Raw genomic sequence first — 119,534 nt, 5'->3', positions numbered from 1 at the left:
AATTTTGACGAAATAATCACAAGGCTATAGCGTTGTAAACTTTTCACATAATGACGAAAAAGTCACAAGGCTATAGCCTTGTGAACTTTTCAAATTTTGACGAAATAATCACAAGGCCTTGTGAACTTTTCAAATTTTGACGAAATAATCACAAGGCTATAGCTTTGTAAACTTTTCACATAATGACGAAAAAGTCACAAGGCTATAGCCTTGTGAACTTTTCAAATTTTGACGAAATAATCACAAGGCTATAGCCTTGTGAACTTTCAAATTTTGACGAAATAATCACAAGGCTATAGCCTTGTGAACTTTTCAAATTTTGACGAAATAATCACAAGGCTATAGCGTTGTGAACTTTTCAAATTTTGACGAAATAATCACAAGGCTATAGCGTTGTAAACTTTTCACATGACGAAAAAGTCACAAGGCTATAGCCTTGTGAACTTTTCAAATTTTGACGAAATAATCACAAGGCCTTGTGAACTTTTCAAATTTTGACGAAATAATCACAAGGCTATATTTCAAATTTTGACGAAATAATCACAAGGCTATATATAGCCTTGTGAACTTTTCAAATTTTGACGAAATAATCACAAGGCTATATATAGCCTTGTGAACTTTTCAAATTTTGACGAAATAATCACAAGGCTATAGCCTTGTGAACTTTTCAAATTTTGACGAAATAATCACAAGGCTATACTGTGAACTTTTCAAATTTTGACGAAATAATCACAAGGCTATAGCCTTGTGAACTTTTCAAATTTTGACGAAATAATCACAAGGCTATACTGTGAACTTTTCAAATTTTGACGAAATAATCACAAGGCTATAGCTTTGTAAACTTTCACATAATGACGAAAAAGTTACAAGGCTATAAGCCTTGTGAACTTTTCAAATTTTGACGAAATAATCACAAGGCTATAGCCTTGTGAACTTTTCAAATTTTGACGAAATAATCACAAGGCTATAGCCTTGTGAACTTTTCAAATTTTGACGAAATAATCACAAGGCTATAGCTTTGTAAACTTTCACATAATGACGAAAAAGTCACAAGGCTTGTGAACCTTACAAATTTTGACGAAAAACTGTGTATCATAGAACATGTAGAACTAAATTGTGTGTGTACATGTAGGTATCTGTGCATATCTGCTTGTAGGTGATTTGTGCAGACTGCCGTTTAACATGTACATGTAAATGTATGGCAAATTAAGCTGTCCCATTGGCTAATGTGCCAATCACAAAGGCACCCTACATGCTATTCTTTTTTAGCGAAGTTGAAGTCAAAGTTTCACCCAAATATCAAACATTTCCCCCTAGTAAAGCTAATTTACTGGGTCAAATTAAGTCATCAGTAGTTGCTAAGCCATCATTTTATTAAAGTTCAAAATTGCACCTTAAAGTTTGGCCCAAATTTGATAAAATTGCTGTACTTTTCTCTTCTGATTTCTTGTTGAAATTTTGCTTTAAAAAAAGGGTAAAATACTCAAGTATTTTTAGTGGGTATGTTAGCAATCAGAATGTTACAGTACATGCATGATAAATGACTTTGATTTCAATGAGAAGAAATTAGTAGAAATAAACCCAGCCATTCGCTACCATCTCTACCATTGTAGGCATTTCATACACTAAGCATTAAAGCAGCAGCCATTATCTCTAATCTGTGATATTATTTATTCATCTTCATTATGAAACTTTGCTTTCTCATTGTTAATGCAGAGCTATACAAAATAGTTACTGTTGGAAATTAGGCTTGTTTAAGGCAAGACTTAATCACATTGAAAATTGCACTTGATTAGAGTATAGTTGATAATATTAAGATACTTTCAAAATTTTCACCAGAAAAAAAATCAAAGGACGTGTAGGAACTGTACTTAATATTGCATTTAAGAATAACTATTAAGGTAAACATGTGTCGCTAACAAATGTTGCTTACGTAATATTATACTAAATATATATCTATCTAAATAAAAGCAATTAAATGCAAAATGATTGTGTGTTCATTATTTTGTGTAAAAAACAACACCTTAAAAAACATCAAGTGGACAATTGGTTCTCAGGAAGTGTTGCCAAATTTACAGGCTGTGGAAAACATTGATTTATAATGCAAAAATAACTTTCATGGACATGGTATAAAAATTGTCACAGTGAAAAACTTCCCCTATTTTGAGAAAAAAGTGGAAAATTATAAAAATGCTAGACTTTCCCCTCAAGTGATGTTTGAAGCTTCACATGATGTGAAAGATGATCTAAACTATAAATAAAAGTAAACTAGCGGCAACAGCCATGTACAATTCTCTTTTGAGGGAGTGATGGCTTTGAAACGAGCCGGTTTGGTATCAGGGTAAAAGACAAGCAGAGTATACTGTTTGAAACGATCTTTTCGGAGCCAACACTCCCTCAAAAGAGAATTATTACATGATTATACCTGCAAGTTTACTATTATTTGTAGTTTATTTAAACCCCGTAAGACTTGATCAAATTTGTTCCTAAATTTGTGCCCTATTGCACTTTTCATATTTTTCAAAGTAACATACAGTAGTCTTCTCAAGAAATACATATATTTCCTAAAACAGGGTCGAGTCAAATTCTTCATCAGTAGTGCCAACAGCATAATTTTAAAGCTACACATTAAAGTAAATTGACAATATTGGTAATAGTCTAAGTCCAGATACTTGGTGTATCTCAACATATGCATAAAATAACAAACCTGAGAAAATTTGAGCACAATCGGCCGTCGAAGTTGCGAGATAATAATGAAAGAAGAAACACCCTTGTCACACGAAGGTGTGTGCCTTCAGATGCTTGATTTCGGGACCTCAAATTCTAAATCTGAGGTCTCGAAATCAAATTCAAGGAAAATTACTTCTTTCTCGAAAAACTACGTTACTTCAAAGGGAGCCGTTTCTCAAAATGTTTTATACTATCAACCTCTCCCCATTACTCGTTACCAAGTAAGGTTTTATGCTAACAATTATGTTGAGTAATTACCAATAGTGTCCACTGCCTTTAAACTACTCCTTAAAAACTGGCTAAATGTTATAACAATGATGGACTTGCCCCTTGCTTCAGATTCTTTGGCAGTCAGAAAAATTAAATTTTTTTTGATCAAATAGCTGAACATGGTGAATAGCTTGAAAATCTATGAAAGCCTACACTACATAAGTGTTGGTCATACCTTTTGGGTTATGTTAAGAATTAAAGCACAGTGAGAAACTTTCTCTTTGAAGACAAATAGACCCATTGTAAAAAAACGCCCTCAGCTCAGTTCTTTGTGTGTAAAAGTATGCGTTTGACCTCAGCATCCCTGTAGCGTTCCGTGTTCCGTGTTATGCAAGGGGTCTATAAAAAAAGGGATTACAATAGGCCTACAGTACTACATTGTATTAACACCCAAATAAATCCAAGAAGATTCTTGTCCTTTGATTTGGGTGGGGATTGCGTGTACAAACTCTTTAAGATAGACTACACGTATACACATTGTACACAGGCACTATTGGCTAGCAAGTGACTCAAGTCTCCCCTGTTGGTCTAGACGTGGTTAAGATGAAAATGCCTGGCCCTGCAATATGCAATACATTGTGTAGTTACTTTTGGATCTTTGATTTTGGCAATTGGATAAAAGCATTTTGGAGTGAAAGGAGTCAAACATTTTGTTGGCCTGCATTGCAGATGGTCCACATTTGGTTCCATTCACCATTTTTGTCTCCATTTCATTTAACCTACGTGTACACATTATACGCTCGACCACATCATGCGTTTAAACAACAAAGTACCCTCGCAGAGAATGTCAGAAAGCAATCTGAATAAAGTGTTCAGTACACATAACAGTAGCTTTTGCTCCTTATAGTTTGATGTGCCAATCAAAATGACAAAGATCTACTTGGATGCAACAGTACTTTAATAAAATATTTACATAGTGTTTTGCAGTCGTGCAACTGAACATCTTCAGATTGTTCAAAGATTGAATTGTTTCCATTCAACCGGTTTTGTCTTGTTGAATGGAACATTTTCATCATTTAGGTAAACACACATTTTTTGTACGGTACTTCACTTGTCCATGGAAGTTTTGCTTCTATGTGGCAATATATTTGTTCAGTCTCATTTTCTCTTGTATCCCACTTTAAGTCCATCTTAAGGTTACACTGTGACCACCCAAATTTTACTTACATTCATGCGGTTTACAAATGTATCTTGGGTACACGGCCAGATAAAACATACGCGACCAGTGATATTTTGTTTAAAGTCATTGTACACGTTTGGTAATTGTCATAGACCAGTGTTCTCACTTGGTGTATCCAATCATAAGCATAAAATAACGAGCCTGTGAAAATTTTAACTCGATTGGTCATCGAAGGTGCGAGAAAATTATAAAAGAAAAAACACCCTTGTTGGACGAATTTGTGTGCTTTCAGCTAGGAATAAAAGACTTCGTGCTAGAAGTATTTTAATATTTTAGTGAGAAATTACCTCTTCCTTAAAAACTACAGTACTTCAGAGGGAGCCGTTTCACACAATGTTTTATACTATCAACAGCTCTCCAATGTTCGTTACCAAGTCAGTTTTTAAGTTTAATATTTGTTTTGAGTAATTACCAAACATGTACCTTCCCTTTAACATATATTTTAGTCTTTTGACTAACTGAGTTGTGAGTTTTTCATGGTAGTGAAGCATTTGGGCTACGAAGCTTTAAACTTGTGGTTTTGCTGAATTAGTACTTTTTCAAATTTACAATGCATAATTATATACTTTTCAATCTAGTATTTCTTTGCCTTCCCCATTGTAACAAAAAAACGCACAATTGTTGTCCAGATATATGCTACGAAGTACATCGACGAAAACCACACAATATAAAACACTACAAGACAGAGGAACAACCCAGACGCAGCAAGTCCCGTCACTCTTAAAGATCCCGTAAAGAATGCTACTCCAAGTAGAATGCCAGCAAAGATGAAGGCAGTCCGAGGCTGGAAGACAAAAGCCACATATGATGCGTGCACCTTCTCGTGAAACTTCTGCTTGACGATTGCCCGGTGGACTTTGTCCTCTCTGTTCATCCTTGCTTTATAGGTCAATACACTTCTGAGGCCTCAAAATAACCCACGGCACCCACAGAAATTGCTGTAGTGCCCAGTGCTTTTGCTGTGGTGCCCTCTGCAAGATTCCAATACAAACTTACATTTTCTCAATAGAAGTGCCCCTTTACCAGAGGAAAGTTGTTGCTCCCCTTCAAGAGTGAACTTCAAGACTGGACTTCAGCATGCAACCTCCTCTTCATTCTGTGATCAATGAGTTGTTACAGACAGCCTCAGGATACCCTGTAAAAAAGAAATGGATAAAAAAGAAATGGATAAAACAGAGCAGGTTTACTTTTAAAGGTAAGTTTTGACATAAATGTACTACAGGTTGGGCTTTCAGGTTGGCTCAGTGGTTTCTTCCCTGCCTTTTTCGATTCAACACGGCCAGTTCCGATCCCACAGCAGCAGACAGGCGATGGCCTTGCATGTGGTTTGGTTTTTAGCCAATCCCCATCTGAGTGGGCGGGGTTCTCATCCCATGCACTGAATCTACATAAATGGGCCCATTTCCATTTAACTTGGCTTTGTCTTGTTGAATGAAATATTTTTATCATTTATGTAAACGCTCAAATTCAAATATTGTAACTAAGTGCCATCACAAAGTGTGTAATGTATTTGCTGACGGGGCGAGTTGAGGGGAAGAATAGTTGGCGCACACTTTGTGCATTCGCTGCAAACAGTGGTTAAATGCATCACAACGATGAAACTGTGAGGACCTCTAGGGGATGCGCCGCCATTGATTCGGGCTAAGTGAGACTCGGCCCACCATATTCACGATCTACTCAATAAAAGTGTAAACTGTCTTTGTAGTTCTGGCTTCAAATTTTGGGTATTAGCACACGAGGGTGGTTGGTATTTAATTGTGTTTTTCGATTTGGTGGGCACAAGTGTGCACAATTTTTATCAAGTCTCAAAAATGTTGTTTTTTCTGTATTATATCCATACGACATACGACACCATAGTTGAGTGAAGAACCAATACAATAATATGGCGACTAAAAAAAATTCATGAAAGTAAGAATAGGCAGACTCGACCGATGGTAAAAATCCAAAAAAGGAGCTAAGCAAAAGTAACAATACACTGTCATCAGTAAACACTGAACAACACAAGTTGGTCCCCATCACCGGATCACCTGCTGTGTGATGGGATAAAAATAAATAACTCTCTTGACACGGCTTGATTAGATGGACAGGTGTGTCATAACTAATAATTATACAGCCCAACAACAAACAAGGTGAGCTACGGTATTTATAGCCCCACTTGTGTGTCCAACCAAGGAGTAGGACAGCTATCCTTGGCCACACCATGGAGCAATAACAACTTCACAAGTGAAGTGGGGCTACGCACGGTAACGGTATTTCAGGAAAGTTCTGGATAACTTTCCGTATGGCGCCACCACTTTTTCACCCCAACATCATCTTCCTAATTATAGCTCACCAAACAAAAGGCAACTTCACAGCAGTTTAGAAATAGAACAGACGACAGCAGACAAATAATTGTCATTCCTCCTGCCTGATTCCGGGTCCTACACACACATCCTACACTCACCGTTTACGTACAAATGCACTATATACTATACTAGCCATTATACCGTATGTGTTTGTTGAGTACGAGTTGACTCATTGGTTGGTTTCACTTGCCGCATAGTAGTCCCTACAACACATTATGTGGGGTCGAGCATGGGCACGATATTGAGAGAACTGTGCTAACTACGGTGTCCGATAAATACCCATATTAAGTTTGGGATGATGTCTTTGTGAAAACTGCACGTTTCCCACGGACGATTTCCCAATTAAGAAATACTTGCAAAAACATTGTTGGCCTAAAGGTAAGCAAACGAAACGAAAACTGTTCACTTCATCGACACAATTTTATATGCTCTAGTGTGACTTCATGGCTAATTAAGGCATACCTGCAACTGTGAGATCGGGATCGGGAATGTGAGATCGGAAGTTCAGGAGTGTTTGGCTGGTGAGTTATCTCTCATACAAAATAAAACATCCTGTTTTGTTTTCTTTTCTTGGCAGGCAATAACTGTGTAACCAAATTGGTGGAGGGTATGTGATAACGAGCAAGTTTCTTGTGTTTATAAAGTTAGTTTATTCAATCAATCAATCAATCAATCAATCAATCAATCAAAAGAAGTTTATAAAGCACCGAAATCAAACAATTGCTATAAAGGTGGCTGATGTATGGGCACAAACAGGAGAAACTTTTTGATGATACACCTCTTCAACAAGTGAGCTTTCAGGAGTGTCTTGAATGTTATATGCAGTGATTGTGGAAATTAGTTCCGGATTCTGGGTCCGTATACAGCAAATGATCTATCTGGCAAAAGAGACACAGTGGGTTCTAGTAGGCTCAACAATGTGTGGTGAGCAGCAGGAGGCTGGTGATCGAAGTCGTCACTGTTTGGAACTTATTTGGAGCATGTCCGTGATGCAGGCGGGAGCTTGTTACCAGATATGCTTTAAACAGCGTCCTCAGCGGAATGTTTTTAAAAGAAACGGTATTGTAACTTGTTTATAATGCACTTGTTCGTCATTTTAATTTAATTTTGATATCTGTGTACACTTTTTCCAACCCCTGGAAATGCATTATAATTATACTCAGTGCATATTCAATGGTGTGCATGCTGTGACCATATAGTGGCTTCGTCAGCAGAACAAAGGCGATCAAAGAACGATATTAAAAAATGATTAAACAATTAATTTAAGTACTTATTAAAAAAAGTTACATTTTTGATATTTTGCCAAAGGCTTATTTTCCATTCAAAATTTATTTCACAGGAACGATCAAATTTGACCAAATCTCTTCAAGTAAAAAAAAAAATGAAACAAATAAACACAGTGGTTATAGTGGTTATAGGCAATACTGGTCAAAAAATGGCAATAACATAGTGGTTGAAAACATTACATAAAAGCACATAAAGATAGTATATTTGACAACGTCATCATAATGTAAGACTGCCCTCCCGCGACATGTTGAAAATGCCATTCTTAAGACTGCCCTTTATTTATTTATATTTAATATGGAAAGTTTTTACAGCTCTTTATCTAACGGAGCAATCATGGACAAATTAACTGACGTCATCATACATCACCAAATATTGCACTTTAATCAATTGTAGGCCCTTTCGATTAACATTATACTTAAATTCTTGTGAGCCACATTACACAAAATTTAAACAATTCAAGTGATTCGATATGTAGGCCAGTTCATACAGACAGTTCATAATCAACCGGGTTCTTTAAAATTTATATGTAAATTAAAAGATGACACCAAATCCACACAGAAAAGCCAAACTTTGTTACTAACGTGCACATTATAGGCATACGTAAACAAAATATTGGTCGTTATTTTAGTTTAAAACTTGCAGGATAAGACGAAACTTGCAGCAACTAATATAATATTAGCCTAAATGAACTTCAAGGGTCAAGAGGAGCAGCCCGGGGTCGTACTGCTCTTGTACTTGCGGAGTACCGGGCATTTCAGGTCACCCTGGACAATACGGTCCGGCTGGGTCTTAAGGAGACATGGGGTCTCCTGGTGATGTAGGTATGCACGGAAATAAGGGAGACAAGGGATCAGGCGGGTTGAATGGGGAACGAGGCGCTACAGGAGAACCCGGCCAGAGGGGAGAACAAGGTGTTGGTCAGCCAGGTAAACAAGGACCTCACGGACCATCTACAAATCCAAGAAACATGCCCGCTCAAAAACTCTTACAATTTGAAAAATTATATAGACCTAACATATTATGAAGACTGTGTGTATTTTACAAGTCAGCCATCATTTCCTTACTGTTCTAAATCGTGTAATCGTTTTTAAATAAAATATTTTTTCAAAATGCAAGTTTAACACGATTCCATTGTGTCCTCAACAATTTTCCGAGCGATCAAATTTGTTTGTGCTGATATTAAGTTGACTTAATCTGGTTTTGGATTCCAGCACGGACGCGTCCGGACCGGACCGCACCGTCCGGACGGTGCGCACCGATGCACTACCGAACACTTCGGCACCTGTCGAGTTTGCAAGGTGCCGAGGTGTCCGTTAGTGCTGCGTTTGCAAGGTGCCGAATTGAAGGTACCCGAACTGAGGATCCAGTCACAGTTGATGTTAGACTTGAACTCAAGTCTGAGATTGCAGTATTTAACAGCCACGCAAATCGCCCCTTCATGTCTGCTACACACGCCTCATTAAAAAAATCCGACATCATACTTTGCGGCTCGAGAATAAAGCCAGAGTCCGGCCGTGAGCTACGGGTAGGATCCTGCCAGATGTACATTGTGACCTCGCATCCCGATCAAAATGCAAGCCTGTAGAAAAAGAGGCCATATACTTCGGCAGTTCTTAGTTTTTTAATAAAAGTAACGGTCAGGAACGACCAGTATAGCGGCTGTACCGCATGCAGTTCAAGGGGCAATTCAGATCACTTTCTTTAAAGGTTATTTGTTTTTGTGAGGCACATACTTGCTTTTTCTTTTGCCATTATGAAAGCAAACCCGGCCGGATATACTCTCGCAAAGTAAAGGAGTGAAACAACACTTGTTTCGCCCGAAAGACGGGTACTTTCAACTCGATTCAGAGTGAAGCTCCCTCTAAGTTCACTCGAAAAGAGTGACACAAATTTATTTTCACACCAAAAAAAGAGCGAAACTGACACCACTCGGACATGACGTCACCATTTTACATTAAGAGAGTATAGTGACTGCCAGTAATTAAGGCACAAATATTCACCATTTTACATTAAGAGAGTATAGTGACTGCCAGTAATTAAGGCACAAATATTCACCATTTTACATTAAGAGAGTATAGTGACTGCCAGTAATTAAGGCACAAATATTCACCATTTTACATTAAGAGAGTATAGTGACTGCCAGTAATTAAGACACAAATATTCACCATTTTACATTAAGAGAGTATAGTGACTGCCAGTAATTAAGGCACAAACAAATGTCAATGAGGAATATCAGTTTACTTTCCTTACCTTCAACTTATGGCAATCCCGTCCATCCATGCGAATACAGCATTCTTGATCCCTGCAAACCAATTGGATAAAGGAGCACGGCATTAGTTTCGTTTCGATAAATCCAATGTTAAGACCATTTTGACAATCCCGGGAGACATATTGTGAATGATATTTTTTTAAAGGATCAGATTTGCCATTTTCGACCGATTCACTGACGTTGCAAGATGGTGTCTCCAGTTCCAGTAAGGTTCTTGCTCCCAGTGACTCAATCGAATGTAAACTAGGGACTTGTCGCACCTAGTTCGACGATAGCCAAGAGGCCACAGGCTTGATATCGTTAGGGATGAAGCCTGCTGGATTCATGAGTCAAGTTCCTCTCTAGGGAATCTAACGGAATCTAACAAAAAGTTGAAGGAAACTATGTACGTGTACATATAATATGACATTACCTTTCAAAAGTAAAACAATTTTTTTTTTGAAAATAAATGAAATGCGTCTAACTACAAAAGTGCAGATCGTTTTAGAATGAGACGAAACGTCTTTCCCCAGCAAAGCTGCTGTCCTTTACCATCGGTTGATATCATCGTAAAAAAAAAATAAGGTTCATGGTTTTCCCAGTCTTTTTTGGGGGGAAAGCAGCATATTTCAATTCAATGAATAAATTAAGATGTGTGATTTTAGCCATCCGAAATCGGCATTAAATTTAGCAGAAATGCACAAAAGACTTCTGCAAAAGGCTGCTGCAATCTTGAATCTTTTTTTTTCGAGTGGATTGTTAAATACCTTCAATCGCATTACGCGAATGAAGTGTTGCTAACACAAAGCGAAATGGAACAACTTTTCGGGAGCTTTCAAATTATTGCGAAATAGACTAACGCCACGTTTAAGTTGGGTGCTTAATTGCCGAGATTGATCGGGAACAACCTATATTTTGTAAGAGCACATCACCAAAGCAAATCCTTGCATGTGTGCGCCTAAAATTGCAACTTGGGAATGGTTTTCTTTGCGAGCTAATTCATATTGAGCTGCAATCTACATTCTTGGCAGACAGCTTCATATTGCCCGCAGCTTGTATCCAACTTTTAATACATTATGATAACATCTAGCAATGCGCGGGATTACTGTAGTCAATAATGGACACAAAGTAAAACGAATCAAATAATAAAGCACAAGAAAAACTGGCAGCGTAAATTTTACCCCCTAAACAATAATATGAGAAAGCGTCTTCTACCATAAGCACAACGTAGTTTACACACTACCCCAGCCACCATTCAAACGAAGGAAGTCTTGGCAGTAAAATAAAGTCGATACCGCTGACGGATTTAAGCAACATGGGAGAGTTTGCCTAAAACTGGAATTACGGAGTGCAAACTTTAATTTCAAGCTTTAAAAGGGAGACTATTTTGGTAACATTGGTAAATCTAATGAACAACGTGTGACTGAATGTAACACCCAGTTCCACAGTCGCACCAAAACAAATCGATTCGAAAAGAATCTAGGTTGACCCAACAAAATGTTTGTTTATGACCAGCGAACTAAAGACCACATTACACTAGGCTCAGTTCATGACAAGATCGACTAAACGAAGTGGCCGCATAGTCGTTCCGTACATCTGCAACAGCCGATCTTTCGACTTCCAGCGCGTCCAGCCGCTCCTTCCCGTTTAAGTCGTCGAATGGTTTATGAGTTTCGTTCAATAATTTTGTTCGGCGTGACTCTGGAGAACATTTCTGAACTAGCATAGATTCTGAAATCAATACAAAAAAACTGCAGAGAATTTAGACCTAAGAGGAGTTCTTTTTTATGTCTTAAACTTCAAACACTATGATCGGAACTGATCTATGTTATCTGCAAACATTTGACGAGTTGGTAGATTTCGTAGCTTGACTTTAACAATTCTTTAAGTCATCGACGTTGAACCTAGAGAAATCTGTGTCTCCATTTCCTTCTGTTCTTGTTTGTAAAGTTTAAACAAATGAGTACCAGGCTAGACTTTTGACAAGTCACGGTGACAGATGATGCGGCTGGTCCCATTGAGAGCAAGACTTGGCCGAGGCACCTCGAAAAACAGCTCTTCTGGCAATCTGTGAATCTCGATCCCTTTTTAACAGAAAGGTCTTTCTTAAAGGCTGTGGAAACTATTGGTAATTACTCAAAATAATTATTAGCATAAAATCTTACTTGGTAACGAGTAATGGGAGAGGTTGACAGTACAAATTATTGTGAGAAACGGCTCCCTCTGAAGTAAAGTAGTTTTCGAGAAATAATTCATTTTCAACGAATTTGATTTCGAGACCCCAGGTTTAGAAATTATGGTCTCGAAATCGAGCATGTGAAAGCACACAACTTCGTATGACGAGGGTGTTTTTTCTTTTATTACTATCTCGCAACTTCGATGACCGATTGAGTTGAAGTTTTCACAGGTTTGTTATTTTATGCATAATGTTGAGATACACTAATTGAGCAGACTGGTCTTTGACAATTACCAATACTGTCCACTGTCTTTAAACAAATGCCCGCTTTGACTTTGCATTTATCTGTGTCTCTACTTTCCTGTGAATCCAGGTGTTAAGATTGTCTCGGGACTGGGTGTAGTGCACTGCAACTTGGCTGCTAGGCAAACCTGTCAAAATTGACATGACTAGCAAATTAAACACAGTCACGTTTGATACCTTTGGGTTCAACACCTATCCGAAACAGTGTAGGTCGAGTAATTCATGTATTGAGCCAGTGCCAAAACCTAGCACGATGATTTTTTGGTAGTGTGTCATTAGGAGAGGTATAGCTCCTCCCACCAGAAGGGAAGTAGGTTGTCCGTCCATAAACCAATCATTAGATAGGTAGAAGAGGTATACATGAATAATCCACAAGTCCAGGTCTATCCAAGGTCCACGTACAAGCTATCCGATAGTCCAACCTGTATACACTCCAAGAGTGTATTAACAGTTCCCTGTAATCTTTCTTAAGTTTAAAGGGACACATTGCCTTCAATCTCTTAACACTTTTCTGTTTGAATTTCGTCCTTATCTGTTTAAGGGGTTGTTCGTGCGCTAAACACAGGGTGTTGTAAGTAGGTTAGTAGTGATTATACTTTGTAAATGTGACTCTTGAAATACAAACGGCGGAACATACGGTCCGCCCTTTTGAAAAGTCAAAAATGAGGTTCTGCAAAATTAAACACAAAACAGCTCAAAATTTAAGGGGGTATTTCTGTGAATCATATCATTCTGCTTTTTTTAAAGGGAATGTATACGTCTGGTAAAGGTACTGGACACTATTGGTATTCACTCAACAAAATTGTTAGCATAAAAACTTACTTTAGTAACGAGCTGTTGATAATATTAAATATTATGAGAAACGGTTCCCACTGAAGTAACGTAGTTTTCGAGAAAGAAGTAATTTCTCACATAATTTCTAAAATAATTTTATTTGAAATGAATTCGAGACCTCAGCTGTGGAATTCAAGGCATCTTAAAGCACATAACTTGTCCCGCCCATTATTCTCTCGCAACTTCGACGACCTGTTAAGTTCACATTTTCTCATATTTGTTATTTTATGATAATGTTGTGATACACAAAGTGAGAAGACTGGTCTTTGACAATTACCAATAGTGTCCAGTGCCTTTAAAATGAACGGCATCAAACACGTTTGGTTATAGATGCCCACAGCAGCGTTTGATAGTATTAAGAATTTTGAGAAACATTTTACTTCGAAGTTATTCGATAAAGTAAACAGATAACAGTTTTCCCTATAGGTAAGGGATGCCTGCGTGGACATATCCGTTCCGGTTTTTTTAAATACGCGAAATGAACCTATAAGATGTAGTTTTCATCGTGTTTTATTCAGAATTTATTTTGGCTTTAAACAACCGAAGGGCTTAAAAATCCAAAGGTAAACTTTTACTTTTTAAATATCCCTCCATCCCTACACATTTATTTAAAAAAAACGTTTTTTGATCCCAAAGCGCCAAAATCCGAAGGAAATGTGCCAATTTAAAGTAACTTCTAAATTGTGTTTAAACCCCGTTCTAAGCGTTGGAAAGCAGCACTTTATTTTTGGATTACTATTATTTGGGGCTATTAAGAAATTCAAACATCGCTGAATGATAATACACGACGAGAGACATAAAAGTAGTAATAAAAAACCAACGGATAAAACTTCGAAATGACCAAAGCGTAAGGCCTTCGATGACAATAATGCAAAGACCGGCAAGCTTATAGGGTTTAAGTATGGACTAGTGACAAAGCTAGCATAAATTTTGAATTATGACGAGTCCCGCCTGACTAAAAAAAAATTATGAAAGCCCCTTTATAATCTGTTTAGTTACAATTTTCAATGGTTAAAAATAACCAAAGTTTCATGTACGATGGTTGTACCTTAAATGAGGTGCGTCTGCTTGACGGTTGTTTTGGTGACTAAAATCATAGCATTTTTGTTTTGTAGGTAGTTATAATAATGAGGAATTCAGGTCACTAATGAAGAAGTTTTGCCCGTGTTTTGGGCTGTTTTGACGGTAAGCAAAAAACTATATGAGGTAGGACAGCAAGTAATGCGCTTTCGTTTGACATCTTGAACAGAAACAAATCGGCAAAGGATTTAAAAACCAGTTATTAACGAGAAAAATAACGAAAGGCTGTGCCATTCTCATCAGCTATTAATTTTGATCCCCAGACTTACGAGTTGCACTATTACGAATAACTTGTACACGTGCGGTGGAAGCGCATAAACCAGTGCTCTTAATCAATTACTTATGGGGTTGTTTTAAAAATGGAACAATGCTACGCACAAGTTTGTTTTTGTTCCAATGGTGTAACCACAGATGGTTTCGTTAAAAAGGAGAATTTAATAACAACAAATGAAGCACCTCGTATCTGCCATTTAAATGCAAGGAGGGTGCTTGTGTGTGAGAGTCAATTGCGCTTGTATATACTGCGAGTACATACAGTTTGGTACAATATAAAAGTCTGCACCCATTGGAAAGATATGGGGTTTGGTAAAACTTTAATTAGGCATTTTCCTAATATTACTGAGCTTATGAAGGGATGCGGTTTAACATTTTTCAATGACGCTAAACATTTTGTTTCCTTCCCTAATTTTTTTTAGAGTTCGGTTTTACAGGAAAACACATTTTTGTCACCTCAAAATAAGTTAACATTTCCCCCTCAAAATGATATTTCGTGCTTCGAGATAATATTTCATGCCCTCGAAAATACTTGTTGTGCCCACTTAAAAAAATATATTCCCTCAAAACATGTTTCCCACAAAATGGTAGCTCATGCAATGTTCAACATGTGTTCACTCGAAACAATATTTTGTGACATCATAACATCATTTCGTTCCATCGAATTCATATTAAAGTCATAGTTTTAGTTATGCCTATATAAATTTATTTTAATTATGTTTGATGATTTTAACTTATGAACACAAATTTCATTTGTTGTTGCTTTATAGGAAAAGTATGTATGTGTTTTGGAGGCTGTTCCATTGTTTAATTATATATAATGTTGAAATACAAAATGAAACTGAAATTCAAAACTGAAAAGGTGGTTGCTTTTCTGAGATATCGGCGAAAATCCGGATCAAATAATGTCCACGCAGAAACAAACATCCCTATAGGAATACACAATGTGAGAAGCGATGTACGCGGTTAATCACACAATCATGATACTTCGAAGTGAAACGTTTCTACAAATGTGCTATAATACCAAACGCATGCCGTGTGCTTCAAACCAAAGGCTTGATTTGCCAATAATTTAAAGAGTTATTACTAAATGTTTACCTTACTTTTACTGTCCCTTTAACCGGAAAAAAACCCAAATGGAAATCATCCGTGTCTTTGTAATTGACATGCAAAACCAACCAATCACAGAGCTCCTTTCTACAGTTGGTCACTGCTTGATTGTCTGATTGCACTTTATAAGGGGACTCAATACGGCACTTTTTATTTCAACCCAAACGTTATCTGTTTAGAGGAATGAGCGAGCTACCGTTTTCAGGGTAAGTGTTTTTCTACATGTTGTGACTTTTTTATTGTAAAAAGCAAATAAGAGTTACCAATGTTTGACAGTTTTGTTGACCAATTAACTCACCCACGCTTTTTTTGCGCTTTCCTATGTCCAGCGGTTGTGTTGTTTTGAATTAAAGAATCACACCTAGCCTTTTGATTTGTGCTTTAAAAGTTTTATTTGGTTGTTTTTTGAAAGGCTTTACGATTTTTCAGATTCAATTTAGTGACGAATTTCCTCTTTCTCAAAACTGAGTTACTAATGTTACGGATAGAGTGATTTCCCACTACGTTTTATACTACCAACTCACCATTGCTCTTTAACAAGGAAGTTTTTTTCTAAATAAAAGCTCATTTATATATTGACTAATTGCCGAAGCTGTGCTGTGCCTTTAAAAGAACATACTTTGACCCGATTAAGTGGCACACAACAGAATGTCACAAACGACTTTATCTTGGAACGGCTCTGCAAAGCTTCACTGCGAACAATGTTTTGCATCCTCTGATATTTTGAGGCAACACACTTATCTGGTGTAAATATCTTGAAACAAAAATAGTAATGACTCGTGACGCGAGTTCAATGCCAATTATCTACACTTAATGTTGCAGTAAAAACCTATCAAAACTTCCTGACGAAAATTGAACATGTTCTGGCATGGGAAAAGCATTCGCCTTTAGGGCGAACTAATGCATAATCAAACTCGAACGGATTGTACACAAGGAAAACTAAATACAGATTTTAATAGAAAACAAGCATGTTAAACACGTTTTCTTGCTTTATACTAGTTGTTTCATAGGCTCCATTTTCAAGAAAAATTTATCAGAGCTTGTCCCAGACAAAGCAAAACAGCTAGCTGTACCGGGGAGGGGAGGTAGATTTATTCACAAACGATTTAGGCCTAATTTGGGAGCCAATTGAGACAAGGAAATATTAACAAACAATGCGTTCAATATTTCAAGTCCAACATTCAAGTAAATATTTTTGTGTTTATTTAGATGGATGTAAGATTTTTACCGACTCTAAGTTTGGTTTTGATGTGTGCGGATGCTATTCTTGCTAACTCACCCATGGGCACGCAAGTAGACAATGCTCCGTGTAACTCCTGCTGTACTGGACCACCAGGCATGCCAGGGGTGCATGGTGTTCCGGGGAATAACGGTTTACCTGGACCTACTGGACCGAGAGGAGATATGGGGTATCCCGGAGCTGCCGGAGTTATGGGAACGGACGGAGCGAAAGGGGAGCGAGGCTCCCCAGGATCCACTGGACAGAAAGGGGAACAAGGAATCGGCCAGCCAGGTAAACGAGGACCTCCGGGCCTCTCCGGCTCACCCGAAATGAACGGACAAGTCTCCACTGGAGATGGACCCAACCGGAGGGTAGCCTTTACTGCCGTAAGGAAAACACCCATTAACCTAAACAACGATCCAATTCCATTTGAGGAAATAATTTATTCCGAGAAGGGAACACCCTTCAATTTGCTGAACGGTACATTTACATGTGACCTGGACGGCATTTATTTCTTCACGTTCTCGGTTACAAAGACGCCGACGAGTTCAAGTTTGTTTGTTCACCTTCTAAAGAATACTCAAGTGATCGTCGTTGGGGTTGTATTTGATAAAGGGTCACACCCGGTTAGTGGTAGTGCAGTTCTCTCGCTAAATCTAAATGACGAGGTTTTCATGTCTGCAAGAGGAGCCGTGGACAGCTTGACTCCAAATCACTACACATCATTCTCAGGTTTCTTATTATACGACAAGTAAAAGTGTGGAATGTAAACAAGTCAAGTAAACTTTTTGGTGATTTAAAATAAAACAAAACAACAATGCATGCATGCTCCGATAAAAACTATAAATCAGGAATATTTAGAGGGCGGGGAGTGGGGGGGGGGGTACGCCCCCTGCACATTGTATTGCCACTTATTCGTTACAGCTGATGTAAAGAATTGATCTCGATTACAATAACATTTTCTTTACACATTTTTTAAAGACACAGGACACTATTGCTAACTTTCAAAGACAGAGTTGTGTGCTTTCAGTTGCTTGATATCGGGACATCAAAATCTAAATCTGCGGTCTCGATAATTATCTAATTCGTGAAAAAATTACTTCTTTCTCGAAAACTACGTTACGTTTATGTTACCAATAGCTCTCCATTGCTCGTTACCGAGTAATTTTTTTTTTTTACTAATACTTTATAAGCCTCCGAGCAGCCAACAAAATTTGACATACTGTACTAACTGGGCATGATCGGAAGGCAGAATTGTGTATCGGGGGCACAATTCTTGTTCTAATGATCTGAACATATGAATATTATGTGCTTCCTGGACCCACATACCGTAAAGATTTTTAAATCTTAAATCTGTTTTCAACTAGTGGTTTAAACCCGCCGAGGCCTGGTTCTTTATAATTTACCTCGACTTCGTCTCGGTAAAATTATCAAGAACCAGGCCTCGTTGGGATTAAACCACCAGTTGAAAACCTCTTCACCACACATTGATTCCCTTCTTTTGGGATTGAATCTCCGGCGGACAGAACGAGTCCCTGTGACACCTATTATATGTCAAGCAATTCTGTCCGCCTGAGATGGTTGAATGGATCTTGTAGAGTCATATTTTCCCCACTGCACATGTTAGGTCTATTTATTATGTCCTTCAATCTTATGTTTTTTGGTTTTTTGTATTGAATTACCTGGGGGCACTTTCGTGGAAATAATTGCTCAAATCACTCTATGGGAAGATGTTCAAGTGAACTGGAAAAGTAACTGGTTTGGGTAAAATTAAAAAAGGGTAGAAGGAATTTTATCTAACAAAGTTTTCGTTTGCTTTTAATAAGTACTAAACAAACACCGTTGGGAAATGAAAGTTTTGTTTTTCAAGTCCGGTTAAAGGCAGTGGACACTAGTGGTAATTACTCAAAATAATTATTATCATAAAACCTTACTTGGTAACGAGTAATGGGGAGAGGTTGATAATAAAAAACATTGTGAGAAACGGCTCTCTCTGAAGTGACGTAGTTTTCGAGAAAGAAGTAATTTTCTACGAATTTGATTTCGAGACCTCAGATTTAGAATTTAAAGGAATCGAAATCAAGCATCCTAAAGCACACAACTTTTCTTCCATATTTTTATCTCGCAACTTCGACGACCAATTGAGCTCAAATTTTCACAGGTTTGGTATTTTATGCAAATGTTGAGATACACAAAGTTGGAAGACTGGTCTTTGACAATTTACAAATAGTGTCCAGGGTCTTTAAGGCATACATGTGGAACAACTTCTGAGTGCCATCACTTTGTCTGTGTTAAAGACTGTGTCAACACGATCAAAACAGGGCCCAATTTCTTAAAGCTGTTGAGCAGAAAATACTACTTAACAAATGTGTGTGCTAAGCAAATGATGATTGAGTCGGGCACCAGCCACAACAATTCAAACTTAGATAACTTTGGCTGGTAACCCGTTTATGCTAAGCAATACTACTCTGTGATAAGCAAGTCTTTGTGCTTACTTTACAAGCTTAATGAAACTGGGCCTTGGTCTGTTTCTGTACCCTACAAATATATGGAGAGCATGCATATTACATGTACATGCTATTACTAGTGCTGTATAGTGTATAGTATAACACCGAATTAAAAGGGCGCCAGGACTATGAACGGGCCTGCTTAAATCCTGACAAAATAGCCACTTTAATTCATGGGCCCTATTTCATTTTATCTGTTAGCAATTTTCCAGTGCCCACATTTTCAAAAAGAACAGAAGTTGTAAACCGAAACAGAATAATAATAATGATCAAGATGAATTGACTGCCGACGTTCAAAATGAACTTCCAATGTCGTGTTACACATTTACTTATATCATTTTTTTTATAAGAATCACCAATACCGTGTCGTTTGATTTCCTTACGGTTAAATTCAGACAGTACAGTCCAAAAACATTGTTTTGTTTTGTTAACAAAGTTTTCTTTCGCCTAGCTTTACAGACACGCCGTACCTGCAGAGGTCTATAGTCTATAATCGTATGCTAGCGCTTGAAACATAGACCTATAATATGTTCAAACTATTAAAGGCAGTGGACACTATTGGTAATCACTCAAAATAGTTATTAGCATAAAACCGTTCTTGGTGACGAGTAATGGGGAGAGGTTGATGGTATAAAACATTGTGAGAAATGGCTCCCTCTGAAAGTGCCATAGTTTTCGAGAGAGAAGTAATTTTCCACAAATTTGATTTCGAGACCTCAAGTTTAGAATTTGAGGTCTCGAAATCAACTATCTAAACGCACACGACTTCGTGTGACAAGGGTATTTTTTACCAATAGTGTCCAGTGTCTTTAAGCATACAAAATTACAAATGAATGATTTTTTTTGGGGGGGGGGGGTGGTGGGGTTCTACGGGCAGACAAAACTGGAAATAAATGTTACTGGGAGAAGACTTATCCATATTGGATATTCAGTAAAACCAGACAATATTGTATGTTGTTGTTGTTTGTTGGTTGAAGTGTAAGTTTGATGTGTGTTTGCTTGCTTGTGTATTTGTTTGATTGTTTTTCTAATGGCGGGGTGGGGGGGGGGGGGCTGGTATTCTTCTTGGAGGTGAGAGACTAAGCTAAAAATGGCTCATTTTGTTGCAGGTTAAAAGTTGATAAATAGATGTGCTGGACTGTAGTCCAAAATCAAATGCAGTTGATTAAGAGAGCATGAATCTTACAGAACGACCGACTATGGACTACTCACCCCCCCCCCCGAAGAAAACCCTAATAGGTCTACTTCACATCTTTAAAGAGCCAATAAAGGATGATCTCAATATTTCAACTATTATCTTTTTATGGCCAAATAGACATCGTAGATACCGGTTAATTACCATTTTACTCTCAAAATCTGCATTTAATAATAAATAACTCGAGTCAAAAACGCACCCGGCCGCGCGGCTTTTTCAGCCGAGAGTCAAAAACGGCTTATCTATTATGATGACCCCTTGACGCCAGTGGCGATTTCCCCTAATTGGGTTTGAACACAGTTCTCCAGCATTGGCAAACTGAGGGCGCTACTTTCTACATCAAATAGCAGCCATTGACGTAACGATACATTTGCCGCGCGTTTTTCTTTTTTGACCCCGCGTTTTTCAGAAATTTGGTTTGGAGCGTTCTGGAGAAAAACCCATTTTTACAATGTTTTAACGTGAGATAAGAGACTCGTTATATTTTTTATGTGTCCTATGGACTGCAGCTGTTAGAAAACTGTTCTATCTATATATTTGAGATCATCCGTTATTGGCTGTTTAAGGTAAGGTATTATCCTATCGTGCACGCCTAGAATATTTTTTATCACTGGGTCAAACTGGGCCACGCCCATATGTCGGTGACTTTCAGTCCAATTGACAGCGCCTGTTATAACACACTGGGGCATGTCTAGAAAACTTGAAGACGTTAAAAGGAGAAGCCCCCAGACCAACAGCTCCAAAAATCTGTTCAGCATTGATGATCAAGGTTACACCACTACCAGAGACAGATCACAAGACAACGAATGGTAAGCTGTTTTCTTCTCTATTCAATTTTATTAACGCACGGTGAAGACTGTAACTGACTCAATGCGTGTTCCCAAGGAAATGTCAGAAAATGATACGTCTTGGATTTTTCATTTGATTTTTTTTCTGTTGGGTACTAATCAGTTGCGCTCCAAATTAAAGATAAGGTATCTTCGCAGTTGATGTTTGTATTGCCCAAGGAAAGAAAACTGTCATTCCATGATTGAATCAGTTTCTTTTTGATAGATATACAAATAAGACGCACTCGTGGAACATAATGTTCCACAATGTTATCTTTCATGGAATACCGACGGAATAATCTGGTTAATACAATACTAAAATAGCATTTGATAATTAATTAGTTCTCAAATTAAGCATTTGACAACTAGTGATTACAGACATAGGCCTAGGTGGATATGAATTAAATTCTTTGCGCCACTTTCAGTAATTAGTTCCTATGATTTTGAAATAAAAAGAAAATACGTAGGGCCTATTCTCGTTTACAATTTGAACAATACAAATAATGTTGGAAACTAACTACTCGAAGATTCCATTCAAACACTTGGAAACACTTTTCGTTTATTATGAATCACATTAGGTTCGGGTTTTAACTTGTTGTAATTCTGGGGATATTGGGTTTTGTGTTACAAAAAGTACCCAGACCATTTAAGAAAAAACAAACAATATAGACGATGTGACCTCTGACGTCACTCGAAAACCATAACATGATTCGCTCGCTTACCGCCGCCAAAACCTTTGTGTTTTGGCAGCCAGCTAGAAAGTGTATGCAATCTTACCATGACTACGTGTCTTTTTGCCCGGCAAAACATGACGTAAACAGTGTTTTGTCAACAGAGGGCGTCTATACGGAAACTGATAGAGCGAGGTATTAGAGGATTCAAGCTTACAAAGTTTATGTGGACTTTTTATGTTAATTCTGTGGCTTTTGTGTGGTGATTTAAGTGTCATTTGTCGATGGATGAAGAACAAAACACACTCAGGGGTCAAGTCTGAGCAGACAGCGTTTGTAACTATTGATAAATTTCCCCGACTGAAAACCCGGAAGGCTCAATTTCAAGATCTGGTGTTTCTGATCAGCAGAGTGTGGGTTATAGAAACCCCCGCCGTAACACTTTACCATTCCTTCGATCTTTGGATAGGACGTGTAAAGCCATTGTTCCCATGTGTTGTGCAACGCATGTCAAATAACCCAGTGTACTTTTTATCGAAAGAGAAGTGGTTCGACCCGTCGTCCTGGCTGAGGTTGCTGTATGCGCCGCGGCACCTTGTAAACCCCTATAAGGTGCAAATAATTTGGGTCTCAGAATCCATCACTGCAATTACCTATCTTTCTGAAAGTTTGTATGAACTCAGCACCTTGATTTCCTAGTTCGGTATATTACGTGCGCTCTAAATGACTTTGATTATATTATTTATCAAATAATTTACAATCACAATTTACCATATTAGGCTAGTCTCAATGAAGCAGGATCTTTGTAATTTAAATTCAATTGATATAAAAGAACAATATTGTGAGATTTAAACAGTATACAGAAGTGAAACAAAATCAAATGCGCATAAAATTGTACAAAAGTAATATAATGTTTAAAGCAAATAATAAATAAACAACTAGAAATGAACTATGTAAAAGAGAGGCAAGAGCATCAGGCCGAGGCTTGTAGAAAACAGCTTTTATACAAACAAACAAACAAACAAACAAACAAACAAACAAACAAACAAACAAACAAACAAACAAACAAACAAACAAACACAAAAAAAAAAAAAAAAAAAAAACAGATTGAAGAATGGCATTACAAAATGCTGACGACAAAAACGAAAGAATAAAATACCAGGCTAACTGAAGACGACAAAAGTAAATAGATTATATACAGGATGTCCTTAAATTACTGTGTGCCTCAGTCAAAATAATGCCTTGGGTGACAGGCATTTTAAAAGATTATTGCAACCATTTAGTGGGTGATTTCACTTCATAGTCTAGTTGTAAAAAAAAAGCAGTTTTAACCTGTTTAACTATTTATAATAATTATAGACACTTCATTTATTTAAAGGGTAATGGTTGTGATAAATTTGATTAAAACTACCCGAATTCCAGTACTTTACGACTGGATTTCTGAAAAAAATATATTACAGAAATCTTTTTTTTGGGCTGGGAAGTAGATATAAAACCATGCAAAAGGAATTCGCAAGAAATCTCATTTGAATTTTTACGATTACGTCCTTTTCAAATTACGATCGAGTTCCATGCAATAGGACACTTTGAAACGCTAGGTGGCAGCAGACTTACCAGGTTAAATTGTCATTGTTTACGTAGTTCTGGGCATGCGCATATTACCGAGAACATTGTTTTTTCCTGGTAAGTCAGCTGGCTCACCAAGCGTCCCAGAAGTCTCCTATTATGTTTAATCGGCAAATAAGGCAATATGTAAAATCTCTAAGGATAAACATATTTTCAGTTAAATTGAAAGATTGAAAGATTGATTTATTGACACGTTTAAATTCCCGGATCTGTTAAAACAACTATGTTCCAGAGTGTGGTTGGTAGATTTATTTAGTTCATGTCTAATGTTATGCAGATGCAGAAAGTAAAACAAGTAATCCTGTTTCTGACGATTTTGAATCTGACGGGGATCAATGCTAGCGTGACGTCACCAGAAGAAGGAATGCCAACTGGACCATGCTGCCAAGTCAGTCCTGCAGGGGTCCCTGGTATTCCAGGAAACCCTGGACCATACGGGCCGGCTGGGTCTAAAGGAGACATGGGGTCTCCTGGTGATGTAGGAATGCATGGAGCTAAGGGAGACAAGGGATCAGACGGGTTGAATGGGGAACGAGGCGCTACAGGAGAACCCGGCCAGAAGGGAGAGCAAGGTGTCGGTCAGCCAGGTAAACAAGGACCTCAAGGACTGCCCGGAATAGCTGGTTTGATGGGAGGGAGAGGAGTACCCGGACTAGTTGGACTTAAGGGACAAAAAGGTGATTGTATTGAGCGCACTCAACGGGTGGCCTTTTCAGTGGCCAGAAACACAGACATCGCTGAATCAACTTCTAGTCTGCCTTTTGAAGAAATACTTTTTGAAGAGGGCACCCACTTTGATTTATCCACCGGTACTTTCACGTGCAATGTAGCTGGTATCTATGTATTCATGTTTTCAGTCTTGAAACTGCAAGGCTCGGCGAGTGCTTACGCTACTCTGATGAAGAATGGTAACGCTATTGTAAGGGGATTTACATCAGGCGCCGGTAATTACTTGCAAACAGGCAGCAGTGCAGTTGTGTCTCTACAAGAGGATGATCGAGTTTTCTTAAATACCGGGGGTAACTTGCGCAGTAACAGTTTACATTACACTTCCTTTAGTGGGTTCTTGCTTTATGGTGAAAATTAGACGTTCACAATTTATGCTCAGTATCAAATGCTCATAATCAGCACCTAATCAAAGTTGTTGATGCAGCTTTAATCATTAGAATTAACAGCATGGTTAAAAAATATCAAACTTGAGAAACTGTTTCGTGTAACATGTAGTTTCAATTTGAGTTGTGGAAAATTACTTGGCTAATCTTGCCAATCTTTGATGTACTTTAACAGTTACGGCTGTTATATCGCAGTTGTAAAATAATAATGTTACAAACAGTTTCAAGATTTTCGGAAACTAAATCCTTGCTTTTGGAAAAAACAAATAGTCATGTAACAAGAAGAAATTTCGGTGCTACACTCATGCTTTAGGAAATGTCAAGTTCACTTGATATTTTTAATGATGAAGCTAGATACAATTTAGTCTTAAAGGCAGTGGACACTATTGGTAATTACTCAAAATGATTATTGGCATAAAACCTTACTTGGTAACGAGTAATTGAGAGAAGTTGATAGTATAAAACATTGTGAGAAACGGCTCCCTTTGAAGTAACGTAGTTTTAAGAAAGAAGTAATTTTCCACGAATTTGATTTCAAGACCTCAGATTTAGAAGTGAGAAGACTGGTCTTGGACCAATACCAATAGTGTCCAGTGTCTTTAAGAACTATTTAATGTACCTAATGCTGAATGATTTCATGTATGAACTATAATCAACATGGAATGTAAAAGTAAGAAAAGGTCACATATCTCATCTATAGATTTTTATGAGAAGGTGTTGAGTTTGACGACATCTTAGAAAAAAAATCTATACATTAAGCTGCAATGCATTTAACAGAAATCAATTTTGCAGAACGGATTGTAAAAGGTGGACACGCATACCGATTATATATAACCTTGTAGGACGGGAAAATATCAAAAATTTGCAAACTATCTAAAAATGAATTACAGTAAGAAAATCACCAAGCCAAAGTAAACAATTAATATATATTAATTAAATTAACAACACACACTAAAGAAATAAAGCTTAAAGATGATATACATCAAGCTATATATTCAGCTTATTCTCATGTATCCATCTACAGTAGCCTTCGCAATTACATTTGGTAATAACAATTCCCAAAAATGTATATAAAAAAAATCCTAAAAAAGAAGGGGAAAAAAGGGATTTGAATTTTAATATAAGGGCGAAATTTCCAGCCTGTATTGTTGAAGTATGCATGGAACTCAGATTTCTATAAGTGGAGTACTTTAACTTAAGTACAGCAATATAATGCTAAATGGTATAATTGGTTTTGTGTTTTGATCTGTAATTTAGTTCGATATGCATTGTAATCATTTGCAAAACGTTTTTAAACTACGTTGGCTTAATATTACAATTCAATTTACATTATTAGTTAATGCATGCAGACCTAAAACATATTGACCTGACACGGCAAAATATAATAGTGCATAATGCAAGATTTTGCAAGTTTCCAAGACTAATCTTCTATGTTTCAAAAATCCCTGCTCACTTTGACAAAACATAAATGTTCCGCCTTCTCTGTAAGTGGCACGAAAACGACAGAAAATGTTCCACATTACAGCCGCTGATCCCTGTAGTGTTTGAGTGAATACCAGCGCAAAGACGAATTATCTAGAACTGCATATTAATCCAATGTGTGTGGGTTTTTTTTTTGGGGGGGATGCAGCCGAAAAACTTTAAGGCATAGATTTACTTATGATTTTGGCTTTTTTATTGCTCTATTCAATAATTCTTCAAGAAGTGCTTTACAACTGGGCCCAGTTTCTCAGAACTGCTAAAGCACAGGAAGTAGCTCAGCATAACAAAAGTATGCTTACAAAAATAACAATACCAGCCAAACTATGTGTCAGATGGTCAGATGTACAATACGTGACTGGTATCCTGCTCATTTCCGCTTTTAGCAGACAAGAGCTTATCAATTATTTCTGCTTAAGCAGCTCTATGAAGTTGGCCCCATGGTCGGAGTTTATAAACGCAAGCGTGGAAAGTTCGTTCTTTCTTTGCGGAATGTTCCAAACATAAATGTCGTTGCTATCAAACTACACCATAAAACAAACCATAACCTATAGACTAGCTTTAAAACAAACGCTCACAATCGATTATAGCGCATTACCAGATGTGACTCAAATCTAAGATATTAAATTATCACTGGCTCGAAGCTAAGCAAGCCACGCCCCATGTCGGTGACTTTCAGTCCAATATTGTGTGATTGACAGCGACGGTTATTATACACTATCAATGTCACTGACTTGGAAATTTTGAAGAAGTTAAAAGGAGAAGCCGAGAAACCCGCAGCTCCAGAAAGCCATTAAGCCACTTACTTACAAGGGTAGCAGAGACAGATCAAAAGACACATAATGGTAAGCCAGCTTTTTATTAACCATTTTGTAGGTTCAACATGCTGCCTGTTAATGTCTTCGGACATTTCACTAATTGAAAAGTTCATTTTGTGTTAATTTTTTGCAAACAAAACGTACATATTTTTGTTTATAGGCTATCATTTTCATGCTGTGTTATAAAACATGTTCCCGTCTGTTCTAAGTACGGTTGAATGCTTAAACTATAGTATTTTCTTATTAATAATGGCAACAACAAAAAATGGTTAGAAGCTTACAGCAGTGTTTGATAGAAAATGATTGAAAGACTTCACTAAGTAATTCTTATGTTAAATGGGAACAAGTTTTATGCCCAACAGTTTAATATGCCCCCAAAAAATGAGATCAGAGACTGATCTTCTTGAGTGGACATATCATCGCTCCAGATTGTCGGCAATATCCTAGAAACGCGACCACCTTCAATGAATTTGCAGATATTAGTTTTATAGATCGATTGCAATTGTCAAGGTTTAAACCAATCGAACGGTTCAAAAATAAAAACGTATACTTGCCTTTAATCTGCATGTATTACCCTGGTTGCCAGATTAACGCATGCAGTTGCTGCTTCTTTATGCAAATAGCTAGCCTATAAGTTGTGTAACCTAAAGTTTACAGCGAAGTTATTTGCGAAGTTATTATTAATTAAATACTACACAAAAACAAAACCTAAAATGTTTACATGGCTTTGAACTCAAAACTCTGAAATTGATTCAGTTATAGCGCTCCCTGCCGGCAGACAAATCAAACAATAGGCGTTGAATTTATCTTATTAGTAATAAATCACTGTTTTACTAATTAAAGGTAAAAATACTGTCAGAATTTCAAGATTGCCTTAGAACTGTTCAAATCAACTTTTTGGGGGCTGCAACCCAATCGATGAATATGGGATGGTGTTAGACTTTATACAAATTGGTATTGATGGATGAATTAAAATTGTTTGTGATGGAGCGGGTGTATTGGTGGTGGCCTTGTCCAAGGCTATTTACGTATATAAGCACCCCATGTTGAATTCACCAGGAAATTACAGGTTGGACATGTCATAGGATGGAGCACTGGGTAAACTACACTGGCACGGTATTGCATGCAGTATTGGTATACAGAACACCGTGGGGTCGAAGCATGGTTTTATTTATCTCGGGTTCGGCTTAGTTGTACGATGTTGAAAAACCACGCTTCGACCCCACGGTGTACTGTTCATCAAGTACTGCAGTACCGTGCCAGTATTGTTATTCCAGTGCTGTATTCTATGACATGTCAGATATGCAGTACGTCGTACAACCTGTGATTACCTGGTGAATTCAACACGGGGTGCTTGTTTAAAGAATGATACACTTGATTTTGGTTTTATTTTCTCAACATGAAATGTTCCCGTTTAACTTTTAGCAAAAGACATTCGTTGGGGAGCGTGAATATTTAAACCACAAATAAATCCGATATCACATTGAATGGTTGTTTTAATGAAGTAAATGTCCCATTAGAGAAAATAATGAACCTCTAAACGCGGAACAACAAAAACAAATTCAAACTTAGGCAAAACAAAATGAAAATATGACAATTTGTCAAAACAGTTTTGATTAGAGAGTATAGTCCAATTCCCGGATCTGTTAAAACAACTATGTTCCAGAGTGTGGTTGGTAGATTTATTTAGTTCATGTCTAATGTTATGCAGATGCAGAAAGTAAAACAAGTAATCCTGTTTCTGACGATTTTGAATCTGACGGGGATCAATGCTAGCGTGACGTCGCCGGAAGAAGGAATGCCAACTGGACCATGCTGCCCAGTCAGTCCTGCAGGGGTCCCTGGTATTCCAGGTCACCCAGGCCCATACGGGCCGGCTGGGTCTAAAGGAGACATGGGGTCTCCTGGTGATGTAGGTATGCACGGAGCTAAGGGAGACAAGGGATCAGACGGGTTGAATGGGGAACGAGGCGCTACAGGAGAACCCGGCCAGAAGGGAGAACAAGGTGTCGGTCAGCCAGGTAAACAAGGACCTCAAGGATCTAAAGGAGACACGGGGTCTCCTGGTGATGTAGGTATGCACGGAGCTAAGGGAGACAAGGGATCAGACGGGTTGAATGGGGAACGAGGCGCTACAGGAGAACCCGGCCAGAAGGGAAAACAAGGTGTCGGACGAGCTGGTTTGAGGGGGAAGGGAGGAGTATCTGGACCAGTCGGTATTCAAGGAATTCCCGGACCGACTGGATCTAAAGGAGATATAGGATCTCCTGGTGGTGTAGGCATTCGTGGAGCCAAGGGGTATAAAGGGTCAATTGGCTTAAAGGGGTCACAAGGACCAACCGGACGAGCTGGTTTGAGGGGGGAGAGAGGAGTACGTGGCCCAGTCGGTACTCAAGGAATTCCCGGACCGACTGGATCTAAAGGAGATATGGGATCTCCTGGTGGTGTAGGCATTCGTGGAGCCAAGGGGTATAAAGGGTCAATTGGCTTAAAGGGGTCACAAGGACAATCCGGCAGTGCTGGGTTAGTGGGAGGGAAAGGAGTACGTGGACCAGTTGGACTGAAGGGTTTAAAGGGTGAATGTGTTGAGCGTACTCAACGGGTGGCCTTTTCAGTAGTTAGAAACACAGACTTTACTGGAGCTGCTACACATCTGCCCTTTGAAGAAATACTGTATGAGGAGCGCAGCAATTTTGATTTACCCACCGGTACTTTCACGTGTAATGTGCCTGGCATATATGTATTCACGTTTTCATTTTTGAAAGTCAAACACGTAGATAAGGCTTCTGCTAACCTGATAAAGAATGATGAAGTCGTTGTACGGGGAACGGCCTATAGTACTGGTGTTTTCGTGCAGGCGGGCAACAGTGCAGTTGTGTCTTTACAAGACGGTGATCGAGTTTTCTTAAAGCCGTCCGGTTCCTTATCTAGTAGCAATGACCATCAAACGGCATTTAGTGGGTTCTTGCTTTATGGCGAGAACTAGACGTGAACACCACAACTGCTCAGTAATTGATCAACACGGGTGAAGTGGTGTTTATTATTGGTATTAAGAGCACTAAGAATAATCGAACTTGAGCATTAGTTCCTCGTACCTGTAGTTTCAATTTGAGTCGTGAAACATAGTTTGGGTTATATCACCACTTTAGCAGTTGCGCAACTATAGCTGATTTAGGGAAACAATATCAATATCAAAAACAATTTCTTAAACCAAATTACTTTTTTTTTTGAAGTCAAAAGGCACTAACATTAGCTTGATGAAACGCTATACTGTTGAATTTAAATGAGATCGATTTAATTGAAAGTGGGTAATGTTTCAAGAAATGTGAAGTTCATATCAATCATTAATAAATATTTCAAGTCATCAATTAAACACTTCTGCCGAAGAACCGGTGACATTTACAGCGTGGACTGTCAAGGTTAGATATTGTATTCACATGTAACAATATTCAATCTTACATTTTTATGAGTTGATGGCTGAGTTGTTTGACATTATTGAGATAATTTTGAAAATCAAGTTTCTGAATGTATTAAGTTTATACTCAAGTATCCAAGAATAATTACACGAAGCAAGTTTTGAGAATTAAAACCAACCAACACGTATTTTCTTGTTATTGTTGACACTATAATGGTGATAAACGATGATTATAATACGGTGTAGTAGTGCTATAAACTTTGAGACCTATTAATACTTGTGTTAGTATACAGTCTTCCTGTTATACATGTACACGTTGTCTGTATAACACCTGCAAACCATGCAACAATAATTGTTAAACTCACCTGGAAGTGGTATTTATTCAACAACAACAAAATCTTTTGTCACTAAGATATGTGTTTTGATGAGTGGAATGTGAATAAACAGTTAACTAAGTTTCAAAAAAATTGGTTCTCATTTTAAAAACAAATTTAAGAGTAGACCCCGACCCAAGAGGGCGCTGTTCGTGACGTCAATCGAAGGGGTGATATTTGAAGAGAAAATGTGTAGTCTGGCCCCGTACACTACGTCTGGGTACCTGATCGGTATAATGCCTAATACAGAACTAAGGTCTCGGAACAGACTGCACGCACTGTACGCACTTACCCGAAATTTTCACGTTTGGCATACACTCCTCTAGGTTCGTCACGTTTTTCAGGTACCTTCTTTGACTTCCCACTCTTGAAAAGTTGTTGGGATGGCGTCATGTTTTAGAATAATCTTTCTCTTGATGGGAAATGTGTGGTGTATTCCGGATTCGAAGCACGACGGCTCGAAGTGTTCGCTTCACAGAGCTGAAAAAGACGTCGGACCGGACCACTATTGCTCTTGTGAGTCTGACTTTCGCGGCCCACAATCGCCCATTTACTTGGCATCATCAGGAAACACATGCAACCTGACCCCATCTTTAGTGTTTCGCTGCATCCAGCAGCAATACACCTGGTCTGCATTGCCACCCTCCCCCCCCCAATTTGTTTTTCTTTTCGAAACGTACAAACTTACGACTTGGACCGTACATGTACTTTGCACGTGTGTTTACTCTACGCACTGTAGGCCAAAGTCTGTCTCGAAGGACGTCACAAAAGGGGTAGGCGGAGTCAGCCCCAAACAACTTCATTCATTGTTTAAACATATAAATCGAATTGCTGGAAATAATGGTTGTAAAAAATGTCGACATAATTTGAAATCAATATTAAAGTCACCTGGAATTATATTTCCAGGTGACTTTAATATTGATTTCAAATTATGTCGACATTTTTTACAACCATTATTTCCAGCAATTTTGCTACCAATAAACCATATGACGCTTATAACCCGAGTACTCAATGACCTTTATTATAACTATGCTAATCATTTTGTATGCCCTTGTCCAGAGCTTTTCTGCGAGATTTGCGAAAAGCCCCGTTACGTAATCACTCTCAAAACGTCATAAGTAGATAAAGCCGCTTTGTTGCAGCGTATAACAAAGCAAACTCCCACAAATGACGACAGCGGCATAGTCCTTTGACGCCCGCTCTCAACGGCAGAAGTGTTTTTAGTTTTTCAAAAAACCTTTAGGTAGGGGCCTGATTTTTTAATCGATAATTACGAAAAGTTCAGAAGTGTACACATATCAAAATTACCTTTAAATGGTGAACAAGTGCATTATAAACAAGTAAAAATACAATTTCTGTTAAAAACATTCCGCTCAGGTAGCTGTTTAAACCATTGCTTCGTCCTTCGGGTGGGACGTTAGTAAAAAGAAACCACAATGAAGCTTATAACCCGAGTATTCAATGATGCATATTATTATGCTTAAATGTTTAATCAGTGATGCATGTATTTTTGATCCGATTTATATTATAACTAGTTTGCGTATTGAATTAAAACGGTATTGTTGTGACCTCTTTTCCGACCAGAAAAGTCATCAAAGTTCAAAATATTAACCAACATCGGTAGAATATAAGTCCACATTATGGTACTTGCAAGTTACCGAACCTGCTATATTAAAAACGCAAACTTCAATTCAAACGATTCAAATTAATGTCATCGTAACTCCTGTTTTGTCAGTAGGCCTAATTACAGGTTAAAGTTTATTACTAGAAGTTTTGTGCCCTCAAAGGCACTGGACACGTTTTTTATTTTATTTTAAAGACCAGTTTTCTCACTTGGTGCATCCCAAGATAATGCACAAAATTACGAACCTGTCGCAAGATAATCATGGAAGAAAAAACACCCGTGTTGCATTACCAATGAGTAATTAGCAATAGTGTCCGGTGCCTTTAAGCTAAAAGTAACATGAATACTCTGTAAGTGGCATGACCTCGACCACAAAGGTTCCAAAGTCATGTCGCTGATCACTGTAAACAGACCTATAAAGAGTACCAGCGCAATAGACACATATCTAGAACTCTAAAACTAAGCAAATCAAATAGAAAATGACTGCGCAGGAATAAAATCACTTCAAAGAACAATACGGCTGTCCATGTGAAACGGAAAGAAAAAAAAACGAATTATTTAAGCTCTTACTTTCGTAAGTTTAAATTTGGAGGGGAGTATTTTTTTTTTTTTTTTTTTTTTTTTTTTTTTTTTTGGGGGGGCTTTTTTTTGGTCGATTTTGGCTTGTTATAGGTTGTTTGGGTAATGGTGTGAATTTCTTTTTTGTTTGTTGTACGTTTGGTCAGTTGGTGTTGAATTTATTTATTCAACTGTCTTCTTTTGATTTTAGTTATTTATCTATTGATTGATTGATTGATTGATTGATTGATTGATTGATTGATTGATTGATTGATTGATTGATTGATTGATTGATTGATTGATTGATTGATGGATGGATGGATTGATTGATTGATTGATTGATTGATTGATTGATTGTTTTTTTCTTCTCTCTTTTTTCTTTCGGGGGGGCACACACACGGATTCGGAAGGAAAACAAATCCTTAAAAAATCAGCTCTTTTCATAGTCCTCGCAATTAAATAGTTATGTACTTTGTGCTGCAGCAGGTTCAGGTTTAGTTAACATAATTGTGGGACAATGTTGTATTGATTGTTTCTATGCACCATATCCAAAAGATATATCTATGTTTATGTGACACCTTTAAATGTACACACGAATCTACTAGGCTAAACCCCAATAACTGATCACACAATGATTATAGCGCCCCTATCAGATCTGACTAATTTCTAAGGTTGTGTCTATCATATTTATAACTGGCTCAAAGCTAAGCAAGCCACACCCACCAGTCTGTGACTTTCAGTCTAATACTTTGTGATTGACAGCGACGGTTATCACACACTGGAAATGTCACTGGTTTTGGAAATCTCAAATAAGTTAAAAGGATAAGCTCTCAGACCCACAGCTCTAGAAAGCCGTTCAGCATTGATGATTAAGATTACAACACTAACACTAGCAGCGGTAAATCGCAAGACAAATAATGGTAAGTTTTAGTCTCTTCTCTAACTTGTTTCCTTAATTGTCAAAGACCATTCTTCTCACTGGTGCATCTCAACATGAGCACAAAACAACAAACTTATACAATCTGTCGAAGCTGCGAGATAATAATGGTAGAAAAAAACACCTTGATTTCAAACATGCTTCGGGACCTCAAAATCTAACTCTGAGGTCTCGATATCAAATTCAAATGTTTCAGTGGAAAATTACTCCTTTCTCGGAAACAACGTTACTTCGGAGGGAGCTGCTCCTTACAAAGTTTTACACTATCAGCAGCTCTCCAATACTCGTTACCAAGTAAGTTTCTATGCTAACAATTCTTTTGAGTAAATAACAATAGAGTCCAGTGCCTTTAAAGAAATGTGATGAACTGTAACAGACTCGCCAGATTTCTCAGTCTTTGTATGCCTAGTCAGAAGACGGATAAACAAATACAAGATTTGGATTTTTCAGTTGATGTTTATTAACAAGTATCAAGTCAGTTGTTTTCAAGGGGGATGAATAATTGGTTGTTGATCAATATAAATTGTGAGTGCCATCAAAGTCTGCTTTATTCTACCCCACAACAGTTAAACTGTTTCCTCAACTTGAATTTGCTGCTTCATTATTCAAATAGCTAGCCAATGAAGTTGTCTTACTTAAAATATACAGCGCACATATCATCGCTCTGGATTTCACTGAAATCAAAATGGGGTGCTTGCGTAATGAACCTTTGATAAGGCTAGTGCGATGTTAGTTTACACCACATGGCAAAGCACCTGACTTCTCGGGCACTTTTAACATTGATTTGACTCAACTACAATCGCCCTCACAGTTAAAGACTGGACTACATCACCACCTGACATAATTTCCATCACATACATTCCTCTAAACGAGTCGTTACGGCCCACCTTAGCAAGTATAAACCACAACGTGCACACCCACTCTTCTCGTTTTGCTTTAATAGGAGCGTTGAGAATATCTATCAAGATCCAGATCCAGTTGGATTAACAAACAGTTTGGTCATGCCCCTTGAAAGTTTGGTTTTATGCTGGGAAACTAAACGGTACCTAAATCATTAAACAGCAATCAAGTAAACACCATTAGTGTCAGTAATGACTGCGAGTGACTGCTGTGGCTACCAAGCATGGTTTTAAAGTGATAAACTTGATTTTGGTTTATATTCTCAACATAAAATGTTTCCGTTAACTTTTAGCAAAGAACATCCACAGAGGTTCGTTACTATTTAAACTATAAATAAATCCGAGATCACATTTATGGTTGTATTATTGAAGGTTGAATTATGAGAGATAAAAATGAACCTCAAAACGCGGGAAAAAAAGAAAAAATCCAACTGAAGCATAAAACATAATGAAACGAAGACAATTTGTCCAACACAGTCTTGACTAGAGAGATATGGGACTCGTAAAAGTTAATTAAAAAATACAGGATGGGTTGTCACTTTATTACGAGTATAAAGCCGGGTTCATACTTCCTGCGAATGCTTATTGCGATGCGAGCTTCATTGCGTCACAAAAAGCGCGTACCAATTGTTGTGTTACCAAAATTCGTTTCGCCTTCGCACTCGCATGAAGTTTGAACCGGGCTTTATCCAGTTCCCGAACCTGTTAAAACATGTTCCACAGTTTGTTTGGTATATTTGTTTGGTACATGTTTAATGTTATGCAGATGCAGAAAGTAAAACAAGTAATCCTGTTTCTGGCGGTGCTAAATCTGATGGGGATCAATGCTAGCGTGAAGTCACCAGAAGAAGTAATGCCAACTGGACCATGTTGCACAGTCAGTCCTGCAGGGGTCCCTGGTATTCCAGGTCACCCTGGACCATACGGGTCTAAAGGAGACATGGGGTCTCCTGGTGATGTAGGTATGCACGGAGCTAAGGGAGAAAATGGATCAGACGGGTTGAATGGGGAACGAGGCACTGCAGGAGAACCCGGCCAGAAGGGAGAACAAGGTGTCGGTCAGCCAGGTAAACAAGGACCTCAAGGACTGCCCGGAACAGCTGGTTTGATTGGAGAGAGAGGTGTACCTGGACCAGTAGGTATTCAAGGAATTCGAGGACTGACTGGACCTAAAGGAGATACGGGATCTCCTGGTGGTGTAGGCATACGTGGAGCCAAGGGGTATAAAGGGTCAGCTGGCTTAAAGGGGTTACAAGGACCAACCGGACGAGCTGGTTTGAGGGGGAAGGGAGGTGTATCTGGACCAGTCGGTATTCAAGGAATTCGAGGACTGACTGGACCTAAAGGAGATACGGGATCTCCTGGTGGTGTAGGCATACGTGGAGCCAAGGGGTATAAAGGGTCAATTGGCTTAAAGGGGTTACAAGGACCAACCGGACGAGCTGGTTTGAGGGGGGAGAGGGGAGTACCTGGACCAGTTGGTAGTCAAGGAATTCCAGGACCGACTGGATCTAAAGGAGATATGGGATCTCCTGGTGGTGTAGGCATTCGTGGAGCCAAGGGGTACAAAGGGTCAATTGGCTTAAAGGGGTCACAAGGACAATCCGGCAGAGCTGGGTTAATGGGAGGGAAAGGAGTACGTGGACCAGTTGGACTGAAGGGTTTAAAGGGTGAATGTGTTGAGCGCACTCGTCGGGTGGCCTTTTCAGTAGTTAGAAACACAGAGTTTACTGGAGCTGCTACACATCTGCCCTTTGAAGAAATATTGTATGTGGAGGGCACCAACTTTGAATTATCCACGGGCACTTTCATGTGTAATGTGGCTGGTATCTATGTATTAATGTTTTCATTTCATAAGACGAGTAGCCGCGATGTCGCTTCCGCTAGTCTGAAGAAGAATGATCAAACAATTGTGAGAGCATATATATCAGGAACTGATACTTCTTTGCAAGGAGGTAACAGTGCAGTTGTGTCTTTACAAAAGGGTGATCGAGTTTTCTTAATGGTATCAGGTTCATTGTTTGCTAGCATAAACCATCACACTTCATTTAGTGGGTTCCTGCTTCATGGCGAGAACTAGAAATTAATACTCCACTCTCATTATCTAGTGTTAACTACTAGTAATTTATCAGGAGTGACGCAGCTTTAGTTATTGGAATCAAGATAATAAAAATTCAGAAATTGTTCTGTGTTACCTGCATTTTCAGATTGAGTTGTGGAATATTAATGTATATAAATGATGTCAGTCTTGTCAGTGTTTATTCCTCGGCTTTAGTGGAATATTTCAATAATATACGATTTCGTAAACTAAATGACTAGTTCTGGAAATAAAATCAGCAGACATAAACAAAAAAAAAACCTTTAAAAAAAACCTATCACTATTGGGAATAAATGAGATTGCTTTATTTATAGAATGGTAGTTTCCAGGAAATGATAAGTTATAATTTAAGAGACAATTAATTGTAATATTTTTAGCTTAAGAGTGATCAAATAAACATTACTGCTAATGATTTTGCACTATGATATTTCCAGTGTTGACTGTCAATGTTAAACATCCTACTCACAACGAACAAACATCTCATCTACGATTTGTATGAAAAACTGTTTGTTAACCACCCGTTATTAAATAAGTTAGATGTATTTAAATAATTAATCAAGATTCTAAATTTTATTAACTCAAAGTGTCAAAGAGTGTTTGCATACAGTCAGTTTAGAGAGTGTTTTATTCTAATAGTTGGCATCTCTCTTGTGGGTTGATTATTAGTCACAAAATACATCAAATACAAATATTTATTTGTAGAATTGGTTGTTAAAAAGTAAAGAAAAACAATGATATTTTTAACCTTCGACAAAAGGCCTGAACTAAACCCGGACAAAGATCCAAATACCGTCAACGATGTGTATATTACACTATACGGTGTAGGAGTGTACTAAACGTTTTCAACATTACTTTGTACCATCCCATGGTGATTTACGATGAATGAAACGATTTTTGAAGAATTTAAAATAAGGTTCGAAACCTATTAGTTTTTACCGAGTGGCTAAACTGCTCATGTAATACACAATGCACCAGTTATGAGCTCCGGCAAATCATACCCAAATATACCTAATATTGGATTTCACTTTTTTGTCTATGCATTTTAAAATCATACCTGCCCGCAATGTTGGCTCCCTTACAACAAATGAACAATAATTACGCTTATACCTTTAAACTTGTGTTGGTATGAAGTTCATCAACATTATACTTACAGGTATAATCAATATTGTAAATTATATGTACAATATTATACTGACAAAACTTGACCGGCGCCTTCGAATATTTTTCTTTTTCAGTAAAGTGCGCCATATAAATGCTGGAGTTTATTAGAATCAGTTTGAATCTTATCTTAATTACCTTTTGTCATGCCAAAAAAGTTATCAAAGTTCAAGGTTTCTTATTATCCACGGTAGAATATAAGTTCACATGTAGGCCCCTATGCACGTGCACGTTACCGAGCTTCCTACGTTAAAGATGCACACTTCAAACTGAGCAATTAAATTAATTTCCTCGTTACTCCTGTTTCGTTTGTAACGTTTGGTCATTGTCAAAGACTAGTGTTATACTTGGTGTATCCCAACATATGCATAAAAGAACAAATTTGTGAAAATAAAGTGTGGCTCAATTTGTTGTCAAATTTGCAAGAGAATGGTGAAAGAAAAATACTTTTGTTACACGACTTTGTGGGCTTTCAGATGCATAATACATACGGCTTCAGCTTAAGTTTTTGTTATTTGAGTAAGAAATTACCCAATAGAACGGTTTGCGGTAACACCATGTAGTGATAATCTCTACATGAGTTAATAGGGGTGGTTCTGAAAAGAACCGCGATTCTTTTCAGAATCACCCCAACTCATTTAGAAAGAAATTTATATGACATGATGTCACTGAAAACCTTTCAGTATCGTATTTCCACCATGCAAAGTTTCAAATCATACTAAGGATATTACATTTTTCTCAAAAACTACGTTACTTCCAGAGGGAACCGTTTCTCGCATAGTTGTATATTATCTACTGCTCTCCCTCTCGAAGTAGCATGACCTTGACCCCAGAGTTCCCAAGTTACGCCACTGAGCATTGGGATAAACAAACGTATAGACCCTATCAACCCTATCAGCGCAATGTACATGAATCTAGAACTTAACTAGGCAAAACAAATCAAAATGACTGCAAGAATCTAAGTACAATACGGCTGTCCAGGTGGAAGGGAAAGTAACCACAAACGAATTATTTCAATCCTAACCTTTGCAAGTTTGACTTGGGAGGGGATATAAAATAACTTCTACTGGGGAACACATTAAAGGAGACATCGTCAAACCTGAGAAATAGGTTCTTTTTGGTCCTTTGTTTGGGTGATTGTTTGTTTGTAAAGGGTTGTTTTGAAATAGTGTGGTCTTTCTTGCTAGTTTGCTTGTTCGTTTGGTTGGCTGTACTTATCATAGTTCGAAAGCAAAACCAAACCAACTCTTTTTACAGCCCTCATAACAAAATATTTTGTACTATTTACTACAGCAGGTTCAAGTATAATTTGATAAGTTGTTAGACAATTTTACATGTCTTTGTTGTTCTATTCACAAAATCCAAAAGACAAACCCAGTTGGCTATGACAGCTTCTGGACCCAAATAATTGATCACATATGATTATAGCGCCCCTGTCAGATCTGACTAATTTCTAAGGTATTGCCTACCATATTTATCACTGGCTGAAAGCTAAGCAAGCCACGCCCCTAGGTTAGTGCCTTTCAGCCCTAAACTGTGTGATTGACAGCGACGGTTACCACACAATGGTAATGTCACTGGTCTTGGAAATCTCTGATAAGTTAAAAGGAGAAGCTCTCAGACCCACAGCTCTAGAAATTAATTCAGCATTGATGATCAAGGTTACAACACAAGCAGACGCAGGTTAGAAGACACATAATGGTAAGTGTGATATTCTCTGTTTTCTTTTAGATTCATAATTACTGTGAAATCATTTGGTGTTGTTCGGACATCTTCACAGTTGGTTGATACAATTTATAATAAGCTTCTTTTTTTTAATTATATCATTTCCATTCTTTTACGAAACTTCACAGTGTTCTGTGTTAAAGGTTTCTCCTCGAACTGTTGTGGTAGGCGATATGGATTGTCCTTTTACTTGGTTGGTAGGCAAATCCGTAAGTCAAATCGTTATTAAACTTCTTTTTATGTTTGGTGTGTACAATAAATCATGCGCGTAGCAGTAGCAGCCGGGTTTGGTGGGGGGGGGGGGGGGGGTCATGCCGATTGATCATTGTACCCCGATCTTTTTCCGTTTGGCAGATGACATTTTAATATTCTTGACAAATTTAAACTTAAAAACCCCAAAACCGGGTCACATGAGTGAGTCTGGATGTTCTTTAGTTTTTCTAAAAATGTTCGTATAGGCTACAATGTCCGCCAAGAATTTTAGGTAAAGATGGAACCCTTCATTAGTTTCGTAAGCCCATAGTGGAATGTCTTATGCCACATGTATACAGCACCTGCACAGGAAACGATATCCATACCAACAGTTATAATTGATATTATTAAAACCATGTATGGGTTATACTTCCCAAAGCTCTCTCATCCACTGCTGCGGTTAATTGATACTGATGTGTCAAGATTTTTACAAGGATTAGCGCCACTGCTCGCGGATGCTATAACATTTTGCTGTCCTGTTTGTGAACACATGTGTACAAGCCTTAAAATGATTCACAAAGATGCCAGTATCTCTCAAAAACTAACACTGTCCGTCAGTTTCTTGAGTACAAAATGGTTCAACCCGAACCGTCTTTGTTCGAAACTGAAGTTAAAACAATTTTGTTCAGGGAAACTATTATGAATCATTACACTCCACTTTTCGGCAATTTCAGTAAATTTACGGCAGTTTTCGCTTACTTTGACAAGAAATGTCACGTTTAATATCCTTCCATGGAAAAATACGACAAGACTCTATGTTATCAGCTGAGGTCTATAACCAAAGTGTCAAAACTGTTTGTGCAAAAATGTCTCATGGTTGGTAGATTTATATGGAACACGTTTAATGTTATGCAGATGCGGAATGTAAAACAACTTTTCGCATTCTTCTTTGGAAATGAATTCCATGCCATCAGAATAACAAATAATTCAAAACTTTAAAAACAAACATGTCTCTTAATTTGGTTGTTAATTTTATTTGGCACTTGTTTAATGTTATGCAGATGCAGAGAGTAAAACAACTAATCTTGTTTCTTGCGGTTTTGAATCTGATGGGGATCAATGCCAGCGTGACGTCACCGGAAGAAGGAATGTCAACTGGGCCATGCTGCCCAGTCAGTCCAGCAGGGATCCCTGGTATTCCAGGGAACCCTGGACCATACGGGCCGGCTGGGTCTAAAGGAGACATGGGGTCTCCTGGTGATGTAGGTATGCACGGAGCTAAGGGAGACAAGGGATCAGACGGGCTGAATGGGGAACGAGGCGCTACAGGAGAACCCGGCCAGAAGGGAGAACAAGGTGTCGGTCAGCCAGGTAAACAAGGACCTCAAGGACTGCCCGGAATAGCTGGTTTGATGGGAGAAAGAGGAGTACGTGGACCAGTTGGACTAAAGGGACAAAAGGGTGATTGTGTTGAGCGCACTCAACGGGTGGCCTTTACAGTAGTTAGAAACACAGATTTTACAACATCGAGTACAAGTCTGCCCTTTGACAGAAAACTATTTGAACAAGGCACTCACTTTGATTTACCCACCGGTACTTTCACGTGTAATATGACTGGTATTTATGTGTTCATGTTTTCATTTTTGAAACTAAGTAGCTCAAGTAGTTCTTATGCTACTCTGATGAAGAACGATAACATTATTGTTAGGGGATATGCATCAGGTGCTGGTAGTTATTTGCAAGCAAGCAACAGTGCAGTTGTGTTTTTACAAGAGGGTGATCGAGTTTTCTTAAGGCCTGTAGGTTCCTTGCACAGTAACTCTTACCACTACACTTCCTTTAGTGGGTTTTTGCTTTATGGTGAGATAGCAACCAACTAATCGAAATGGTTGAAACAGCTTGAGTTTTTAGTGGAATTAACAGCATGGTTAAACTAATCTTGAGAATTTTGTTCTCGCAAGTTTACTATTTAAAGAATTAAAGCTTGAATAGGATAAAACATAAGCTATATTCACCTTTGCCGTTACACTTCCTCTATTGGGTAATTGCGTTGAGGTGAGATCAAGGCTTCTGTACAACTTGTTCAGTATTACGTGTTATAACTATACATGAATTAATCAAAAGCGGGTAAAGTTATCTTTATAAAGTTATGATATTACTTGACGCCTTTGTAAGGATTCAAAAAGGAGTGTTCTATGTTTTGAACAAAACATATGTTCTGTTTACTCTGTTATTGGCGCGAAAACGACCAAAAATGAGGTCTCACATTCGAGCCACTGATCCCTGAGGTGGATAAGTGAATACCAGCGCGTAAACGTATATCTAGATCTGCACAGTGCATACTAATCTATATTATAAGAGCGCTTAAATCGCATGGGCGCCGCCATATGTTGTTTGGAAAGTGGTGCCCGCACCCTGCTTAAATGATGCGTCATTGGGTAAATTTAGGGGTACCCGCGTTGGGCATGTGCTGTTTGTGACGTCACAGTCAAAGTGCGAGGGCGTAGTAACTTTGTGATTGAGTGCAGGCGTCCTTTGTGATGTCACAGTCAACCGATTTAACACACTTTGATTCCCATTCATAAATACATTTTCGGTCAAAAACATCACTTTTTGGTCCAAAAATTCAAAAATTGTTAAATAATTTCTTTCAACACAACACCCCTTCAGCTATGAAATTGTAAAGCCCGCCGCCGCCCTCTGGTAAACAGAGTATCGCGGGATGTGGCACAACTGTTTCAGCCGTTGCTCTCGACCAATAGGAATGAAGAAACTGTCTTAAAAGAACAGGTACAAGGTCGCGTGTCACGCCCATGAATTAACACTTTTTACTGGTCATAAACAAAGGTGTATACACACCCACGTGACGCGCTCTCCACCAATAGGAGTAGCGAAACTGTCTGAGGTATTTATGAATAGATGTTAAATTTGTCTCGTGGATAAAGAATATTCAGTTTGGTTTTACCCATAATATAAACCGATGGATATGGCGGTATAACCCAAATTAACCGTTGTGTATATTTGTCCTATTAAGGTTGTGCAGCTTGGCTTTGATAACAATCATCAATCGTCATTAAACCCAACAGCTTTTATTAGTCAACCAAACAAAGCCTATGAAAAGGTCTTGGGCATTGGTAGTATTTGTAACAGCGTAACGGTGAGACCAATGAACAATGGGTTGGACAGTGTAAAGTGGCAGGGCTTTAGAGCAAGTCACATATTCATAAAGATAGCTTGTGAAAGGGGAGCCATTCAATATTTTACTAAAATAAACATCTCTATCCCCTCTGAGGGGTCAGAAGCTTTATGGTAATTAGATAAATTATATCTAACTTGACACCCCTGGTGATTTACCATCATAAACACAGTATAGCGCAGCAAAATTTAGACAAACTTTGAGCAACATTTTTTGCCCAAAATCAAACAACGAGAAGAAAAGAAACAAATATTTGTATAGCTGCCAGTTGAGAAAAAATTACAAAAATTAAAGGAAGCCGTTTTTCTGCTGGTTTGTAACCAAACCATACGTCTTAATTTCACCAATTTCACTAATTGTCCATCATTTCAAATGCTGCAGTTTTAAAGGCAGTGGACACTATTGGTAATTACTCAAAATAATTATCATCATAAAACCTTTCTTGATTACGAGTAATGGGGAAAGGTTGATAGTATAAAACATTGTGAGAAACAGCTCCCTCTGAAGTGACGTAGTTTTCGAGAAAGAAGTAATTTTCCACGAATTTGATTTCGAGACCTCAAGTTTAGAATTTAAGGTCTCGAAATCAAGCATCAGAAAGCACACAACTTTGTGTGACAAGGGTGTTTTTTCTTTCATTATTATCTCAATTCAATACACGTTTATCACGTTATCTCACAACGTTATCTCACAACTTCGAAGACCGATTGAGCTCAAATTTTCACAGATTTGTTATTTTATGCATATGTTGAGATACACCAACTGTGAATACTAGTTTTTGACAATTACCAATAGTGTCCACTGCCTTTAAATGAGTTAAGAATGGTAGCAACATTGTTTTACAGTAGGTGCTTTACATTGTAATCAGTTTGCATGTTCAAATAAAAATAAAAATAGCGATGTCTTGAGTAAACTGTTTCGACCACAAAGATTGCAATTTTTAGTCAATGCGTTCTTAAGTACCGATACTGGTGTAGTTCTACTGTAAGTCGAGAAAATGTACATGTATGTCACCGACTCATCGTAGCAACTACTGTCAAACCCACCAAGCATAACTCATAAACCCAACAAACCGTCAACAACAATAAAGCTCTCGAAAGTATCATTAGCTCCTTAAAAACAAAACAAATACTGCCCTTGATAAACAATGCTCTAGAAAATAGAAATGACTGTTCCGAAAAAAGGGAAGAACAAAACTTGTGCTGAAAAAATTTTCTCTCAAAGATAACGGCCACTGCTTTCGAAATAAAGAAAGTGTTCTATCTATCTTCCAATAAGTACATCCCTCCAGAGGAGTATAGTTGTCTATATAAACAAACATTTCTTTCTCTACCCAAAGTATTACAGAACAGACTGCATGTGCTTCCTATATTACACCTATATTATGTCACTGTTTCGGAGCCCACTGGTAACTGACCAGCTGAAGCCTTCTTGGATTAAAAAAGTTACTGCTCATGTAAAATACAAATTTACTGGTCTCTTCGATAAAAAAAATTGCTCTTGAGAATAAAATATAGATGATACTGCTGGTTCAAAATGTATTTAAAAAAGCACTTTTAAATTAACGTATTAAAAGCTATGGTTTGGCACAAAAAGTGAGTCATATGAATGAACAAAACCCAGATTATCATGAGAATCGCAATTGTTACCATTCTGCCATTAAAGTTGCCACACGATCGGTCATTCATCAAAAACGTGGAATCTACAATTACTTTGAATTACTACTCATAGATGTTTAAATAATAAAAACAAACTGCTTCAACAATTAATTAACTCACGTTAAGATGAAATTTGTTTTTGTAAATTTAACTTTTATGCAACAGGGGGTCAATCGGCTTGCAGTCTGCGCTTTAGGGGAGGTCGTGGTAGTAGTTGACACACAAGGCAAGCAATCACGTTTGAAAAATGTGTATTTTTCATGAAGTGCTATTTAAAAAAGTACATTTTCTTCGAATTCGTAACAGTTGTTTAATGGATTACGAATTCATTTCATTGCACAGGGGTTGTGCTAAAATAATCAACCCACAAAGTATTGTCGTAACATTATTTATCGACCCACTGGAACACAGTTAAAATACAACGTTCAGCGGTTAAATTTGTTGTGTAGACTCTGCCACATTTCCACCCAATTTTTCTAGGACCCACCACACAGTCAACTATTTAAATTGCTTCACCTTTGTTCCCTACTCTATTATTTCCTCTGATCCCCTACACCATGCAAAGATGATCAAATCTTACCTCAAGTTCTTTACGTCATCGCTTGCTGACATGATCAACTGGTACATTCTTCAGTTTTCCCCATGATCCAATTGACAACAAAGAAACAACACGCAGATTCTGCTGGGTATTAAGAGAGAGAGTTCTTATCAATGGGTCGAACGAACAATAGTATTGTTTTACCTGAGAATTTCAAGTGATTAATATTACCCAAAATAATATAAAAAGGGCAAGTAAAAACTTTTACTTGAAAGTATTTACTAAATGTTACAAACAAGAATCTACTCTTAAAAGAAAACATTTGCAAGTAAGAACTGCTTATTTTTTGTAAGGTACCCCAGCCACCAGAGCTTCCTTGGACACGGAACCAAAGACACGTCTGAATAAATGACAGGATGAATGTTCATCACAGAATAATAAAGTGTGTTTATTTTTTTTTGTCCCAAGGAGAGACATCACTATTAATAAATTTATGCATAAGTATATCCTTTACTTTTTTTTCTCCATGACAAAATTGCACCAGAAAATAAAAAGTAAGTTAAGTTTATCCAAACCGATCCATGTAAAAAAAAAAAAAAAAAAAAAATCATTTTCAAAATAATAAAATAAATTAAGCCTGTTTGTTACGACATAGCTCCCCCCAAAAGATTTTGACAACATGTGAGACCGCCAAAACTATACGGCTAAGTAGATGAGTTAGTTCAAGTGTCATAGTGGATTTTGTCCCAAGCAATTGTAATATAATTCACCATAAAGGGGAGGGGGAGGGGGGTGGGGGACAAGACACACTGTTTCCACAGACGGGGACCGCATTTCCTGCCACACCAGCACACGTTAATAGGTACCAGGTTCACTATCCCGCTTCAGTCGATTTGTTTTTGTTCATCAAAATGTTATAGGATTAATCAAAGTTATCTTATTTTCTTTTTCTTAGAATACCAAATTGCTAGGCCTACGGAGTTAATAGTGATCGCGGTGATCATACATCCTGCAATACTGAATTGTATTATTATCATGCTGTGATGCCGAGTGTTATAATATGCACAATGCGTAAATAAACAGTATAGCTTGCAGTGTCAGCACTATATATATATATAGCTCTATGGTAATTCACCATCAACTGACAAACCAATTGACTTGAGTAATCAAGGGTACACAAAAATGAGCCATCGAACGAACCTTTTTTTTCACCGTGATGACGATTTATCGCTACGTGTCTTGTAATAAACCTTCCAGGCGAAATGTGGGGGATAGGCCTACATTTAGGTAAATCGCTTTCGGTGTCCATTGGCTGTCAGGGACGTAAACCGGAGGGAATTGGTGTCCAGCTGAGCTAGCTGCATGTATTTTTATAAAAGCCCGCTGATAGTACTTTTGAAAAGCCCGCCTGCCAAACATTCCACTCATAAAACATGATTTAACAGATGTGTACTCACCCAACATTCAAGTAGACTTTGATGGCTTAAATTCCTTGTGCTACTATATTTTCCAAGGACAAAATGACGAACAGCAATAATCATGCCCAGATCAGTTGATTGTAATATAGTGGAGGAAGGCCACAACCAGCATGGAGACACTCCTATAGGCTGAAGCATGCAGGGGACCTTTCTGAACGGCCTGCCACCAGGCCAGGGTAGTCTGGTCCCCTGACCAAAGATTCCTTGACGTCTCTTGTTAAAAATAAATTCGACATAGCCTAGTCGGAGATTTTTGGGTCTGGAAACCAGACTAAAGGCCAGGGAAGCGGCAACCACCGATAACAGTTTGCAACGTCAACCCAAGGGGGCGCTATTACCATTCACGGTGCATGCTCTGGATTTATTTTAAATTTAGAACAGGTTTGTTTAGAATTACTTTCCCGACCATTAGGTACCCCGATTACAAATAGTACATCCCTCTGTTGTTGGTAATAGCTAACTGGAAAAAATGATATGCCTACACTCGGTATTGAATTGAGATATTCAAAAGAATCACACACTAAATACTGTTCGTCTGCTTTACAAAGGAAATGCTTGAATTGTTTATTGTGAATCTAAAAATGGAATTAGGATAAAAATGCACAACTGGTATGGAATGTGGCAAAATGAAGTGTGAATTAACATTACAATGTTCGCTTCTTTTAAAAAAAAAAAAAATAGTATATCCAATATATGCAATTGGTGATTACATAATAAAAGCACTGTCACACAAAACAAATATTAAAAATAATTATCTTCAAGCGAACTCGAGTCCTGATTGACCAATCCATAGCAAAAAGATCAGTGTGGTATAAACCTAGATCAAACGGTCCATATAAACGCATTGTACCAACTCTACATATTGCTTGAAGATAAAATTGAAATCATAAAATTGAAATCACACGCTCGCTCCTGGAATACAGAAACATATAATGTATCCTGTATCTAACTTTGCCTTTGGCCTCGTTCAAAACCTCGTTTAAACCAAAGGCAAAGTCAAACCAAGAAGCGCAATGTTTTTAGCCTCAATGGATATTGGAAACAGAGGTCCAATATTTTTATGTATTCCACAATCGCTTGTGTGAAAACTAATATTATAGCAGACAATGACAAAACAGCTGAAACTGCTTAAACCTCCCCACACAAACCCATCAAAATACAACTGCGAATGTTGTTGAAGTGGTGAATACACTGGTAACCTGTCTTGTATTCAAGTACGCACTAATCCTCCAATCAGATTCGCAGAATGGAGTGGTGATAAAAACCTATATTATATTGCACGGCTAATATCACTACCATGCGTATTGTATGTTCTATGTCACGCCCCAAGTTTGCTTGAAGAGAAATACGTTATCACACGCACGCTCGTGGAAATACGGAATCTACGTCCCATATCCAACTTGGCCTTCGGCCTCGTTGGATATGGGACGCAGAAGCGCTATATTTTTCCGTATTCCACTCGCGCTTGTGTGATAACTTATAATAGCACTATCATAAAGCCATAGAGTTACATATAAGAACAGTGATGATACTGCAAACACAAACGCGCCAGGACTGCAAGGAGATCGAAACGCGGGCCAGTTTGTAACATGGACGTTAGACGAAGTTGAATATGAAGTAGTCAAACACGTCGATGTGTGTATGATAAATACACTCTATACGATGTTGCTTTTTCATTTTACAAAATGGCCACTTGCCCGCATGCTTTGCCGCGTAACTAAGCCAGTGCGCACTCTAGTTTTTATACCTATATAACTCCATGCATAAAAGCCAATAGTGTAGTGTTGGATTTTGAGAAAGGTTGTTGGAGTGAGGAAGAATCCTCGCAAATCACTCTAGGGAATTAGGATTAAAGACAAAGAACAAACCACAAACACATAAGTTCATGTTATAGTCAGTTAGTCTCTCGGTCATACTATGGATGGACTTGATCTAAAGTCTTGTCACTGAACTCTAGACAGGACGTGGGCAGCCGGTGATAAAACCACTGCTCCTAACGTTGTCTCTTAAGTTCTCCATTACGCCATTGATGACAAGGTCTTGGATGCACCCCTGGAAGGACTGGGTCGCTACTCCGCTAATCAGGGGAACTGTAGTTGTGTCTGGTGAGAGAAGGTGAAAAAACACATGAACAGAAACACAATAAAAGATAGTGTTCATCGGTAAATGATTGAGTCGTGCTACATTTGGAGGCAGTGGAGGCAGTGGACACTATTGTTAATTACTCAAAATAATTATTATCATCAAACCTTTCTTGATTACGAGTAATGGGGAGAGGTTGAAACAGCTCCCTCTGAAGTAACGTAATTTTCGAGAAAAGAAGTAATTTTCCATGAATTTGATTTTGAGACCTCAGATTTAGAATTTGAGGTCACAAAATCAAGCATCTGTCCCCTGAATGAACACAACTTTGGGTGACAAGGGTGTTTTTTCTTTCATTATTATCTCGCAACTTCATCAACCAATGGAGCTCAAATTTTCACAGGATTTTTATTTTATGCAAATGTTGAGATAAACCAAGTGAGGAGACTTGTCTTTGACAATTACCAAAAGTGTCCACTGTCTTTAAAACAAATTTCTGTGGCTGTACTCAATAATCTACTCACCAGGTATTCCACCAATGTACAGCCCTCTGCCGATAACGTTAATGTTAGGCGTACCAGCATCGAAAAGTGTCAGGTCGCTGGGGTTGCTGTCCACAGTGAGCTGTAACGACGCTGAGGTGAAAACTAACTGGATGACGTGAGGCTGGTTATCACAGATGTCAAACTCGCTGACCAGGGAGCTAGAACGGACGATGTAAGATGACAATGAACCATGGCTAACTACTGCCCTCACCTGGTGACAAAAGGAGACGGAAATTTATACCACAATAATGTTTCAAAACTTCCAACTTGGAGAATATTACAAAATTCATAATTATTGGAAATAGTAGTCACATGTTCATTTATTATTTATCTGTGTCAGCTGCCATGGTAACAAAATATACCATATTTTAGGGGAAAAGGGAAGAGCTCCTCAAAAGCAAAACAAATCTGTCAAACAAAGTGAAAAGGCAGAAAACAAAAAACAATTCATCAAACCCCCCAAAGGACCTTAACCTTACCACTCCATTGAAGATATCGATTGCAAGGAAGTTCTCGATGTTAGCTGATACAGCAAAGAGAAGAGCGTTCTGCTCAGATGTGCGCACAGTCATGCTGATATCAAGAATGCCACTCACTTGCATGAAATTCCCTACAACCAACCAATCAATGATTTCATGTTAGTGTCACACAGATCATTCATACATGTAGTTGTAATTGGGATATATAAAAATTAATAGTGAGGCAGATGAGGCAAATATATGGTGGAATTTTGAAATGACACCTCCTTGTCACAAATTATTAGGGAAATGCTGCCTACCCAGTTACATTAAAAGACCCAATATAGATATTAAACTGCATCTCGGTGGTCTAGTTGGTCTAAGACACTGCTCTAGAATTGCAGAGGTCATGGGTTTGAATCCCACCAAATTAATATGCTTGTGATTTTTTTCACAGAGCTCGGGAAAGTACTAAGTATAATGCAGTGCTAACACACATGTATAAAATGGGTAAGACCAAAATAATATTAAAAGACCCAAGTAGTTCAATGTAAACACACCCACTAAGTGAAAAGGATATGATGACAATTCGAGCTGTGACACTAAAAATTTGAACATGGCAACATTCATAATGATATAGTTTTCCATCTTAACTTTTGGCCCAATTTTTACCATCAGTGGTACATGTAAGTGGTATTCATTGTGTTTTTTAAGAATGAAAAAAAAAAAAAAATTAGCTCAGGGCTGTATGCTTCGTTTTTGAAAGGGCAAGGGCACCAAGGCATTTTCGTCTTGGTAAAGGGCACCTTATGATTTGCAAATTTGTACTGGAGCATTTCTAGGGCACCAAGGCAATGACCAGGGGACACGGAGGCAATCGTCTTCGTTGCCCCCATGAAGTATCAGGCCTGTAATGGCTTAATTTTGATATCTATACAATATTATGTTTGATCCAGTCATAATGTGTTTCCCATCCCGTCCAGGAGTAGGCCTTCTCCAAGCTACGGAGAACCTTTGTGTTATTATATAAGCACATAAAACGTTTTTCAAAAACTATATTAAAAGACCCAAGTAGTTCCATGTAAACACACCCACTAAAGTGAAAAAGATATGTATAGTTTCCAAGCTTTTGCGGCTTAACGTGAAAATTCTCAAATTTACCTTTTTTGTACTACCAATTAACAAAGAAATTCTTCCCTTCTTGAACAGAAATACCCGTTCCCTGAAAATCCTCCACAGAAATCCTGATAAAAAAGGACTTACGTAGTAAAAGCCATCCTGTACCATCAAAGGAGCCTCCAATATCCACCTCATTCATGCTACATTCCTGGACATCTTGGCTATGGCTTGGATTGCTGTAATAATAATAAACAATAGTGGCCCTATAATAATAGTGGTACAAGTAGTGACTTGATGGAGATTTGGGGGAAGTTCGTTCCATAGTGATGGGCCAGAGTGTGAGAACGCTAGGGCTCCCCATGAGTTATATAAATTATGAACATTTGTCAGGTATTTCATAAATTATGTACTGCTCTTTATTTTGGATAAACAATCTTATTTTGATTTGCCATTATGGAAATATTGTACATAAAAAATGCTCAGAAATTTACTGGCTGGGTAAACATACAAACTGTTGGGCGTTTTCTTACAACGCGACTATGAGCAGGGTTGAGGTTTGACGACTTAGAAAATGCCTGAAAATGGCATATCCTCAAAACTACCTCAAATAACACCTCAACGAGTTTTGGGAAAATAAAACTTACCTAAGGTCAAAGTTCATATCAGGTGCATTGTCAAACTGTGCTTTCACCATCCTGATGCATCCATCAAATGGTTTAGACACCTGATAGTCAATAAGAAGTAATTGAAAGTTTTTATCTTTAAAATGCACTGAACACATTTTGGAGTGAGAGACCAGTGTTCTCACTTGATGTATCCCAACAAATGCCTAAAATAACAAATCTGTGAACGTTTGGGCTCAATCGGTTATCAAAGTTGCAACGTATAATGAAAGAAAAAACACCATTGTTGTTAAAATATGTGCCCTTTCCTGAGAAGGGTTTCAGGCCCGAAGTCTTTCTCAGAATCAATTTTTCAAGTAAGAAATTACCTTTTTCTAGAAAAGAGTAAATTCTTACTATGTTTTATACTATCAACAACCGAACAAAAGTAACTTTTCATGCTAATATATATTTTGAGGAATTACAAAACTTACCCAGGGCCTTTAAAGACGCATGTGAGTTTAAAACATAATGCAGTGTGAGGTGTTATACATGTTACTGTTATTTGTATTTTTTGTTTTGTTTTGGTTGTAACTGGCATTAAAATTAAGCACTAAACAATAGTAATGGGTTGGGTAAACAAAATTACAAATTAAGGTAAACAGAGGAAAATGATATCTAATAGGATTTGAACCAGTGACCTTCGGAATTACCTTGAAAGGGGATGCCACTTGATCCAAATATCAAGTAATACACCACAAAGGAAAAAGACTGGCTAAATTTTAAATATTTTGGGGTTGAACATAAAAAAAATGCACTAGAGCAGGATTTGAACCTGCAACTTAAAACTAGCAGTTAATCTACCTTTGGCAGTCAGCAGCACTACTGGTTTGTTCCTGATACAGTTATAAGATTAAGGTTCACTGCTTGGACAAGACATTACTTGGAGATAACAGGTGTGAGTTGGTAAAGATGAAAAGGATGTTTTAATGTGGCTGCTTTCTTTACGGAGTTTTCCCGTAATGATCATTGTACCGATGCAAATTTAACATCTCTTCGATGCAGTACCTGCTGCCAAAACATAGGATTCAAACTGCCTCTAGCTACCGGGCAATCTCGGTAGTCTAGTTGGTAAGACACTGCTCTAGAATTGCAAGGGTCGCGAGTTGGAATCCCACCCGAGTAACTTGCCTGTGACATTGTTTTTTTTTTCACAGGACTCGGGAAAGTACTGAGTATACATTGCTAACACACATCGGTGTATGGGTAAAAACCAAAATTAATATTCTTTATCCCCGATGCAAATTTAGCATCTTTTATATCATTTTACATGTATCTGCAACATAGAGCTATATACAATGTATATTGACTAGAGCCCTAACAGCCTGTTATACACGCACTAAGGTTTTGAAGCCATGTGGTCGCATCCATGTTAATGTACAAACCAATACAAAAGCTTGCAATTTTCTACGGCAATTGTACGGTTATTTGCATGATAGTGCGTTTGTTCTTTTCTATGTGTCATCGAACAAAAAAATGCAGCAAATGTGAATACACAATCTGCTGATGAGCGTACAAACTTCGAGCGTCATGTTTAAAAGGCGCGTATACTTTTTTTTAGTTCGACGTCAATCAAGACAAGCTTACGGTTTTCGTAGCGCGCGGACGTACGGGAATTGGTAGTCCCGTACGACAGCGCACACGCCGAATGTAAAAAAATCGCGGCAATGTGTGTTCTCTTAAAATTAAAAGCGTTCCGTAGTCACGCAACACGTCAAACATGTCTGCGCCCAGGGTGGCTTCAAAATGCAGAGCAAGTTAGCGCTCTAGTCAATATATATAGCTCTATGGTTTTTCAACTATAGATTTTATTGTAACCAAAATAAAATAGAGGCTTGACTTACAACTAATTGGGACCCGGCAGCCACTAAAGGCCCCATTCCTCCTACGTAGAAATCTGTACTGATGGAGAGGCTGGAAGTCACTGAATTCACAGTCACTTGGTTATTAGTGTAGTCTCGTGTTGCCTCGACCAGAATGGCTACAAAATCATTGATGCGAAGGATTGTTACCTATATAGAAACAAGGTAGAAAGAGTTTTATACACAACAGTAACAACAAATATTTTTCATAGATTAACATTCATCCTATTCAGTCGCATCTCCTCTTGGTGATTAACATTCATCCTATTCAGTCGCATCTCCTCTTGGTGATTAACATTCATCCTATTCAGTCGCATCTCCTCTTGGTGATTAACATTCATCCTATTCAGTCGCATCTCCTCTTGGCGATCTCTTTCCTGCTGCTTCCCAGGTTGTATTGTAAACTTGGGTGTGATCCCTTGCTATGTGGCCGTTACAAGTTGAATGGCTTCTGACTGGCACCCCAAACAAAGATATTGACAAAATAGGGAGACTGACATAAGGGCTGGAACAAGAGACTGCCAACAGTAGGGCTGGAAAAGGAGACTGCCAACAGTAGGGCTGGAAAGGGAGACTGCTAACATTGGAGCTGGATGGATACATTAATTACATGTAAGTGTCGGTACAATCAGAATGTTGTGATTTCAAGTCCTGCTCTGGTAAATTTTTCTTTGTTCAACCTCAAATTATTTTAAATATAATCGGTCAGTTTCCTTTGCAGATTATTAATTGATTTTTGAAATCAAAAGTTGCACACATCCCCTTAAAGCACGTGTTTCGTATTGGTAATTGTCAAAGACCAGTAAGCCACACTTGATGGATGGCCCCACATATACATGAAATAAACAAACCTGTGAAAGCTCAATCAGTCATTGATGTCATAAAAAAAAATGTGGCAAAAACCTTAAATGTTTTCACTGTCAAACATGTGTGTCAAAGGAGCTATCTAGCCCTATGTTGGCAGTCTCCCTATTAATCAATATTTTGTTGTTCAGCGGTGGCAGTCAGAAGCTGTACCACCTTTAAATGGTGTCTAACTAAGTCATGATTCGACCTGTGAAGCGGCAGCCAAGGGACTAATTTAAGGGGATGCAAATGTTTTATTCTAATTATCAAGTAATAAACCACAAGGGAAATTAACTGTGTAGCATTTAAATAATTTGGGGTTGATCAAAGACAAATTTACTAGAACGGGATACAAACAAATGACCTCTAGATGAACTAAGGTACTTAGCCCAATGTTGGTGGTAACAGATTAAGAAAACGTTTCTCTATTATGAGATCTTCAGGGCTTCCTCCTAAATTTCAATCAGTGTATTTGGTATGATCTATTACGGTACCTGTCCGAACTTTTGTGTTGAGGATCTCAGAGTTTCGTTGAGCAACAATTCAACTCGATAACCTTACCTCCTGCCACTCCCCGTTGTCGTATCGATTCTCCGTTTGAATGTTCAATCCTGTCATTGCCCGGGAGTCCGTCAGGATATTAAAGGACAGTTTGCCTTCCATCATGACGAGCCCGATGAATTGACCAGGTCGCGTGTTGCTGTTGGCTGCATACAGCAAGACTCCATTGGCCGAGATTGCACGGAAAGACATAACAATCACGAAGCTACCAAAAACAAATAATATTTATTTCATCAGTAATTATTAAAACCACACTTGCAGTAAAAATACTGACTTATGGTCCCTTATGTACAAAAGCTTGTTAATACGATAAAGAGCAGAAAACATTAAAATACACATTAAATCTTTTTTTTTTTTTAAGGCGAGCGCACTAGCTGACAGTTGCAGTCATGATGCGTTACCAGTCTCTATTTGTTTACAATGTGGGCAAAGACTATTATCAAAGTTGAAAACACAAGTACTGTCTAGAATAATGGTCACTTATTTGTCGCTTTTTATTTTCTTATAAGCAATAAGCTGAATACATGTAGCAGAATAAGAATATCACCACTTATCATGGACAACTGACTATTTATCAGTCAGTCAGTTAGTTACGGTTGGTACAGGTTAGTTGGTCGGCCGGAGGGAGCGTAAAAGCGGTAAAGGGTTCATATTTCCTGCAAATGCGAAACAAATTTTTACGTCACAAATTCGCAACAAATAACTTGCAACAGTTGAATTCGCTGCGACAGCCATGTGACGTCAAAATTCACTCCACATTTGCAGAATGTATGAACCGGGTTTGAGCCTGATCCCACTAAAAACAGCAGCACATGGACAAAATGAATCCCAAATCGGCACCGAAGAATTATTGTAGTGATGATGTTGGTAGAGATGGGTCAATATTAAATGGTACTTAATATCAAAGAAGATAATTAAGCAATGGAAGATGACAACAGAAAACAAGTACATGTATGTCAATTTTTTTTATATGTCAGCGAAAGTTGACAATATCATCACAAATCTGAAATTGCGAGCGCATAGCGCGACGCCATTATAGGTCCCTGAAAGGACATGCAACAAAAAGCAAAAGAAACAAATTAAGAGCTTTCTGCAAACAAATTAAAGGAGTTTGGGTGAGAAGGTAATTACCTGTTTGAAAACAAAGCAGCCTGTTGGGAATCAAGACGATAAGCCTGATAGCTGAACTCAGTAGCACCGAAGCGTACAACTCCTGGATAACGAATGACTGTGGTTGGAGCACTACATGAAGCAGGGGGTGGTGAACCACTGGGTGAGGGCTGGCTGGGATAGGGTAGTGGGGGTAGCTCCGACACAGGCGGGGTTACTCCCGACAGGTCTAACCCATTCTGATCACGGAGTATGGCTCCATCATTGAAATTCACCACTCTATGTTAGTTGAAATAAATGTAAAAAGGAGTGTCATTAATGATAGATTGTACTTATTTATTTTTTTAAAGGGTTTTGATACCTTTTGGAGATAATTATTTGGCCATGACATGAATTCCTACTCACTGTGAATAGTGAATGTAATATAATTTACCTATAGTTATTCAGCTTCATTAGTTTTCAAATTTTAGACAGAAAAAAGAAGTGAATATCACAGAGCAATGTTTTCAGGAGAGTCGCGTAAATATGTTGCACATGCTAAAATAATTTTTGTCTCCCGAGACAAAAACTATTTTTGTGACTTGTCTTACTCATTTCTAAAAAACTACAGCACCTCAGCAAGTAGCATCTTAAGGGAAGCCTCAATCCATGTAAGATTAGTGTAAATTGGTGGACATTGTGTTTTGTGTCATACAAAAAGTGCCGAAACCCTTTAAAGGAAAACTTCAGTAGTTGGAACTACTCAGCCTCTTCCCTCTAAAAGATCCACTTGTTGAGTCCCTGCAATCGCTAGAAACTGATTCCCATCTCCAATCAGGACAGGGACATTTTTACTCAGCAGATAATGTCCAAGAATAAATATTTTCTGCTTGAAACCATCTCTATGAAATTAGGTCCGGGATTCTGTCACTCAATATGTTAAAATGAACTTGTGTAGCTGGACAGTGTGTGTTGTGTCATACAAAAATACCCAAACCCTTAAAAGTAAACTTGAGTAGATGAACTACTCAGTGTCATTCCTCTACAAGACCTCAAAACGATCATCAGGGACATTTTTACTCAGCGGAAAATGTTCGCGGAAAATATTTTCTGCTTAAAACCCTCTCTATGAAATTACGTTCGGGATTTGGTCACTCCTTGTTAAAACAAACTTGTGTAGCTGAACCATATAGGCCCTACTCAGCCTTGAGTCCCTCTAAAGGATCCACTTACCTGGAGTTGATCGAAAAGTCCCTTAAGTCACCAGAGAGCGATTCTCGCACAGGGAATTCCCCTCCAATCAGGACGGGAGTGGTGTGCGGTACTCCGCCCACATACAGGAAACTATTTGGACCTTGAATGTCTATGCCATTGGTCGGCAGGTGACGCATGCTGTAGATTCTTTGGAGGTCATTCACCTTCAGGGACGCTCTGGTGTATCACACAGGGAGGAATAGGCATGAAGGGTTATATTTTACTTTGAGGAACAGACTCCTACAGCTAATATATCTAAAATTATATGAAGCAAAGCTATAAGCCTTCTTGACATAATGGCGGACACAATGCTACAACACTTATTAGGTTTGGGTACATTTTTGGTACACAACTAATAAAAAAAACAGTGCACTCCTATAGTGTCCACCATTTATCAAAAAAGCTAATGAAGTATGTAAGTCTGAGTGTATTAGCCGACAGTTTAAATAACACCAACGATAGTTGAGAGGCTAATCATCCTTAACTCACAGAAAAAACAAACTCTTGTTGCACAATTTTGTGTGCTTTCTGATGCCAAATACATGTATAGAGCCAGGTCTGAAGTCTTTTAATATTCGAGTGAGAAATTATCTCTCAGGCAAAAAAACTATGTTACTTCAGAGGGAACCATTTCTCACAATGTTTTATACTATCAACAGCTCTCCATTGCTCGTTACCGAGTAAGTTTTTATGCTAACAATTATTTTGTGTGCTTTCAGATAGGAACAAAAGTCTTTTAATATTTTAGTGAGAAATTACCTCTTTCTCAAAAACTACATTACTTCAGAGGGAGCCGTGTCCCACAATGTTTTGAACTATCAACAGCTCTCCAATGCTCGTTACCAAGTCAGTTTTTAAGTTAATATTTGTTTTGAGTTGTATTCAAACATGTACTTTTCCTTTAAAAGCCAAGCTGCATACGCAGCGCGCGGAGCCTAAACCTGAGTCCGAGCCCAAGCCAAGGTTTTTAGAAAGACCCTAAGTGGCCTTCTTCAACAGGTCAACTTACGAGAGTCCAATAAACTGTACCACCACAGTCTGCCATTGACCTGTGTTGAGACGTAGTCCCACAGTCTGAAGTGGTTCTGACAGTCCTTCTCCAATGTTGTATTGTACAAACACATTGCCATGGTAAAGAGCGATATAAAACAACTTGTTCTGCGGAATAAACACAAGTTTTTTAATGTTATTTAAATGATTTTTTTAAAGAAATCAACTTTCAGATATGCAACTTGGCCTATCATTGAGATGGGCAACCCAAAACAGACTGGACAACAGCCTTAAAACTGACATGGTGAATAATACAACTTTTTACCTTTAAGCAAACTTTAACCTTATTTTTGAGTGGTCGATACTAGGCAAATACAGCGTGATATTAAACCAAATAGTGCACTATTTCAAGCTGTGCCTCAAGTTTGCTGGAAGGTAAATTAACAATCTCCTGCGCTTGTAGAAAACCGACAAATATAGTGGGTCTGTATGTCCACATCTAAATAGGCCTTCAGCCTTGTTAGATATCAGACACTGGTTCGCTTAAAATCCACTGGTTTGTGTGATGACTGGCGTTTTCCTGATGCACTTATTAAATATCGATGAACATTGACCAAAGCCACTGATAAGAACAAAACTGTTTCTTCAAATCTGACATTTCATCCCCTTAAAGGCACTGGAAATGTTTGGTAATTGTCAAAGACCGATAGTCTCACTTGGTATACGTATCTCAACATATGCATTAAATAACAAACCTGTAACAATTTGGACTCAATTGGTCATCAAATAGCAAGAGAATAATGAGTGAAAAAGCACCCTTGTTGCACACATGTGTGTACTTTCAGTTGCATAATAAAAGGCTTCAGCTGAAGTCTTTAATTATTTGGTTGAGAAATTACCTCTTTCTCAAACACTATGTTACTTCAGAGGGAGCCGTTTCTCACAATGTTTTACACTATCAACCCCTCTCCATTGTTTGTTACCAAGTAAGTTATTGTGCTATCAATTATTTGGAGTAAATACAAACAGTGTCCAGTGCCTATAAGAAACACTGGACAATAAATTTGTGACCCGCTACGTGAAAATGAGTCAGATGTTGACAATTTCAAGGATTGAGTTATATGCATGGCTGGAAAGAACACACCCACAGCACTAATTTGGTATAAAATTATGTCTAAGCTTTGGGGTGTACCGCGTTGCTGAGTTACTTCCGTTTGAAATTAGCCAATACATAATTTTTTCTGAAAAACAAATTACAAGCAAATGATGTTTTAAACTACCATTTCGCGCAAATTAGACATAAGGATGATCAAAAAATTGTTTGTATTCATAGCTTTATTGTCTAAAAGTAAGTGTTCTAAAGGTTAACCATGCAGATCTTAAAAGTAAAAAAAAAAAAAGATTATTATTATTATTTTTTTTCACATTAAACTGTCCATAACTGTCCACAGAGTGGGTCACATTTGTTTAATAATACTTACAAAGCTACGAGTTCCATAGCTGTATGCCAAGATTCCATGCGGCTGAGTGGTCTTGAAGTTGAAACTGATTGTTTGAGTAAGTGATAACTCATTAGGTAGAAGGAGCTTAGCGAAGGCAAAGGGCCCGGAGAATCCCACACCTGCTGCCACCTGAATCGAACGAGGGAAAACATTCGGAGAAACATTAAATTATATTGTTGCGGTACCCGCTGCCAAAACATAGGATTCAAACTGCCTCTAGCTATCGGGCAACCTCGGTAGACTAGTTGGTAAGACACTGCTCTAGAATTGCAAGGGTCGTGGGTTCGAATCCCACCCTAGTAATATGCCTGTGATATACTTTTTTCACAGGACTCGGGAAAGTGGCGATTATACAGGGCCAACACACATCGGTGTATGGGTAAAAACCAAAATTAATATTATTTATCCCGATGCAAACTTAACATCTACTACATGTACATTAAATTATTATACATGATGTAGTATTAGTGAAGCTTTTCTCGGATTCAAATGTTGTGTGCGGAAAATTTTTACTTCTTTTTCTAAAACTTGTTACTTCAAAGGGGGTAATTTCTAATGATTCATGGTTTTATAATGATTTCCATTAAATATTTTGTGCTATGGTAGCAACAGTGTAAAACCCGGTTTGAACTTCCTGTGAATGCGAATGCCATACGAATTTTGACGTCACAGCTCCATTTTCGCTCAAATATTTCAAATCAACCTATGCGGATGATTCGTTGTGAACTTGTGACGTCAAAATTTGCGACGTCAAAACTTGCATCATATTCGGATCCGCAGGAAGTATGAAATGGGCTGAAGCCTACAAGACTTCAGTATTTTTATAAAGTCCTCAATATCCAGTTCAACTTACGCCGCCTTTGCATCCATCAAATGTGACTCCATCGTAGGAAACGGCTGTTGTGTCATTAAGAGGACGGCTGACCATCTCGCTTGAAGCGCCATTTGACAACATGATGTTCCTCATGCAACCAGCAAAACGAAGATTGGTTGGTCCTCGTCTGCAAAACATAGAAAGAAGACACAAATGTTGATGTACTTCTGTGCAACAATGTAGGAGTGTATGAGAAAACTTGGGCTGAACACTTTTCTTTATAATTGATCAGTGTTAGTCCGGTTGCTTCCAGGCCAAATTCCGGCAAAATCGTGACACGCGGGATTAAAGCCCCCAATTTTTTTACAGTTATTCTATAGGTCCCATAGAACCCTTCTAGGTCAAGGTTAAGCCGAGGTCAAAGTTCACATGGCAGATAATACATTGCAGATAAGATTGCAAATCAAGGTTGACAAGCTAGAGTAAGTGCATTAAAAAAGAAGAAGGGTTCGTCCCGGTGTTCCTGGGTTGATTGGCAGCATATTGCACCACCTTATAAATCATTACATGGTGCTATAAAATGGATTAGGTCTCATTATTAAAATGGAGTCCCACATATGTACCTTGCAGGAAATACTGTAAATTACAACGCCAGGAGGGTCACTGAGTGACGGACATACGCACTAAATTAGAAGCCACTCTTATTACTTACAGAATGGAAACAGAAGGATCTGGGGAGCCCAGGATTAACTTAAAGGCATAGCGTAGATTAGTGAAACTCAGAAGGGCAAGGGTACGCATCTGGTAGCTCTCTAGAATCACATCAGTCTGGTTGGCATAACGGATATCCATGCTGTAGTGAGAGGTGTTGTATGCTACATTCACCTACATTGTACAAAGAGGAGGCAATTAGGAGGGTAATTAAAGGCACTTGACATGTTTAATAATAATAACAACAAATTTTCATATACCGTAGCGAATGACACAATAACCGTATCAATGCGCCTGACATTAGTGCCCTGGTCGTAGGGCCAATAACATTCTTTTTAATGTTTCTCGGCTCCCTTGGGAGTATACAAACTGGGCAACCCTTTATATTAATACAAATGCTTTTTCGTTCACAATATCAACCTCTACCCTCGCGAAAACGAGGCTGGACGTCCAAATTTGCTTTAAAATCGCACCCGCAGGAAATACGAACCGGGCTACAGGCTTAGAAAACTGTCAAACATCAGTGAAGACACTTTACCTGATACCATCTCGCATCGTTGTAGGTCTTGCGACTCCTCAAGATGTACCTGGCATTGCCAGCAGTGTTCATTTCAAAGATGACGTTACCAGCCTCCATGAAGATCCCGATGTATGAGATGAGGTCCGGTCTGGTGACCAAGAACAGGACGGACTCTGGCAGGGAGGTTTGGAACTCCATGGACACACTGGCACCCTGGTACACGTCAAACCCATCATTGGGAATCTGAGGGAGTAAAAGGACACAAGAGAAATTATAGAAATCCTCAAGAATAAATCATTCGTGACATTTGAAAACTCTGCTGGGAAACAGGATATCAGGCAGATTAAAGGCACTGGACAGTATTGGTAATTGGTGATCAATGAGGGAGTCATAGTTTTAACATTAGCACAAGTAAGAGCAGAACACCCCATTAGATACACTTACATAGCCAAGGTACAAGCCGTCTTTGCTACGGGCATAGCACAATGGTAACTTTAAATATAAGTCGGTTGGTAAGGTTATAGCATGGGTATAGTGCATCATGCTTGCATGGCTTTCCAGTAAAAATAAGACATATCACATGACACACACTATAAACAAATCACAAGGGAGAATCTCAGAATGAAGCATTATAATCTGTGTAGGGTGTCGTGGCTGAGCGGATAAGAGCACCGACCTCAGGATCTGGTGTTTCTGTTCAGCAGAGTGTGGGTTCGAATCCCGGTCGTAATAGTTGTGTCCCTGAGCAAGACACTTAACTATAATTGCTTCTCTCCACCCAGGGGTAAATGAGTACCTGTTCCCAAGGAAGCTGAGATGGTTTAAGGAATGATTTAAGGTCCAGTGACCAGGGTAAACTAATGTCGCTTTGAGCGCTTTGAGACGCCCTTCGACTGTGAATAGCACTATACAAAAACTGAATATAATTTTTTTGTTATTATTATAATACCTGATAGTAACCAAAGCCGCTGAAACTAGCTCCTGGTGTGACGTCAGGCTGAGGAATAACTGGTAGAACTGCACCTTCGCAGCAGGATGTGGAGCCCTGTTGTGACGATGGACGCCACAGGTTCAACTCTTTCTTATCAATCATCATGTCCGAGATACACCCTGTGAAGTAACGGCTGCGCACATTTGAAGTCTGCAATAGAGAAGAGGTACAAATGTGAGATGGCTGGTGTTAAACGAGGGAATATATTTGTTAAAACAATCTTGTTTACAAGAATATATTCATTACTAAATTTGCATCGAGGATACATAATATTAATTTTGGTTTTACCAACACACCAATGTGTGTTAGCACTGTAAACTCAGTACCTTCCTGAGTCCTGTACCCATACACTGATGTGTGTTCGACTGTAAACTCAGTACGTTCCTGAGTCCTGTACCCATACACTGATGTGTGTTAGCACTGTATACTCAGTACTTTCCAGAGTCCTGTACCCATACACCGATGTGTGTTAGCACTGTAAACTCAGTACGTTCCTGAGTCCTGTACCCATACACTGATGTGTGTTAGCACTGTAAACTCAGTACGTTCCTGAGTCCTGTACCCATACACTGATGTGTGTTAGCACTGTAAACTCAGTACGTTCCTGAGTCCTGTACCCATACACTGATGTGTGTTAGCACTGTAAACTCAGTACGTTCCTGAGTCCTGTACCCATACACCGATGTGTGTTCGTACTGTAAACTCAGTACGTTCCTGAGTCCTGTACCCATACATCAATGTGTGTTAGCACTGTAAACTCAGTACGTTCCTGAGTCCTGTACCCATACACCAATGTGTGTTCGACTGTAAACTCAGTACGTTCCTGAGTCCTGTACCCATACACCGATGTGTGTTTGCACTGTATACTCAGTACTTTCCCGAGTCCTGTACCCATACACCAATGTGTGTTAGCACTGTATACTCAGTACGTTCCTGAGTCCTGTACCCATACACCAATGTGTCTTCGACTGTAAACTCAGTACGTTCCTGAGTCCTGTACCCATACACTGATGTGTGTTCGACTGTAAACTCAGTACGTTCCTGAGTCCTGTACCCATACACCAATGTGTGTTCGACTGTAAACTCAGTACGTTCCTGAGTCCTGTACCCATACACCAATGTGTGTTCGTACTGTAAACTCAGTACGTTCCTGAGTCCTGTACCCATACACCAATGTGTGTTCGTACTGTAAACTCAGTACGTTCCTGAGTTTGGTGGAAAACAAAAATTACAAGCATATACTCGGGTTGGATTCGAACCCATGACCTTTGCAATTCTAGAGCAGATGTCTTACCAACTAGACCACAGAAATGGCCAAATAGCAGAATCATATGTTTTAGCAGCGGGTATCATATTGATTTAGTTATTCAAATCGGGGATAAAGAATATTAATTTGCGAGAAAATGTTGAAAAATTGTGTGCTTTCAGATAGGAATAAAAGACTTCTGGCTAGAAGTCTTTTTTTGTTTATTTTAGTGAGAAATTACCTCTTTCTCAAAATCTATGCTACTTCAGAGGGAGCCGTTTCTCACAATGTTTTATACTATCAACAGCTCTACAATGCTCGTTACCAAGTCCGTTTTTAAGTTAATATTTGTTTTGAGTAATTGCCAAAAATGTACCTTCCCTTTAAGTAGTCTCGGCCCAAGTAATGAGAAGTCTCCCGAATTCCAAAAATCTACTCTGCGGTAGTACAATATAAAGCAAGACAGTTCTCTAAAGAATAAAATCTACCTTGCAAGTATAGCTAGATACACACATGGTGTTACCGCAAACCAAATATATAAGAATATATTCATTTAACAAAATACAATTTGTCTCCACTGGATGTGTTTGAGACTCACCTGATAATAGGTTGGAATACCGCCAATGTAGAATGATGTCTGATTGACAGGGAATGAGAAGTACTTGTCATACGTCAAAAGGCTAGATCCATAATTAGTTGATGCTCCACCGGTACTCAGCTTAACAACTGACAGGTGGCCCTCGTTGGCATATCTACAAATAAATTAGTAATAGTGTAGTTATAATACATTATGAGATTTGACTTACGCTTTTAAATTTGTAAAGTTACTTGTGTAAATATTCTCCTGTGCTTGTAAATCTGTATTTTAATTCAGTCTCTGGACTGCGACAAACAACCAGTAACAATAATAATAATAATAATAAATAATAATAATAATAGTTATTACAGTGGCTTCTTGACATACACATGGAATAAACCGCTGACAAGTGAAGATTAATTTTACCGATTCATTTTCAAAATCTACTCACCTTGTCCCGATGAGGTGGTACCATTCTCCGCAGCAAACTTCAATGGGACTGCTTATCGTGACGGTGTCTTGACTGACGTCAAAGCTGAACTGAGCTTTACCCTCCACTAACTCCACACTCAAGTGCTGTGCTTGGGGTGTCTCTACCAGAAACACCAGCCCATCGGGACTGTCAGCCTAAAACAGAAGATGCAAATGTTAGGCCAGACATAAGCAGAACTTGCTGTGCCCACCTGGAATCCACAATGAGATTCTGTATACTAATATATTTGAGCCTTCAAGAAAACTCCACTCCTAAATCACAAACTCTTCTTGTCTGTTCCATCGACATCAACAAAATCATTCCGCCACTGAGCCTTTTCTACGTCTTCTCCCACTCTTTGAAACAAACTCCCTCGAAACAACAAAGACGCACCAATTCTGGATCCGAAGCAATTGTGTTGAAGGGCACAAGTGCCAAGACAGGAACTCTCTGATAACATCAGGGCCCAATTTCAAAGAGCTGCTTTAGTAGAAAATACTGCTTGAAGAAGTACTCGAGCAAACATTTTTTTGAAGGGAATGCTACTTAAACTTGTTTATAACGTTTTTGTTTACCATTAAACGTATTTTTGATATCTGTACACTTCTAAATTGTTTTGTAATTATCGAATCAAGAAAAACTTGAAACACTTTTGCCGTTGACGGCGAGCATCAAAATGACAATACTTATTTTGTTTTGCTTCGCTTATTTGTGTTTAAGCAGCTCTATGAAATTGTGCCCAGAGCTTGAGCCCTGTGCAGGACACCATGTACATGTACACCGCTCAGCCACAACACTCCATTGGTCTATGATACACTTCAATAGTAATTTTAACTACCTTAAATTTAACTTGGACCTCATTGGACAATGTTGAGCTTCCCGCTAGATCCATCTGGACTTCCAGTGACGTCTGACCAAGGAATCGTGCCGGCTGCTTGGAGTCGGCGATCTTATTCTGAACGCTGCGGAGTTTCTCGCGGAGGCGGGCCATTCGCTCGTTTATCACACTGCGAATTGATGTGGTCTCGTTACGCAGGGAGACTAGGAGGTCTGTTTTCTCAGTCAAGATGGTGATGTCTGATTCAACTGGGTCAACTATTGGAGGATTCAACCAGACAGTAAGAAATATCTTGAATTTATATCAATTCAATGTTTACTGTCCATAAAATATACTAGTTTGCTTCTTGGAATAAGCTTATAGTATATATTTGGTTTGTGGTAACACCATGTGTGTATCTACTTGCTAGGTAGAGTTTGTTCTTTAGAGAACTGTCTTTCTCTACTATTGCAGAGTTAAATATAGAAAGACAGTTCTCTACAGAACAAACTCTACCTGGCAAGTAGATGTAGATACACACATGGTGTTACCGCAAACCAAATATATATTGATACATCTCCAAACAATGCCTCAAATCATATATGCCCATGGTATTAACAATAAAGATGGTTTAGTTGGAAAATGCTTGAATTGTCAATGCAAGAACAGAGTGAACATTAAGACTGATACAATCAAGAAGCACAGGTGACTGGGGGGAGGGGGAGGGGGGTTGAAGAAACAGAGTTCCAGCAAATTCTACCGCTAAAAATACTTGCAGTTAACATGGTTAAGTTTCCTTTATTATATTAATAATCTATATACATGTATCTAAACAGTCTTTGCTTCTAGTCTTTTTAACCATAGCAGTTGGCATTGCATCTAAAACATGTACTAGTTTAAAGGACCAAACATAACATGGTGGCAGCGGTTGGATTCAAACCCACGTGATCAAATTTGTTTAATAATAACATAATAATAATAATAGGACTTGTAATGCGCACATATCCACCCTGCTGGCTGTTCAAGGCGCAGTTTACTAGTTTTAAGGACCCTAAAAGAAACAGTACTGCCCTCAACTTACCAACAGCCGGAATGCCAGCGAGCTGAATGGTTGTCATGTTGTTGGTGTCCTGAATGGCTAAGATTTCAGCCTCTTTAGTGGCCAGGGTGTTCTGGAGGGCTTGGGTGCTGTTGAGGGTAGATATGCTGGTTTCTAGAGCAGAGTTTGCTGAAACCAAGCCTTGGTTGATGGCTGGTTGAATCTGAGGGTCTGTTGACAAGAACAAATTGTTCTTATTCTTATTACTAAGGGAATCAATGTATGGTGAAGAGGTTTTCAACTAGTGGTTTAATCCCAACGAGGCCTGGTTCTTGATAATTTTACCGAAACGAAATCAAGGTAAAATATCAAGAACCAGGCCTCGGCGGGTACACTATAGAAGTACAGCAAAATGTTTATACAATAGGAACATTAAAAATGTAATAGCAATTTAGACAATACATTTTGGAAAACTGTACACAAAACATTGTTAACATCTCTCTACTTTACCATTGGCTATTTGTGACAATGCTGAAGCTTCCTGTTGTAGTATTACATGATTAGCGGTAATGGTGTTCCACAACTCCTCGGCAGATACGAGCGTCTCGTTGGCCGTTTGCAGGGACTCTTCCAAAGCTGAAGATTGTCAAAAAAGTAAGAAGATTGTATAAAAACATGTGTAGGTAAGTAGGATTGCAAAGGCCGTGGGTTCGAATCCCACCTGAGTAATATGCCTGTGTTTTTTGTCCACAAAACTCAGGTAAGTTACATGTTTACTGAGTATACAGTGCTATTAGACATCGGTGTATGGGTAAAAACCAAAAGGAATATTCTTTATCCCCGATGCAAATTTAACATCTACGTATTATTAAGTAGGATTGGTTATACTCAGTTTGTAGGCAAATTGATCACCTCCAAAATAGTTGATTGGCAACAACACAATTAATTAAACTAGTTTCTTGGAAATACAAAAGCAAGCCTTGTTTTTTTTTTTGCAATAAGACAGAAAAGCTAGTTCCTAAGCACAGTTGGATCAGAGACTACTTTGTTGGCTAACAAAAGAGAAAAACAAGTTTCTTGGCCAAAAAACAAACCTTTTTACACTTTGACCCATTTTTATGGCAATACAGCAAATGCAATACGAATATTAAAATCACAAATTCTCAACAAATAATTTGCAACGGTTGAGCTGTGTTCAACTCCTGCTAAAAGATTTTGCTACAGAAACAGCCCAGTGATGTCACAATTCGCTTTGCATTCACAGGAAACAAGAACCAGGCTTTAAGGCCGGTTTATAGTCGGTCGGGCGATGGTCACCAGATGGAAATTTTGAAGCCCACGCAGTTTTTCAGTCATCGCTGAGGCCTTAAAACTGTCTTTTTTTAAAGACTAAACCGGCCTTTACGCCGTTATGCCACGGGAGGGCCGGGTAGGGGAGGGGGGGAAAGGGGCACACATTTCTCACCAGCCACGTCAGTGTTTCTACTAGTGACCTCTGTTTCCAACACCATATGCCACGGGAGGGCCGGGTAGGGGAGGGGGAGAAAGGGGCACACTATTCTCACCAGCCACGTCAGTGTTTCTACTAGTGACCTCTATCTCCAACACCACGCTGTCATCCTTAGACTGCTGGGCATCAGATTGAAGCGCTTCTAGAGTCCTAGTATTCACATACTGCAACGTGGTCTGGATACTGCTGCTAGCTGCCTGGGATGTACTCTCTGCTTCAGTAATGGAGGACACCACGTCTTGGAAGAGTTTGATGACCTCTACAGCTTGCTGGCCGTTGGCCTGTGCTCCGGCAAACAGTCTGTGTGCACAAGACTTAGTTTTATTAAAGGGTTTGGGTACTTTTTGTACGACACAAAACACACAATGTCTACAGATTTACATTAAACTTACATGGTTTGAAGATTATGATGGTAGAAAGCTTCCCTTAAAATATTACTTGCCGAGATGCTTTTCAAAGACCAACTCGACCGATCCAAGGCAACATGTTCCTTTAACAAAATAGGGAGACTGCCAAACCTACATGGGCTAAATACATTAGCTCACTCAGTAGAGCGACGGCACAAATAACTCTTTATATTTTAGAAGTCATCGTATGGATTTGGCTTTTGGTGTATTTTGCATGTATTTTTTAATAAGAGGGCCAGCACCCGATTTCAAAAAACACTAAGATTAATCCTAATTCGAGTTAGGACAAGTAACCCGTCTTAACTAAGGATGGTTTCAATGGGTGCTACGTATTTGGATACGGAACTGAACCCGTTCTAAGTCCTAAGATTCATCCTAAGTTAGGAATAGTTTGGTGAAATCGACAGCTGTCTCTGTCCCCTTTACTAATAAATAAATAAACATACGTAGTAGATTCCTGAGCCTGTGTAGTCAATGTCTCCAGGTGGTTCTCTGCAAGTATTAGACTACCATCGGTGCTTGGCTGATATTGTTGCACCACCTGAATCTGGGCTCTAGCGGCCGACTCAGCAGCAATCCATCCGTTAAACCCTTAAAAGATAAGGGACATTAGTTTATTAGGGAATAACAGTACCAGGACCCGGTCTTCACTCAGTGTTAATGACCTTGGTTGGTGGCTGGCGCTGTTAATGGCAGGGCTTTTAAGTAGAGTTTTAAACTTCACAATCCAGTAAGGTTAACAGTTACATTGTACATGAGTAGGACTTAAAAGTTGGCTTTGTTGGTGGAGATACAATCTAGAAAGGCTTACAGATATAACACTACATGTATGTACATATGCATGAGTAGGATTTGAAAATTTGCATTGTGGAGACATAATCTAGTATAGTAAGGTTTGAGCATTTACTCACAAAAACAAGGAGTTGTAAACCACTGGTTCTTTCCAAAGAAACTTAACGATTGGAAAAAAAGTCTACTATAGCTGCAAAACAGCACCACATAAGGTTTAGATTTGCTGATTTTATATCCCTTTGTGGGAGTTTGCCGAGTTCCCTTGATGGGAAGCTCACTCAAACAAACAAACAAACAAACAAACAAACAAACAAACAAACAAACAAACAAACAAACAAACAAACAAACAAACCTTTCTGGTTGATGCTTGTGTCAACTGGAATCCCGGATGTCCCACTCGGGCTCCCCTGCCTGATGGTGTTTGCATCAAGGAAAGCTTGATCACCGTCAGCGATGTCCGCGTTGCTCATAGCGAGCATGATGCCGACCCTTTGTAGGGTGTCTCTAGACTGTGATAGGAGCTGGCTGGAGTAGTTCAACTGAACCTAAAATGAGAATCAAGAAGTATGGCATTTTTCAAAACCAAGGCTTCGGCTTTGGATTCGGCTTCAGGCCCCGTCCTCTCATCCTAAACCCTGGGTGTGTATACGCAAAGCATGCTGCCACTGTTCAAACAACTGCTGGGCCAAGCTAGCCTGAGACGAGTCCAAAGCCAATTCAAGTCGTTTCGTAAGGGCCTACAATGTATATTTATACTCTGTGTTCACAAAACTACCTTGGGACAGTTTGTCCCCTCTGACTGGACAAGAGGAGATCAAGGAACATGCATGTTTTGGTACCTTGTGTAGTTTTTGGCCAAGACATGAATCCCTACTCAGTGTGAATGAAGAAGTGTAATATCAAGTGTAGCCCCTTACCTTGAGTGACCTTGAGTGACCAACCTTGAGTGACCATCCAGCCTTGTGATGTAAGGCCATCTCTCATAAAAACAATTTGTTTTTAAAATGCAAACAACAGCAACCAGGGTCCAATTTCATAGAGCTGAAATTTGCTGAAGCACGAAAATAGCTCGCTTATATTACACAAGTTACCGGCAAAAATTCAATGCGATATACATTGCTTGTGCCTGGTATTTAGCTGTTGTTTACTTAGCATAACAATTGAGTGGAGTCTTGTAAGTTAAAGCGCCTTGAGCATCACTGAGTGACAGATACATGTATGTACACTTTACACATGTATTATTATTGTTATTATTAGCAATTATTATTACTAGCTAACTGACCTCAGTCTGCATGATGACAGTGTTGACTTGATCAAGAGTGACTTCAACGCTATCCAGCAAGCTTTGAGTATCTGCTGCAAGTTGGCCTGTCGTTAAGAGCTGAGCCTGTGCTGTACTCACTAAGACGTTGACTGTGTTACTCTCCATTGCCTAATATTAGAAAACAAAGCAGGGAGAATTATGGATCTGATTAAGGATCGGTGCCCAACATCAAGGCTCTGTTTGCTACATATAGCTGTGCACTTGAAGATTAAAGGGTGTCTGGGTATTGTTTACACAATGTCAACAGATTTACATTACACTTAAACAGTTTGAAGTAGAAAGCTTCCCTGAAAATATTACTTACTGAGGTGCTGTAGTTTTTGAGAAATGAGTAAAACAATGTCAAGAAAATTAATTTAGTCTCAGTTTTACAAATGTAGCATGAATGTGCAAGAGACTGATCAACTGCTCTACGCAGAATACGCACACGCTCATTTAACCAATAGAATGCGCTCTCTTTGCTTCGTGATCGTTATCGCTGCAGTGTGACTCGGTCTTAAAGGATCGTTACAGACATGGTAAGAAACAAAATTCGTGAAGATCACAGATTTACACAAAACTTACTAGGTCTAATAATGATAATGGTAGAAAACATCCCTTGAAATATTTCTGTCTGAAATGTCATATTTGACGCGAAATAAATAATCTAACTTCACGTTTTGGAGTTTATCGCCCAGTGAGCGCTTTACTCATTTTTATTTTGGCATCGATGCAATGCAAAAGTTGTCATCGGTTTTTCACTATTCTCTTGTGACCCAGATGGGCGAGCGATCTCCAACTTCTACAGGTTTGTCAGTTTATGTATATAGTGGATTACATAAAGTGCTTACACTGCCAGTAACTGTTTTGTTAGCAAAAACCAATTCTGTAATGTTCCTTTAACCAGACATATAAATAGTTTGAGAAACACACTTTTTTTGTACTGCTACTTGCCTGTGAGGTGATCATTGCAGTCAAAGCATTCACATCTCTAGACAGATTAAGACTTCTAGTCAACTCAGCCTGTATCAACCTGTCTTGGCTGTCAAATGACACAGTTACAAGCTCTGCTTCCTTCACAGCAGCAGCATCCATAAAGGCCTGTGACGAAGCGCCCCACTGAATCAAGGTATTGATGTAGTCAAGGACAGTCTGGTTGGTCTGATGGACTCCCAGGAGAACTGCATCGGCCTCAGCTTGAAGGACTTGGATCCGCTCGAGCTGAACACTAACCTGGTTCAGGAGGGTTTGAGAATTCTCCATGGCTTGTCCGACCTAGGATGACAGAGGAGTTCAGCAAGGTAGTTATTAGGCTAAATAAAAACAAAATATGTTGAGCATCCTGCCTTTTGAAAAACAGAAGGAGGGCCTTTTTCTTCAAAATGACCGGCCGACACACATTTCTAAAGACAACCAGCTGAGCCATTTTTCAAAAATTATTTAGTTTTGTCTGAGATAGTTCAAATGTATCCTTTCGCGGCAAACAAACAAGGAAGCGGCCTCGAAAAGGAAGTGGATGGTGACGCTAAACACGTTTTGTTATTTTGCCCTTAGAGCTTTGGGTTCAGAACTTAAGTCAATAAAACACTCACAGCGAGAGAAAATATTGCTATTTGTAAACAATCAAGATGTGATGATGAAACAGAATGGGAATAATGATGGCAGATACATCGAAAAATAAAGCTGGCTGTGTCTTACTAATTAACTTATGATTCATGACACATCAACAATTTGAAGAAAAAAAACTGCAAAAGAAATTTGTCAGATATTGATCCCTTGGACAATGCGCAGCAAACTTACACGTTCTTAATGGGAGTCAATATGTACAAGTACACGAAGAAATTTGTTCCCCAAAAATGGAAACAAAAGACCATTCCATGTTAATAATCAAACCGCACTGGTTGGCATGGAGGGCCGATTGTCAGCAAGACATTCATTCGTGTAGCAGATGCCATGTCCAATTTCAATATTTCTGCAAACTTTTAATTAACAAAAAATACAACAAAATTCAACACTGTTTTTGAATAGTTGTCTAACTTGACTACAAATCTGTTTTGCGTTTGCATTTGTTTCCTACAGTTTTCCAACCTTGGTTGGCAAAAAGCTACATGTACGTGCATTATTGTGCATGGGGTCAATAACAAATTTGAAATATTGACTAACCATCGAGACAAGGTTGTTGACATCGGCAACATATTGCTGTTCATCTATTCCTTCAATCTGCACCCTCAAGGCATCAAAGCTGGTCAGAGTGTCTGTTAGCTCCGTCACCGTGGCGTTGACCTGAGGGCGTAGTGCTTCAAGCTCAACATCTCGCTGCTGGAGGTCGTTCAAGAGGCTTGCTTGACCCCAGAGTAAATTCCAGAGGATGAACAGGTTGACTGTCGAATTCTGCAGAGTTTCTACACACTGGTCGCATCCTGATGATTTGATAGAGGAAAAAAATAAAATTAGCTGTTGCAAACAATTTACCAACCAAATGGACTGATTGTATAAATGCAACAAATAGTTAATGGCCCGACGTTTCGTCCCCAGCAGAGTCTTTCTCGAAGGCTAAATGACAACGCAACAAACATGAACAGGTAACTAAGTGAAACATAAGCAGTGAATTGGAAATACATGAATGGGGTTAGAATAGAGGAAGGACGAGACTTTGCTATTCAAATATTTCAATCCTTATGCAACATTGTAGATACTCACTACTGCAACCAGTATCGGTGAAGTTGACATATGTCGGTAAGCACTCGCCACAACGTCGCGAGCCAACTCCTAACTTACAAGGACATTGGCCATCGATGACTTCACAAACAGCAGTGGCTCCTCCCACTGAACCTGTTACATCACAGTCACAATCTATCGGCAGAAAGTGGGATGAGGCTTTCATTATTCAAAACAAAAATTACATCGTGTTATAGCTCCTCCCAATGAACCTGTCACATCGCAGTCACAATCATGAGGCTTTCATTATTTTACTCAAAATTACATCCCATTTGGTTAAGACCAATTAAGAACTCACTCAGCGTTTGTGAAGTTAATAAAGATCAACTGACAGCTCAACTAAAAAGATCAACTAAAAGTTAAATCTAGTGGTCCCGACTGATTTTCTACCTTTCGCCCAGGTAGTAGTTAAAAAGCAGGACAGTTCTTTTCAGAACTGAGAAGTCTCCTGAATTACGAAAATCTACTCCGCAAAAGAAGCATATAAAGAAAGACAGTTCTCTAAGGAACAGAAATCTACCTGGTAAGTATGTAGACACACACATTGTGTTGCCACAAACCAAATATTCATTTATACCTTTTAAGGCCTAAAACTTGAATAACTAAATTTAAGACTTTGTAATTGGCGGCTCCTCCGCTACTGGTTTGGTCAATAAATATAATATAATATTTTTGTTCAGGAACCCTGGAATAACTTCCAACTCAATTTGGTTTAAGAGAAAAAAAAAATCTTGATTAATTGAAAAGCTCTTTCATTTCTTGGTTCTTGGTTGGTTTTCCTCCAAAATACTCCATGAAAGAGTTTTGACTGAAGGCGTTTGAGGGTGTGGACTAATAAATGATTACCAAAACTATTAAATAGTGTATTGAATATCCCTTACCTGCACATGCTTGATGTGGCAATCCGTACTTCCCAACCACACACTGGTTACACTTGATACCCTGAACGCCAGAACGACAACTACACACTCCGCTGTTATCGCACTGTTGAGTCAGGGAACCATACTCGTTACACTCGCAAGCCTGACAGCCCTGATTAGTGAAACTGTAGTAGTTTGGTAGGCAGGTGCTGCAACGGCGGTCACCAATGCCTGGTTGGCATGGACACTGGCCGTTCGTATGGTTGCAAAGAAAACCAGTGGAGCCTACTGAATCACAGTTGCAATCTAAACGTGAGAAGAATCAAGTATATTTTAACTTTTGAATTACACGTACATGTATGACAAGTAAATCTTATGCCTGGTTCATACATGTACATGTACTTCCTGGGTATGTGAGCCTGAATGTGATTTATTATGTCACAAATTCGCAACGAATCATAATTCTGTGACACTTTCCTGGCGAAAACAGCCCAGTGACGCCAAAATTTGCTTTGCATTCAAAGGAAGTATAAACTTGGCTTTATGCATTTTTTTTGGTATTAAAACATTGCAGTAACGCTTCTCAAGTTCAAATTTTGGGGGACAAAAACTTATTTCTTTTTTACATTTAAAGTGGAAGTGAAATGTTTCTCAAAACGCTTTATATTCTTGAACGCTGCTGTAGGCTTCTCACCAACAGTTTTTATTGCCTTTAAATTTAGGGAAAGATTACCGAACGTATACCTCCCTTTCATAGTTCAAAGGAAATGTCTACATGTACATGTAGTTTGAGAGGATTAGGGGAAAATATGTGAATTTGAAGTCATGAAATTTCATTAATTTTTGCTAAAATTGGCCAAGGCAACCTATATATCAAAGTCTAACCCTAAAGCGCTTAGTATACACATTTATACAGAATGAGAGGTTATTGAAAGTTATGAATTCTGAGACCCAATAATATACAATGTAGCAGCACCTAATAAGGGTTTACAAGGTGCTACGGCGCATTTAGCAGCCACAGCCAGGAACACCGGGGCGAACCCCTTCTCTTTTCGATAAGTGCACTGGGCTCTTTTACAAACATTGGACCAACGGCTTTACGTCCCATTCGAAGGACGAAGCAATGATCAAGTGTCTTGCTTAAGGACACAAGTGTCACGGCTGGGACTCAAACTCGCACTCTGCTCATCAGAAACACCAGAGTTTGAATTCTATGCTTTAACCGCTCGACCAGGACACTTCCACCTGTAGTTTTTTTACAAACCTTGGCAGTTGCGCAACGATGCATCCCCATACGTGAAGTCCTGGCAACGTTCACAGTTGAAACCAATTGTCCTTGAGCCACAACCCAAGCACTGACCAGTAATGCTGTCACACTGGTCAGTGTTTCCATTACAGGAGCAGGGTGTACAGAAGCCATCAGAGAGTTCAGGTTGCCCATAGTGAAATGTGTCACACCTGTTTAGTTTTCCAGAAAATGGTCATTTATAATTGAAAACAATAGGCCATTTGCGTGTTAGATTTGAATATTGTCTGGTACAATCACGTTCTTGATCACAAGTTACCACTTAATTTTGAACTCCTCGGACTAATAAATAATAAATATTGAAGTCTTATATAGCGCACGTTATGTACCAAACAAGGTACTCAAGGCGCTGAGATATACAAACTTTCAGAAAGATACATTACTGCAGTGATGAATTCTGAGACCCAATTATGTAGCACCTTATAAGGGTTAACAAGGTGCTAGGGCACATACAGCAGCCACAGCCAGGAACAGTGGGGCAAACCCCTTCTCTTTTCGATAAGTGCACTGGGTTCTTTTACATGCGTTACACAACACATGGGACCAACGGCTTTACATCCCATCCAAAGAACCAAGGTTAAGTTGTCTTGCTTAAGGACACAAGTGTCACGGCTGGGGATTCGAACCCACACTCTGCTGATCAGAAACACTAGAGTTTGAATTCGGTGCTGCTTAAGTACTGTGGATGCAGATCACCGCTAACCTTTCCATATCACTATATATGAACTGCACATTATTATTAGCGACGGGGTTGTTAACCTTCACCTGTTACATAGTGGGCCTAGGTGACCCGGAGAACATGCAGAACAAGTCACAGTGCCTTCAATCACAGAACACGACGTGTTCTCCGCTCTGGGTGGACTACACGGACATACTGCACAGTCATTGGCTGTTCCTAGGGTAGCTTCACCATGGTAACCATCGGCACAAATCTCACAATTGAAACCTGGAAAAAGGTGGTTTAGATTATCAGATTATGAGATCGTTAAAGGGTTTATTTTAATGGCTCAGTGACCAGGGGTAATGATGTTGGAATGCTTGTGAAAAGCGCAATTATAAAAACCAGTTGTGGTTATTATTATTATGTATATGCATGAGGGAAATTAGCATATTGCATGGCAAAGGTTACATACCTGTGGTGTTGTGCATGCATTGAAGACATTGACCAGTGGTTGCATCACATGACTGACTGTGCCCATTACAGTCACACGCTGTACATTCGCCAAAGAAGGCATGTCCAGTCACATTGACTCTGCTGTATCCCATGGCACATTCCTACAATAAAGAAGTCAACAACCTTTCATAAAATCTGGGAAATGTTACATGTTAAACTATTTCTGTGGTGTCACTCTGTTGTTGAAAGTGTAGAATATTTTTACGAATCTACACTTAACTGTAGATTCGTTACGAATGTACACTGCAGTGTATATTTGTAACATAATCTACAGTTCAGTGGTTCATCACGTGCAACAAAACATAACTGAAAATATGTTATCTTTCAATTCTAAAAATATTTTCCAGATTAAGAAAAAAAAACACTTTCGCAAATGAGCAAACTGACGTACTCGCTAATAGCACTAAAGTATGCCTTCATTTATTGTAAAATCACTATAAAATGTCATCAACCGTCGCTTGGCAAGACATACGAAATTAGATAGACTATTACTAGTGTTGTTTTTATTGAGAACTTGATTTATTGAAACTGTTAGATAACCAATGGGGGAAATAGTTTGAGTAAGAGAATAGACTCTAAAGTGTAGATTCGTGAGTACAATGTACTCGCCTTACGCTTGTACATTCTATTCACGAATCTACACTTTCTCGTCTTTTCTCCTTAACTAATTAGGTGAGTTTGGGTGTGATACGGACTACTATCTAGTTAAGGAGCCTGATACAGACTCCGAGAGTAGATGTAGTCCTTATTACACCCTAAGCCGAACCAACATTGTAGTAACATTTTTATCATACCATAAAACACTTTTCGTTTCAATTTCGGCGCCTGAGTGAAAAGGTTGCAAACCTACATTTCAACACAGGAACTGGCTTGTTTGCCCGACACTAAAACGCCATGCTGTAGTTGAAAATAAGCTGATACACAACTACATGTATACTACTGCGCAAGTGCACAACGCACTTGGGTAGGTCCGTGATAAGCTAATCAAAATTGCGGATTTCACTCTGGGGTATGATAATTCAAAAATACATAAAATACAGGATGCATAGGAATGTTAGACTGTGTGAGACTAACTCGGATCAATTTGTCATTTGATTGGTATTATTAACCTAGCCTGGTCGACCATACATTACCTCACATGAATAGCCTGTATAACCATTGCCACAGCTACACTGCTCAACAGAGAGTGCTCTCATAGCCTGGGGATCGTACTGTGCTGAATCAAACATTGTTGCTGAAGAGAATGACACTTGACCAATACTACAAGAGGACACAAAACATTGGCATGAGATATTTACAGGGTGAAAAGGACCAGTTCTTACTTGGTCAATTTTGGGATGCGAAGCAGTATAACAGTTGGAAAATATTTCACGCCAGACATTTGAATCTGAGAAACGATTCATTTTTTAGACATAACATTTACATATTTTCCGGGGAGTAAAACACATACTTTAGAATAAAAATTGAGAAACACAGTTTTTCGTGGGGAGGACAATAACTTGATTTTGGGCAACAAATCAAAAAGTCAAATTTCCAACTTAAATCAGGAAAGTTGCATCTTTTGTTTTTACTTTTTGATACAGAAACCTTACCTTGAGCTGTTGAGTATAAAGTATTTTTAATTGTTTAGAGGGGGGTACCTATATACACCAGTGTGTATAAGCACTGTATACTCAGTACTTTCCCCCCAAGTTCTGTAAAAAAAAAAAAAAAATCACAGGCATATTACTCGGGTGAGATTCGAACCCATGACCTTTGCAATTCAAGAGCAGTGTCATACCAACTGGACCACCGAGATTGACCGTAGCTCAGGCATATTGCAACTGCTCGTTGAAAAAAAAAGAGAAGATTTTTCGAAGGCACAATGCAAGTGCGGAGCGAGGCAGCCGAAACGCCACGGGACATGAGACCCACAATGGTACCCTAGAAAATTTTGAGGTTTTTTATGCTCTAAAGGTGCATTGTTAGCATGTACTAGGCTTTTCCTTTTTGCGCCGATCATTTTTTTAAAACATGGAAGAGCGGAAACGTGGAAGAGTTGCATGCCTGGTAGCTAGAGGCAGTAATACTTACCTTGAATGATGAGCAACATCTGTGAGTGAGGCCGATATGGAAACTTCTCTGACTTCACTGAGGGTCTTCAAGAATTCACCACGGCTAATGGCTGCATTAGTACCCTCCATCAGGAACGCTGTCTCTCGGATAGTCACTGAGAGGTCATGGAAGACATTTTGTGGAGAGAGAGTCCCAAGACTATGTATGAATGTGTTCTCAAGACCCTGTAATGAGAGAAGTAACACTGTCAAAAGTTATGGAAAATCTTGATCAAGTTATAATTTACAAGAGAAAACCGACTGGATATAAATCTTTTATTAATGTTTAAAAAAGACAAAATAAACAGAGCGGGTTTTGAAAATGTAAACAACAGACATTTGAAATCCCTCTTGCTGTTGGAACTGTCTGATCTTAATCCCCTACAAAAAGACATAAGTTATTCGTTATACAAATTGTTGTATATTCTGCTTTATACCCCAGCTACACATGTAGTTTGTTGATGTGTGAATGTCTGAATGTGAAGACCAGCTACATGTAAAGTGTTCTTTTTTTAATTTTGAATCCTGGTTGTTCCTGAAAAGTGTGGTGACATTTGTTTCTTTTACAGCTTACCTCATAGTTTAGATTGGTGATCAGTATAAACGGTTAATCGGAAGGCACAAGTTCCTTTAAAGGATTGGGGTACTTTTTGTGGGACACAAAACACAATGTCCACAGATTTACAATAAACTTACACGGTTTGAAGATAATGATGGTAGAAAGCTTCCCTTAAAATATTTCTTGCTGAGGTGCTGTAGTTTTTAGCATGTTGACATATTTACCAGTACTGGTATTTACATGACTCTCCTGAAAATATTGCTCTGTGATTTTTCACTTTTTTCTCTCAAAAACTTGCTGACTAATAAAGCTGAAACCTATACTGGTAAATTACCATACAGTGTACATATACATGTTTATCTTCATTCACAGTAAGTAGGGATTCATGTCATGGCCACAAAACTTGATCCAACAAAATGTATTAAACCCTTTACACTGTTTAAGATAGTAAACGTAGATGCACAACCTTACCCGTATGACCAGTCTAGCTTCTCTTGTTGTAGTAGCTTCCAGTGGATTCACCAGCGTGTAGTAGAGCGACATCTTGAGACTGCTCCCATACAGACCAAGGAGATTGCCGCTAAGATACTGGGATGGGATACTCCAGGACGCATCCGTGCTGGCCGGCACCAAAACGGTTACTACAGCAGTGGAGTTGATCAAGCCAGTCATTGGGGAGTTTGGGAAGAGTGATTGAGCAGACGTCACCGACCAGTTGCCAACAACATCTGTTGGGATGTCGTACTGCAATGACAGACAAGAGGAAGTCCAAATTGTTACCATTAAATGCAGACACGTGACGTGTCATGGCCTGGCGAAGAGCACCAGATTCCAACTCTGGTGTTTCTGATCAGCAGAGTGTACCAGTCGTGACTCCTGTGTGTCCTTAAGCAAGACACTTGACCATGATGGTTCGTCCTTCAGATGGGACGTTAAGCCGTTAGTTCGCCCCGATGTTCCTGCTTTGATTGGCAGCATATTGCGCCACAGCACCTTGTAAACCATTACATGGTGCTAAGGAGTGCCAGGAGTGTCACCGGGTGATGGATATGCACACTATATAAAAATCGGACTCAAGTTCTGATTGTCAAATCATTGGAGTGTGGGTTCGATTCGCCAGTCATGACACTTCCTTTCCCGTCCTTGAGCAAGACATGTAACCATAATTGCTTCTCTTCTTGCGTGCAGGCAGGTGTATTAATGGGAACCTGAGTGGACTAGTACAGTGCAAATTTATGCAAACTTATACAGCATGGGGTTGTATGCTCCAAGGAGAGTTGAGAAAGTTTGAGGAATGGTCTAAAAGTGTGCCTGAATGATAATAATGTTGCAAAGCGCTATTTATGTAAAAACTGAATAAAGTGAAAACAAAAACGGCTACCATTACCTGTACAGCCCGATCGAGGGTGCTATCGCACACTGTGGTGATGCCCATGCATACACACTGCAGGCAACCGGTCTGATGTAGAGGAGAGTTGTAGAAACTATCAGCTGCACAGTGACTGCATGTTAAGCCCCCTGCTAAATCCTAACATGGTGAGAAAAGACGACCAGGGGGATTAATTCAATTCAACTAGAATAAAATGGTGCTGAAATTATTTCTCTTTTCCCTCAGCTGATAAACCCTCATTTGTGTCGCAATAAAAACAAAAATTGTTTTTCTTTTTCAAAGAAACCACTATGCCAACGCGACCCCCCTATTAAGTTCCTAAAAGACACTAGACACTATTGGTAATTGTCAAATACCAGTCTTCTCATTTGGTATATCTCAACATATTCATAAAATAACAAACCTGTGAAAATTTGATACATGTACATGTATGTTCGATTGGTCAACGAAGTTGCAAGATAATAATGAAAGACAAACACCGTTGTCCAACGAAGTTGTGTACTTTCAGATGCTTGATTTCGAGACTTCCAAATCTAATTCTGAGGTCTCGATATCAAAATACTTGTTACCAAGTAAGGTTTTATGCTAAACATTATTGTGAGTAATGACCAATAGTGTCCACTGCCTTTAACAAGCAAATAACGACTCGTAGAAACCCTTACCTTGCATTGGCACTGCCCGGTTGTTTTGTTGCACACGGCACTCTGGCTACCAGCTAGGTCACACTGGCAGGCTGTACACCCATCAGACGTCAACACTTTGTACTCATCCAGGCATTCATTACACTTCATACCTCCTACCCCGGGCTGGCAGGTGCAGCTACCTGTTGTCAGGTCACACTGGGGATTGATTGACCCGATGGGGTCGCAGTTACACATCTGAAGGTAAAAGTAAGAAATTGGATGAGATAAGCTTTCAGGTCACAATAATGAATGAAATCATAAAGATCCAGACTACACTTTGAGCGGCTGTAATGGGAAATGGCACAGTGCGAATTATACATAGAGTTATATATAAGAACTAGAGGGCGCACTGGTGATGCTTCTTGCACAAACGGGACGGGACCGCAACGAGACACGCGCGCCATTATGTACGTGCGTTAAATACGAAGTACACGTTGGAGTTTGTGTTTATTGAACGCTGATGCGATGCTGTTTTGTCAACATACATAATGGCCGCACAAACACACGCTAAGCAATGCCCGTTTGTTCAACTTAGAAAATGGCCGCCTGCGCGCATAGGCCAGTGCGCCCTTTAGTTCTTTTATATAACTCTGTGGACTTATACGTGTAGTTCATTTTGTGGTGACAGGTCACATATGTGACCCGCTCTGACGGAATGAGGAATGTCTAGTAAAGTTTCATTTCGTGTAATTTGACACCGAACATAATCATAACAAACAATTAATGAAAATTATTGAATTTTTTAATTTTTTTATTACTACACTTTTAGGTTGCCTAAATCTTGATTAAACTTACTATGGTCTTACCTTTTCGTCAAAAGATTACTAAAGATGTAAAAACAGACGATTTCTGAGCCATGTTCTTGACGTAATTATCCAAAAATGTTCCAAATCCCACGGGACAGACAGCGAACATTCATTGAAAACACCAAATTTGGCGAGCGTCGCAAAACTTTTTACACAACTTGCATAGCGCCACCAAGAGTACCATTGGAAAGCCAAAGATTAGAGGTGTCTAAATATAGCCACCAAAAACATGTGTCAACACTGAAAGGGGTTCAAAGGTCACCAAAGGCAAACCCTGTTTTATCAGCGATGACATCTCCCATTCATAAATCCGCGTCGCGAGATTTAGTATGGCTCACAGACCGAGGCGTTGTTTATCCATGCAGCGTGAGAGTCCGATCACCCGACCCGGTCTTGTTGCCATAGCTAGTTGCAGCGCTGGTAATACGACAATGTACACACGAACACTGCGCGGGTACCATGCACAAACTTTGCTACACGTACGACGTATGGAACAGTGGAATGTTTATCGAACGTTGGGAAAACAGTGTCTAATTTCCATCATTGTTTTGTGGTTTTTCAAGGTTGAATTGTTCCAAACCAAAATAATTCTGAATGTTAAAGGAATAATCTTTCAGTTAAACTTCATGCTGGGTAAGAAATTTCGCTAAAATCATGAGAAACATGCACGGGGAAATTGCGAATGTTCCCTGGTCTTCAAGCCGAGTATACCCGTGGGGGTTGATGCTATGCGCTGAGTGACAGCTGTCTTTACTATGTTTTGACTTGACGGAACAAAACTCGCATTTCAAGTTGGAAATATCAACGCAAATTGCTCCAAAAATTCAGGTAAACATTGTCAAACTTATTGGTGAAATTGTCTACACATTATAATCTAACTTCTCGTTGAGTTGTTTGTTCATTTTGGTAATTTTGTTTGCCTGACTACGGGGGGTTAAAAATTGATGTTTTCATTATCGTAAACAAAAATATTAATATTATTTTAATGAGTGTGTGAGACGTCGCGTTTTTTCAAATTAATTTTTATGGAGTTTGTGTTTTCCAAAACGGGTCGTAAAATTAAGCGTCAAGGGCGTCGAAAATTCCACATTGTTTCAGACAGGAAGGTCGTATGATCTTGATTTTTATTTCATTTAAAATATTAAGATTTGCTTGTTTGGAATATTATGAAATATGCAAATGTGAAATTCACTAGACAATCCTCATTTCGTTAGAGCGGGTCACATATGCAGATCACAAATATACAGAAACACAACCTTACCTGGCACCCATTGGTGCTGTCCAACCCCCATGCAAAGATCACACATTTATCACATTGCTGGCCTGCAGTGTTTGGAGGGCAGTCGCATAGGCCAGTAGTCATGTCACACACCTTGTTAGTACCAAAACAGTTGCATGCTAAAAAGACAAACAGCAATCATCAATGTCAGATAAAAAGTCAATGGGATCCCGGCGAGATTTAGATGGAATCCCGATTAATCCAGCCGGAATCCTGGTTAATCCAGCATCTTTCAATAATGAGTGCAAGTTTAAGTCCAAGTTTCATGACTCAAAGGGAAAGTAAACTTATCAGTTAAGCCAACCCACTATAAAAACTTAGCAGAAATAGCATTCCAGCCAATAAGTTGACATTTTTGCAACCATTACACCCCACTGAATATTTGCTTTATTAGCAAAGAAATCTGCTAATGGCGTATTTTCTGCGAGTTAGTTTTATGAAATTGGGCCCAGGCTAAATGAACACACCCAACATGCCCATGGTGAGAGTTGACAGAGTTTTGTGTTAAGACTTGTGTACAGAATTGATGGCATCTTCCAAAAGGAGGAGGGAGGGAGGGGGGGGTGGTGCTATAGATGTAGAACTTACGTGTACATCCAGTACTGCGGTAGGCATAATACTCTGGCAGGCACATGTCGCAGGTTCTTCCCCCTACACCAGATTTACACTGACACTGTCCACCATACTGGTCACACTGCAGGGTGATGCTACCGGTCGGGTTACAATTACATAGTCTGGCCCCGTCAAAGTAGAATGTAGTCAGGGTGAAGACACTAGAGAGGCAGAGGGATTCCTGACCGGTACCGATACTGTGGAACAACAAGTTGCAATACACGTAGGTGTTTATTAAAGGCAGTGTACACTATTGGTAATTACTCAAAATATTTATTAGCATAAAACCTTACTTGGTAACGAGTTATGGGGAAAGGTCGTTCGAAATGGTTAAAGGCACTGGACACCTTTGGTAATAATTGTCAAAGACCAGTCTTCTCACTGTGTGTATCTCAACATATGCACAAAATAACAAACCTGTGAAAATTTTTAACTCATCAATTGGTCGTCGAAGATATGTGCTTTCAGATGCTTGCTTTCGAGACCTCAGCAAATATTTTAGTGGAAAATTACTTCCTTCTCGAAAACAACATTACTTCAGAGGGAGCTGTTTCTTACAATGTTTAATACAATTGCTCGTTACCAAGTAAGTTTTTATGTTTAAAATTATTTTGAGTAATTACCAATAGTGTCCAGTGCCTTTAAACAGCTTCATGAAAGATTTTAACAAATGAAATATAAACTGTTCCATATTTTTTCTTTAACAAAGAGGATTAGAAAGATCTATTTACCGCATGTCATTCTGATAAACATCGCACGTGTTCAAAAAGGTGTCGGCATTGTCACCCAGCAACACAGGGTTTAAAAACTCAACAGGGATCGCAACAACTTTATCCTGCAAGAAAACAAACAAATAACTTTCTTATTTTGATATTGATTTTTGTTTTACCGTCACAACGATGTGTGTTAGCATTGTATACTCAGTACTTTCCCAAGCTCACAGGCATATTACCCAGATGGGATTCAAACCCACAACCCTTACAATTCATAGAGCAGTGTCTTACCAACTAGACTACCAAAATTCCCCGGTAGCTAGACATGCTAGAGGCAGTTGTAATCACCTACCGGTATATATCTTATTTTGATTACTAAGCCACAAGGGAATCTGATTAGCAACATTTTTATGATTGCTTGATTTAAACAAATATAAATAGACTATAGCTGCACTTGAACCTTCGACCTCCGAATCCACATTCTGGTGCTCTGCCAACTGAGCCATCCTAGCCATACACACAGTCAAAAAGTTTCACTTGAAGTGGCTGGCAAATAATATCCATTGAATTTGTAGTTAAAGATACGGGAAGACCCGTCTTCTCACCTCGTGTTTCTCAACATATGCATAAAACAACAAACCTGTGAACATTATTGAGCTAAATTGGTTGTCGAAGTTGCGAGATAACTATGAAAGCAAAAAAAAACCCTTGTTACACGAAGTTGTGTGCTTTCAGATGCTTGATTTCGAGACCTCAAATCCTAATTCTGAGGTCTCGAAATCAAATTTGTGGAAAATTACTTCTTTCTCAAAAACTTAGTCACTTCAGAGCGGGCCGTTTCTCTTAATCCCTAGGCCATTGGCCATGATATGCCACAGATTCATTATTTTTATAATAGATAGATGCTCATCCTTCAAGAGGGCGGCTTCCTTCCTGTGTTTCTACAGAACTTATGGTTAAACTATAATTAGTTTATTTTTATTTTTTCTCCAGAAGACGATCAGAGCATACTGATCGAAACGTCAAGTTGAAACCAACAATTCTTTTCAGAACCACCCCAACTCATTAGAGATAGTCATTACATGGTGTTACCGCAAACCTTTCCATATAGTTTCTTGTTGCAGCTGAAAATATATATTACACAGCAAAATGAAATGGCCTCAGAAGTGTTTTTGTATTGATGATATCTAGCAGGAAAACAATGCTACAATGCCACTTACGAACAGCACACTTGCACCACCCTGGACATCCAAGCTCACAGTCAGGTCCCATTCACCGACACCAAGCACGAACTGCGACCCCAAGCTAGCATTTAGATTCTGTGCTCTGCCGTCGTAGCACCAAGATGCACACAAGGGCAGACTGACTGTCCCCCTCTGCACAGTCCCACTGGTTGCCCCTTTGGGTGAAATAGTTAGTTCCAGTTGAGTTCCACCTTCATTTGCAGCCCTTAGTACGATCTCGAACCTACCACTCAGTTGGGAGGGGGGTACAGTCAACGTTGTGGTTGTAGTCATCTAAAAATCCAATTTTAAAATCATATTATGTTACTTGCGGTAATGTACGTGTACCTACTGAGCTGTACTAGCCTGAAATAACTTAAATTTCACTGTAACTATGAAACGTACATGTAGTTGAAATACAAGTAGATTAGTAACAAACCACAATGGCAACTGACTATTTAATTTTGGGTTGAACAAAGAAACCTGTTACATATATAAACCGAGATTTGAACCTGCGACCTACAAGTACATGCTGGTTACTCTAGCAACCGAGCTATCTGTACCTAATCCTCTTGGTAGTCTCCCTACACATAGTTTGTCAGTATCTTTGCTCTGGGTGCAATTCAAAAGCATATCATTATTCTGTATAAAATAGCTCAATAGCCTTTGAGCAAAAATATGCTGTGCTCAGATTTCCCCTAGAATGTTCATCACATTGTCGACTTTGTATTGATCCGATACACAGCTACGATAAGGAGTATCAAGAAGGCCTTCAAATTATGCTTGATTTATTTCCCACCAAATTGGTCTAGCTACAACCCTGCCTCTCTGTATTAATAGCTCAATTGAGAGCTCCAGCATGTTAACCCATTCAACCCTGCCTCTCTGTATTAATAGCTCAATTGAGAGCTCCAGCATGTTAACCCATTCAACCCTGCCTCTCTGTATTAATAGCTCAATTGAGAGCTCCAGCATGTTAACCCATTCAAACCCTGCTAAAATCAACTTTGTTCTGTTCAACCCAACATTTACAACTAGAGTCTGGTGAAAAACACTGATAATAGCAAAACAACACCTACCTGTCCGGTGAGAGTAACATAACCGAACCAGCTGAACCCAGCGTAATTCACACTGTCCCTCCCCCAGTTGGGATGGCCGATTGATTCAAACTCTGCACTGACTGAGTGGAGACTTTGGTAGTATGCAAAGGATGAAACACTGTAAGAAAAAGCACAAACAGATGCAGAGGGTTCTTTGTAAAAGATTGTTTAGACACAGGATATCGCACGGGCACTTCAAGGCGAGGGCTACATCTACACTTAACTGATTGGGGCTATCGACCCAAATCAACTGCCACCAGGGGCAGGTTGCAACCTACATGTACTCCTAGGGCTGAAACAGGGTTAACCCCTTGACAGTCCATAAGGACACAGGCATGGTTGTCATCCACTAGGAGTTTGTCTGGTAGAGCAGAATGCACTACTGCCTTCCTTCCTAACAAGGCAATTGTGATTTGTGTCTTGCTCAAAGATAAAGAATCAAACCCACACTCTGCTAATGACAACACCAAAGCTTGTGCTTGGTGATCTTGACAGCTCTGATATGTAAATATTAACAATAACAACAACACAGTATCAATCAATCGATCTAAAACTTCTCCCTGAAATGACAAGGATGAGCCTTATAGACCCCTTGCATGTGACATCACACGCTCAAATAGCTCCCTCACTAGGGTCAAATAGCTCCCTCACTAGGGTCAAATAGCTCCCTCACTAGGGTCAAATAGCTCCCTCACTAGGGTCAAATAGCTCCCTCACACGCTCAAATAGCTCCCTCACTAGGGTCAAAGGAGGCAAATGATTGGACGATAGCTGTTCTTTGTGCGTGAAAACATGCGCATCAGTGTAGCGTTTCCCATTATGCAAGGGGTCTATTGGCTCTCTGCACTTTACTTTACTTTAAATTACTAAACTGTAGGTACCTACCTACTACACTGTCTACCTTCCACCTGGTCCCGGCAGGTACAGTCCCCAGTCATCTTGTTACAGGTTGCACTTCTTGCCCCTCCAGCATCGCATCCACAGGATAAACAACCCTCAGAGTTTCCTGATGTAAGATCATAGTACCCATCCATGCACTCCTCACAGCGCCGACCAGTGGTGAATGGTTTGCACGGGCACTGGCCAGTGGCATTCTTGTTGCAAATGTTGGAAGTGGCCACGGTTCCAGGGGTGAAGCAGTTACAGCCTGGGGTAAACAAACAATTGAAAACCTAGTATGTCACATTTGTTGTGAAACCTCATAGCATAAATTTGGCATTTAAATAACAAAAGAATAACAATAATAGAGACCAATCTGTGTTCAAAGTGCTGCACTTTGCGCCTCAGTTGCTTGGGTGCTGGCAGTACACTCTTTAACAATAATAGAGACCAATCTGTATTCAAAGTGCTGCACTTTGCGCCTCAATTGCTTGGGTGCTGGCAGTACACTCTTTGTAAACTGGGGTCTTATAGGTGTGGAGGTTTTTATGAAATCTGATCTTTGCTTTAAATATCATATCAACATTGAAAGTTTCATCGGGGTTAATGACTCACTCAGACATCCGTTGGAGTTAGCGTCAACTAAATCATAGAATCCATCCTTGCATTGGTCACATTTGATTCCTTGCACATTGACTTTGCAGTAGCATTCACCAGGAACCTGATAAATCAAATATTCAGTCCATTCATTCAGTACATACAATAGTTACATGAAGTGTGTGTAGAAACTCAATTTCAAAACCTGTTAGGTAAATTGCTACTTTCAGTGGTAAGTACAAGAGAATTATTCCAAAAGTTTGCTTGTTTGTTTGTTTAAATGATCTTCTAGTCATGAGAACTCCCACAATGGGGTATAAACCACAAGCTGGCAACAGCCAATCTCTCTCATACAACCATTGGTTTAATGTCTATGATTATACATCATGTACATATTGCACAAATCAAGAATTTGTGATTCAGTAACTAGACAACAATACTTATTCTACATAGTCATTGTGAAACCAGCGATTAGTTTGGTAGGAATCAGTAACCACAATCTTGTTGTTAAAAGTCTTAGTCTAACAGTGACACAATGGTGACCAGAAGTGCGTAGGTCGTCAGTGTAGTTTGCATGAATTTCATAAAATTGGTTTTGCATATTTTGGTGCTCCTGGCAAATGGAGTTTATTGATCAAGAGTGGTAATGCGCTGTGCAGTTATCTAATTCCAGGGGTCAAAAGAGATCAAGGCATGCTGGAAAAATATGAGGTGGCAGAATCGATCACAATGGGAACGAGGTTAAGTGCAAAGTTACCATAGAATTTGGATTTGGCGTTTCATTATTGATGAGGCATTCTCCTTTGACCAGGCCAATGTTTGCGTCTTCCCTAGTACCAGGGAGGAAGCAGTTACAAGGGCTACAAGCATCTTCGTCAGTCTGAAGCTTGGTAGGCGGACGGAAATAAAATCTCTCGCACTCATGGCAGTTGATACCTTGAAGAAAGACGACGAAATGAAGAAAATTAGTCATAAAGGGTCTTTCTGAGTCATAGCCAAAAATAGGGGAAGTGTAACTAATCATTTCTTGGGCATAAAAAGGTGCATTATATTATTGGGTTTAAAGGAAGATGAAGGTTTTGGGTAAAGTTATCTGGCACTGTTTCTTGAATCATAAATGCATCGATTGTTTTTACATAAATGAAACAATAAAATTAATCTGCAAAATTTTCTTTTCAAAAGATGGTCGGGTTTTTGAGAGCGAATATGTCCACGCTGGAAGATTAATCCTTATAGGAATACATCTAAGAAGCATTACCAACTCATTTTGCATCACATTTGTTCAATAAGTTTGAGCTGATTTACCTGCAGTGAAGTTGCGACAGCCCTGGCAGACTCCACCACCGTTGTAATTACCATTGGCATCCAAGCTTGAATTGTCACTAGCTACCACGGCATTAAAAGTGCAAACATCACTATGCCCAAAGCAGTTACACTCTGAAATACAAAACAAAAGTATCACTAAAGCTGCCATATGCTGATAATTTCTTGTAATTAGTAACCACAAACAAAACTGTCCGTGTACGTTTTAATTTAATTTTGGGGTGAACAAAGTGTTGTGGCCGAGCGGTATAGAGCGCCGAATTCAAACTCTGGTGTTTCAAATCCCCAGCCGTGACACTTGTGTCCTTAAGCAAGACACTTAACCATTGCTTCTTCCTTTGGAGGGGACGTAAAGCCGTTGGTCCCATGTGTTATGTAACGCATGTAAAAGAACCCAGTGCACTTATCGAAAAGAGAAGGGGTTCGCCCCGGTGTTCCTGGTCCGACTGGCAGCAAATTGCGCCAGAGCACCTTGTAAAGCATTACATGGTGCTATCAGAGTTAGGTCTCATAATTCAAATGTAGTCCCACATCTCACAGGAAATACTGTATGTTACAGCGCCAGGAGCGTCACTGGGTGACGGACATGTGCGCTATATAAGAAGCCACAATTATTATTATAAAGACAATTTGACTAGAGCAGAGCCCACTCTGTTAAGCAAAAGAACGATAAGCATTTTTTTCTGCTTAAGCAGCAATATGAAATTGGGCCCAGGGTTTAAACAAGGAAGCAACTTGTAGAGACAATGAGATAAATCTTATATGTATTTATTTGGTTTGCGGTAACACAACGTGTGTATCTACTTGCCAGGTAGAGTTGTTTTTAAAGAACTGTCTTTCATTAGATAAATTGTCTTTTGTCTTCGTGCTTGTTGAAATAAAAACAGTCAAGTGCAGTCACATGTGTCAGGAAGCGTTTCGCTTGTGATCCCCCACCCCCCAACTATGACCTCTGCATATAGGTACCTTGACAAGTGAAACCTCCTTCCCCCGTCTGGTAGGCAAACTGGTTGTAGAGTGGCAGGCACTGATCACAAGCAGACCCCTGGGTGTTGCCCCCACACTCACACCTGTAGGTCATTCTGGTCGGATCATCGGTCAGCGGCTGAAGGATGCAGTCTGATGCGTGTCCATTGCACTCGCATTTGGCAAGAATATCAATGTTGCGTACAGTGTAGTGATGCTGTAAACATGATAACAGGCGAATTTAGTGACAGGCATGTATGCATCGTTTTTGAAAGGGCAAGTGCACCAAGGCATTTTCTCCTTGGTAATTTCTACTGTAGCATATGGAGGCAATCTCCTTTATTGCCTCCATGAAGTATTGGGCCTGCAGTCAAGTATTTGAGATAAGTTAGTATGAGGAAGAAAACAAAAGGAAGCGCTAAGAAAAAAAAATGTTCTGTCAACCTTAACATAATTCCTTAGTACCAGTTTATTGGTGTTCAAGGTAAGGTCATAGATTGGTAATCCACACTTTTATTGCGCACTATACATGCACATGTATCCATCAATAAGGGGCACAAGGCACCTGAACAAAGAGAGACACTTTTTAAGAAAAGTTTTGAAGTTTGAATGATTAATGAGCCAATTAGCAGTATGTAGAATCTTATAACCAGGACTCAAAACCACTCTCTGCTGACCAGAGACACGGAGCTTACACATGTACGTTGTAGGTCTGGTGCGGTTGACTGCATGGGCTGACCAGAGACACGGAGCTTACACATGTACATTGTAGGTCTGGTGCGGTTGACTGCATGGGCTGACCAGAGACACGGAGCTTACACATGTACGTTGTAGGTCTGGTGCGGTTGACTGCATGGGCTGACCAGAGACACGGAGCTTACACATGTACGTTGTAGGTCTGGTGCGGTTGACTGCATGGGCTGACCAGAGACACGGAGCTTACACATGTACGTTGTAGGTCTGGTGCGGTTGACTGCATGGGCTGACCAGAGACACGGAGCTTACACATGTACGTTGTAGGTCTGGTGCGGTTGACTGCATGGGCTGACCAGAGACACGGAGCTTACACATGTACGTTGTAGGTCTGGTGCGGTTGACTGCATGGGCTGACCAGAGACACGGAGCTTACACATGTGCGTTGTAGGTCTGGTGCGGTTGACTGCATGGGCTGACCAGAGACACGGAGCTTACACATGTACGTTGTAGGTCTGGTGCGGTCGACTGCATGGCCACCATGCCATTGTAGACCAATTTATATTCTTTTAATGGTGTATTCATTACGTGTAGTTTTTTTATAAGTTTAAGGAGAACAATTACCTAGTCTTGGTCCCACATACGTGTATCTTCACTAAGAAAGTGGAATAGAAATACAAGATTTAAACTTACGTAGTCATCGGAAAAGATACCAAAGCTTATTGGCATATTGTAGAAGTTGAATCGCACATATTTGGCTCTCTGCCATTCTATCAGCTCCGTTGGTGGAGAAAAATCAAACAAGATCTTCAAAGGAAAAATAATGAAGACAACTTATACTATCTATTATACACATTATAACTGTTACAAGACATAACTATGATTGAATATGCTTAAAATATCTTAGCTTTTAATAAATCTTTAATTCTCCAACATTTTGCACTGACTGTGATTTGGGGTTGAACAAAGAAAAAATGACTGGAGAGGGATTTGGACCAGCAACCTCCAAATTAACAAACCGGATCTCTACTATAACTGAGCTATCTAGCCCTATGTTGGTGGTCTCCTAATTATGTCAATATTTGTGTTCCGAATGCCAATCAGAATTCACCCAAACGTTAACTGCCATGTAGCCAGGGATCACACCCAAGTTTACAATACAACCTGGAAAGCTGTTGTCTTGTTTTTTTGTTACTTTTAAAGTTGGTTTCAAATTCTGCAAGGAGTCATGGTAATGAGGATTAAATGTGTCCAAAAGAAACTATAAACATTAATTAATATTAAAGGGAAACTTACTGGGTAAAACTTTCAATATTTTGGGGTTGAACAAAGAAAAATTTACTGGAGCATAAATTTAACCTGCGATCTAGCTCTAATATTGAAATTAACTTTGCAAGAAATTCATTTGAAATGTGTTCAACACTCTAATATCGAAGTTCATAATCATCTTTTTGCCCATATTTTTTTTTTTTTTTGTGCAAATACAAAATATGAAATGAAGCAGAAGAAAAATACACTCTAGTCTCACCACTTCATTTCTTGGTTGGTTGTTGATGGAGTACTGAGTACATAGTACGGAGCTTGCCTGGCTCACAGAGGTGCTGGATGGTACGCTAAACTCAGCTGAACACTGACTATTGAGAGAAACTTTGTATTCCCACGGAGTGAAGGCAATACCATCAGTGGATTTGAAGACTCCCATTTGTTGAGGACGGACCGAGTCCCCCATTTGAATACGGATTGTTTCTACCAGGTAAGCCTGTAGGAAAACAAAATAACAATAACAACACACGTTTCTTGTATCCGATCTGCATCTGAAAGGGATTATTGTTTTCATGATAGGAATGCATAGCAATGTTTGAATTACGATTTACGAAACCCCTTTCTTTTAACCTGCAGAGATTTCATTTTAAAGGGTCACTGGGTGGTCTCGTTTTACGTAATAACCATTATTCGTTTGAAGTGAAATATTTCTCAAAATTCTTCTCAGTTCTTTTACAAGCTGTTGTAGGCGTTTTAATCAATAAATTTGTTATTGCCCGTGATTTTTGAGAGTGGATACATGTAGGCCAACCAAACGTATATCAGACACACCATAACAAAATGGTGAATACATGTGACAATGAACATGATGAAATCTCATTTTATCCTAAAAAAATAATTGTGATACCGTAGGGCATGTACAATGCCAAGGTAGCAGCTGCAGTTAGAGTAAAAGGGAAGGTACATGTTTGGTAATTACTCAAAACAAATATTTTAACTTAAAAACTGACTAGGTAATGAGCATTGGAAAGCTGTTGATAGTATAAAATATTGTGAGAAACGGCTCCCTCTGAAGTAGCAACGATTTTGAGAAAGAGGTAATTTCTCACTAAAATAATCAAAGACTTCTAGCCAGAAGTCTTTTATTCCTATCTGAAAGCACACAAATTCGTCCAACTTACAAGGGTGTTTTTTCTGTCATCATTTTCTCGCAACTTCGATGACCAATTTAGCTCATAGTTTCAGAGGCTTGTTATTTTAGGCTTATGTTGGGATACACCAAGTGAGAAGACTGGTCTTTGACTAATACCAAACGTCTAAAGATTGTGCATACAGAGTCAGACTGTAGAAGAAAATAAATACCCTCCCCTATTGAATAATTCATCAATTTTGTATTTTCATCTTTTTATCGCTCAGCATCTGTCAAACATACAAATAATTTGTTATGCAATTTTTTAGTATTTACTCAGTACTGTTCACAATTTTAGCAAGTTTCAGTAACAATATCATAACTACACTATAGCCTAAACAACGTATCGCCAAACTTGCCAATATTTGTAATTTCACAACTTGTAATATACATTGTGTAGATACGCCACTTTACCAATTACTAAAGTGCGCGTACAGTTCAGGCGCATTTGTCACATTTTAAATTGACGAAGTGACCTAATGTACAGTATCAACAACCTAATTTCACAAAGTGACCTATCGATAGATCTCACCAAATACATCGAATTGTACAAAGAACTCTGCCGGCAAAACACTTTCTTTTCTTTTTTTCCTGAAGTGACCTTTTGTGTTTAGGAATTAATTACTATTTAAAATAGTAATAACAAAACAGGAATTTGAAAAAAACTGCAAAGTAAAAAGATTTTCTTCAAACATTTTGTTTTTAACTGCGGACGAGATACAGTACTCATTTCGATGAACAAGTGACAATTTTTTTTTTTTTCAAACATTTTCACTTCTGGGAAAAACCCTGAACAGGACACACCCAAAAAATGTAAATACTATTTAGTAATTGTTAACAAAATAGTTTTATTGATTTTTTTGGGAGTTGCCTTTATGTATACATAATATTGGAGAGTATTCACAAAATGCCTGCTTGATAAATTAATTCAGCATACACACGGTAGCAGATGGCTGAGAATTACGCATACATTAATAGGGCTGCTGTTCCAACAGAGAAAAGAACAATGACTTTCTAGCTCCAAGCCATTAAAGTAAATTCATCCACACCCTAGAATGTCAAATGAGTCACAGATTCAGACAAGACAGCTGTTGAGTTAGTAAGCAAATTATGTAAACATCTGCTTGCATTTGTGCGCACACAAATTATTATGATTTGCATTTTTTTTTAAAGGTTTGTATATTTTGAGTAGCAACTAGTAATTGTTTAGGCGATTTTTTGCATCCTGCATCTGTTAAATAGACCTACATGTACTGTACAAATACCATGGTGTGGCTATTACAGTTTTAAAATATTACATAACCCTTTTAGGGACTGTAGTGGCCACAAGACGAAAACATGCAAGAGGCTTTAACCGAAATGTCCATCAAACAAAATCCCAAACGCCACATGGTTTGACCTACCTCCATATATGTCAAGAGGTCAAAGTAAAGGTCATGTCCAGATACACAATTTCCAATTTAGTATTGTTTTGAAACAAAAAAAATTCTTTCCTGTTTATCTGCTTAGCACATTAAGCAACTTCGGATTGTAAGAGAGTTAAGCTCCACAGGGTAGTTGGGAAATTAACAGATTTAACAAGTGTATTGATTGAGCTACATGCTGTAGTAACTGTGGTATTATTAAGTCTACATGTTGATGTACCATAAGGGCCCAATTTCATGGCTCTGTTTATCTAAAGCAAAAAATCAGTGCTTTAACCGTAAGCAGGGAATTCTGCCCTTACGTCAAGCGTATTTCATTGGTTAGCAGGGAATTCAGACTTGTGCGCCTGGGTTCTCCTTGAAACTAGGCTTTTTGAGCTTACAAGGATAGAGCAGAATTTCGGCAATTGCATGTAAGGCAGAGAATGGTGATCGTATGGGCAAAATTCTGCGGAAAAGACAGTGGACAAAATTGGTAATTACTCAAAATAATTTTTTGCATAAAACCTTACTTGGTAACGAGTAATGGAGAGAGGTTGATGGTATAAAACGTTGTGAGAAACGGTCCCTCTGAAGTAACTTAGTTTTCGGGAAAGAAGTAATTTTCCACGAATTTGATTTTGTGACCTCAGATTTAGAACTTGAGGTCTCGAAATCAAGCATCAGAAAGCACACAACTTCGTGTGACAAGGATGTTTTTCTTTCATTATTATCTCGCAACTTCGATGACCGATTGAGCTGAAATTTTCACAGGTTTGTTATTTTATGCATATGTTGAGACTGGTCTTTGACAATTACCAATAGTGTCCAGTGTCTTTAAATTGGGCCCTTAGATTTTACCTCTTGTAAGTCTATAGTGATGTCCGTGTCAGGGCTAAGCATAGCAGCGTTCAAGAGGAAGTTCCTCGATGCACTTTGCCACCACGTGTAGACTTCCCCAGTTGCCGAGTCTTGATCCACCATATTCTCTGGACCATGGGCCAATTCCGGATCGCTAGCGTCACATGTAGAAGCCAAACGCTGATCCGGTGGCTTGGAGATCTCAATGTGAGCGTAGAAGCTCTGTGGGGAGTTGAGCCCGCAGGTTATCCTGGCCTGTATGGGTTTATTGAGGGCAACGTTGACTGGTGCAACCTGTGCTGAGCTATGATGGATCTGTAGGGATGGAACGGAGTGAGTGTTTGAAGCTTTGCGACAGTGTGGGTCATCATAAGAAAAAGTACAAACTTTTTGGTTACAACCATGTATAATTAACTCTTTGCCATGGGTAAAAAAACAAAATTGATATTCTTTATCCCGATACAAATTTAACATCTGTTTTATCATTGCTGTTCCCCGCTGACTGCCAAAACATATAGGGTTCGATCGAACTGCCTCTAGCTACCGGGCAATCTTGGTAGTCTAGTTGGTAACATACTGTTCTAGAATTGCCATGGTCGTGGGTTTGAATCCCACCCGAGATGCCTGTGAGTGTGATATTTTTTCATAGAACTCGGGAACGTACTGAGTATACAGTGCTAACAGTAACACACATCGATGTACATGTATGGGTAAAAACCAAAATTACTATTCTTTATCCCGATACAAATTTACCATTTTATTTATAAATTATTTATAATTATTGGACAAAACTACAAAATACTCTTAGAACTTTCAGCCCCATCAACAAAAATTGTGCGATCCAAAAGCTTCGACCGACCCGAGACCCAGTAGTAACTGGGGCGCTGTACTCCTTTTTTCGAAATTTGTCATTTATATACATCCGATATGAAAAATTTTCGAAAAAAGGAGTACAGCGCCCCAGCAATACTGGGTCTACCTCGACCCTATTATTTTGGGATTGTTACAAACTAACGATCATGGTCAGTGTTCCTTAACAGAAGCTCTACTGCACGAAACTATAGATATAAGATATTTGAATCAGTGCCTACACTCTCCTACGGAACGGTCGGTTAACGGTTAGTACACACGGAATATAGATACAGTCAGATAAACACAAGATAGTGGTACGCACCTGTTGCAAGCAAAACAAACTGATGAGTACACCTTCCCAAAACACGTCGTATTTCCTTCCTATCTTCGCCATTTTTAACATCCAGTAATCTATGTTTCGTGTAGCTTTTGGGTACTAGTTGTGCAACATCGGAGTCAATCGACTCGGAGCCTTTCATAAGAGTGACAACAAGAAGATTGCTAAATAAAACTTGTTTTAGGACTTCTCGACGGCACAGACACTTCCACTCTCAACGGCCGTCCATGTTGTAAAATGACTTTCGCTTATTGTTGTCACTCATTTGCATATCAAAGTGATTGACGGCTAGGTACAGTTGCCCCTTTTGTGCATCTAAGTTCCCCAAAACTGAAGCAACGTTGGGCTTATGTAATCATCAGTTATTCCCCAATACGAAGATTTCAACAATTAATGAGGATCACACTTTTTTTTATCAAGTTTTCTCTTGAAAAGGGAAGAATTGGTCTTAATATCAACAGAGGGCGCTCGTTAAACTCACCGAGCAACGGTTTAGAAGGACGGCCCAAATGACGCGTTGCTATACCAACCGATTTTGTTGAAGTGAAACTGTTTATCCAGAAAATCATGCATGGCTAGTTGCATGAACTTGCGCTGACCTTACAAAATCCAACTTTAAACTTAAAACAATAGGTCTAGGTGCAATTAGAAAAACGGTTTCTTTCAGTCGGGCTATACACGATATGTGTTTTTACATATCAAATGACACTAACATTTTTTTAATAACAATTAAAACACAATCAAACAAAAGCAGGTGCAAACAAAGACTAATAAACAGAAAATAACAGCTTGCATTGACGTCATGTTGAGGCCTATAATAGTTCAAAAGCTGTACACTCGTTCATTCGTTATGCACATTTTGTTGAATAGTTTCCATAATTATTTCTACTTGTTTGTCAATGATGTGTCCTTTGCACTTTTTAAAATCGTCATGCTTTATTGGTGTGAAGTGTGTGTGATTTTTACTGATGAAAGCATATAAAATAATAATAAATGGTAGCATTAAAGGGTTACTACTGTTATCCAGCCACAGTTAGCTCAGTAAATTCCCATATTTCGTTTTATGCAGTTTCCTGCAAAATTATTTCTTCTCCGTTGATTGAATGTGAATGCCAATGTGGTGAATCTCCAAAGTGAGGAGCTTGGGCCATAGATGCGATTGGCTCGATTTCAAATCGTGAGGGTTGTAACGACGTGCAGGAATTAGCCAATCGGAGTTGCCAAGCTTTCAGGAGTTTTCCAAGCTATTGTTTTTATCCTTAATAAAACTCCAGGAATTTTTGATTTAGATCATCGAGCCTTCATTTGTTTCGAGACGGAAAACCTGCGTTTCGGGGGGAAACAAAATCAGTTCTCTTTTTACAAAAGAAAAAAAGGATCTTCAAAACGGCGCGCTGGAATTATCAAATCTTGTTCTGACTTCTTCAAGTATTTTGCAGAAGCCTTAAAGGGAACGTTGCCTTGGATCGGTCGAGTTGGTCTTTGAAAAGCGTTCTGTAACCGTTTTGTTATAAAATCGATATGGTTAGAAAGATGTTGTAAAAGTAGAATACAATGATCTACACAAATATGCCTCGAAATTGCGTGATTTTCTTTTAACCTCGTCGACTAACACGGTCGGCCATTATGGGAGTCAAATGTTTTACTCCCATCATGGAGGAAGACCTTCCTCCTTCTCCCATAAATGCCCGACCGTGTTAGTTCGCGCCGTAAAATGAAAACCGTGCAATTTTGAGTGATACTTGTGTGGATCAATATATTGTACTGTTAAAACATCTTTCTAACCATATGCTTTTCATAACAAACGGTTTCAAACGCTGTCTATAGACCAACTCGTCCGATCCAAGGCAACAGGTTCCTTTAATTTCCGCCAATATTGCAATATGAAACTTTTCTTGCTACCAAGTCTGTATCCGAAATCATCAACAATTAAGAAAAACATCACAGAGGTATTTTCTAGACGGAACACTGAAATTTTAACAGCTTTGCCAGATTTCATTTTTCATGAGATGACTAGTTTAGATGATCTATAGCTATGCTCATCATATGGAGCAGAACCCCTACTATGTTTCGGTGTTACTATTTTACCAATTGGCCCCCAAAAACCTGCTACAACATTTCTAAGCACAAACAAGTGTTCAACTGTAGAGCAGAATTATCAAACAAACTAAATCCAGCTTCAAATTAAAGCCTAAACAAAACAAATTAAACACAAAACACCATGCACCAATATGAAATATAATATTTGTTTATTCAACTTTAGAACTCAACAACTTGGGATTTATTTAAGTTATATATTTGTCATTAGACTTTCTCTAGTTTACTCTGTCAACTCGGCCATAGTTTTTCTTTCAAAACTTGATACCATCCAAAACAGTGCTGGTAAAGCTATACTTTTCCTCCCCGGGAGAACTTCCACACACACTCTTTTATCTACTCTTGGCTGGGAGTCTTAAAGTGCCAGGATAAATTTTCGCTTAAACATTTTAGTATATAAAAGTCTTACTTCTACACTGCCTCCTCAACTTTGTAATGTTTTTAATTATGCTGCCACTGCCCATTCATACAGCACCATATCTGTCTCACAAGGTAATTTAGTCCCCCCACTACTTAAAATCAACTCAGGTAAACGTAAATTTCCTGCTCGTGGGGTCAACTCATTCAACAACTTACACTGAAAAATCCCTTGCCATGCACTGTAGCAAATTTTAAAGTTCAATACACAAGTTAGATTTTTTAATATAGTGGGGCTTGTGTTGTTTTTCCTGGCTGGACCAGAATTGTAATCATTGTCTATAAAATTGTATTTTGCTGTTGTAAATGTGTTGTGCTGTTGAGTATTGTGGTATAATTATCCATAGTCTTTATTTAAATTTGGCTGTTTTTCTATTTTTAATATTAATTAATATTTTATATACATATTTTTATATTAAAACAATTTTTTAATTTTAATGTGTATGTAGTTGCTGGGCACCTCTGAAAAACAGTGTTTCACTGAGAGGTTTCCCCAGGGTAAAGAAGAAATAAATAAAACTGTTAGAAAAGACCCCCATTTGAAGTAATGGAGGTTTATAGAAAGAAGTAATTTGTCACACAAAAAAAGTTGAATCGAGATAGGCTTCAGGTACATGTATGCGGCCCTTCTGAGTCATACTTGTTTGTTTTTTCTTAGTTAACAAATTTCTGGTTATGTGGCTATAAAGGTTGCTCAAAGGTGAACTTGTATACTGTAGCACACAAACCTGAGGGAACCTGTAAGTTTATCGGGTACTTGCAATCTGGACCAGAAACACTGTGATTAACCCCTACTCTTCCACGATTAGCCTCACTGTGTTCTTTAATGCACTCTACTGAAGGACAAAGCAATTATGGCAGCAATTTCTTGATCCGAATCATATTTATAGATATTAAACCATTGATCATTTGTAACAGAAAGCCTGGCACTACATGTATATCTCTTGTGGGAGTTTGCCTAGGCCCCTTGACAGGAAGATCAACAAACCAACAAAAAACAAACCAACAAACAAACAAACACCCCCCACCCCCAACCCCACAAAATATTATATATATATATTTATAAATCACCACTTTACTAATATTAGTTCATAGCCACAAATTGTTTCTAAAATAGAAACTTTGATTGGCTGTAATTTTCCCGCTTCTTTCTGGATCCTTCCCTTAATCCCTTTCTCCTCTCTTTTTCTATAAATGGACATGTGTTTGTTTGTACTTGTTTTATGCTTCTGAAGAAGGTCCGGTTTGGATCGAAAGCTAAGGCCATCTACCCTACTCATTATATATCTTTAGACGCGTTACTTTTTCACAAATGAAGCTACCATCATCCCATAATAGCTTGGGTGGTAGTTAGCATACACCTTGGAACTCCAACTACTCAGTGATGCCTCCCTCATCAAACCATGCAACATTACCATCCCTGTGTAGCCACAAGAGAGGGCGCTATTTACATACCCCGCTGCTGTTTTCAAGAGTGCCTCTTCATCTAAAGTAGCTGCCCACTGGCTGCAAGCCTGTGGGACAGAAAGACAGTGAATTGACAAAATCAGATTATATCAATATCGGACAACCATTGGTTTTTATGAGCACATTTTCAAACCATTTAGTTTTCAAGAAACATGCAAATAATCAGTGAAAATGTGTAAAATGTGTAAAACAAATGCTTTTCGAATGAGCACATTTACTCAAACCATTTAGTTAAAAAAAAAAGTACTTTTAAAATTTGTTAAGTAGGCCTAAACAGCAAGGTGATCAAAATAAATTCTGAGAATGGCAGTATTTCTGACTGTTTTGGGGTATCTCCATAGTGATTGTTCTTACCCAACACACCACACTAAACAACTTCTGATGAATCAACACAAATAAAATAATATTTCAGACTACTTTAGTGCACTAACTGTACAACCCTAAAAATGTCCTACAAAATAGTGTTACGGTGATGAGGAGCGATTTTCACAGTACATGTAGTATATCAAAATGCTACACAAAGTGTATCAGTTGCTGCTCTAAAAATCATCAAATACAACACAGTGTGCACAAAACATGTTAATTCTGAACATTTTGCAACAAAATGGCTGGATGAAGGCATTCACTGCATATGGTCAACTTTGGGGCTTTAAATAGATGTATTAATATTATGTGTACCCTGTCTCAAATAGTCTAAGTCAAATTCAGTTTTGTTATGCACTCATTTTTGGCTGACTTTTGGAATTTTACCAAAATAAATGCACTTGGAGGGTATTAAACTCAGTGGGGTTCTAATGTGAGGTAAGACTTGTTTTCCTATTTTTATAAGAACTCCATTTGGCCAAAATAACCCTCTTGACAAAACTGGATCCCACTCAACCTCATGATCCAGGGACCAAAACCTGTTGAATTTTGCTCAGTCTGAAACCATAATCAGGGCCCAATTTCAAAAGCTGCTTAAGCAGAAAATTTGCTTGACGACTTTCTGCTACACAGAAATGAGCAGGATACCAGTCACAAATGGTACATGTCACAGTGGTAGTTTGGCTGGTAACATTATTCTGGTAAGCATATATTTGTTGCGCGTGGCATTTTTTTGTGCTTAAAGTAGCTCTATTAAAATGGGCCCACAGGTTACAGAAGTGCCCCTGTGACTTGTTGCACACCCTGGGCGGTCTGGATATCATTTCATTTAGCCCACAAATGTCACGCACGTAAAATGTACTCACTTGATCAAATGGCTCAGCGCTGGGTGAAAAGCCATAGGGCCCGTTTTTATCGTGTGTATGGGCAAGATCAGCACTTATGATGACTACGACCCGTTGCCTTAGTAACAACAGCTTCTGGTGAAGCGAGGCTCCTGCGATAAATTTTGACAATAAAATGGAAGAATTATTACCAATACTCTGCAAAAGGTTTTATTTAAGGTATGTGCCTTGAATTACATGTTTAAGATGGCAAGGTCAGGAAAGCGCACCCGTGGGCGCCCTCTGCTCCGCTACAAAGATTTAGTCAAAAGGACCATAAAAGCAGCGGGCATACCAGCTGATTGGGAATGCCTGGCCAAAGACCGGCCTGCCTGGCGACGGCTTCTCCAACAGGGCGCTGGGCATATTCACGATTCATGGGCCCATAGCCAGGAGGAGCGTCGTGCACGAAGGCACGCCCGTGCTGTAGGACGACCTCTGCAGGCATCATCTGACAAGATGGCCTGAAGATGAGAAAGGACAGTTTTTCACCCCCAAATTTGAATCTAAAAATGGCTTCTGATCCTGCTCTACATGTACTCAATTTTTCTTTGATCAACCCCAAATGATTTGTACCATAATGTTTACACGTTGCTGATTACTTTTACCATCCTTGCATTGGGACCATGTCTCAAGAGTGATTACTATGGGAGTATTGCCCGGCTGGTTGGTTTACATTTACACAATGATCAAATACAGCATAGTGCATCAGATCCTCAAACCATCTAAAGCAAACACAGTTTTGTTTTTGCGAGACCCCCGACAAGAGACAAAAATTCACATCTCCTGTTTTTTTGTTGGGGGATATTCATGTAGGAAGGTCTCTGACATGAGCAATAAAGTGTTTGTTCTTGTAAGATTTATAAGGCAAGCCAAGGCACACGCCTGCTGAACTTTGATTAATGGACAATTTCTATGAGCACTACATGTTTGATCAAGGGAATTTTAATTTCTCTAGGGGCACCTTCCTTTACTCAGTAATGCATCAGATTGTTTCAATGTTTCTGGAAAAGTTCAAAGCACCAAGAATGTTTTTTTTTTTTTTTTTTTTACAATACATTAACAGCCGGAGCTGCATAGCTGGTATCGTAAGCCCTTTCGGCTTCAGGCTCTGTCGTTTCGTCTGAAGTCCTGAGTGTGTACACGCACAGCATGCGCAAAAGTCCTATCAAAACAACCGCAGGGCCAAGCTAGCCTGAAGCCGAATCCAAAGCCAAAGCCTTCGTTTTGAAAAGGACCATAACACTTTACAAAGATTCTACCTTGTGATTGGTTTAGAGTGCGTCACATGGCAGCTTCTTGGTACCTGGGCATCAAGACCAAAGCTCTCAGCATGGAAATTCTAAATCTAAAGAGAGGGATGTTCCAAGCCTTTTGTGTACAAAGTATTTCTTGACTTTCTTGACTTTGGGAGGAACCCGGTTATGCTACAATGTACACTGTAAAGGTCTGTATACATATGAAATATGAGAAGTCGCCTGACACACAAGGCCTGAAGGCAACTTCAAGGTGAGGGCTACAATTATTTTTTCCAGAGGCTGTTGCCACCTATTCCTAGGGCTGAAACAGGGTTACCCCTTTCACAGTTCATACGAATGTAGGCTTGGGTATCATCAATTCGAAGCCTGGCTGGTAGAGCAGAAAGCACTACCTCCCCAATTTTATGTAGCAAGTGTCACGACCAGGATCCGAACCCACACCCTGCTGATCAAACACCAGTGCTTGAATCCGGTACTCTTAACCGCTCGGCCATGACACTGCCATGACACTGCCAAAACTTTTGACTGTGAGTGTGAAGTACTGCAGTAATGGAAAAAGAAATCACTTTTTATCCCCAAAATTTGAATCTGAGAAGCGTTCCAAGACAATTCTGTCCTGTAACGGAAATTGTTTAGCTCACAAGAAAGACATCCTGTTCACAAGAAGTACAAAAAACAATTTGATTGTTCCATGTATTCGTATACAAAATATTGCGCTCCCGCAACCCATCAATGGCTGCGCAGCCAAAGGGCAGAGTACAGCACTTGGAACGATCTCTAATGTCAATCATCCTAATAGCAAGGAAATTTAACCTAAAGTTCTCTTTTACCTAAGTGGAGGAGTTCAGGAATCATTTGGACGCTTTGGTTGTAGCGACGACTTGGTTGAGAGATGATCATTGCCTTCATTGTCTCAAGACCTGAGACAAATGACAGCGGGATAACTTCACCCCATCTGTAAATAAAAGACCAAGTTTTATTCAAAAGGGAAAGTTTGGCAATTAAAATGAATGTATGCTTTTCCAACTACATACACCCTCAACGTCAACACACAGTCAAGATGATGCTCTCATGCACGAAAATGGTCCTCAAGCTGGACGTAAACCCTCTAGCTGTCGATCTCACCGTCGGTCTCACCATGAACTCTTCCTAACTTAAATGTAGGATTATTCATATGACTTTGGACATGTTCAGTTCCGTATCCATGACGCTAGGACACATTAAACCCATCCTAAGTTAGGACGAGTTACTCATCCTAACTCAAGATATGACTAATCAAAGTGTTTCATGAAATCGGCTGCATGGCCATCTGACCCTTGCTACAGTAGACTGAGGAGATTAAGCTCACAGTACATAAGCTATGGGGTGTCCTGATACTACAAGCTGTAAAAACACAAGTAACCCAGGCACCCAAATGCTAGCCCATCCAAATCACCATTACTTCCATTGTGGCAATACAAAAACACAATCTCAAAATGACTTTTTTTTTTGGACTTTGGTAGTCTTCATGAACAACTTGAAGAGAAAACATACATTGGAGCTGGTTTGACATGTTTGAACTTTATTGACCTGTCATATTTGTGGCCAGTGACCCCCCCCCCCCCTCTACTATGGCTGTGCCCCCTCTCCATTTACACATAAGATTAAATGTTGCCAGAGAAAAAAGTAAAAATGAATTACAAGCTTTTAATGAATTAACTTCAATGCTTTCAAAACTTACATTACAAACTTTTCATAATACTTACATTGTCGGACAATCTTATATAAAAAAAAGTAAATGGCAAAAGAGTGCTGACAACAGTAAAATCCATACGAAAAACTAACTTTGTACATTGCAATTGGCCAGAAGTGCCCCAACCCCCGGACAATTTTTGCAACCCTTAGTGCCCCCTAAATATTTACAATGTACAGGAGCTGCTGTTGGGGGTTAACTTTAAAAATTGATATTTTTTTTATTTGTACTACAAATAAAAATCACTGGGACACCTATTTACCCTGGTATTCTCACTTGGTGAACAGAAAATCTGTACAAATTTTGACTCAATTGGTCATCAAAGTTGCAAAAGAATAAAAAGAAAAAACCTTGTTGCACAAAATTACGGATAATTCTTCCTGTGTGCACATAACCGCTCCTGATTGTCAGCGATCTCAAAAATGTACCTTTTGAAATGAAATTTCATGATGTTATTGCATACCTATAATTTTCTGTCTATTTATAAATTAAAAAATTAGAAACGAATTAAAAATACAACTAGGAATACTTTCCTTTTAAATGTATCAAGGCTAAGCTCACAACAGGGTAAGCTACAGCCAATCCTTTGTGATGGAGTGAATCATGTAAATGGTGCTCTCTGCTTCGTTACAGGACAACACTAAGCACTTCAGTGATGAGATTGATTCACTCGTCAGTCGAACTGTCACACATTTCTCGAGTAACCATGGTAACTCGTGACAGAATGGAATAATGAAACAATCTGGAGCCAGTTCAATCTCCCATTTGTGTCCAATGGGGAAATTCACTGGATGAGAACAGGGACGGTCAATGTAAGACTTTTATGCTGTGTGAATTCGCATTGATGACGTCAATGAATTAGTGTCAAGTAAACATAAACCTGGGTAATAAGCTCAGCTGAGAGTTTATCATCACACACTATACAGTACTGATCACATTTTGTGTACCATTGTGCAGGTGTCAGAACTTTTTTGGATGAGATTGTTGAACAAAGACTTCAGTTTCTAGTTAGAAACACAATCGCCATCAGATTGAGCACTTTGAGCTGACAGAACCATTACATTTATTGAACTTATGATGCTTCTGACTTTCTTCAGAAGTTCAGATTATTCAAGAGTCCAAGTAGGCCTACATGTATTTGCACAGGCTCTATAATGTATACAAATAAAATGCTAGTTTATAAACCCCAAAGACAACTGTCTGGCTTGTCAGAACGGGGGCCTCGAGGGAAATCTAAAAAGGATCCCTACAGACAATTGCAGGCCTGTATGCTTCGTTTTTTAAAGGGCAAGGGCACGAAGGCGTTTCCTCCTTGGTAAAGGGCATCCTATGAGGAAATTGTAACTTTCTACTGGAGCATTTCAAGGGCCCCAAGGCAATGACCAGAGGGCATGGAGGCAATCGCCTTCGTTGCCTCTGTGAAGTATCAGGCCTGCAATTGATTGCTGTTGAGAACTTATTTTGACTGCAGGCAACAGGCACATAAAGGATACAAAACAAATTAAAATGTTGATTTGAAAAATGTAATACTTATGACAAGGACTTAGCAATAGGGTCAAAGATTGGTTTTTGTCAATTAGCGATAATCGTAACCTGGAGGGAGGATGGAGGGTTACAATTATTGCAACTGTTGTCATAAAATGCTGATTTATTGGCAAAATTATCAAAAGATACAAAAAAAGTCACCTGTGAAGGTTTCAACAATACAGTCAGCCTTCACAAGAACATACACAATTCTTATTTAGTGAGGTGCCAGTTGGTAACCAACTGCATCTCATTCACAAACGGAAACCAACTCTTTGAAATCTAAATCATTTCTCTGACTCACTAGAAACTATAAAAAGGCTCCCAGTGTTCATGGCAGGGGAGCATTAATTCTAAATTCCTAGAAGTATGTAAAACTGTTATTATTCCGCAGTAGAACTATGAGGTTGGTTTAGCTACCCAGGAAAATTTGTATCGTCTCCACGAATGTGAACAAACCTCATAGTTTTAGGAGTAGCTTACAAGTACCCGTTACATTTACTACAGGTAACAAGTAGGTATTCGGACAGATGGAAATCACCTACTCCTAAAACTATGAGATTTGTTCCGCTATCATCTCCACGGTGGAGATAGCGGAACGATCATATCATAGTTCTAATCTAGGAGTAGAAATTACTTTGGGGTCATTTAGTACCACGTCCAAAGTAAGGGTAGCTCATCTATAACCCTAGTATAATTATTTATATTCTACAGACAAAATGAGTTACACATAACAGTGGCAGATAGAGACTAGTGTAGTACGGTAGAGTACTTAGTAGTTAGTAGTCATGTAGGGCCTAGTAGAAAGTACTGTACCTTGATATACAAGTACGTAGTAGTACAGGCCTACCTAAAAAAGAAAAATACATCACCTCAATGGGAAAGGGTCATCAGCTTGCCCAGGAGCCCCAAAGGCACTTAGACCACTGATATTCTCACCAGCGTTACGAAGCTCTTTGGCTACACTCTGGCTAGAAACACTGTCCAAATTCACCGATAATGTATACGGCCCCGCGTAGTTGTCCGTATCAGCAGACCCATAGCCCTTGGGATTCAAGTAGAAGAGAAAATTGTCCTGATCCGCAATGCCGTGCGGGGTGCTAAGAAGAATCAGGTCTGGATTGAGTTTACTGATGAGGTCACCGACCGCTCGAGCCGAGTCGTGAAGTAGCCAGGCCTCTTCTAAGGCCGTCTTGTTTGTCGTGTTGAAGTGTTTGGGATTAAAGGCAATTCCCCCGTGTGGAAGAACGAATGCCCCGACAACTGCTCCGACGGAACTTTTTACGGCAGACATGTTATTTTTAACTGAGTAACTGTCATGACTGTCGTCATCAGTGTCGGTGACAGTATTGTGACCGTGCTGATCCTGCTGCTGACATGCAGTTAATGTTACAACTAAACTTAGTAGTAGTAGTAGTAGTAGGATGGCAATTGATGAATGTTCTTGTTTCATTATAAGGTTATTCATCCAGTAATTCACCGACCCTTTTTAGTTTTAGTGACACTGATTCGTTGTGAATGGTGTGAAGTTACCAAACATGTTTTGACAGCTAACGGATTGGCACAGTCATATCACTGGAGGGCGGTCTATAACATTAAATCCAGACCTTTTCGAAAACTCGGCTTCCACCTGTTTGGTTCCGTGGGCTCTTCGGCATGTTTGAAGCACGAAAGAGCGCGTAAATTATGACTGGCAGAGCCTCCGGACTAAAGCTGTAGTTTCGCAAAGACCATACTATAGAGCTCACATTATTTTTTGGGAAGAGTCTGTGTCGATGTCGTAAGTTATTTTCGATTACACTCCAGTTTATCCTGAACGTCCGATGAAAACATTTGCTGCAATTTTTTAAAGTTGCGCTGTGTATGCAAATACAAATGCGTTCAGATGACTGTGATTGAATAAAAAAAAGGGTGCGGTCGCGTCCGCGCGATAGTAGGACCAACCGAGAAGGCGATCGAGATCCTTTAACGCACGGCCATGACCAAGGTACGAACGTCACTGGACCTTACAATTATTATCACTCTTTTAGTCCCGAAAAATGAAACAGTCTCACTATTTTTGCCGAGTTGTATAGGCTAAGATGTTTGGGCAAAAAAAAAAAAAAAACGGGGCGAAAAAACCTCAAAGGGGAATTTGACGTAGAAACTTCCATCTGGTTCCATCGGCAGTGGACACCGGTAATTACTCAAAACAATATTGTTAGCATAAAAACTTACTTGTATACAAGTAATGGAGAGCTGTTTATAGCATAAAACATTGTGAGAAACGGCTCCCTCTGAAGTGACGTTGTTTTCGAGAAAGAAGTTGTTTTCCACGAACTTGATTTCGAGACCCAAGAATTAGATTTTGAGGTCCCGAAATCAAGCACTGAAAGTACACAACTTCGTGTGACAAGGGTGTTTTCTTCTCTCATTATTATCTCGCAACTTCGACGACCAAATTGAGTTCAAATTTTCACAGGCTTGTTATTTTGTGCATAGTTGAAATACACCAAGTGAGAATACTGGTCTTCGACAAATTAACAATAGTGTCCAGTGCCTTTAATTTGTAAAAAAGAAAAAAACAACAAGAACAAAAACAACAGTCAACCAAGTTATTAACCCCGTAGGCGCCTACATCACATTTAAATTAATGTGAAATTGAAATTATATTGAGGCCTAACTTAGATTAGACTTGTTATGGATAGGGCGTATCGCTAAATACGGGTTTGGCAAAAGTCCAAATTCATCCTATCATTGCAGTTTTGTTTGAAATAAATATTATCATCACCATTTAGGAATGAAGTGACAAATTCTCTGCATGCACAAAAAATAATATGCAATCCAATATTTTTATTGAAATGTGGCGTCATTGAACGTTTTTGGATTTTGAAACTTTGCACACGAGTAACAACGGGAACTTCACACAATTTGAACGTGATGTTTAACTTTTACAACACGACTCTAACTATTTAAACATGAGTGGATAGCAAAACTGAATTTTAACATCTGGCCCCTGTGGCAGGACTGACCCCACCCTTGAGACTATGTACCCCATACGGCGAAACGTACACAAACTACATCTGATATATAGTAGCGCCCTAAAACTTTCTCCTTCAGTTAATTTCCTATAATATGGGGGACAAAATCTCCAGCGGAAAGATTTCTCTGGGACACCCCTCTTTACACCGAACCTGTATTAATCCCCATTGGCGTTTCTACATTTTTAGCAACGCTACATTGTTAGGCATACACATAATGACACTACTAGTACTATTCTCATGTTCGCTCAAACCCAAATCCCCTGAAGCAACGACGTATAGAGGAGGAGGAAATTGCAGATCTCATCCAAAATGGGGAAAAAAATGTCCGGAAATTGACTTATCATGGTGGTCAAAGGAAATGTGAAATTGTAATCTCATAGGGCCTACATCATCAAAATGAAATACAAAATATTATTTCATTGTGTGATTTTCTTTGAGGTTTCCAAGAAAATGTGTGAAAAATTCTCATTGCCATCGTATACACATGGAGGAATATGCAGCTTACAGATTGAACGAAAAGGGTACATTCAGCCTACATTCAGCAGGAAGAACATTCCGTAACGTAAAGCGTAACGTAAAGCTAAACCTCCCTATTAATTTTACCATCAAAAACGTAAAATTTACACGTATTCATGGGCTTGTTTCTGTGTATGTTTCTCAAATCGAAGATCTTAGAATGGTTTCATCCACTATTGTCTTAGATGTAGCCAATTAACACACAGCAAGACGGCTGTTATGCGCATCATTTACCAGGAAAAAAATAACTCAGAAATCCTCGTTTGCTCATTTTTGTTAAATTGACCCATTGCTCAGACTGCAGCAGTGAAACTGCGATCAGTTTTTACTTTTTTTTTCTTTAAAGACAGTGGACACTATTGGTAATTGTCAAAGACTAGCCTTCACAGTTGGTGTATCTCAACCTATGCTTAATAACAAACCTGTTAAAATTTGAGCTGAATCGGTCGTCGAAGTTGAGAGATAATAATGAAAGAAAAAACACCCTTGTCTCACGAATTTGTGTGCTTTCAGATGCTTGATTTCGAGACCTCACGTTCGAAATCCGAGGTATCGAAATCAAATTCGTGGAAAATTACCTTTTTTCTCGAAAACTACATTACTTCAGAGGGAGCCGTTTCTCACAATGTTTTATACTATCGACCTCTCCCAATTACTCATTACCAAGAAATGCTAATAATTATTTTGAGTAATTACCAATAGTGTCCACTGCCTTTAAGATTTTACGTTTTTCCTCTGTGCGATTTCGACCTGTTGTCTTCGTTGTGACGTATTAGAACAGAGCAGTATATTATCAATCAATGGACAGACTAACTCAGTCTCTTTTTTTCTCGCGTATAAAAACGGTCTTTCTGGCTAAATAAGCGGCTGTCGCCTTAAGACCTGTTGAATGCCCTGATTTAAAGTTGTTTCTCTTCACCAACATGTATGTATTTTTGAGATGTACAAAACACTGGACATGTTTGGTAACTATTTAAATCCGGAAATATCAAAACCTAAAAGACTAGTATAGTATCGGTTTATCTATTGGCAGAGCTGAAAAAATGAGAGAATAATATGTTACAGCTTGCGATTCAAGAACATTAATTTTGGCAAGAACAAAATCCATGTGAGCACACAGGGTACCAGACTAGTCTGCCAATTGGGCCGGTGTCAGATGCCATTGTGTCCGCCATGCAATACTGTCCGCTCCGGACACTTTTGAATATGCAATCGTGTCCAGGGCTATGCAAAAACCGTCCAATGGACATGTACATGACTGTGAGCGTGCATGCACTGAACCTACGTAATGCAACATGAATATTCACGTATTTTGTTATGATTGCAGCGAATACCCAACGGCCGAACATTTCCCATGTCATTCATGACATGCACTTAGTTAGCTTGTTTAAAATGGCAAACGTGTTCCGTCGACCAGGGGCGTTTAATTTACTGCATGGACGGTTTTGCACGGGGGCGGACAAATCTGCATATGCAACACGATTGCATATGCAAAACCGTCCGGCGGACATTATTGCATATGCAATACTGTCCTCAGGGTAGTATTGCATAGAGGACATAATTGCATGCGACACCGGCTGCATTTGGACCGGAAATGGCGCCCAGGTAGGGTTAGGGTTAGTGTCCGAAGGAAACTGGTCCCGCCATGTCGCATCTCTCTCAATACACAGTATGGCTATAGTGGTGGCCCTGACAGCATCCACTTTCGTATTTTATACTGCGACACAGATGAAAGAGTCCTAAGTAATAAGGGGTGCACCCCGCTATAAACTCCCATTAGCATCCAGTGCAAAATGCTAATTAAAATTAAAAATACACGAGCAAAATACTTACAAGTCCCATAGCTTTTTACGGTAAAGGGACAATTATTCATCGACTGTTCTAACTTTAACCCCCTGCTTAATTTAATTTGGGGAGTCGACGAGTAATTCGCCCTCCAAGCCAAAACACTCCTACATACATCAGTGTAATTTGTTCAAACGTCCCGAGCATCAATCTTGAAAATTAGTATCCTTACACCTCTAAGCAAATATGACCAACCTTTTTAAAGGTCGAATTTCATCCAAAATACATCAAGTTGGAAGTAAACAACCTCCAAGTCACAATTGGGCAACGTTTTTACACTGAAACCCCTTTTGGGGCCTTGAAATCTGTTTAATAATATAGACAGTTTTGAGCCTACAAATACATGCAATGAGATAGACGGCCTGTTTTCTCCTTATTGAATAGAGTGCACCCATAGAGCTATATAGCTCTACCCTACAGGGCTAGGGCTGTAGCAGAGACATCTCCAAATAAACACACACACTCAGACAAGGTTTTCTCTTTTTCTAAAAAGTACTGTATTAAAAAGATGACATACCCAAATGAGTTGTCCTCATTTACATAATGATGATGATGTAATGATGATAATAATGATGGTAATTTATAATAATTAATAATAATAGTAATTATCATGATATATTCTTGGCACCACGTATTATTTGCAAAACGAATCACAGTCACGAGAAGTCTTCGGCAGCAATGCTGCGTCACGTGGCTCCCGTCATGCATTGCGAAATATTTGAAATGATCCGGGTATGTGAGTGTGAAAGTTAGGGCGTGTCCCCCAAGTTTTTATCCTAGGTAAAAATATTAATGTTTGAAATGTCTGCATGATCCAAAAACCAAAGACGCTTAAGTGTGAAAGACTAGAATGGTTTAAGTCTAAAGCTCACTACTTGCGTGAAGTTCTTCTCACTTATCACTTTAGCAGTCAAGGTATGATACCAATGCTTTATACGATACGTTAAAAACCGTACGGTTGTACATTGTGCGTGAATGACACTGAGAAATTCAACTTGTAAGCAGGATTTTTGGAAAATCTGGGCCTACCTTTATTAATGTCTTGAATTGGAATATGTGGAACCAATTTCGGTGTTGCCTGTTTTCCTCATGCTCAACAATAATATGCGATATTCACGCGATATTCACATGTGGGTGGCCATGAACGTGTTCCTTTCTTGTATATGTACTGTATGTCAAAATCATAATGAGGAGGTGGGTCACCACGTCAGTGACGTCACGGGTGCCAGTCGAATGTTTGGTAAACGATAACTTGATTGACATAATTGAAACAAAAATGTATTACACACCATCCTACTAAAAAAAATTAAAAAAAATATTGTGGTGTTTTTCTATGGGAAACATTAGTGCCATCTATTTCATCCTAACTCTATTGTGTCAATTTCAATATGTTTCGCAGTGCATGGCGGGATACCTCATTTCGTCCTCCACCTAACAGGAAACATAAAACTAATGCCATGTAAAATTTTAAAAATTTGAACACTTAAAAAATACAGCAAACTGTTCGGTACATAGCTTCCATCTAAATATTGTCAGCGTGGATACAGCTAAATATACAATTAATTCTCGTCAAATGAAATAAAAAAGTCACATATTAATACAACAATGTTTGTCGTAGGTTATACATAAGAATTGTAAACGTGATATAAGCTCAGGATCACTAACATGTACTGATTGTGTGTGTGTGTGTGTGCTAGAGCTGCTTCGGCAGAAAATATTGCTTGACACTATTTCTGCTAAAAAGCAACAATAAGCAGGATACCAGCCACTTTTACATGTGTAATGGTATTTTAGGTGGTTACCTTTTTCTGGTAAGCATATTTTTGTTGTGCTTAGCTAGTTGGTGTGCTAAGCAGCTCTATGAAAATGGGCCGAAGTAACAGAGTGTCACTGGATGGTCTAGTCTGAGGAATTCACATTGAGCAGTGGGAGTGGGCAATGCATTACGTACGCGTACAAGTAGTTTTGGTGCAAGACGTTGTTGTTCATCATCACTAAACTCAAAGTTGAAATAACATCTTGCAACAAGACTAGCGTAGTACCAGTCATTATTGAAATCAAACTCGAATACTAATCACTCTCGACAAAACCCACAGGTTTCTAAAACGGCTAAAATAGTCAGTCTACGACATGTTCATTTTCCCTCTTTTTTATTGTTATTCAATTTAAATCGAAATAGTCCGATGGGTTGCTCACCCGAGAAACTCAGTCCCGTCTTTCAGAACCATGTGATTAATTCAGCAAGATTATAAATGAAGGCACATATATCATACAATAAGTCTAAAATATATAAATATGTATGTACAATCGTTATATACATACATACATATATAGGGAAACAAAATAGGAGATATGTTTATACTATACAATTTGTTGTTGTTGTTATTATACACGCATGTACAGTTCAGTGACGACCGTTGACGGCATAATTCGCACCACACCATTCAGCCAACGACATTTTATAGACGAACAAACAACCGAGTGTGAACATTGCAGTTAATCATCTTAATAACGGGTTCTCCTGAAAATACCAATGTATTAATACTGCCCTTTCCCGAACCTGTGGAACCATTACTTGTCTTGGTTTCCCTATATCGGGATTACTGTATTAACAACATACTAAAAAATAACAAAACTTTAAAAACCTTAAAATATTATAAGAAACACAACTTTGATATAAACTGGACAGAGAACAACGAGTGTGCCAATTCCTCGAAATTTGGGGCTAAGTAGATCATTTTCGTAGAAAATATGTTTCAGTTCTCGTCACTCTGGTTGTGTTTCGCATCGACGCCTCAAGATCAGACATTAATAGATCGTTTTATTATTTATGATTAAAGGCAGTGGACACTATCGGTAATAACTCAAAATAATTATTAGCATAAAACCTTACTTGGTGACGAGTGATGGGGAGAGGTTGATAGTATAAAACATTGCGAGAAACGGCTCTCTCTGAAGTGACTTGGTTTTCGAGAAAGAAGTAATTTTTCACGAATTTGATTTCGAGACCTCAGAATTAGAATTTGAGGTCTCGAAATCAACCATCTAAAAGCACACAACTTCCTGTGACAAGGGTGTTTTTTCTTTCATTATTATCTCGCAACTTCGACGACCAATCGAGTTCAAATTTCTACAGGTTTGTTATTTTATGCATATGTTGAGAAACACCAAGTGAGAATTATTAGGGAAGGAAATAATAGAGAAATCGACAGAGACACATTTAAAAAAATAAATAAATAAAGTGTATCAATTATTTTCTCGTTTTGAATGTCACTTGAACTGTTGAACCATTGTAAAAAAAAAAAAGGTTAACTAATGCAAACTACTTGTAAATAAAATGTCCTAATATTATTTAATTATTTTATATAAAGTACAGTATACCCATTTCACTATAAAGTACGGTAAAATTCCCGGACTGTAATAAAACTAAGAGCAATAAGATATATATATTTTTTCCCCGGTTGAAAACAAAATAAATAAACAAAAAAACACTTGACTCAATTTTTTTTTACAGTTAACTGTGACACAAAACAAGAAACAACCGTATACAGATTAGTACAAGGTCAAAATTGACTGTCGATATACAACTTTTTGTTATCAATGTAATGGATGCTAAAAAAAATATCGTCATAATAGTATTTACTGCATTTCGTGCGCTCTTGATTTTTTATAATTTTTTTCCGTTTACAATGTACAGTTTAATAATAATAATAATAATAATAATAATAATAATAATAATAATAATAATAATAATAATAATAATAATAATAATAATAATAATAATAATAATAATAATAATAATAATAATAATAATAATAATAATAATAATAATAATAATAATAATAATAATAATAATAATAATAATAATAATAATAATAATCATCATCATCATTTCACTTTGCTGCAAATCACTTTGATAACGACAATGGACCGACACATCAGAAAACTCTTGTACGGGAATGTTCAACATGTGGTGTTCCAATAATTCGTAAACGACGGTTCGTTGTCAGGTCTTTTCGTCAATTCGAGAATTTTCGTCGTCACGTGCGTTTACCACTAAAATATCCAGAAACAGGATTGATCCGGAATTTGGACTCGTGCATATTCAGGTCAGTCTGACCTGTATCTCAGGTCAACATGACTCACTTAATGGAGTCATCAAGATGTTATAGTGCCTGTTTACCGTCCAGTTTGATCAGGAAAACTGTATTACGAAGACCTCACTGGCAAAAAGGATTACACACTAAAAAACTCCCGGACGGAATTGATCAGGCTGACCGGAAAATGGTTGATATTGGATTTCAATCCGGATTCTGTGTCAGTTTGACCCATTTGGAGTTACTTTCATACAGATTCAGGGTCAGCCCCACGGCACCATGATCCGGATCAAATCGGATTCAGAAGCTTTTAGAGCGGGTTGCCCTATTGGTTGAGTCTGACCATAATTATTACACGGAACTTGCTCCGGTCAATTTCGAACTGAACATCTTCGAGTGCGGGTCTCGTGTTGTTTTTACTTTATCTGTGTTGTTACTGAATCGTTCGTATTGTGTCATCAACGGTCATCGAGTCCGTCTGTGTGTCTGTCTGTTTGTCTGTCTGTCTGTCTGTCTGTCTGGCTGTCTTGTCTAGTCGAGTGCCCTACAACCACTGTGAATGTCTTACGTCTGAACCATGGACCTAGGTTGTCTCTCCATGAGACGCTCAAACATAATCATATGTGTTTATTGGTTTTACTAAAGCCCCAAATTACATAACAACTTAATAACAAAACCCATCCTACACCATAATTCAAACTTGACTATAAAGCAATTTGTAGTTGTTGTTAATTTCTTTCTTTTTTGGACCGCGATGCATACATTTTGTGTAACGAAATATGCCATCCCATCCTGCTTTAGATTTGAATGGTTCAAATAATATTAGTTTCTCTTCATAATGCACTGTTTTCCAAAGTTCATATTTGATTTGATGGAACAATTCACCCTTTCTTAATAAATGCCGCCAGACTTGAGTGATGTTCTAAGAAACGTATATGATGAGGCACATTTAAAGGTAGCCCGCGTGCAGGGTGCTGATTATTGACAAACATGATTTGCCCGCACTAACTAACTTCCACAGTTCAAGCTGATACGTAGATAAAGTCTTACGTCATACAGTCGTTCAGTCCAACAACGTTTATACCAGTTTTCAAACATGGCGTCTTTTTTCTTCACAGTCTATCTTAACAGTACGTCCGAAACAGAAGAAAGACATTATACCCTTATAAAGCTTTTAAAATACGAATTTCCTTTTTAAGACTATCGTGTAACAAAGAATTTATGGCTAAAATAGTTAAAATTTGATCTGCAATGCCACCCGTAAACGAATATACAATTTGTCTTTTAAATATAACACCCAGGTCGCACTGTACACTATAAACATTCTTTGATTTTTTTGTACAATACTTTGTTTTCCTTAATTATTGTTGTTAAACATGTGCATAGGTTTTGAATTTTAAAAGAGAAAAAGAATTACGCGATGGAAGATGCAAACACACGTCTCTGAACACGAAACAGCCTCTAGATAATTTTAAACTGTAGAATTTGTCAGAGTACATTTTAAACATTTTTTTTAAAGATTATGATTACACCAACGCAGTACCTTCGATTCCGAGTCTTTGGTAAGTAAACAGAGTGGAGATGAAATAGGAAATTTGGAAATATCAAATAGATACAAATGGATTCCGAAGTCATCGGAGAGTCTTACGTAATTATTGAGGAAAAAGTGTGAAGTTAAAAAAGATGGTTTTCTTAAATTCTAAGATTGTTCTCTTGCTTCGCTATCGTTGATTTTTTTTCTCCAAAATTTGTTTCCGCAAACTCTCCAAATTCTGAATAAACTATGAATGAAGATTATTGGAACATTCCTCAGAAACTGTTTGATAATAATTGTTTTAACCACTTGTTCATCCCAAAGCAGAGGCAACGAGTTGAGTAACATTTCTGATTCTCTGTGAGAGTACAGTGTGGTTCGGCTTAACTTCCACTTTTGAATTATGTACACATGTGGGCAGCCTTCAACTTGACACGCATGCTTTGCAGGATTTACTTAACAACCCATCACATCATTTTGGCACTCTGTGATTTGCTGTTTTGTATTCATGAATAAATGACGCTTATTTTAACATCGATGTGTACAAAGCAAATAATTGTGGATCTGGAAACTGACAGGCCAAGG

The 119,534-nt window shown here is 38.8% G+C and overlaps 6 protein-coding genes across 7 annotated transcripts; 4 read left to right on the top strand and 2 right to left on the bottom strand.

Moving 5' to 3' along the window:
- The first annotated feature begins 15,972 nt into the window (after nucleotides 1-15,972).
- Nucleotides 15,973-18,486, top strand: LOC117295503 (complement C1q tumor necrosis factor-related protein 2-like). The gene is made up of 2 exons (XM_033778186.1): nucleotides 15,973-16,042; nucleotides 17,046-18,486. The coding sequence occupies exon 2, from the start codon at nucleotides 17,046-17,048 to the stop codon at nucleotides 17,811-17,813; it is 768 nt and encodes a 255-aa protein (XP_033634077.1). The 5' UTR covers nucleotides 15,973-16,042; the 3' UTR covers nucleotides 17,814-18,486.
- Nucleotides 18,487-21,460: 2,974 nt separating this feature from the next.
- Nucleotides 21,461-25,427, top strand: LOC117295500 (collagen alpha-1(X) chain-like). 2 transcript variants are annotated; one of them, XM_033778184.1, is made up of 2 exons: nucleotides 21,461-21,569; nucleotides 24,162-25,427. In XM_033778184.1, exons 1-2 carry the CDS (start codon nucleotides 21,567-21,569, stop codon nucleotides 24,969-24,971), a joined length of 813 nt encoding a protein of 270 aa, XP_033634075.1. In that variant the 5' UTR covers nucleotides 21,461-21,566; the 3' UTR covers nucleotides 24,972-25,427. The 2 variants fall into 2 exon arrangements, with proteins under 2 accessions (XP_033634075.1, XP_033634074.1); XM_033778183.1 differs by having other exon boundaries at nucleotides 21,554-21,569; nucleotides 24,141-25,427.
- Nucleotides 25,428-26,726: 1,299 nt separating this feature from the next.
- LOC117295540 (collagen alpha-1(X) chain-like) lies at nucleotides 26,727-37,309 on the top strand. The gene is made up of 4 exons (XM_033778238.1): nucleotides 26,727-27,320; nucleotides 29,005-30,268; nucleotides 30,681-30,712; nucleotides 35,867-37,309. The coding sequence occupies exons 1-4, from the start codon at nucleotides 27,318-27,320 to the stop codon at nucleotides 37,178-37,180; spliced, it is 2,613 nt and encodes an 870-aa protein (XP_033634129.1). The 5' UTR covers nucleotides 26,727-27,317; the 3' UTR covers nucleotides 37,181-37,309.
- A 2,708-nt stretch (nucleotides 37,310-40,017) lies between these two features.
- On the top strand, nucleotides 40,018-42,209 carry LOC117295502 (collagen alpha-1(X) chain-like). Its single transcript, XM_033778185.1, has 2 exons — nucleotides 40,018-40,057; nucleotides 41,335-42,209. The coding sequence occupies exons 1-2, from the start codon at nucleotides 40,055-40,057 to the stop codon at nucleotides 42,151-42,153; spliced, it is 822 nt and encodes a 273-aa protein (XP_033634076.1). The 5' UTR covers nucleotides 40,018-40,054; the 3' UTR covers nucleotides 42,154-42,209.
- A 6,717-nt stretch (nucleotides 42,210-48,926) lies between these two features.
- Nucleotides 48,927-98,407, bottom strand: LOC117295436 (laminin-like protein epi-1). The gene is made up of 50 exons (XM_033778091.1): nucleotides 98,177-98,407; nucleotides 97,003-97,317; nucleotides 93,815-94,045; nucleotides 92,980-93,093; nucleotides 91,594-91,810; nucleotides 90,610-90,741; nucleotides 90,062-90,240; nucleotides 89,323-89,428; nucleotides 88,714-88,975; nucleotides 87,808-87,946; nucleotides 86,726-87,022; nucleotides 85,524-85,627; nucleotides 84,769-84,989; nucleotides 84,163-84,299; nucleotides 82,075-82,290; nucleotides 81,410-81,550; nucleotides 80,494-80,766; nucleotides 79,444-79,649; nucleotides 78,504-78,630; nucleotides 77,330-77,471; nucleotides 76,962-77,142; nucleotides 76,155-76,348; nucleotides 74,912-75,196; nucleotides 74,013-74,165; nucleotides 73,476-73,732; nucleotides 72,267-72,587; nucleotides 71,292-71,441; nucleotides 70,362-70,554; nucleotides 69,664-69,808; nucleotides 68,866-69,110; nucleotides 67,811-67,936; nucleotides 67,343-67,531; nucleotides 66,283-66,539; nucleotides 65,424-65,599; nucleotides 64,994-65,147; nucleotides 63,108-63,299; nucleotides 62,177-62,401; nucleotides 61,640-61,812; nucleotides 60,967-61,114; nucleotides 60,093-60,242; nucleotides 58,631-58,779; nucleotides 57,601-57,798; nucleotides 56,410-56,667; nucleotides 55,279-55,483; nucleotides 53,854-54,021; nucleotides 51,992-52,071; nucleotides 51,492-51,583; nucleotides 50,250-50,380; nucleotides 49,750-49,981; nucleotides 48,927-49,245 (listed from the first exon to the last, which is right to left on the bottom strand). Exons 1-50 carry the CDS (start codon nucleotides 98,255-98,257, stop codon nucleotides 49,097-49,099), a joined length of 9,216 nt encoding a protein of 3,071 aa, XP_033633982.1. The 5' UTR covers nucleotides 98,258-98,407; the 3' UTR covers nucleotides 48,927-49,096.
- A 3,508-nt stretch (nucleotides 98,408-101,915) lies between these two features.
- On the bottom strand, nucleotides 101,916-109,485 carry LOC117296196 (protein TTE1956-like). Its single transcript, XM_033779091.1, has 4 exons — nucleotides 108,807-109,485; nucleotides 105,509-105,633; nucleotides 103,402-103,532; nucleotides 101,916-102,219 (listed from the first exon to the last, which is right to left on the bottom strand). Exons 1-4 carry the CDS (start codon nucleotides 109,400-109,402, stop codon nucleotides 102,004-102,006), a joined length of 1,068 nt encoding a protein of 355 aa, XP_033634982.1. The 5' UTR covers nucleotides 109,403-109,485; the 3' UTR covers nucleotides 101,916-102,003.
- Between the last annotated feature and the right edge of the window lie 10,049 nt (nucleotides 109,486-119,534).

This window comes from Asterias rubens, chromosome 10 (assembly GCF_902459465.1).
Source record: "Asterias rubens chromosome 10, eAstRub1.3, whole genome shotgun sequence".
Lineage (NCBI taxonomy): Eukaryota > Metazoa > Echinodermata > Asteroidea > Forcipulatida > Asteriidae > Asterias > Asterias rubens.
This window is presented reverse-complemented; position numbering and strand designations above follow the sequence as displayed.

Bases quoted from the DNA above. Each gene is read 5' to 3' on its own strand.
- LOC117295503 (XM_033778186.1), top strand. From the start codon at position 17,046: ATGGATGTAAGATTTTTACCGACTCTAAGTTTGGTTTTGATGTGTGCG.
- LOC117295540 (XM_033778238.1), top strand. The intron at 30,269-30,680 runs GCGAGAACTAGA...CTTCTGCCGAAG, and splicing joins TAGTGGGTTCTTGCTTTATG to AACCGGTGACATTTACAGCG. The intron at 30,713-35,866 runs GTTAGATATTGT...AATGTTATGCAG, and splicing joins TTACAGCGTGGACTGTCAAG to ATGCAGAAAGTAAAACAAGT.
- LOC117295436 (XM_033778091.1), bottom strand. From the start codon at position 98,257: ATGTTAAAAATGGCGAAGATAGGAAGGAAATACGACGTGTTTTGGGAA. The intron at 94,046-97,002 runs GTAAAATCTAAG...GTTTTCCTACAG, and splicing joins TCACTATAGACTTACAAGAG to GCTTACCTGGTAGAAACAAT. The intron at 88,976-89,322 runs GTGAGTCATTAA...TGTTTACCCCAG, and splicing joins TAACTCCAACGGATGTCTGA to GCTGTAACTGCTTCACCCCT.
- LOC117296196 (XM_033779091.1), bottom strand. From the start codon at position 109,402: ATGAATAACCTTATAATGAAACAAGAACATTCATCAATTGCCATCCTA. The intron at 105,634-108,806 runs GTGATGTATTTT...TTTTATTTACAG, and splicing joins GATGACCCTTTCCCATTGAG to ATGGGGTGAAGTTATCCCGC. The intron at 102,220-103,401 runs GTGAGTACATTT...TCTGTCCCACAG, and splicing joins GCGCTGAGCCATTTGATCAA to GCTTGCAGCCAGTGGGCAGC.